Genomic DNA, 142,461 nt, shown 5'->3' with positions numbered 1-142,461 from the left:
TACCCAGAAATGATGTATTTATTCAGCAGTATGCATAAAAAAGCTAATACATATGTTGTCATTATTATACAGGTCAATGTGAATGGGAAAGATCTCTACCTCTTCCAGCACAGAATGCCCCTGGAAAGGGTCTGTGCCTTAGAGATTGGGGGAGATGTGGCCATCGATAGCATCAACATCATTGGGGTAAATATGAGCTGTGTTTACTTACTGATGAACTGATTTGTTAATTGATTGACTGATTGATCTACTGTTTGTATGCTTCATTTTTTTCAGGGCATGCAGGACATGGGGGTAAGTGCTTCATATTTTTTGCTAATTTCACTTTCATGTCAATTCTGTTACACAATAGTTCTTTGACAAAAGAATAAACCTTTTTTTTATTCATAATGTGGAATTTTTACAGTACAAAAGTGTGAAATTGCTAAAACAATTTACTTGCTCTTGTTCCCAAACTCACTCTTAGAAAACAAATACAGTACAAGGTTGACTGGATGGTCACGCAACATGATAAATGAGGGTAAAAACCAACGTAGCATGACCATAGTTGATGTGCCGGTTTGACGGGTCTCAGAACAAACATTTCATGTTTTTGCTTTAGATTTGCATACGCCTAAAAAAATATCTCTAGCAAACTATTCCAATGGTTTTCTTCTGTTTAAAGTAAATTTACTCACAAAGGAATTTCAAGGTGTAAACTTAAGATATTCAGTAAGTAATGTAAATAAAAAAGTGGGAAACTTTTTAAAAAGGTTTTAAATATAGCCGAAAGCTATGTCACACCACCTTTAACATTCTTTAACATTCTTTACCATTCATATGCAGGTTAGACAACTCACGTCCATTTTGCACAAACACAGTGGCTCTTTTGCTAAGAGAATGCACAAAAACCAAAAAATTAGACAGTTATGACATTTTGTATCTATTCATATGTATTCAATAAACAGTATAAATTTCATTATATAATTTGAACAAAAAAGTGTTAATATTTAGCAATAGTAACATCATTATTATTATTATTATTAATTTCCAAAGGGTTTTCTATCAATTACAAAGCTGAGTAAATCTTCACCATGTATGCTTACATCTTATTTTGCTTTGAAATGATTATTAAGTGTGTTTTTTTAGAACTTGATCACACGACATCTGGGGTTATGTACCATGTATAGAGGCTATGTCTGTGCTATGAACTCCTAAACCTAAGCCTAAACCGCAGAATGCATTCCTTTAATGAACATTTTGCTTTATTGTGCCAATTCTGAATTTTGTAAGATGATACCATTTTTTCCAATATATTATATTTGCTGGAACAGTTTTGGGTCTCCTCTTGTTTTAAATGTTTGGAAAAGAACCACATATGACTGGAAAGTCAGGTGTCCCAATACTCTTGTTCATATAGTGTATAATGTCAATTAAGATCGTCAATGGACCGTTGTATGGGCTTAATATTGTTTTTAGATGAAATGGAAGATATCATGACTGTGAATCTGTAACAAGCGACATAAATAGATATCAAATGATCTGCGTCTTTTATCCCACACAGGGAGGATGGCAAGGCGGAATGGGTGGTAATATGGGGGTGAGTGTGTGAACTGGATACCATAAATGGTTATTTGTCTGTGTCATCATGTAAACCAGAGCGTAAAGATAATGTGGTAAATGTGATAAATATGTATTAATCTGCTTAACTATAGCAGGGAGGATTTCCTGGAGGTGGAGCTGGGGTAAATATTTCTCTCATACCTACTTTAAAATGAATTAAATTTACATATGTTTACATATTCATAAATTCATATTCATAAAAATCTGAACTCATTAATGATCTTATTTATTATATGAAGCAGTGGATCTATTAATAATAATTTAAAAAATCCTTTACCTTTATATATTAATCAAATAGTAGTAGATACAGTATATGTGTCTTCTTAGTCTAATCCCTGTTTATTTCAGGTTAATGTGGTTATACAGTAGTTAGTTGTAGGTAGTTTTGTTAAAACTTGACAACTTGAGCTTTTAATTCAGATAGTTTTCAGCTCCAATTGAAAGTAATGTTTGAAGTTTTGTAACTCCTACATATACTGTAGTCTAGTCATAGTCTAATTTAAACCATCGCTGACCAGGTGTAGTATGAATCACTGAATCCATTAATACAACGTTTCCCCCATTAGATCTAGTTCCAAATATATGCCCTTTCCAACAATTTACAGCTGTATTTTAGATTCTTTTAGAAGCTTTATGTATATATTGTAACAGATATCAAGTCCACGAAGTGTGTAGAGTAATATGAAAATTTAAAACTACATTCTTTATATTCTGTAGAAAGTTTGAAAATAGTTGATTTGGTCCAGATATTTTTAAGGAACCCCTTTTGAACATGACTGTTCATGTAATACTGTGACTTTTTCCTAGTCTATATTTTAATCACTGCATATTTTCAACAGGAATGTTATCCTGCTGGTGGAATGGGGGTGAGTGTATCACAAAAAAAATCTATGTTGTATATATTTAAGCATGACAATATTTCACTAAAATATTGAATAAATAATTAAATTAAATATTTTATATGTTGTACTATAGCAGGGAGGCTATCCAGGAGGTGGAATGGGTGGCATGGGGGTGAGTGTGTACATGGAGATAACAATATCACACCATCCCATTACTAAATATTTCCTGTAACAGCTTATTTTGTTTATTTGTTATTACTTACTTAAAATTGACTAAAAAAAGATATATATATTTTTAGAACTACAATTTTTTTTTCTGTTTTCTGTTTTAGGGAGGTTATCCAGGACCTGGGCTTGGGGTATGCTGATATTTCCTGGATGTGGATATTATATGAATATATGGATTATTTATAGTTTCATGAGAGTGTGAGCATTTTTGGTGATTTGGTCTTCTTGTCACAATTTGCGATAATTATTAATGTCTGTTGAAGGGAGGATGCATGGGGTTACCTGGAGGAAATCTGCCAGTAAGTGTACAGGAGATGTTTTTCAACATTCATTTGTTCATATTTACATCTTGAATTGTGTTATGTTTTATATTATTATAAAAGGTCAAACATGTTCCTTAAAGAACTTTGCAATCACCTTGAATATAAACATGATCTTATCATTTTTGCTTGATACCCTACAAGCCGATTCATTACTACATTTATCCCAAACAACTTACATCTGAGTTGAGCACATGAAGGTTATAAGTCAGACTTGATTATAATAATGCAAGAAATGTACAGACTGATTTTAGTCATTAAAGCCACTGCAAGCAGAGTCAATTTTTTTACTCAGTCTAGTCTGTGTATTCCCATATACTTTACAGTACTCAGAAAGCACAATGAAACCATTGCAGTAATACTGCAATATGATTTATTTTAAACCAATGGCAAACATTTTTCTTTTGTTCTTTGGTCATCAGGTAATGGGAATGCAGCCTATCTTCAACCCTGTAAGTAGGAGGAAGGTTTGATTTATTACTTGGACAATTTAAAGCTTGCTGCAGACTTTGATATGGGAATTCATTACACCATTATAAACTATTACTTCTCACGGTAAAAATGTTTTATTAAAAACACAGTAGATTTATAGAAAATAGGAAATTAGACATGGCATTATAATACTGACTGACATGGTGACTTTGATAGAACAGCACAGGTACCCAAATGATACTTAATGCCAAACACCAAATGAGAATGATACGTGAGATCTGTTAATATGGATGTTAAATGGTTAAAATAATGTTTTCATAGATTTTTTTTTTAAATAATAAACTTTCTATTTTTCAAGTTGTATGAGCTAAATGATACTTGTATGTTTAATGTTAGTTGTGCTATTTTTCATATGCTTAGGGCATTCCCTATTTAGATATGATTCCTGGTGGGATGGTATCCAATAGGACCATTATCATCCGAGGCATGGTGCCATATGGAGCTGACAGGTATGAATATTCAATGGTTTTAATTTGGTATATTTGGTATATTTTTGGTATATTTTGGACTATTTATTGTTTGCTGCCTGCAAAGGTGCCTAAAAAATCTCATACAATTGTGGTGGAAAGAAGTTTGCAATAAAACATCACAGAGCACAAGCGTAACCACATGGTCCTGGTGAGAGTGTGTGTGGAGTAAGGATGGTGTACTTTATCCACTAATGGTGTAGAGGTACATTGCATATGGCTAATAGAAAGAACCATATTATCCAAAAAAATAATAACCATAATCTACTTAAATATTTAATAAAATTGTTTCAGCATTGAACCCATTTGGATGTGACTTCTTGGGAAATTGCACACACATATTTTTCTGGCCTAAAAAAAAACAGCGGTCTGAGCAAAAATAATTTACAGTCTACAAGTGACTATTATTATAGGTAATTAAACAATACAAAATAATATTAAAATATTTTTGGTATGATGAGTAAAGAATATTTGCCTATTCTTCTGCAGGTTTCATATTAACTTCATAGCTGGAGCCTCACGAGACATAGCCTTTCACCTCAACCCTCGAATTAGAGAGGGATTGGTAATCCGTAACAGCCAGATCAATGGTTGCTGGGGTGAAGAAGAAATAGATCTCAACTTCAACCCCTTCATGGAGGGACAGTACTTTGAGGTATGGATCTATTGATTTAGATGTGAACTCATTTGCTTTCCTCATTGTTATAGTCCATCCATCAACATCCAGCTTTATTTACTGTCTCTGTCTCATTTGCAGATCTCCATTCGTTGTGGTGAAAAAAAGATAAAGGTGTTTGCAAATGGGCAGCACATGTGTACTTTCCACCACCGTTTCCAGCCTTACAATCAGATTGACACACTGGAGGTGGACGGAGATGTCCAGGTCTCATACATCCACTACTGATTCCGGTGTTCCACTGCATCTGACATTGTTCCTGCTTTAACTTTTAGGAATGCCTGTATAAAAAAAACCCATTATTGATACTTGCTTTATTACGCACAGATCAATAAATAATGTACCTCTCACATGTGCAGTGTTTAACTCAGCTGAAATATCCAATATAAACTATTTCTAGTCTGTGATCTAATGAATCAATATCAGAATGCAGGAAAACAGTATCAAGATAAACTATATTTATATACCACAAAGAAAAAAGAAACCCATCTAACTATAGACATTTAGACTACTGTACATTTTGTACTTTGCCCATTCCTGCCATTTAAAAGTGAATGGAAAACAAAACATACATTGTAAGTTACATTATAAGTAATCACATTTGTTCTGTGAATACTGTTTTTATTTAATTGTTCAGCTGAGCAGTATGTGTTTTTCTCATGATAAATGTGTTTTAAATAAGTCATAAGATAATAAGATAAAGATAATTTAATGGGTGTAGCTATTGCAATGATTGGTTTGGTTGAAAAACTAAAAATGACAATCTTGACTCATGAATGTGCACATACACTTCTGCAGAAATACACCAACATTTTTAACACCAGAAATGTGTGTGCAACCTTCAACCTTTTATCGGATTTCTATGAACCAAATATTGCAGCTACTCAATAAAGTAAAAAAAAACAATTACATATATATATATATATATATATATATATATATATATATATATATATATATATATATATATATATATGAGAGCACGAGGTTCAGGGGAAGAAACAATGTTGTCACCCTTCTCTCGCTCCTTTTATGTGCTCCCTCCACATTAGCAAAAACTCCCTCAGGGGTATCATTTTTACCGCTTTTCTGCCACCCCGCCTAGTCCTCCATTCACAAACTGGCGCTCGGCCACGCCCCCGCTAACTCATATAAATATATATATATATATATATATATATATATATACACACACACCGTAGTTTATTAACACAATTTATTTACAGCTACCCTCTATTTTCACATGTTTCTCTGCTACTACCTAGAGTACACATTAAATGTTAGGTACTTAGACTATTTTCACTTGCATTACCTGTTTACAATAAGAACACACATTTCAGTACCAAAACAGCAGTGCTGTACTCATAACACCTCTTATACAACATCAAGTAATACATAGAAGCTTCCTGTTAACTACCTGTGTGTACAACAGAAATTCATGCAGATATTAAACATTATATATTTTCCTATACACAACTTTAAAGATACCAGATACCAGAAAACCCCTCCTCCTCCAGAGGCAAAGAAGAAAACATTTATAAATATGTGTGTACTTATTATGAACATGTCTAGCGAACAGAAAATCACTGGACTATAGACATGAAACATAAAGAAATGTCAAAAGACAAAAGTATACTTTTTATTCTTTCTGGTGTAATTGAACACCACATTAAATCAACCCTGCTATGTTGCTTCAAGATGAAGAAGCAGTATGGATCAAAACTCTATTAGTGTGCAGTTGCTTGTAAATTGACCTTTACTGAAAGCAAATCCTTTTTTTGCCACACCTGGCTCTCTTCCATTCAAGTGACTTTTTAGTCATGCATATTTTCTTCATATTTGCTGTTAGTACAACTTGATACGAATAAAATGACAAAAAAAACTATGAAGTATTTATTAGTCAATTCTGGTAAGTGGTTTTAGCTATAAGCTAAACATAAGCAAAACAGTAGCCTTTTAGAACCTTCCGAAAGCCAGCCCTTATTAATGATTTTATATGAGCTGTACTGTTTTCCCAAGCATGGAGATAATAGGTAGCTTTTACAGATGTAAATATAAATGTAAATTGGCATCTTGTTACTTTTTAGTCACCTTGAAATGTAAATTAAAGTGCAGGTGTATTGCTTTGATCTTTTCTCCCTCCCTCTACCTTTTGATGACAGCGAGTCTTTTGCATACAAGAGCTAGCATTCTTCTCATCTTCATGCCATTGGATACTGACATTTATTCAGTGGAAATCATTTTCCAAACAAAAATCTAAAAACCAAACTGGCATTTCTATAAACGTGGCATCTTTACATTTGCATCACAAAGATTCAGCTATTATATAATTTCAAAGAAAAGATAATAAAAAAGAAAACAGCCTTTTTTTGTCATCATGTGTCTTGAATATGAATGCATGCACATGTTTTGGATTTTGCACATTTGTTAGTCTTACAGTCTGGAACTGAAAAGGATTTGATTGGGATTGCATGCCATGGACTTGCAGAGAATCCACAATTTAAGAGACTTTCGGTAAGTTTCTGAGGTCCTATCACAAGTATAATTTACAGACATATTATAATCATGTGAGCTACTAATGATCAAGCACATTCTATATATTAGAATCATTTTTATTTCAATTTCTAACTAAAGCTTTACCTGCATGGACTATTAATAGGTTATATCTGCATTTTTAAAGATATGCTACAGGTACATTCCGAGTTTTAATTGTAGACATTGCATTATTATATATTAATGGTAATGTAGCATTAAAAAAAAACAAAAAAGAAATATTATGAATAAACAAATAGGTTACCAGACACAAACCTTTACAATGCAAAAAGTGCAAATAAACAGGAGTTTTAATAGTAAGCTGATTGTTATAGCACAGAGTATTATGCTACATGGTTATGCACCAAATATATAAAACTTCATCTACAAAAAGAGATATAAAGTGCATGGATTAAGTTATAGCAAGAGCAATAACAAATGTAGCATTGATCGTGCAGTATGTTTTTGCCCCTGGCTGCCATAAAGATTCATTTTCTTGTTTAAGCAGTTTTCTGAGAAACTGTATGAAAGAAGCATTTGAATATCAAAGCTTTATATTAATTCATATTAAATAAAAAATTTCACTGGGGTTTTGGATATTACAGTTTCTTAAGGAGGTTTGATAGTAAATTACATAAAACATACCATACATAAATTAAAATGTATTTATTTAGAAAAGGTTAGAAACTCAATTCACACATTATAGTAAAATGAATAAATATGTTGGTCATCCATGAGCAAAGTGATAAAGGGCATCGTCTCATGAAACTCTTACAGTATGTGCAGCAGGCAGCTAATATAAAATATATTTTTGATGAATAAATAACTATTTTTTTAAGGTAACGATGAAAAGGACAGTTGCAAGCAGACATCCTATTAATTACACGTACAATACCTACTCACACAAGGGTGATCTGCATTATCATAACTGAAATTCGACAGTAAACAAAACAATTAAATAATCACTTTTTGTTTAAGTTGTACTTTTAAATAGGCTAACCCTAATTTTTGTGATTTTTCTTGTGACCCTAGATGTGCTTCTATAGTTCTAATGATTCTACACTATAATACTTTTTTTTTTGTGGTTTGGATGGAAAGCTGTGGGATCAGGTTCAATTTAAGTCTACACAGCAGATGAAGTAATTCTTGACAAATTAGCACTGACCTACTCCAAGTTTTTTTTTATCTATGTGAGTGACCAAATTTCTCATGATCCCGAATCTTCTACAAATAAAATTGCTTACATGGCCAAAGATGAGTGCTGCTTAGGTGCCAACACTGATGGTTGTCCAGTATGAGCTTGTATACTTCTAAGAACTGTATTTCCATACATATTGCATAACATGATTTTTTTTTCAAGTTTGTGTGAAATATATACCAATTTCTTAATTCTGTTTTGTCAGTTTAGTGCCAGAGGGCAAAAGTATTTTCTAACGGTTGGAAAATTCCTTGAGGACAAGAGCAGTCCCACCCCATCACTATAAAGCTTCCACTATATAATACAGTGTACATTACAAAACCTTACCTACACATTGGAGCATTTCTGTTTGTGTATACTGCATTTTTGCAATCATGAGTTTTATGAGATCTGTTGTTTCTCCAAGCAGCTGGTTCTGTTCCAACACCTGCTTCCACTCTGGACACCAGCAAATCTCCAATCCAGTAAGTTTATTTAGGTGAATTTGCAATGTTTGAATGAATGTGGATGTCATATTAGTGTTTCAACCTTTTTTTGTGTCCATCTTACAATGATTATAAATGTGCTTTTGCTTCTATTAGACTATTCTAAAGTATATGTACTGTATGTGAAATCGATTGCATTATGTTATCGTAAACAAATAATGTATTTTTGTGCTACAGATAATTCCTTATGTTGGACCAATTATATCTGAGGGATTAAAACCAGGAATGGCTCTTTATGTTCAAGGGGCTGTTCCTGATAATGGCAAACAGTATGATTCTTATTTCTCTTTTACATACCACAAATAATACATGTTTTAATGTTAATTTTAGATGTTATTTTTGTTTGACTTTTTTCTGTTTTTTTTTTTTTTTCTGTTTTTTTTTTCCAACAGGTTTTCAATCAATTTCCAAACAGGCCAGAATAAATTTGATGACATCGCATTTCACTTCAATCCCCTGATCGGTGAATATGTATATTTGAACAGCTTCCAAAATGGAAACTGGGAGGTGAAGGAAAGTGTCCCTGATGAGTCCTTCACCAGAGGAGCAGCCTTCAATATGTTCATTGCCATTAAGGCAGATGGTTATGAGGTGTGTTCAATGACTGAATTCTCTAAAATATTTGTTATACATGTTGCATAAACTCATAGAGTTTTCCTTTCCAGGTTTATGTGAATGACTTAAAACAGTCCACGTTCCAGCATCGCATTCCTTTAGAGAAAGTTACTACACTCGCCATTTGTGGAGATGTTAACATTGAGTTTTTTGGTTTATGCGAAGTAAGTATAAAAAAATTGCTACTTCTTTAGATATTTATCTTTTAATGTGGCTCTGGATGTGGATTTTAGGGTCAAGCTGATGTACTGAGAATGTTTATAATATTTTTATTTTGCTGTTAGAACTGGAGAAGATCTTTCTTCACAGAGCAAGCAATTACAAGCACAGTGAGCTCATTGTCAAACATGTTAACAATCCCTTCAGAGGTGTCCCATCAAGTCATTCAGCCTGTGAGTAAAACAGCACATAATGGACATGAATCTTTATGAATTTGCCCATAGCACATAGGTTACATAACCAAATGAAGTCATAAGATATTTAATATGCAATCTTAGATACATACAGTACATACAAAGATGTTACAGCGCCTGTCAAAATTTTGGAAACACCTAGAATTTTATCATTTTTGTTTCATTTTGCTTATATGTAACAATCTAGGTAATTTAATGGTACGAAGATTTACTTTTACCAAACAAATGTAGAAATGAACAAATGTTTAACAGCTTAATAACACATCCAAGCAGTTTGTTTCTTTAAACATTCAGTTAAAATACATTGCCATGTCTCTTGTAAAACTTACCGAATGTTTTCTTTGCTGGCTGGAATTTTTTTTCTGACCTTGTAATCTGGTTCATCTCAAAACAGTTAAAATATGCAAGATGCAATAAGATTTAGTGACTGGGCAGGCCATTCTGTGATAGATAACATTCCAGCTGACTGTTTGCTCTCTAAATAAGGCTTACAGAGCTTGGACGTATACATGAAGTCATTGTCTTTTTGCCTAGTAAAGTTGGTTTCAAATAGCCGCAGTCCAGACGGAATTGCATGGTTTTGAGATATTGAATGATAGCCATGTTGGTTCAGGATTTCTTTTACCCAGAATAAGTCTCTAACTTCCCTGCTTTAAAACAATCCCAAACCATTGCACATTCACCTCCATCTTTGTCTGTAAGTGTGAGGCAGGTCTGCTAACATCTTCTCCTGTTCTCCATCGTACATAATGTCCATTTTGGACGTTTCTTTCCACAGACCATTCTTCCATTCATTCAATATCCAATTCATGAATGTTTTTGCCTTTTACCAAGTTTCTAAACTTTTATCAAGGCGTTTCCAAACTTTTGACAGGCAGTTTATTCAAGCAAAAACTTCTATTTTCTTAAAAAATAGATTTTTGAAACAGCTGAAATTTCAGGGAAAGTCCATGACTACAACTCTACATACTTCTAGGTTACTTGCTAAAAATTCCCATCTCTCTCTCCCTTTCTACACCTACAGTGACACTTTCTGCACATAACACCTTTCTGGCACCTTGTTACTATTCAATCACTCCTGCTCACTAGGTTTGAGATCTCCAGGATTTTTAAGTCCCACAGTCACTCATTATGTCATTTCGTTAAGGGTGTGGTCTGCACCAATAATGTGTGTTGTGTGCACTAATGGCCTTTAGCTCAGTGACATTTTTGTATTTATTTTAGTTAAATGAAAGAATATCTATTTTAGTAACTATACATGTATTAGCGCTAATAATAATAGTACATACTTTAGTAGAAAGAACCGTATGAGTAACAATATTCAGTACATTTTAGCAAATTCCTTGAAAAATTGATTTGTCATTTTGTAGTCAAAGATTTTGTTATGTAGCTTAAATACAGTGAAATTGAATGACATATAGTAAATTGCATGGATTCATAAATCATGAAACATAAGCATTTGCTTGAAGAAAAGTACTGTTCTAGTCATATTACTATAATTTACTGAACTAAGAAGGGCTCTGGTGAGGTTTAGTAGGGGTGTTAATATACATTTGGACCAAAAAGAGTTTGAAGTGGTCTGAGACTCCAAGTTGTGTGTGTGGCATAAGTTAAAGCAGGATATCACTTAATACACTATGTTGCATTGGTGAAATGGTTCAAAAGAGGTGTGGCATTTTAAATCTGCCAATGCAGTGGGATTTTTTTACTTGTTCCCACTGATGCATATATATAAACTTCTTTTAAAACATGCTGACATTTGAAGCTTATCCACAATAACACATTAAAATCCATGGTACAAAATAAAATATTGGATTGTATGTAAATCTTAAGATATAAATGTTTAGAGCCACAGTTCCACAGTTTGGTATGAAAAAAAGCAGAAACTGTACTTATGTGAAAATGAAGAGAGACTTAAGTCATTTGGTCTATATTGAGAAAAGTCCCTACATATTTTCTCTTTTATGGCATTTAGATTGGCATTAGTCTTTACATTCACTTACATATTTGTTCACTCACATCTTTAATCACGTTTATGTTTTTGGATTTTGGGTAAAACCTAGAATGTTCATGTTGTATGTGCTCTCCGTAGGTACTTCCACATGTGGGTAAAATCAGGGACAAGCTAAAACCAGAGATGGCAATTTTTTTCCAAGGAGTTCTTCCTGCACATCCAAAAGAGTATGTTATTATGTTACTGTTAAAGAAAGCCCAAATACCAGTTACATTTAAGTATAAAAAGTATACACATTTGTATTATTTCTTTTTCACAGGTTTGAGATAAATTTACAGACTGATAGTGATGACATCGCTTTTCACTTCAACCCTCACATTGGGCAATATGTCCACCTGAACAGCTTCAGAAATAGGCTTTGGGAGAAGGAGGAATGTGTCCCAGATGAAATCTTTACCAAAGGAGCAGCTTTCTATATGTTTGTTTTCATTACTTCAGAAGGTTATGAGGTTTGTGGGTTCTTTTTTTTTTTTACATAATTTGCACAATTTTGCTTTGAAATTGTCTAATTATATAAATAAGAATAATAATTGTATTATTACTACCTCTACTACTACTTCTACTACTACTACTGCTAATAATAATAAGTAGAAGAAGAAGACAATATATAAAATCATAACAATAATTGAAATGATTGTACTGTATTCCAGGTGTATGTGAATGGCTTGCAGCAGTGTATGTTTAGACATCGCATTCCTCTAGAGAATGTTTCAACAATTAGCATTTATGGAGATGTTACAATCCCCATCTATGGTTTTATTAATGTAAGTAACAGCATTTCTTGTTAATATTTTAAAAATAATTTCTTGTTAATTAGTTTGTTAAAGATCTATTTTAATATTTTGATTGTTTTATTAGAACTGGAGCAAATCCTTTACCTTTATGGACCTTTTAAAAATCACAGGCATGGACATCTCATTTTCGAGCATGCTACCCATCCTATCAGAGGTTTCACATCCAGTTATCCTTCCTGTGAGTTGTAAAGCACATGGCAGCTTTCTATGGATATTTTTTCTTTTCAACATTATTAAAAACTGATCAGTCATATTGTTCTGCTTCATAGACACTTCCCTATGTGGGTACAATTAAAGGGGGCATAAAACCAGATATGGCTGTATTCTTTCAAGGCACTCTTCCTGCACATGCCAAAAGGTATACTCTCTCTCTCTCTCTCTCTCTCTCTCTCTCTCTCTCTCTCTCTCTCTCTCTCTCCCTCTCTCTCTCTTTCCGCCTTGCACCTGGAGTGCATTTTTTAAACAATTATTATTATTAAACATGAAGAAAAAAGACTTAAAAACCGAGGTACGTACTGAAATTTTGAATTTTGTGCACCATTACACCCCATATATATGTGTATCAACCACAGATAATATAAATACATTCAATCTTTCCCATGTTCCTCTGTCCCTTTGTAGGTTTGCAATAAATTTCCAAACTGGGCAGTCTGATAGCGATGACATCGCTTTCCACTTCAGCCCTCGCATTGGTCAATATGTCCACCTGAATAGCTTTAGAAATGGCAGCTGGGAAAAGAAGGAAACTGTACCTGATAAACCCTTCACCAAAGGAGCAGCTTTCAACATGTTTGTCACCATCAATTCTGAGGACTATGAGGTGTGTTTCTTAAACTAATATGTAGATGAATATTAAAAATACAAATCATATAAATAAATGAAAACAAATTTACCATGCTTTTGCAGGTCCATGTGAATGGTGTGCACCTTTGTACATTTAAGCACCGCGTTCCTTTAGAGAACGTTACTACCCTTGCTATTTTTGGAGATATTTCGATTGCCATTTATGGTTTCATTGACGTAAGTCTTCGTTGATATTATTCTTTTTATTCTGTTGGATTAAATCATTTCCAAGGAAACTGTTTCACTGATGATCATGTATTATATGCTCATTTTAATCAGAACTGGAGTAGATCACCTTTATGTATGGACCAATCAAAAGTCACAGAACGTAGGAGCTTGTTGTCAAAACAGCTGTCCATTCTGTCAGAGGTTTCACATCCAGTCATTCAGCCAGTGAGTAAAATTGCAAGAACCATTTAAATAGTAAGGCCATCTGCACAAAAACACACCATTATATTGCTCTCCTTAGGCACTGCCTTATATGGGTACCATTAAAGAAGATATAAAATCAGATATGGCTGTTCTGTTCCATGGGGCTGTTTCCAAATATGGCAAAAGGTATTGTAAAAAAATATATTTTGCTATTGAATGCCTTATTGATGGTTTGAGTTCGTATAGTGTTTTTTCCCCCAAATATTTCTATGACCATTTCTAATTCTATTCGCAGCTTTGAGATAAATCTTCTGACAGGAGACTCTGGTAATGATGACATTGCTTTTCACATCAGTTCCCAAATTGGTAAATCTTTGGCCCTAAACAGCTTCATAAATGGCAGCTGGGAGACTGAGGAATATGCAACTGACAATCCCTTCACTAAAGGAGCAGCGTTTGATTTGGTTGTTGTTATCACCTCGTTTGGCTATGAGGTATGATACTTAAATTCCAAGCAGAAAATAAAACATTTACAATCTTAACTCATACATCACAAATTTCACCCTGCTCTTACAGCTATATGTCAACAACTTGCAACATTGTACATTCAAACATCGAATTCCTGTGAAGAAAGTTTCTACATTTGGTATTCGTGGAGATGTTACCATTAACTATTTTGGTTTGATTGAAGTGAGTAAAACTTTTTTCTTTCACAAATGGGTTTTATGCAAAATAATTTTAAAATAGCATAAAACGTCTGCCTCATAAAGCACATTTGGTAAAAAAAAATAAATATTCTTTGGTCCATATTTACAATTGTTTGCTATTACAATTATTTCTCATTCATAAGTCTCCTGATCGGTAGATCATTCCACTCAGGTTGCTAGCTTATTTAATTAGAAGTGGTGTCCAAGTTGTGTTAAAGGCTTTTCAATAGTGGATCTTTGAGCACAATCACCTGACTGTTAGAACACTCAGTATACTACATAACACAACTTCTAAGGAGCATCTAATTTATGGCCCTTAGTAAATAAACCGCTAGAACCAAGGAATTGAACAGTTTTATAGTCAGCAATCTCAACCTAGAAAACGTTTTCTTCTTAAGTCTTGATTGTTTGCAAACTAGGTGGGAAATTAGTAGAAAAAGCTTAAAAATCCCAACCAATCATAAAATGACAACCACATATCAAAGCTCATGACATTTTAATTATCATCATTTATTAGGTTTAATGATTTAAAAATCATTCTTTCTATATTTAAGAACTGGAGTGAATCCTCAATGTTTATGAAAATAAATGAAATTCAAGACGTCTCTATTACTTCCAAGAGTGTAATCGAGGTCCCATGTGAGATTTCACAGACAATCAGCAAACCTGTGAGTTACACTGAAAAGTCCTTGCACATGACTGTAACAATCTATTGTAGCTATTGTTCTATTGTAAAACATTAAAATACAATGTCATAATTCTAAAATGTAATGAAAAATAATGCTGTATATTTAAAATATCAGTTTGTACCACTTTAGCTGACAGCAGAAGACCTATTGTGCAAACTTGTGCTTTTCCCAGGAACTTCCAGATGATGGTGTAACCTTAAAAGAAATAAAGACAGACATTGATGTAAATTTTGAAGTGGTTCATCTAGAAGATTCCACTGAGTATGATTTAAAAATTTCTAATAATTTCAACCTGAAATAATCTCATAAATGTTACATGTAACATGATGTTAGTAAAAAAATAAATAAACAAAAAAATATAAAAAATATATTTAATCACAAACATGATATTTTTTTGTTTAACAGTGCAATGGACATCAAACTTACTGAACATGGAACTGAAGTAAGTGAAACTGTTTTTATTTGGTTGTAATACTGAGACATTGATAGATTAATTTCTGCACAACTTTGATCTACTTAACTGTTGATATTAAATATCTTTACTTTTTTATCAGAACTCAACTGAATCCTGCATAGTAACAGAAAGTAAAGAAATCGTAGACATGTCATTTACCATTGAGAGCCTGATAGACATCCCATCAGAAATTTCACATCCAGTCAGCAAACCTGTGAGTTACACTGGAAATGCAGTACAAATTATTGTCACAACGTACTGAAATTAAAAGTGTTTTCTTTTCCAAAAACTATTTGCTATAGGAGATGTAACTTTTTGCCCATAAGATGACCAAATGTGTATGTTTTTTCTTCACAGGAACTTCCATATGTAGGTGTAATTCAAGAAGGATTAAAGACAGATATGGCTGTAGTCTTTCAAGGAGATCTTCCAGCAGATGCCAAAGAGTATGTTTACATGTTTCTATCAATTGCTTAACTTTAAACAAATCAGACAGGAAAATTACATCTGAGAGTAATGTTTGAAAAAAGAAAATCAGTGGTCATGATCACGACTTTTTTGTCCTGCACTGAATTTGAAAACTATTCATCATGGAGCACATATTTTGAGCTAAAAGTATTTTCTCTTTTATATTGTTTTAAATTTTGTTTTTCTTAGATTCACAATAAATTTAAAGAGGGGTGAGAGTGAGGGGGATGACATCGCTTTCCACATCAACCCTCGAATTGGTGATGTAGTCGTGCTAAACAGCTTTAGAAATGGTAGTTGGGAGGAAGAGGAACATGCTTCTATCACAGCCTTTTCTAAAGAAGCAGCCTTAAATATGTTCATCATCATCAGCTCAGAGGGATATGAGGTATGTTTTCTAAATCAGCAAGCAGACATGAACACAAAAAAATCCCTATAACATTGACACCAAAATTTACTTTAATCCTGCAGGTCTTTGTGAACGGTTTGCAACAGTTTACATTCAAGCACCGCTTTCCTGTAGAGGACGTTTCTACACTTGATATTTCTGGAGATGTTACAATCAACTACTTTGGATTTGTTGAAGTAAGTGTGACTACTGTTTTCATAGCAGTGGGAATAATAAGGCATTGAGAAATTAACTTTTGATAAGTTTGTCATAATAAAAATCATTCATTCTATCTTTAAGAATTGGAGTGAATCCTCAATGTTTGTGAAACTGAATGAAATTCAAGACGTGTCTATTACTTCCGAGAGTGTAATCGATGTCCCATGTGAGATTTCACAGACAATCAGCAAACCTGTGAGTTACACTGAAAAGTCCTTGCGCATGACTGTAACAATCTATTGTAGCTATTGTTCTATTGTAAAACATTAAAATACAATGTCATAATTCTAAAATTTAATGAAAAATAATGCTGTATATTTTTAATATCAGTTTGTACCACTTTAGCTGACAGCAGAAGACCTATTGTGCAAACTTTTTCTTTTCCCAGGAACTTCCAGATGATGGTGTAACCTTAAAAGAAATAAAAACAGACATTGATGTAAATTTTGAAGTGGTTCATCTAGAAGATTCCACTGAGTATGATTAAAAAATTTCTATTATCGTCAACCTGAATAAATGTTACATGTAAAATAATGTTAGTATTAAAAAAATTAATAATAATAAAAAAAAAAAAAAAAAACTTTAAAAAGATATTTTATCAAAACCACAATATTTTTTGTTTAACAGTGCAATGGACATCAAACTTACTGAACACGGAACTGAAGTAAGTGAAACTGTTTTTATTTGATTGTAATACTGAGACATGGAGAAATTAATTTCTGCACAACTTTGATCTACTTAACTGTTGACATTTAATATCTTTATTTTTTTGTCAGATCTCAACTGAATCCTGCACAGTAACAGAAAGTAAAGAAATCGTAGACATGTCATTTACCATTGAGAGCCTGATAGACATCCCATCAGAAATTTCACATCCAGTCAGCAAACCTGTAAGTTACACTGGAAATGCAGTAAACATGACTGTCACTAAATACTGAAATGTAAAGGTTTATCTGTTTAATAATGATATGCTATAAGATGATTAACCCGAGATTTAAAAAGTATATAATCATGATCTTAGTTAGTAACTCTTTGCCTATAAAAAGACCAATTATGTAATAATTTTTCATCACAGGAACTTCCATATGTAGGTGTAATCCAAGAAGGATTAAAGACAGATATGGCTGTAGTCTTTCAAGGGGATCTTCCAGCAGATGCCAAAGAGTATGTTTACATGTTTCTATCAATTGCTCAACTTGGAACAAATGAAACAGGAAAATTACATCTGTGAGGAATAAATATCAGTATCAGAAAAAATCAGTGGTCATGAGTTTGACATTTTTGTGCTGCACTAAATTTGAAAACTATTCAACCATTAAGTGCATATCTTTGTTTGTTTGCTTGGCTTTTCCTTTCAGGTTCACAATAAATTTAAAGAGGGGTGAGAGTGAGGGGGATGACATCGCTTTTCACATCAACCCTCGAATTGGTGATGTAGTCATGCTGAACAGCTTTAGAAATGGTAGTTGGGAGGAAGAGGAACATGCTACTATCACAGCCTTTTCTAAAGAAGCAGCTTTAAATATGTTCATCATCATCAGCTCAGAAGGATATGAGGTATGTTTCCTAAATCAGCAAGCAGACATGAACACAAAAAAAAAACTATAACATTGACACCAAAATTTGCTTTAATCCTGCAGGTCTTTGTGAACGGTTTGCGACAGTTTACATTCAAGCACCGCTTTCCTGTAGAGGACGTTTCTACACTTGATATTTCTGGAGATGTTACAATCAACTACTTTGGATTTGTTGAAGTAAGTGTGACTACTGTTTTCTTAGCAATAGGATTAATGAGGCATTGAGAAATTAACTTTTGATAATAAAAATCATTCATTTTATCTTTAAGAACTGGAGTGAATCCTCAATGTTTGTGAAACCGAATGAAATTCAAGACGTGTCTATTACTTCCGAGAGTGTAATCGAGGTCCCATGTGAGATTTCACAGACAATCAGCAAACCTGTGAGTTACATTGAAAAGTCCTTGCGCATGACTGTCACAATCTATTGTAGCTATTGTTCTATCGAAAAACATTGAAATACAATGTCATACTTCTAAAAGTTAATGAAAAACATTGCTGTATATTTTAAATATCAGTTTGTACCACTTTAGCTGACAGCAGAAGACCTATTGTGCAAACTTTTGCTCTTCACAGGAACTTCCAGATGATGGTGTAATCTCAAAAGAATTAAAGACAGACATTGATGTAAATTTTGAAGTGGTTCATCTAGAAGATTCCACTGAGTATGATTTAAAACTTTCTAATAACTTCAACATGAAAAAATCTCATGAATGTTACATGTAACATGATGTTAGTAAAAACAAATAAACAAAAAAACCTTAAAAAAATATTTAATCACAAACATGATATTTTTTTGTTTAACAGTGCAATGGACATCAAACTTACTGAACATGGAACTGAAGTAAGTGAAACTCTGTATATTTAATTGAAATACTGAGACATGGAGAAATTAATTTCTGTACAACTTTGATCTACTTAACTGTTGACATTTAATATCTTTATTTCTTTATCAGAACTCAACTGAATCCTCCATAGTAACAGATAGTAAAGAAATCGTAGACATGTCATTTACCATTGAGAGCCTGATAGACATCCCATCAGAAATTTCACATCCAGTCAGCAAACCTGTGAGTTACACTGGAAATAGGAGATCTACCTTTTTGCCTATAAGAATACCTATTGTGTAATTATCTTTCTTTACAGGAACTTCCATATGTAGGTGTAATCCAAGAAGGATTAAAGACAGATATGGCTGTAGTCTTTCAAGGAGATCTTCCAGCAGATGCCAAAGAGTATGTTTACATGTTTCTATCAATTGCTTGACTTTAAACAAATCAGAAAGGAAAATTACATCTGAGAGGAATGTTTGAAAAAAGAAAATCAGTGGTCATGATCACGACTTTTTTTGTCCTGCACTGAATTTGAAAACCATTCATCATGGAGCACATATTTTGAGCTAAAAGTATTTTCTCTTTTATATTGTTTTAAATTTTGTTTTTCTTAGATTCACAATAAATTTCAAGGGGGGTGAGAGTGAGGGGGATGACATCGCTTTTCACATCAACCCTCGAATTGGTGATGTAGTCGTGCTAAACAGCTTTAGAAATGGTGGTTGGGAGGAAGAGGAACATGCTTCTATCACAGCCTTTTCTAAAGAAGCAGCCTTGAATATGTTCATCATCATCAGCTCAGAGGGATATGAGGTATGTTTCCTAAATCAGCAAGCAGACATGAACACAAAAAAACCCCTATAACATTATAACCAAAATTTCTTTGATCCTGCAGGTCTTTGTGAACGGTTTGCAACAGTTTACATTCAAGCACCGCTTTCCTGTAGAGGACGTTTCTACACTTGATATTTCTGGAGATGTTACAATCAACTACTTTGGATTTGTTGAAGTAAGTGTGACTACTGTTTTCATAGCAGTGGGAATAATGAGGCATTGGGAAATTAACTTTTGATAAGTTTGTCATAATAAAAATCATTCATTCTATCTTTAAGAATTGGAGTGAATCCTCAATGTTTGTTAAACTGAATGAAATTCAAGACGGTCTATTACTTCCGGGAGTGTAATCGATGTCCCATGTGAGATTTCACAGACAATCAGCAAACCTGTGAGTTACACTGAAAAGTCCTTGCGCATGACTGTAACAATCTATTGTAGCTATTGTTCTATTGTAAAACATTAAAATACAATGTCATAATTCTAAAATTTAATGAAAAATAATGCTGTATATTTTTAATATCAGTTTGTACCACTTTAGCTGACAGCAGAAGACCTATTGTGCAAACTTTTTCTTTTCCCAGGAACTTCCAGATGATGGTGTAACCTTAAAAGAAATAAAAACAGACATTGATGTAAATTTTGAAGTGGTTCATCTAGAAGATTCAACTGAGTATGATTAAAAAATGTCTATTATCGTCAACCTGAATAAATGTTACATGTAACATGATGTTAGTATTAAAAAAATTAATAATAATAATAAAAAAAACATTAAAAATATATTTTATCAAAACCACAATATTTTTTGTTTTACAGTGCAATGGACATCAAACTTACTGAACACGGAACTGAAGTAAGTGAAACTGTTTTTATTTGATTGTAATACTAAAACATGGAGAAATTAATTTCTGCACAACTTTGATCTACTTAACTGTTGACATTTAATATGTTTAATTTTTTTGTCAGATCTCAACTGAATCCTGCATAGTAACAGAAAGTAAAGAAATCGTAGACATGTCATTTACCATTGAGAGCCTGATAGACATCCCATCAGAAATTTCACATCCAGTCAGCAAACCTGTAAGTTACACTGGAAATGCAGTAAACATGACTGTCACTAAATACTGAAATGTAAAGGTTTATCTGTTTAATAATGATATGCTATAAGATGATTAACCCGAGATTTAAAAAGTATATAATCATGATCTTAGTTAGTAACTCTTTGCCTATAAAAAGACCAATTATGTAATAATTTTTCTTCACAGGAACTTCCATATGTAGGTGTAATCCAAGAAGGATTAAAGACAGATATGGCTGTAGTCTTTCAAGGGGATCTTCCAGCAGATGCCAAAGAGTATGTTTACATGTTTCTATCAATTGCTCAACTTGGAACAAATGAAACAGGAAAATTACATCTGTGAGGAATAAATAGAGGAAAAAATCAGTGGTCATGAGTTTGACATTTTTGTGCTGCACTAAATTTGAAAACTATTCAACCATAAAGTGCATATCTTTGTTTGTTTGCTTGGCTTTTCCTTTCAGGTTCACAATAAATTTCAAGAGGGGTGAGAGTGAAGGGGATGACATCGCTTTTCACATCAACCCTCGAATTGGTGATGTAGTCGTGCTGAACAGCTTTAGAAATGGTAGTTGGGAGGAAGAGGAACATGCTTCTATCACAGCCTTTTCTAAAGAAGCAGCTTTAAATATGTTCATCATCATCAGCTCAGAAGGATATGAGGTATGTTTCCTAAATCAGCAAGCAGACATGAACACACAAAAAAAACTATAACATTGACACCAAAATTTGCTTTAATCCTGCAGGTCTTTGTGAACGGTTTGCGACAGTTTACATTCAAGCACCGCTTTCCTGTAGAGGACGTTTCTACACTTGATATTTCTGGAGATGTTACAATCAACTACTTTGGATTTGTTGAAGTAAGTGTGACCACTGTTTTCTTAGCAATAGGATTAATGAGGCATTGAGAAATTACGTTCGATAATAAAAATCATTCATTTTATCTTTAAGAACTGGAGTGAATCCTCAATGTTTGTGAAACCGAATGAAATTCAAGACGTGTCTATTACTTCCGAGAGTGTAATCGAGGTCCCATGTGAGATTTCACAGACAATCAGCAAACCTGTGAGTTACATTGAAAAGTCCTTGCGCATGACTGTAACAATCTATTGTAGCTATTGTTCTATTGTAAAACATTAAAATACAATGTCATAATTCTAAAATTTAATGAAAAATAATGCTGTATATTTTTAATATCAGTTTGTACCACTTTAGCTGACAGCAGAAGACCTATTGTGCAAACTTTTTCTTTTCCCAGGAACTTCCAGATGATGGTGTAACCTTAAAAGAAATAAAAACAGACATTGATGTAAATTTTGAAGTGGTTCATCTAGAAGATTCCACTGAGTATGATTTAAAACTTTCTATTAACTTCAACCTGAATAAATGTTACATGTAAAATAATGTTAGTATTAAAAAAATTAATAATAATAAAAAAAAAAAAAAAAACTTTAAAAAGATATTTTATCAAAACCACGATATTTTTTGTTTTACAGTGCAATGGACATCAAACTTACTGAACACGGAACTGAAGTAAGTGAAACTGTTTTTATTTGATTGTAATACTGAGACATGGAGAAATTAATTTCTGCACAACTTTGATCTACTTAACTGTTGACATTTAATATCTTTATTTTTTTGTCAGATCTCAACTGAATCCTGCACAGTAACAGAAAGTAAAGAAATCGTAGACATGTCATTTACCATTGAGAGCCTGATAGACATCCCATCAGAAATTTCACATCCAGTCAGCAAACCTGTAAGTTACACTGGAAATGCAGTAAACATGACTGTCACTAAATACTGAAATGTAAAGGTTTATCTGTTTAATAATGATATGCTATAAGATGATTAACCCGAGATTTAAAAAGTATATAATCATGATCTTAGTTAGTAACTCTTTGCCTATAAAAAGACCAATTATGTAATAATTTTTCATCACAGGAACTTCCATATGTAGGTGTAATCCAAGAAGGATTAAAGACAGATATGGCTGTAGTCTTTCAAGGGGATCTTCCAGCAGATGCCAAAGAGTATGTTTACATGTTTCTATCAATTGCTCAACTTGGAACAAATGAAACAGGAAAATTACATCTGTGAGGAATAAATAGAGGAAAAAATCAGTGGTCATGAGTTTGACATTTTTGTGCTGCACTAAATTTGAAAACTATTCAACCATTAAGTGCATATCTTTGTTTGTTTGCTTGGCTTTTCCTTTCAGGTTCACAATAAATTTAAAGAGGGGTGAGAGTGAAGGGGATGACATCGCTTTCCACATCAACCCTCGAATTGGTGATGTAGTCATGCTGAACAGCTTTAGAAATGGTAGTTGGGAGGAAGAGGAACATGCTTCTATCACAGCCTTTTCTAAAGAAGCAGCTTTAAATATGTTCATCATCATCAGCTCAGAGGGATATGAGGTATGTTTCCTAAATCAGCAAGCAGACATGAACACAAAAAAAAACTATAACATTGACACCAAAATTTGCTTTGATCCTGCAGGTCTTTGTGAACGGTTTGCGACAGTTTACATTCAAGCACCGCTTTCCTGTAGAGGACGTTTCTACACTTGATATTTCTGGAGATGTTACAATCAACTACTTTGGATTTGTTGAAGTAAGTGTGACTACTGTTTTCTTAGCAATAGGATTAATGAGGCATTGAGAAATTAACTTTTGATAATAAAAATCATTCATTTTATCTTTAAGAACTGGAGTGAATCTTCAATGTTTGTGAAACCAAATGAAATTCAATACGTGTCTATTACTTCCGAGAGTGTAATCGATGTCCCATGTGAGATTTCACAGACAATCAGCAAACCTGTGAGTTACATTGAAAAGTGCTTGCGCATGACTGTCACAATCTATTGTAGCTATTGTTCTATTGTAAAACATTAAAATACAATGTCATAATTCTAAAAGTTAATGAAAAATAATGCTATATCAGTTTGTACCACTTTAGCTGACAGCAGAAGACCTATTGTGCAAACTTTTGCTATTCACAGGAACTTCCAGATGATGGTGTAATCTCAAAAGAAATAAAGACAGACATTGATGTAAATTTTGAAGTGGTTCATCTAGAAGATTCCACTGAGTATGATTTAAAACTTTCTATTAACTTCAACCTGAAAAAATCTCATGAATGTTACATGTAACATGATGTTAGTAAAAACAAATAAACAAAAAAACCTTAAAAAAATATTTAATCACAAACATGATATTTTTTTGTTTAACAGTGCAATGGACATCAAACTTACTGAACATGGAACTGAAGTAAGTGAAACTCTGTATATTTAATTGAAATACTAAGACATGGAGAAATTAATTTCTGTACAACTTTGATCTACTTAACTGTTGACATTTAATATCTTTATTTCTTTATCAGAACTCAACTGAATCCTCCATAGTAACAGAAAGTAAAGAAATCGTAGACATGTCATTTACCATTGAGAGCCTGATAGACATCCCATCAGAAATTTCACATCCAGTCAGCAAACCTGTGAGTTACACTGGAAATAGGAGATCTACTTTTTGCCTATAAGAATACCTATTGTGTAATTATCTTTCTTTACAGGAACTTCCATATGTAGGTGTAATCCAAGAAGGGTTAAAGACAGATATGGCTGTAGTCTTTCAAGGGGATCTTCCAATGACTGTCACTAAATACTGAAATTAAAAGTGTTTTCTGTTACATAAACTATTTGCTGTAGGGTGAATAATTCTTTGCCTTTAAACAATTTGCCTAGGGGATGAATAAAATATTTTAATTCCCATTAGAAGAGCTTTTGTGTTTGTCTTTTCCTCTCAGGAACTTCCATATGTAGGTGTAATCCAAGAAGGATTAAAGACAGATATGGCTGTAGTCTTTCAAGGAGATCTTCCAGCAGATGCCAAAGAGTATGTTTACATGTTTCTATCAATTGCTTAACTTTAAACAAATCAGACAGGAAAATTACATCTGAGAGGAATGTTTAAAAATAGAAAATCAGTGGTCATGATCACGACTTTTTTGTGCTGCACTGAATTTGAAGACCATTCATCATTGAGAACATATTTTGAGCTAAAAGTATTTTCTCTTTTATATTGTTTTAAATTTTGTTTATCTTAGATTCACAATAAATTTCAAGGGGGGTGAGAGTGAGGGGGATGACATCGCTTTTCACATCAACCCTCGAATTGGTGATGTAGTCGTGCTAAACAGCTTTAGAAATGGTAGTTGGGAGGAAGAGGAACATGCTTCTATCACAGCCTTTTCTAAAGAAGCAGCCTTGAATATGTTCATCATCATCAGCTCAGAGGGATATGAGGTATGTTTCCTTAAGCAGCAAGCAGACATGAACAAAAAAAAACTATAACATTGACACCAAAATTTACTTTAATCCTGCAGGTCTTTGTGAACGGTTTGCGACAGTTTACATTCAAGCACCGCTTTCCTGTAGAGGACGTTTCTACACTTGATATTTCTGGAGATGTTGCAATCAACTACTTTGGATTTGTTGAAGTAAGTGTGACTACTGTTTTTTTAGCAATAGGATTAATGAGGCATTGAGAAATTAACTTTTGATAATAAAAATCATTCATTCTATCTTTAAGAACTGGAGTGAATCCTCAATGTTTGTGAAACTGAATGAAATTCAAGACGTGTCTATTACTTCCGAGAGTGTAATCGATGTCCCATGTGAGATTTCACAGCCAGTAAGTAGACATGAAAGCATTTAGATTTTAATATTACCTCACTAAATGGTATTTTATATCTGATCTTATTTTAAAGCAGTAAACTTGTTGTGCACATTTTTGCTCTCCACAGGAACTTCCAGATGAAGGTGTCACGTCAGAAGAAATAAAGACAGACTTTGATGTAAACTTTGAAGTGGTTCATCCTGAAGATGCCACTGAGTATGATTTACATTTTCTATTTCCTTCAGGCTAAAAAAACTAATGAATTTAAAATGTAAGTTGATATTACTTTGAACAAACAATCAAAAAAGTAGTTCATCACAAACATTACATTTTTTGTTAAACAGTGCTGTGAACATCGAAATTACCGTCCGTGGATGTGAAGTAAGTGAAACCGTTTCGTAATTTGGTTTTAACACTGAGACATGCAGAATTGAATTTCTGAACACTATTGAGCTACTTTATTTAACTGTTGACATTTAATATCTTTATTTCTTTGTCAGATCTTGAGTGAATCCTCCATAGTAACAGAAAGTAAAGAAATCGTAGACATGTCATTTACCATTGAGAGCCTGATAGATATCCCATCAGAAATTTCGCATCCAGTCAGCAAACCTGTGAGTTACACTGGAATTGCAGTACAAATGACTGTCACAACATACTGAAATTAAAAGTGTTTTCTGTTCCAAAAAACTATTTGCTGTAGGGTGATTAATTCTTTGTCTTTAAACAATTTGCCTAGGGGATGAATAAAGTATTTTAATTCCCATTAGAAGAGCTATTGTGTTTGTCTTTTCCTCACAGGAACTTCCATATGTAGGTGTAATCCAAGAAGGGTTAAAGACAGATATGGCTGTAGTCTTTCAGGGAGATCTTCCAGCAGATGCCAAAGAGTACGTTTACATGTTTCTATCAATTGTTTAACTTTAAACAAATCAGACAGGAAAATTACATCTGAGAGTAATATTTGAAGAAAGAAAATCAGTGGTCATGATTACGACTTTTTTGTGCTGCAGTGAATTTGAAAACTATTCATCATGGAGCACATATTTTGAGCAAAAAGTATTTTCTCTTTTATATTGTTTTAAAATTTGTTTATCTTAGATTCACAATAAATTTCAAGGGGGGTGAGAGTGAGGGGGATGACATCGCTTTCCACATCAACCCTCGAATTGGTGATGTAGTCGTGCTAAACAGCTTTAGAAATGGTAGTTGGGAGGAAGAGGAACATGCTTCTATCACAGCCTTTTCTAAAGAAGCAGCCTTGAATATGTTCATCATCATCAGCTCAGAGGGATATGAGGTATGTTTCCTAAATCAGCAAGCAGACATGAACACAAAAATCTAATTCTTATGTTGGTCAAACACCAAAATTTACTTTAATCCTGCAGGTCTTTGTGAACGGTTTGCGACAGTTTACATTCAAGCACCGCTTTCCTGTAGAGGACGTTTCTACACTGGATATTTCTGGTGATGTTACAATCAACTATTTTGGATTTGTTGAAGTAAGTACAATTCTTTTTTTCTTCTTCTTCTTCTTCTTCTCTTATTATTATTATTATTATTATTATTATTATTATTATTAAACTTATTGGAAGTCCAAAATTCCTGTTCTCATTATTAGAAGGACTTTTTAAATACATTTGTAATTTAATAAATATTTTATATATGTTTAATTATTATATTTCACTGACAGAAATGGAGCATATCTTCCTTGGCACTGAAAAATAAGGAAATCACTGCAAGCCCTTCTATGACACTCGTTCCAATTACATCAGACAAACTTGTAAGCAAAATTTTAGTTCATGACCTGAATTGGTTAATCTTTTTTTTTCAGAAGCATATTTACTTAAGCTGCTTAGGACATGTACTGTATAAAGACAGTGTGACAGCAGTGAAGTGTTCAGTAGGAACGACAAACTTGTTTCTTGGTGGAGGTGGGACTGCATCAAAGATCGTCTCTAAGCCCTTTCCTGTTTGCAGTGTTGATGGACAGGTTGATGGACGAGGTCAGACAGGAGTCTCCATTGACTACAGTGTTTGCGGATAATATTGTGATTTGTGGTGAGAGTAGGGAGCAGGTTGAGAAGAGCCTGGAGAGGTAGAGGTACACGCTGGAGAGAAGGTAAATCAAAGTCAGTAGGAGTAAAACAGAGTACATGTGTGTGAATGAGAGGGAGGGCAGTTGAGTGGTGCGGTTGCAGGGAGAAGAGGTGGTGAAGGTGGATGAGTTTAGGTACCTGGGATCAACAGTGCAAAATAATGTAGAGTGTGTTAGAGGAGTGAGAAAAATTGTGCAGGCAGGGTGGAGTGGGTGGAGATAAGGTCTGGACTGTGGTGAAACCTGCTATGTTGTATGGTTTCAAGACAGTGGGATTGACAAAAAGGCAGGAGGCAGAGTTGAAAATGCTGAGATTTTCTTTGGGAGCGACGAGAATGGACAGGATTAGAAATTAGTTTTTTAGAGGGACAGCGCATGTAGGACATTTTGGAGACAAGGTGAGGGAGGAGCGATTGAGATAGTTTGGACATGTGCAAAGGAGGGACATGGGGTATATAAGTAGACGAATGCTGAGGATGGGGCTGCCAGGAAGGCCAGGGAGGAGGTTTTTGGATGTGGTGAGGGAAGACATGCAGGTAGTTGGTTTGAAAGAAGCAGATGTAGAGGACAAAGTAGTATGAAGACTAATGGTCTGCAGAGGTGACCCCTAACAGTAGCATGAATTCTTCAATTTTACCAAACATGCTGTACATCAACATACATCTTATCAAATGTCTAAATTTTACATCTTTGCATACAGATTTGCATATATTTAGTTTTTAAATTTAATTTTTTCAGGCACTTCCATTTGTGGGCACCATCCCGGGTGGAATAAAAGCAGATATGGCTGTACTCATTTATGGGAAAATTTTTGCAGAATCTAATGAGTAAGGCTTCATCCGAGTAAGGAATAAAAAAATGTGTGGGCATAGAACTGTTTGTAGAAAAAATTTACTTTTTACTGTTCTTTTCTTCCAAGGTTTGAAATTAACTTCCAAACACACCAGTCTTCTGATGATTTTGCTTTTAACATCAATCCACAAATTGTTCGTTTTCTGGTGCTAAGCAGTCTCAGAAATGATAGTTGGAAGAGGGAAGATTTTGCTTCAGACAAGGGAGCAGCCTTCAATTTGTTTGTTGTTATCAAATTAGAAGGTTATGAGGTATGTATCCATTATATGAATGGATGGATGGATGGATGGATGGATGGATGGATGGATGGATGGATGACAAAATAACAAAATAATGTCTATTTTTTAGGTCTATGTAAATGGCCTGCAGTATTGTATGTTCAAGCATCGCATGCCTTTAGAAACCATCTCTTCACTTGGCATTCGTGGGGATGTTTTTGTCAATTTTATTGGTTTTATTGATGTAAGCCATACACATTCTTTTATAAACTGTTAAATTTTTATTTAAGAAATTATTTTATTGAACTGTCATCCAACTGAAGACTTTAACTGGAACTGTTAATGTCCTAATTATTCTATTAGAACTGGAGCAGTTCTTCTATGGTTTTGGAAAATATTAAAATCACAAGCTTGGAAAAACCATACTGGAAACCAATATCAATCCCACCAGAGGTTTCACATCCAGTCAGCAACCCTGTAAGTCAAACAGCATTTGACTGATGATAAGATGTAAAATTTGACAGGATGTCAAAGCCACAAATGTATAAAACTTTCATTTGAATTAAAAGAAAATAATTGGAACTGTAATATTTTTTGCTTACTCTGTGATTATTCTTTTACCTCACCTGAATCTTCACTTTTCTCTGCACTAGACCCTTCCTTATGTAGGAATAATCCCAGGAAAGGCAAGACCGAATATGGCTGTCTTGTTTCAAGGGGCTCTTCCTACAGATGCCAATACGTATGCCCACATTTTACTATAATATAATAGTTAAAAAATTAATCATCTATATCGTACTGTAGCTACGGATAAAAGAAGCACTGATCAAGAATGTATGCTCTTTGATTCCTGAAGTGAAAAAAATGTATTTACTTTTTTCTTTTTTACTTTATATTTTACAGGTTTACAATAAATTTCCAAACTGGTGAATCTGATGGTGATGACATCGCTTTTCACATTAACCCCAAATTTGGCCATTATGTGGCACTTAACAGTTTCAGAGACAGTAGCTGGGAGACTGAGGAATTGGTTTCTGACAAACTTTTCACCAAAGGAGCTTCCTTTAATATGTTTGTTGTCATTAAATCAGAAGGCTATGAGGTATGTACCCTAAATAAATGTATCATAAATTCAATATATAGCAGTCTGGGAAAACTAATCGGATATTGCTGTGGATGAGCCAAAAAATTAATAAAAATTCACATGATTAAGATACTTTAACAATGCAATAATAAACGCATTAAGATCATAAATAGATCACTTAAACAAGACACTGGAATTATTACAACTGAACTAATTATATAGTTATTAAATATTAACTGAGTTACAAATGATCTGAACTACTTAGAACTTTAAAATTACCTTTTAGCCTTTAAGTGATACTATATATTTACTCATTGTTGAGATATGTGCAAAAGAAACAGCAATTTCAAATTCAAGACAAGCTACAATATTTTTAATAAACACAAATAAAACACCAGGTTCTTATATCTATGCAGGTCTATGTGAATGGTTTGGAACTTTGCACATTTAAACATCGAATTCCATTAGAGAACATTTCTACGCTCAGCATTTTTGGAGATGTTTCCATCAATTTCATTGGCTTTATTGAGGCAAGTTATAGTTGTTGTTGTTTTTTTAATAATGTGTTTCATGCAAGTTTGTATAACTATTTTCTGACAAACTGATTTAACTGTTTCATATACAGTATATATACTTATTTATTTGAGTATTTATTTCTAACCAGGCCTGGAGCACATTTTCCTTCATCATAGAAAATAATGAAATCACAGGCATGCGGAGCTCGTCCTGGAGATACTCATCCCATCAGATGATCAAGGCACTTGGAGATTCTTAATTCAAAAATTATAATGAAAACTATGAAAGTTTTCATAACTGTGCTGAATTTTTGTTTTGTAGTAGTCCAATCATTATATGGTCTAGCATTTAATTTTGTGTTTATTTTTCTTAATTTTACCTTAAAATTTTATCAAGAATTTGAATAGTGGTGTTCTGCATATATTCATTTAATTATGTATTAGGAACTATCTGAAGTAATTTTTACCTTAATCATTGCATTAAATAACATTAGAAAACCATTAGATTAAGCACGATTAATGTATAAAATGTATTAAAAAAATTAAGTTTGCATGTGTCTGCATTGCGTAATGTTTCTTTCACTGATGAATAAAACCAAGTCCACATACATTATAAGTTCAAATTACAGTACCAAATGCTAATATAACTTTTCTCCATAAATAAATAATTTTACTACAGCTCAGGTACTGCCAGTTGAAGTAAAAGTTAATACATATAGTTACTCAGTTATAATTACAGCGGGGAAAATAAGTATTTGACACATCAGCATTTTTATCAGTAAGGAGATTTCTAAGTGGGCTATTGACACAAAATTTCCACCAGATGTAGCCATCAAGCCAAATATTGAATTCATACAAAGAAATCAGAACATTTAAGTATACAAGTTGTCATAATAAATAAAGTGAAATGACACAGTGAATAAGTATCGAACACATGAAGATAACAAGGTGCAAAATGGCATAGAAAGCCAGGAGACCACCTGAAATCTGTCAGTATTAAAAGAGAAACCCTGCCCCTATCAGTACTAATTGATATCAGCTGCTTTAATCCTAATTGATGGCCTATAAAGTCTTCTCATTACCCAGGAGGCACACAGGAAAAAACTTCATGAAGGGTAAAAGCAAAGAACTCTCTCAGGATCTTCGTAATCTTAATCGTTGAAAAGCATTTTGATGGAATGGTTATAGGCGCATTTCCAGAATGCTGAATGTTCCTGTGAGCACTGTGGGGGCCATTATCCGGAAATGGAAAGAGTGACAAATTTTTATGCAAAATGTCATATGTTTAGTAAAACTTACAATACCGAATAAGGCATAATATTTAATGCAATGACTGTCAGGAAGATTTCTGCTACTTGGTCCACTCTGAGCAGCCCACTGGAAAATAATATATTTGAATAGTAGAGTAATAAATCTCCCAAAATATTAACATATTACATAATCCACAGTTCTTGCATATCTTCTCATGAGAAAGTGGGATTGGGGATCAGGATAAACTTTAGCAGCAATCTCTGCTTGTGCACCTGCCATGACATGAGTACAGTACAGGAAAGATCTGAATGTAAAGGTGCTTTATACTTATCACATATACATTACAGCACGGTAAAATCTTTTTTTCTGGGGTAAGAGCAAAGGATCAGCTTCACTGGAGCACAGTGGGTTAAGGGCCTTGGTTAAGGGTCTTGTTTAAAGGCCCCAAGAGTGGCAGCCTGGCAACCACTTTCATTCAGGTGTTCTTTAAATGACAAGATGAATTCAGTTAAAATGTTTGTCACTGACATTGTCAGTTATTATTCTACCAAATACACAATATTCCACTTCTCTCTGATGGCAAAGTTTAGCATACAATGTATACTATACAATATATATGAATTTAAATATGCTGTATTCAGCAATGTTACTAAACTAAGCTGTCACTTCAGCTTAATGGGGTGAAGTCAATAACTGGAGAATTTCTATTTAAATAATAAAATAACGATTCATTTGAGGTTCAAATCAAATAAGTAACAAAAGAGAACCTCAGGAAAGAAAAAAAAACTTCCTTGGCATATAAGAATTCCATGTGATTGTTATGATTCTCAATATTATGCTTTAATGAAATTATTGACGATTATAATATAATATTTTGTATTAATATCACTATACTATTATTTTTTATTATTATTTAACTGTATAAGTTACTAAATAAGTGTCTTCAGGCCAGATGTGAGTTTATTTATACAGATCAATATATTAAGTAGAAAGCCAACAGTCTTCCTGCCACCTTTAATAACTGAGCTACAAAATTATTACTCCACTGTAATAAAATTAAGAATTTATTCATTTCTATTTTTGAGTTGTTATACCTTAGCAAAACAACTGCTGTTTAGAAGCTTTCTGGCAGGCAAACACATATTAGGCAAATGTTCCCAAAATCCAAATACTTTAAATGCAAACTTCCGATGCAAATCAGGCTTAGATCCAAATACAGTGTGCGTCTTTTATCTCTCTTCTCGCTTCACGTACATTCTTATACATAAGTGTTTACCCATTTTCTACACTTAGACATTATTCTTATCATCGGTCTTGAAATACAATATTTTGAATATACATTTAATTTCATCAGACTGCAAAATAAGGCAACTTAATGATGATGAATTAATAAAAATAAGCAACTTTAAATATACACATGATGATACTGTAGATTCTGTGATTGAGATATGACTCTCTTGCTGATGCGAAATTAGGTGAATATTTAGGTGCTTTATACTTGTCACATATATTTTACAGCAGAGTGAAATTCTTTCTTTGCATATTCCAGCAATGTTAGGAAACTGGGCCCAAAGTGCAGGGTCAGACAAAGCACAGTGGGACAAGGGCCTTGCTCAAGGGCCCCAAGAGAGGCAGCTTGGTGATAACTGGGCTTAAGCCTTAACCACTAAGCTACAACTTTCCTATAATGAGTTTATTATATAAAATATAATAACCCTGAATGTGGAATATGAAAACAAATACCGTAATTTCCGGACTATTAAGCGCACCCAAATATAAGCCGCACCCACTGAATTTTACAAAGATTTTTATTTTGAACATAAATAAGCCGCACCTGTCTATAAGCCGAACACTGAAACTAATGAACTTTACACAGGCTTTAACGAAAGACAGTGTCTGTAACATGGTGTAACGGGTAAAATATGTTGTGGCTCCTTTAAGAGCAGAGCGGCATTTTGAGAATAGCCTGCCGCCCCATTTTTCCGGTATTACTGCATGTGTGCAAGACCGAGGAATATGTCCTTATTATTAAGTTTCTTTGACTAACCCGTAACGCTGTTGCCAAGAAACATAAAAAAGCACGAGTTTTGGAAACCTGTCTGTGCTTATATGATTTCTGATGCAACTGGAGTTAGCGAGCTCTCCCATGACCCAGACTCAACGCGTTCCAACAGCTTGTATCTAAACAGTAGCCTACCAAGAAAGTCATAGTCACTGTATTCCTCTTCCATGCACAACAATTTCTCTTGAGAGTTTTTCTTTTGGCATCGTCATGCGTTTATAAATCACTATCGGTAAAGCTTTTCTCCCGATGCCGTGCAGCTCAGAACACAGGTAAAGTGCGTTTTTTCGTTTCCGTTCGGAAATTTCATTGATGTAATGTTATGTCGCTCAGTTTTTTGGCTTGAAGTTTGTGAAACCAGGAAAAAACCCAGGAAAAATCCATAAATTAGCCGCTTTGTGTTGTTTAGGCCGCAAAAAAGTAGCGAAAAAAAAAATAGGTCCAGAAAATACGGTAGGTAAGAGAATAATTTGATAAGTTTATATCAGTTTCATTTTGGGAAATGTTCTCATTTATTAAAAACAAATGAAGGATTCTTGAGGGAAAAACTCTTCCCCCTTTGGGCAGTTAGTGTATGTAAACCTCAATAGATAACATGCCCAAAGTGTATGGTGATAGCTTTGTGATATTGCCAACTGACATATAATATGCAAACCTATACGTACTAAGGCGATGTAACTGACAAATGCAAAATGTACACATAAAGAGACATAATATTTAATGCAACAGAGTATTTTAATAGTAGTCTGCTGTCACGTATGTGTTTACACGCACCAGGTGCATGCCTCTGGCTGTCAAGGATATTTATAATTCATTCAACAGGGACCATACATTTGCAAGAAACATGTTTGAAAGAGATAGTCGAAGTGGGTTTAGCATTAGCCTAGCTCTTGCACTGCCTTAGTTCCACTGACTTTTGCTATTGGTTTTAGCACCGACACTTGGTTAGCTGAATAGAATGTTCAAGTCATGATAGGCTTTTCAAAGTGTATGTGTGTATCAGGTTAACCCATTAAGTGAATTCCATTTCAATGTACAATATGGCCTACAAACATGGAACTCACATACATCAACATGTCCTCAATCATTTGTCTTCTGATTGAGCACACCTGTTTTGAACCACACACAGACACTTTAAAAGAGACTTTTAATAATCAGAAATCTGTATACACTCAGTTTTTCTTGTGCACATGATGTTATCAACCAAGTTTTACTGATCTGGTTTGACCTTTTAAATGTTCTGGTTTTTGTGTTTAGTCCTTACCTATTCTGGATTGTTGTCCTATAAAAATCTGCATTTAGACTTTGAACTTGTCTTCATTTGGATTCCAGTGCCCTTTTCTCATTAAAGTCAAGATAACTGCAGTTCCATCCCTCTCAGTTTTCTCTTTCCTGGCAGTGTAAATATTTTTGTTCTCACAAACACACCCATGCTATATTTAAAAAAAAAATCTTTTGAAAAACTGTTTTACATTTCTGTTGCTTAATTTAATATTTAATATTCAAATGCCTTCTAATAACATGAAAAATAAAATGTATTTTTTTGTAAATTTTATACTTATCAATGAATATGAATTTATCTGTAAAAATAGAATTCTAATGCAATATGTATATTTACGATAGATAGATAGATAGATAGATAGATAGATAGATAGATAGATAGATAGATAGATAGATAGATAGATAGATGTAACTGAAATGTCATTGATTTACTTTTTAACTAATAACCTGTGAAATATGAAATGTGTAAAAAGAAAATTAAAAAAACATATTTGTGACATTCGTAAAATTTTATGTCCTGTTTTTATTATTTGAGTTTGTACCTAGAGGGCTAACGGGTTTAAACTTGTCTGTAAGAGTTATAAAAACACCAGGAGGCTTTTCATTAACCTGGGGTTAAAAGAAGATCCACCCAAACAGTGTTACACTATAAAAGTTCATGGACACACTGAGACACTTATTCTGTTCTGACAGAATTTTACCTGGTGTGATCGTCTTATTCTGCATACTGTTGCCAACATGAGCTGCTCTGTAAGTACATCAATGCAAAGTAATACATTGCTTGAATTAATCATCAATGTGACTTAGCAATTGTCTTTTCCTTACTTCTTACTTAGTTTATACTTCACTCAGCAAATATGTATTTGATTTTTGTTTGTAATATATTACATTATTGTCATTCTATAGTTTTTATTTTGTCTTAACATACCGTAAATGTTTTTTTTTTCTCATCAGGTGGAGAGCAAATCCTTTTCCATTATGGAGCAATCAAAAATCACCCCCAGTGGCAGCACATACACAAACACCTTATCCATTCCTTCTGAGGTTTCAAATCCAATCATCCAGCCTGTAAGTCCAAACAAATGTGTACAATCTATTTGATTAAATTTATCTAGGCTGTTGTATACTTGATTGCTTGCTTACTTGATTTATTTATTTATTTATTAATTGATTGATTGATTAATTAATTCATATTGTTTGTACTTTGCCCAGACCCTTCCGTTTATGGGTACAATTCCTGGAGGCTTAAAACCAGATATGGCAGTGCTCTTCCAAGGAGCTGTTCCTTTAAAAGCCAAGCGGTAAGATCTTAATTTACTTTTAAAGCAAAAACAGGAAGAACATGTAGCACGAATTAGCCATCTATTGATCAGAAATATCATTTAGGGATTTTATTATATAATTTATATTACATTTGCGATTGAAAATCTTGATTTTTTTGTTTGTGTTTGACTTTACAGCTTTGAGATAAATTTCCACACAGGCCAGTCTTATGACGATGGAATCGCTTTTCATTTCAACCCTTGCATTACAGCTAAATATGTATGCATGAACAACCTCAGAAATGGGAAATGGGAAAATGATGAATGTGTTTATGACAAGCCCTTCCCCAAAGGAACGTCTTTCTGTTTACTGATTGTCATCAAATCAGAGGGATATGAGGTATGGTTTAATACTAAACTTGATTGAATTACTTGAAGGCAAGAATTGTAGAGAATGATAAATGCAAATTTGTAATTTTTTTTGAAGGTTCATGTAAATGGTCTGCGATTCTACTTATTCAAACATCGCCAATCTCTAGAGCAAGTTACAATACTTGGCATTCGAGGAGATGTTTTCATTTCTGTCTGTGGTTTTATTAATGTGAGTAGAACAGGTTCCTGTTCATTTTGTTTTGTCCATATTTATAAATTATTACTAATTATAATTGAGGATGGTGTTTGGACTGTTTCCTTCTCCCCAAGGATTGGAGCAAGTCATCTTTATGTGCAGAACAATCAAAGATCCAAGGTTTGGGGAGCTCATTTATGAAAATGCTACCAATCCCTTCAGAGCTTTTAAATCCAGTGATCCAGCCTGTAAGTAAAAAAAAAAAAAAAAGATAGATAGATAGATAGATAGATAGATAGATAGATAGATAGATAGATAGATAGATAGATAGATAGATAGATAAAAAAAATCAATAAAAAAAAATAATATTAATAATAATAATATTATATATTAATGTACATTTGTTATGATACATTTTTATTCTGCATTATATGTAAAATATATATTTTGTTGTTTGTGTTACAGAAAATGCCATATATTGGATCAATTTCTGAATGGACTGTACCTGGAATGGCTCTGTTAATCCAAGGGACAGTTAATCCATCTGCAAACCAGTATGTTAATTAATTTATTGATTAAAAGCATCACAAAGTTTAAGATGTATTATTATTTATATGGTATACATTGAGGCATGATTCATTGCGTGTCAGGCTGGAAGAACGAGCAGAAGCCGAAGTTCAACAGAACAAAGATATGTTTAATGATGAAGGGAATGTAGATAAACCATACCAGCAGTAAGCACGGAATCACAGAATGCACAGGCAAAGAGCAGTTCATAAGATATCTCCACAGAGTAGAACCACAATGAAATAAGTCCTTGGTGATAATCCACAACAAGATAGTCCATAGACTGAGCAGTCAGAAGGTCCCGTGATGTTCTCCAGACTAATCAGTAGAACAGACGAGGAGTGTTTGCAAGTGTGTGTGCTTATGTAGTGTGAGCTAATGAGAGTCAGGTGTGCATGATTAGTACGACGGGGAGCTGCTAGGAGGAATGTGTGGTTCAAGTGAGGGTGTGGCTGGTGGATCCCTGACATTGCGATGTAAAAAAAAAAAAAATTTAAATTCATTGTGTATATTAGCATTTGAATAATTGTGTAGCTAAAGCAACAACTGTGGATCTCCGGTTTAAATACCAATTTTTACAATCTGTGTTACCTATAAAATATATAGAAGGCATTCTGACTGATAACTCCAGATCACAGACTGACACTTATTACATTTTATATGGTTACACAACCATGTTATAGACACAAAAAATATTTAATTAGTAGCTTTCAACAACAATGCCAGGCCTGTAGTACGGTGATCTTCTAACTTTATATATCTAACTTTATTTATTTAATCAATTTATTCATTCATTTGCTTATTTAGAAAATATGGTGAATCTGTAGAAGAGAATTGTTTTGCACTGTTTATTGCACAGAAAAAAAGGGTCATTTTAAGTCAGATCAAAATAACCTGATATTTGAAATCATTTAATACATTGAATAAAATGTGAATCATGAATCAATTGTATTGTTACACCCTTAATCACTTGTCATCATGCTCACTTATCCTACTGACATTAATGTTTTGTACTATTATTTATCACAGGTTTTCAATAGATTTCAAATCGGGACCGACTGCTGATCATGAGATCCAATTCACATTCAATCCCCGTTTTGGCCAATATGTGTACATGAATACCACTGCAAATGGTTTCTGGCAAAAGGAGCAATTAGTGGTTGATAAGCCCTTAGCCAGAGGTGCAACTTTCAGTATACTGTTTGTAATGAAATCAGACGCTTATGAGGTATGTCCTTTTATGAATATTTTATTGTTTTGAATGTAAATTTGTCATGTCATCAAAAATGTGCACCTGTTCTCCAGATCTATGTGAATGGAACATTACACTGGACATTCCCATATCGTGCCTATTTAGGGAAAATTAATACGCTTCACATTTGGGGAGAAGCTTGCATCCACTACCTTGGCTTTACTTATGTAAGTAAACTGTTTTAATAGTAATCTGCCTTGCGGAAGGTATTAAAATGTTCTGGTTGACAGTTTCGTTTTATATTATGTTTAATTTAATCAGAACTGGAGCAGATCACCTTTCTTTAAGGACCAATTGAAAATCAAGGACAAAGATACCCCAGTCACAAGTCCACTACCCCCTGTTCCATCAGAGATTACAAATGCAGTCATCCAGCCGGTAAGAATAATTAATGGAAATAGTTTTTTGGTTATTTTTTTATTAAAAAATTCTTTAACCAGTTTATATATATATATATATATATATATATATATATATATATATATATATATATATATATATATATATATATATATATATATATTATGTCTACTCTGCACTACAGAAAATCCCCTATTTAGGACCAATAACTGGACAACTAAAACCAGAAATGGCTCTGTATGTCCGTGGAGCTGTTCTTGCAGATGACAGCCAGTATGTTCTTATTTGTCGATAAGTACTATATTATAAGTACAATTGCTAGATTACAAACAAACATAAAAAATATACTGTACATATAGTCTAAACATGTTATTTTTAATTTCTTCAATATTAAACATCTTGAAATATATGACATTAGAATGATGACCTTTATTTTTTTTTTCAAACAGGTTTGGAATCGGTTTTCATACTGGGCAAAACTATAACGCTGATGTTGCTTTTCTTTTCAACCCACGGTTTGATCAATACTTATTCCTAGACACCTACAGAAATAGTGCTTGGGAGAGAGAGGAGTTGGTCTATGATAGACCCTTTGTCAGAGGGGAAAATTTCATTATGGTGATTGTCATCAAGGCAGATGGTTATGAGGTGTGTTTCTAGATAATCAACTATGTATTCTATGAAATAGTCACATAAAATCATGAAGTAAATGTATAACATTTTTGCAGGTCATTGTAAATGGAAAATCTCACTGCATGTACAGACACCGCATTGCATTAGAGAAAGTATCTGCAGTTGGCATTTGGGGAGGTGTTTCAGTCCTTTTTTATGGCTTCATTCAGGTGCATAAAAAAATATTCAATTTTAGCACAAACAAATCAAAAGTGTTTTACGATCAAGTTCTCTTACAAAATATCATGCTTGATGTCTTTATGTTTTTCCATTAGAACTGGAGCGCATCAACATTAAGCTCACCATCGAGCATGATAGTCATCCCTTCTGAAATTTCAAATCCTGTCATCCAGCCTGTGAGTAAAATAGCACATGAATTGTTTCAAAACTTATATCTTACCTTAAAAAAACAATATTATTGCTAGAATTTAGTATTTCTTCTTTAGCCACTCCTAATGATAACTGATATGGCATATATCACGTCATACAAATTATATGATTAAGGAAATGCTATTTGTGCTACAGAAAATTCCCTACATCGCACCAGTAGGTGTAGAGATAAAACAAGGAGTAGCTTTTTACGTTGAAGGAACTATTCCTGCAGATGGCGACCAGTAAGCTGTCATCTCTCTCTCTCTCTCTCTCTCTCTCTCTCTCTCTCTCTCTCTCTCTCTCTCTCTCTCTCTCTCTCTCTCTCTCTCTCTCTCTCTCTCTTTCAATATATATAAATGTCTAAAGTTTCAGTATTAAAAAAAATCTGAATTCAGTATTTAAAAAATCCACTTAACCCGTGTTATTTAACTAATGCTTTACATTTTTACTTTTTGTCTTTTTTTTTTTTATTAAAGGTTCTTAATCAATTTCCAAACAGGGCCAAACAAAGAAGATGACATTCCTCTTACTTTTAACCCTCGACTTGGTCTTTACTTATACCTGAATAGCTGCAAAAATGGTGACTGGAACAAAGAGCAATTGGTCACTGATAAACCCTTCATGAGGGCGACAGCTTTTAATGTACTGATTTCCATCAGTTCCAAAGGTTTTGAGGTGCATCATTTGAATTCATTGATTGACATTTGAATGGCATGAAATAAAACACAAAATGAAAATATTCAAATGTTTCACAGATGTTTGTGAATGGATGCAGACACTGGATGTTTCCACATCGCATTCCTTATGACAGAATTACCACAATTCGCATTTCGGGAGATATTTCCGTCAACTTCTGTGGTTTCACTGATGTGAGTGAATTTATTCTTAGACGTTGCATTTGTTAGCAAAATGTTTGTTAAAAATCATGCTGTATCTTTTCAGAATTGGAGAAGATCATACACACTTGGGAAGCAACCCAGACTTACTGATGTAGGAAGTTCTTTCACAAGCCTGTTACCAGTTCCATCAGAAATGTCATACCCAGTCATCCAGCCTGTGAGTCAAAGCACATACTGTAATGCAAAACCATATCACATTTTTTTTAACACAGGTGTGCCTATGAGTAATACAATTCATTATATATATATATATATATATATATATATATATATATATATATATATATATATATATATACACAGGAGTGGCAGGCTGTGCTTTTCACACCAACGCCTTGTTGAATTGTGAATATATATATATATATATATATATATATATATATATATATATATATATATATATATATAGGAGTGGCAGGCTGTGCTTTTCACACCAAGGCCTTTAGTGGAGTCCTACCTAAATCAACTCAGCTCTCAATACCAATATGTCTCAATACATCCAGGCAATATTAGAGATAAACAGACAGGAATCTCATGCAGTGAGAATGAATACTTATTTTAAAAAAGAAACCCACAAGCACAATTCAACAAGTCTCCTTTCACTGCAGCCACAGCTGCACTGCCTGCATACATCATCTCTATCAGATACATCATTATTAACTTCAAAAAATAAATCCTGGGGAGTTAAAAAACAAAGTGTGTTTTTGTCCAAATTCTACAGGAAAGAATATGCAAAAGTATAAATGGTTCATAAAAAAGCTTAACAAAGTGGCCTTTTAAGTATGAAGTCAAATTTTTTTCTCTGTCAGCCATTGTGGAATGAAAAACAGCTAATCATTTGAAGTTGAAACCAGCTGTTTTAACTATAATAATCATTTACAACATAAGTAATATATAGACTGCATTTCCAATTAATTAAATATATTGTCAGTATTGTTTGTGTATGTATTTTTTTATTTTTTTTATTTTATAATTTTATGCATTCATCAAAGGTTCTTCCTTACGTAAGCACGATCAAAGGAGGAATAAAACCAGATATGGCTGTGATAGTGCAAGGCACTCTTCCTGCACATGCCCAAAGGTATACGCTCATTTCATAGTTTAGTAGAATACTAGTATCCTCTGTAAAACCCTAACAGAATATTTAAATATACCCATCACCAGCTTTTTTTATATTTTTATTTTTTATTCAAAATATAGATTAATAAAAAAAACTAGAATATAAAATAATGTTTTTGTTTTTAACCCCCAATTTCTTTTCACAGCTTTGAAATTAATTTTAAAACTGGGCCTGGTGATAATGATGATGTCGCTTATCACTTCAACCCTCGCATTGGTAAATATGTCTACATGAACAGCTACGTAAGAAAGGGCTGGGAGGAGGAGGAATGTGTCTCTGACAAACCCTTTATCAAGGGAGCAGCTTTCCAAATTTTGATCATCATCAAAACGGAAGGCTATGAGGTGTGTATTTGTGAACAAATGTTTTAAATAAATCAAGTATAACATAAATAATAAATAATTAATTGCCAATTCATGTCTGCAGGTCTACATTAATGGCATTAAACACTGCATGTTCAACCACCGCATTCCTCTAAACAAAGTGTCAACATTTGCCATTTCTGGAGATGTTTCCATCCCCATCTTTGGTTTTATTGATGTAAGTAAAGCAATGAATTTGAAACTGATGTCTTTTTGGAAATTTGATGTAGGAAATACATTTCACATCTAGTGAAGCTAGTTATATATAATTAATGATTGGTATGCCTGTTTTTAGAACTGGAACACACTGAATTTGAGCCAATCAAATACCAAAGTCATGGGAAGTTTAATTTCAAGGCCGTTATCACTACCAGCAGCAGTGACAAATCCACTCATCCAACCTGTGAGTTATGCGATGTCAAGAAATGTCAAAACATTATCTAAAACATACAGCCATACATCCTGAAGATAATACTCCAAATATCTTATTTATTTGCAAATTACTATCTACCAGGGACTTTCCTATATGAGTAAAATCAAATGTGGACTAAGGACAGGTATGGCTGTGTTCTTCCAAGGCACCATTCCTACTAATTGCAAAGGGTGTGTTTTTACTCTATGTATAAAATAAAGAATTTATTATCAATTATTGTTATTATGTCAGTTGACTATTAATTTGTTAATCATTTATTATTTTTTCGCAGCTTTGAAATAAATTTCAAAACAGGGGAATCTGACAGCGATGACATCGCTTTCCACTTCAACCCACGCATTGGTCAATATGTCTACCTGAACAGCTTCAGAGATGGCAGCTGGGAAAAGGAGGAATGTGTCTCTGACAAATCATTCAACAAAGGAGCAGGCTTCTACATGTTTTTTGTCATCAATTCAGACAATTATGAGGTGTGATTTTGTTGCTCTTCAGAAATTCGTATAAAGTATCACATGCACATTTATAAACTTTTTTTTATAATTCTCCTGCAGGTGTATGTGAATGGCCTGAGACTCTGTACATTCAAGCACCGCATTCCTGTGGAGAAAGTATCAACACTTGGCATTCGTGGTGATGCCTTCAAACCCATCTATGGTTTTATTGATGTAGGTACAATCATTTCCTATGTAAGTAGCTGTAATCTTCTTTGGGGTCAAAATCATATATGTGTCATATCTCTCTAATTTTATTATCAGAACTGGAGCAGTTTGTATCTATGCATGGACCAATCAAGAATCACAGGCATGGGGACCACATTCTCAAGCCTGTTGGCAGACCCTTCAGATCTTTCACATCTAGTCATTCAGCCTGTGAGTTGACAGAAAATACATCAAGACACAAGAAATTAAAACTCCAATGTACCAGTGCGATGCACATAAGATTTTTTTTATTTATTCTCTTCTTCATTCTCTTTACAGACACTTCCCTATTTTGCAAAAATACCGGGAGGATTACGAACAGACATGGCACTCTACTTTCAAGGGGTTGTTTCTGCACATGCCGTAATGTAGGGTCTAATTTTAATTACATTGCATTTCGAAATACTCCAATGGAGGTTTTGACTTATATTTTGCATGATTTTCTTCACAGCTTTGAGATAAACTTCCAAACAGGCTGGACTCCAGAGAGTGACATTGCGTTTCAATTTAAACCTCGCATTAACGAGTCTGTATACTTGAACAGCTACAGAAACGGTGCTTGGGGGTGTAACGAATCTGCCTCAATTAAACCCTTCCAAAGGGAAACATCCTTTACTATGTTTGTTGTCATCACATCTGATGGCTTTGAGGTGTGTTTCTTGGTGTGTTTTTGCTTCAGGTGTATTTTATTGCTTATAGACAGTTAAAATAGTAAATATCTAAATATGAAATGTAATATTTTCTTTTCTCCTTTAGGTCTATGTCAATGGATTGTTCTTCTGTACGTTCAAGGATCGCTTACCTCTAGGAAACGATTGTACACTTAGTATATATGGAGATGTTTCAGTCCCTTTCTACGGATTTATTGATGTAAGTTAACATGTTTTTACTACTTTAATGAGTAGTACAAATAAATAATAAGTAAAATGAATAAATATGTAAAAAAAATGTCGAATTTAAATTTTTTATTAGAACTGGAGCAAATCTGCTTTCATTGCGGACCAAACTAAAATCACAAGAAAGGAGAGTCAAAATCTGTTACCACTACCAACAGAGGTTTCACAGCCATACATCCAGCCTGTAAGTCACACTATGTAATTGATTATCACAATATTTTCATATCGAAATTTGAAATGCTTCATGATCATATATTTAAGTATGGATTCTATCCCTTGTAGTAGATGCATAATAATGAACATTCGCTGTGTTTTGTCCAGGCACTTCCCTATGTGGGTTCAATCACAGGAGGGTTAAAACCAGGCATGTCTCTGTTCTTGCGAGGGACTGTATCCACACATGCTAAAGGGTACAACTAATTTTTAAACTGGTGAAACTGTAGAAGTTATATGAAAAAAAAAAAAGGTCTAAGGAAACAATACATTTCATTGATTAGAAACATTTTCACTTTGGTTCACATTTTCACATTGTAGTTTTACTCTTGATTTTTGTTTCAGCTTTGAAATCAATTTCAAAACAGGACCAACTGATGTTGATGACATTGCATTTCATTTCAATCCTATTATTGGACAATATGTCAACCTAAACAGCTTCAGAAATGGTAGCTGGGATGAAAAGGAACCTACACCGGCCATCCCCTTCACTGAGGGAACAGCCTTGAATATGTTTGTTGTCATCACATCAGTGGGCTATAATGTATGTTTTCATTTTGTTTTATTTGTGATAAAAATTGTGATTAAAATAACTATTCAAGACCATTAATCAAATATATACCATTACTTTTAGGTGTATGTGAATGGTCTAATGTATTGCACATTCAAGCATCGCATTATTCTTGAGAAAGTTTCAACACTGGCAATTCGTGGAGATATTTTCCTTCCCATATGTGGTTTAATTGATGTAAGTGTAAAGTTGATTGTTCTTGTTTGGATTTTTTTCCTGAGCAAAGCTGTTTCTTTGAAGAACATGCTTGATATTTATCTTTGCTCTCCAGGACTGGAAGACATCTTCTTTTTGTTCAACTTCTGCACCTGTCAATAAAGATGTTTCGTATCAGATCAGCAATCCTGTAAGTAATCCATCACAAATAAAGAATATGGCATAATTACAATAACATGCCAAACGAAACATTTTACAATCGACAGCATTGCTTGATGACAGATACCTGATTTTTATTATTATTATTATTTATTTTTTTTACAGATACTTCCCTATCAAACTAAAATCCAAGGAGGATTAAAACCAGACATGGCTATTCTTTTCAATGGGACTCTTCCTGCAGATTCCAGACGGTATGCACTTCAACTGAAATAATAACATTTGCTGTAGACGTACTGCAAAAACCACTGCAAGATTATTACTATGAAGTACTATTAAAACATTTAAATAAACTGAAACTCTGAAATTAATTAGTTGAATATTTAATTATTCTCAGGTACTCATTCAAAGATAAAAAATATGAATATTATGTAAATATTCTATAATATTCTATAAATGTTAATACATTTAAGTTGAGAAATAGGTTTAGGCTTATTTTAATCCTAAAATGATTATTCAAGATAAATTATAAAATATATTCAATATATTTTTACCTGCTAAGTGGTCTTTTCCCGCAATGTAAACGCTATTCAGTCTGTTTCTGCGTTTATTTTTAAGATGTTTGCTCATGTCACTTCTGTGTGTTGTTAGAAGGGCTAAGAAAATAATTAAACTGTATAGTTCAATTACTTAAATAATACTTTGAACAAATATTTGTAATACTTTTGCTTTTATTCACAGCTTTGAAATAAATCTCAAGACGGGATTCTCCGATGATGATGACATCGCTTTTCATTTCAACCCTCGCATTGGCCAATATGTCTACCTGAACAGCTTCCGAAAAGGTAGCTGGGAGAAGGAGCAAACTGCACCTGACAAACCCTTCACCAAAGGAGCAGCCTTTAAACTTCTTCTAGTCATCAAAACTGACAGATATGAGGTGTGTATTCTTTAATATTGATTTGCGATAACTATATTCACTCGGGATAAAGGCATCTGTTAAATATATAAACACATGTTTAAACTACATTAAATAAATACTTTACATGATGTTTAAAATTACACGTTTCTGCAGGTCTACGTCAATGACGTATTGCACTGCGTGTTCAAGCACCGCATTCCTCTAGAGGAAGTTACAACACTTGCAATTTTAGGAGATGTTTCTCTTCTCTTTTGTGGTTTTATTAACGTAAGTATGCAAATTGATGTAAGTTTGTAAATGTAAATGTCTTGCTATAAATGTTATAAGTAAAGGCAGTTTTTTCTGGATAATCTGCTTCTTTTTTCCATCAGAACTGGAAGACCTCTTCCTTTTCTTCACTTATATTGGACTCAAGTCCAGCACCCACTGTTACAGAGCTTTCATTTCCAGTCTCCAACCCTGTGAGTAAACCAGCACGTAGCACAGACATGAATATAACCACAGTCACACAGGACTTTCTGTAGTCACTGCTCTGTGATGGCTTATAGCTGATTGTTCACATGCTTTTCTCCATACAGACAATACCCTTTGTGGGTAAATTCAAGGAAGGGATAAAACAAGATACAGCCTTAATGTTCCAAGCGGTTGTTCCAAAAGACGGCAAAAAGTATGTGGTTAAATGGACAAATATGGAGAAAATAGCTTCGATGTGCTGTGCTTACAGTATAAATGTTTGCTGAATACAACTTTTATTTAATTAGTTAAATATATGTTTTATTTGCTACAGTAGAGAGTTCATTTCCATAAGAGGTGTAAAATAAATTTTCAGATTCATTGTGCATGTTATGGCAAAATAATGTAATAGTTTATAATATTTGCTGTCCCCCAAAAAGAATGTTTGTTTTATTAAAGATACATATTTTATTTATCTTTTCAGCTTTGCAATTAGTCTCAAAACGGGGCCATCTGATGCTGACAACATCGCTTTTCATTTCAACCCTTGCATTGGTCAAGATGTCTACATGAACAGCTTCCGAAATGGAAAATGGGAAACACAGGAAACTGCACCTAAAAACCCGTTTGAAAAGGGAATCACCTTCAAATTGTTTCTAGTCATCACTGTTGAGGCCTATGAGGTATGTTTTGTGATTGTCTGCATGCATATTTAGCATGAAAGAACAACAGTAACGTGTCTCTTTTTTTTTTGCAGATCTACGTGAATGACTTCAAACTTTGCACATTCAAGCATCGCATTCCATTGGAGAAAGTTTCAACACTTAACATTCTTGGAGATGTTGCCTCCCTGGTGTGCGGTCGTATTGAGGTAAGTCGACAGAATATTTCTTCTTTTTCTATAATGTTATTAATTTTTTTATTTTTTTAAAAACCATTTTTTTTCTTTACCAGAATTGGAGTAGCTCTTCAATCTATAAGGAACTAAAGAAAGTCACAACTACAACCACTACAACAACCACAACGTCAACCACAATCACTCTACAGATTTCAAAAGCAATCAAAGACCCTGTAAGTAATTCAGCATTATGGGAAACTGATGAATGTTACATATTTTGCATTAAATCTAACATACTTGCTCTATTATAATTAAGTAAATATCAGTTTCATTATTGTGTCACAAAAAAAATTTGTTCCTATACATTATTTGTTGTATATCTAATCATTTACACTGTATATACTGTATACTCTATTCAGGCAATTCCTTATGTGGATACAATCCCGATAGCCATAAAACAAAACATGGCTGTTCTGTTTCAAGGAATCGTCTCTAAAAATGCAACCAGGTATGCTTTTTCATCACTTTCAAATGCCAATGTAGAAATATATGGATTTATAAATGCTTTAAAAACATTACTTGTTTCTTTGTTTTTTGTATAGATTTGAAATTAATTTCCAAACAGGGAAAGGTGCCAATGATGACATTGCATTTCACTTTAACCCCCGGCTCGGTTATTATACCGCATTGAACACCTTCAGAAAAGGTGGATGGGAGAAGGAGGAATCTGTGCCGGACAAACCGTTCACTAAGGAAGCAGCCTTCCAAATTATCGTTGGCTTTAAATCAGATGAATATGAGGTTTGTTTTATAATGTAGTTTGCACTTAAAATTTATGGTAAAAAAAAAAAAAAAACTAAATACATGAAATGAATGTCTCATGTTTCTACAGGTTTATGTGAATGGCACGCAACATTGCACATACAAACATCGCATTCCTCTGGAGAAAGTTTCAACGATTTCCATCCGTGGCCAAGTTTCCATTCAGATGATTGGTTTTATTGAAGTAAGTAAAGCGTTCTCGTTCCGTTTTCGTTTTGTTTTTAAGAGGTTCAATGAGAGGTACATTAATAACATGGTTAATATTTTGTGTTTCCCCAGAACTGGAAAAGTCCATCCATGAGTAAATAATAATGTACGAAGATTAAAGCATGCACATGGAGAAGACGACACACCACACACTTACAAATATGCTTAAAATTCAATATTCCTTTTCACTAACTTATCATTGTGTTTTACAGTCTACAAACTGATACCACCTGTGCTGTTTTACTCACTATAATGATGGAACAGAAACCAACACAGTCCACACTGCCTAAACATCACTTTTTAGCATGTGGTTATTTCCAGACATGTTCATAAAAAATTTTTAGCATTAATTCACATACATTTGGTTTTTTTTCTCTTCATTGCATCATCTAATGTTTTGCTGTGAGGCTTACTTTAATACTAGAAGAAATTCAAGACTTGTGTCTATGCAAAAAATGCGGAATGAAGTGAAAGACCGTCCAGAAGATTCAAGTGAAAGTCTGGTCTGATTTATTGTTGAAGGGTAGATGAACCACAATCTACACTGAAAAGGCTTTAATATGTTTAAGCTTGCATCAAGATTCTCCATTAGAGAGACTCAAATGGGAGGTTCAAGAAACATACTGTGTCTTTAGTATGATTTTCTTTTCTGTTTAATGGTATTATTATTGGGCAATGCAGATTTCTGCCAGTTCTTGAAAAATTGAGTACTATGATTAAAAAAATAAATAAATACAAATGAATTAAATGTGTTTTATTGGATTTTCTTGCTTTTATGAAATTTGTCAGATTTTTATCTTTGTTTATTGTCTTTAAACAACACATTTTATTCTTTTTCAGTCTTCACTCTCCCCCTCTTCTTCTTCAAGTCCAAAACCATACTACAGACCACCATCCGATGCTGTCTAGTTACACTGCCAACATCTCCAATGTCTTTTAGGTTGCATCTCCTGCATAGAACATAGTCCACCTGTGTGCACCTTCCTCCACTCTTATACGTCACCCTATGCTCCTCCTTCTTCTTAATAAAGAAGGCCTTACTGGTCTTACTCCCTTTTCACTTAGTCTCCTGTACACACAACATATCTACCTTTTTTTGCTTCATTATATCAGCTACCTCTCCCCCTTCACCAGTCATAGTACCAACATTTAAAGTGCCAACCCGAACCTTTACTCTCCAACATTTCTCCTTTTCCTGCCGTCTCTGTAGACGTCTTCCCCCTCTCCTTCTTCTCCTTCAACCAAAAGTAGCCCAATTTCCACCGGTACCCTGTTGGCTAACAATACCTGTGGCCGTCATTGGTAATCCAGGCCTCTAACAATCCACATATTTGATTTGGCATGTTTTAAGACGAATGTCCTTCCTAACTCAACCCTCTCCATTTTTCTGGGTTTGGGTCCTGGAAAGAGTGCACTGGCTTACACAACCCTAATAGCTGGGTTTCAGTACACATAGGGTATGAGCGTTAGTATGTCTCATGAATTGCTGACTTAAATGCAAAAGAGCTTTACATTCGATTAAGTTTTTGGTTACTTGGAGAGGTTGCAAGGACACCTAGTGGCAGCTTTTAGACATTGCAAAATAGAATTTAAATTACAAAATTAAATTAGATACACAAAAGTTGTTGTTCATTTTGAAAACAAGATTTTGAGACAAATAATGTAAAGAATTTATTGATTGAAATTTAGGCAATTTTTTTGCGTATTATTTCCAAAATGAGATCAAATATCTAAGCATGATCTATAAAGCTACATGTCTGCGCTTTTTATTTCAACTAAGTCATAATTGTTGTGCAGAAATTAAACCTGAAATTAAAAAAACACTAAACTCAGGGACAAATAAATGACGAGTTTTAAATCAACAGGATTCTGCTTGGTTTAGGGTCGCCATTTTGACACAACCCTCTCGTGTGGGCGGGGCTTTACCGCGCTTTACACTATTTGGCTAATAAGATTTGACACGGCAGCGCCCTAACCCGGAAGTGAAAACTTTACTTAGAAGTCCCCGTGTTAATTTAATGTAATTATATTTTCTGTTCTTATTTGTTCTTTTTTCATTTTTGTGTGTATTTTAAACAACGCTGTATTAGTACTGCAGTTAATACAATCGCATTTGAAAATAGCATGTTAATTTAAGAGGCGCGTCTTTCATACACTCAACGGTAATGGCAGGAAACGCAGAACTTTGAAGCCCCGCCCACAACTGTTGGAACGGGCGATACCATTTATTTCAGAGATGAGAAATCCGAATCCGTTTACTGATTCAAATCCTACTGAATCACTCAGTGAACCGAGTCTCATGAGTCCCTTGAGTCAGTTGGGATTCTGTCTGCTTTTGCCATGGAATTCCACTAGAGGGCACTCACCGAATATTTTGAATTCACCGAATCCGGGGAGTGAATCCTATGCAGGAAGTTTCCTGAAAAAATGGAAGGGACGTTAAAACTATTTGAAAGTTTATAAAAGTTTGATTATTACTGTTTTTAAATAGATATATTTTTTTGATGTAACAAAGTTTTTTAATCTTTTTTGTTTTTTAAGACAGGAATTGGAATAAAAGATTCTGGTCTTGAATGTACTTGGTGTCAGATAAAAAAGAAAAGACACTAGAGATGAGCGAATCCGGATTCATCCCGGTTAAATAACCCAATACTTTATATGACTCTGGATTCATAAATCTTTCTCTTCTTTTACTCGGATCACTTGAGTCCTTGAGAACTTGAGGTTATCTTTCTACTAAAGCCAACTTATGAAACAAATTGTAAATTACACCATTTAGTTGTTCTATGCTGTTGTTAGCAAGTAACTGTAGCAACAAGTCGTTTTTAATGAAGGAACAAAAGGATGAGGTATTTTTTTTTTCTTAACCATGATTCCGACCTCGATGGAGCTACAGACGTGTTTGTAAATAGATCCCAAAACCAGTCCATATTGATTTTAAATATTACACTTGTTTTTTGTTGTTGTTGTTGTTTTTTTAATACAAAAAATGTTACCCTTTTCCTTAGAAAGAAGAACTGAACTCTGAAAATGAAAACCCAGTGTCAAAAAGGGCCTTTTTAAGAACTTTACTAAACAAAATTAACAACAGCAATAGTTACTGGTCCCCATTGTTATGTTCCACATTCTGGGTGTGGGCAGGGGTTTGGTCATGTGCAGAGGAGAAACGTGAGGATGGAGCCGCCAGGCAGGAAGGATTTGGATTTAGCTCTCCTTACTGAGGTGGCATCACTCCAGGTCTTGTCAGTTCTCCCACTGGAAATCTTGAAGTCTGAGGTGATGTCAACCAACCCTCCTGTCTCGACCAGGTTAATTGAGGGTGACATGATATCATTGACGTGACCATGCAAATGAGCAGTAAAAATACCTGATCGCTTTTCTTTCTTTTTTATTTTGCATGGACACCCCGTGCTGCCCCTGGGGGGATGCCATGTCACCCTTGCCTAAATCCAACACTGATCTGATGATTATTTGTGATTTGGAAAAATTAGAAAACACTGATGATTTGAGATATGGGTGGGGCTTAACAGTGCCTTAATCTCATTAGTTAGTGAATATAATAGATAAAGTTGATGAATGAAAAATATTTTTAAAGGTTTTATATATAAGAAAGGTAATGTTTACCTCACACTGCACAGAAAGGGGCATTTGATGAGTAAAGGTTGGTCCCAGTGAGCTTTACATATTTATTAATGACCTAATAACTTTGATATATAAATTGATTACGTCCTAAATTTACATCCAAATCTGTGCATAGGTTTTATGACACAGTCTATGTTTGGGCACAGTGTGATTGAAGACACAGGGTGGTGGATGGAAGATGGATACAGTGTGTGAGGTATTTGGTATCCTGATAGTTATAGAAATAAAGCATAAAATGGGAGGTTCAGGTGGGACTCGGGCCAAAATAACAAACAAAACACTCAGGATAAGAAATATAAATTACCCACAAAAAGAAAAGGCAAAAAGAGATACAAATTCCTTAAAGTCCCTCAACAAAAACAGAAAAGAAACCCACACCCAACACAAAAAGCAGCCATACCTCTGCTACCTGTAAACACAAATAAATATGTGCAAAGATTTACATATATTACAATAGCAATAAGTATTTACAACTAGTCAAACTTATCACAATGGACAGAGAAAACTCAGAGTCAAAAACGTTTATCCAGTCAACAAAGTGGGGCTCAAAAAATAGTTTTAGTGCATACACACCCATGTCACTGTATACCTGTGGAGAAAGTGTATGTTTTAATTTTATTTTCAATCTGATACCGAATACATTTAAGACCAAAATTTTCAATACCAATACCTGTCTCAATCAAGAATATTAATCTGAAATATGTTACATTAAAAATATCTGCTCAAAACATTAATAAACAAACAAACCTTTAATAGAAATAAACTTTTACATCATGTTTAAACACCCTTCCATTTTATATATATATTTTTTAATAAAGGAACAGAAAATAACTCTCACGTGTTTCACACAGTGGATGATGTCAAAGATTTTACCTATTAAAAATGAACTAATTGCAACTGCTGGCCGGTTGTTCAGTCACACCATGAAATTATGGGAAAGAGTAGTGGAAGCCATGCTGAGAGAAGAGGAGACCATCTGTGAGAAACAGTATGGTTTCATGCCAAGGAAAAGCACCACAAACACATTATTTGCTTTGAGAATGTTGATGAAAAAGTATAAAGGTCAGAAATAATAACGTTGTGTGTTTGTAGATTTAGAGAAAGCGTACAACAGAGTGCCTAGAGAAAAGTTGTGGTATTGTATAAGGAAGTCAGGTGTGTCAGAGAAGTATTTGAGGGTGGTGCAGGACATGTATGAGGACAGTGTGACAGCAGTGAAGTGTGCAGTAGGAATGACAGACTGGTTCAATGTGGAAGTTGGATTGCAACAAGGATCGGCTCTGAGCCCTTTTCTGTTTGCAGTGGTGATGGACAGGATGATGGACGAGGACAGACAGGAGTCTCCCTGGACTATGATGTTTGCGGATGATATTATGATTTGTGGTGAGAGTAGAAAGCAGGTTGAGAAGAGCCTGGAGAGGTGGAGATATGCGCTGGAGAGAAGGGGAATGAAAGTCAGTAGGAGTAAGACAGAGTACATGTGTGTGAATGAGAGGGAGAGCAGTGGAGTGGTGTGGTTGCAGGGAGAAGAGGTGGAGAAGGTGGAGGAGTTCAGGTACCTGGGGTCAACAGTGCAAAGTAATGGAGAGTGCGTTAGAGAAGTGAAGAAAAGTGTGCAGGCAGGGTGGAGTGGGTGAAGAAGAGTGATAGGAGTGATAGAGTGATTTGTGATAGAAGAGTATCTGCAAGACTGAAAGGGAAAGGCCTGTTATAGGTCTGTGGTGATACCTGCGATGTTGTATGGTTTAAAAACAGTGACATTGAGTAAAAGACAGCAGGTGGATCTGGATGTAGCAGAGATGAAGATGTTGATATTTTCATTGGGAGTGACGAGGATGGACAAGATTTGAAATGAGTTTATTAGAGGGACAGCGCATGTAGGACATTTTGGGGACAAAACGAGAGAGGCCCGATTAAGATTGGACATGTGCAGAGGAGGGACATGGGGTATATCAGTAGAAGAATACTCAGGATAGAGCCACCAGGAAGGAGGAGAAGAGAAAGGCCAAGGAGGAGGTTTATGGATGTGGTGAGAGAAGAGATGCAGGTAGCTGGTCTGAAAGAGACAGATGTAGAGGACAGAGTGGTTTGAAGATGAATGATCTGCTATGGTGACCCCTAATGGGAGCAGTGGAAAGAAGTAGAAGAAGAAGGGAAGAAGAAAAAGAAGTAGAAGGCTACGTTTTAGAAGTTCGAGGACACCTAGTGGCAGCTTTTAAACATTGCAAAATAGAATTTAAAGAGATGATGATGATAGATAGATAGATAGATAGATAGATAGATAGATAGATAGATAGATAGATAGATAGATAGATAGATAGATAGATAGATAGATAGATAGATAGAGTCAAATAAACAATCTCTGCTGGATGTGGGCCTCATAGACAAAGGACAATTTGTGGGGCAATAAAAGTGTGTGTTAATGGCCCTGTACCATGAATGCAGGGAGGACAAAGTATCTCTAAAAAGAACAGAGTGTGCCAAATGTATTTTTATATAAGTATATTTATAATTTTCATACAATCCTTGTTTGCAGGCTTAACAAACTTGTATAAATGGAAGTAAGTACGAGGTGGTATTAAAAAGGTTTGAGACTAATGGTGCTAACTGGTGCTATTCTATTCACGTGTGTTACCAGGCTGCGATTTCATCATAAACAGCAAGTTAAAACAAAGAGCAAACGCCAAATTCTCTGTGAACCTGGGCAAATCTGACATGACATATGAACGACATACGGTGATGCTACATTTAAGTTGTTAAGTTAAGGTGTTTTGAGTGGCACACATGCTTCAAGTGTGGAAGAACATCACTGGAAGATGACAAGAGTTCAGGAACACCTTCAAAGAGCTCATCCCTCCAAAATGTCAAAACCATTCAGCAACTTGTGCATGATGATCATCTGAGAACAACCCACATGATCCCACTTCTGCACCCAGCCTAATAGCCAGATTTGGTTCTTATGGACCTTTGTTTTTTCCCCAAAGATTAAACCTTCAGTTTGCCATTTTAACAACACTGCTGAGATCCAGCGTAAATAGCAGAAGGTGTATGACACACTTTAAAAAAAGAAGACTTCCAGGACATATTCCAAAATTGTTAGGAGCATTGCTAAGAGCACGCAGGGAGCATTGCATTTCTGTGCAAGGGGACTATTTTGAAGGTGATAGTGTGTAAACATAGATAAATAAAATACTTTCTTGTAAACAGAGCTATCTCAAAACTTTTTGATACCACCTCGTGACAGCCAGATACTACTATACATACAAATAAAAAATGTCTGCTGTTGCTATGATTACAATTGATATTGGTTTTGATTATTGTAAACTGTAAACTAAACATTTTAAAGTTGTTAAATTTTAATAAAAGAATAAACTAAACATTTGCACATGCATGTTCTCATATTTGACTGTATGAAGCATGTAAGACATATGGGAGAAGAAAGATGTCTGAAGGTCTCATTGGAAAGGTGAACAGCATTCTTTCTAAGCTAAAAAGAAAAAAAAGATACATTTCTATTTTAAGTTAATTCTTTTTAATCTAAGCAAAACGGTTGCCATTTAGAAGTGTGCCGACATCCAGTCATATTTGGACTTGATGTCATTTCTCACAGTTGAAGAGAATATTTTTTTGAGATTCAAATTGACATTGCAAATCAGATATTGCAAAATAAATTAGAATATTCTGCTTTGATCTTCCTGCATTACAACATTGGATGTTTTGCATGTGTCTATAGTCATTTTATTTTCTTTCGACTGATTTAACCTCACCATTGATCTATTTTCTGTTCTTAAGTCTAAAGTTCACATTTAATTTAATGCATTAAATTAAATCTGAAAAATTAAATTACCATTATAAACTAAAAGGTTAATTTCAATGTACCCACTCATTGTAACTCTGTGCTATAATCTACATTGAGTTAATAATACAACAAGGTTTATTTAGTTGCACCTCCACATATATACTGCTATGTCTATCAGCCTAAGTTCAACACACCTTCTCATTATATAACTATATGCCATAAATATAAATGTGGCACAGCTGTGTATCTGTGTGTATATGCACAAATACACAATTGATTGTGGACACCTAACCATAAGATTCAAATATGCATTTTGAAGACTATTCCACATTTAGTGCCCATTTGCTGTTTAATTTTATAGGTAAATGTTCCATTAGATTTTTGCTTTTGCTTGTGGAGATTTGTGCTCATTCAGTCACACAGGTGTTAGAAAACTCAGGTACTAATGTCGTTGAGGTGAGGATGCCTGGGGTGCACTTTAAATTCATCCCAAAAGTGTTCAATTGAGTTGAGATCAGAGCTCTATAGCAGGCAATGCAACAAAACTATTTACCTATGGGATCAGTAAAGTATTCTGATTTTGATTCACATTCTGATTAAATAAATATCCATAATTCCATAATAATAGTTAGAATTCAAATGTTAAAATTTCAACTACTTTCCTCTAGATACAATGCCAGTTGCTTTCTATTCTGTTAAGTCTTATTGTGCAGATTAAGCCTTGATAGAGTGAACTACCCACAGTTCACAGTTCCAAAATATAAAACTGATGTCTAGATGCATAGAATGAACAGATGACAGTATTTTAGAAACAGTATATTTTGTTTAGTACATTTAGTTTAGTTTAACTACACTTTAGTTATATACTTATTTTTTATTAGATTATGATGTCCTATCTAGTTGATTTGGCCTTTTATACTTATGAAATTGTTTCCCAAAATGTCTGTAGAGGTAAAGAATAGGAAAGCAAATGGGTAATCCAATTTAAGGTGTAGTAAAAATAGCTGCTTCAACTGACATTATATAACCTATTAATTAACAGTAAAAGCACGCAATGGTGGCCTGATGTCTATTGTGCCTTTTTTGGTATTTACCCCCCTGGCTTTATGCCCTTGGCTCACACGAAGACCTCTCCGAGAAATAATCATTTGAATAGCAAATTAAAAACTCTACCTCAGCTACTGTACCTCAGGTATGATTCAGATTATACACAGATAAGAGGTTATTTGAAATTAACTATTATATTTTTTTATTTGCTAATTTGCCTTGAACTGCTATTTAGAGCTAAGACTTACGTGACATGATTTTATGATCTTTATTATAACACACTTTGCAGATTCAGAAGTACTAAATGTATATTCCAGTACTACATGCTTATTGAGACTGCAGAAAACACTAGTATGCCTATGAACCATTCATATTAGATACATACATTACATACATACAGTATATTTGATAAACAGTGCATTCAGAAATGATTTAGCCTTCTGTGGTTATTTCTCTTTTCTGGATTACCACATTAGAATGAAGTACAATACAATCAGATGTTTGTCTGCTCAGTTTGACATGACCTAACATAATAATAAAGTATAATAGATAAAGTATGAGAAATACAACTTTTCTTTCAGCATTAGCACTATTATTATTTATATAATGATTTATATAACACGAAATGTAAAACAGAGTTCTAACACAGTGTGTTTTAGAAAAAAAATCCACTTATGTCCAGACTACATATAAATGATTTTAAGAAATCTCAAAGCCCACAGATATGCCACTGCTGAGACAGTGTATTTCATTATGCTTTTGTTTCTGACAATTGTAAAGTTTACTCGTTTGATCTAAAGCCAAAGTATAATTTGGCTCAAACTAAATACATAATAAAAATACTAATTACATACTTATATATATATATATATATATATATATATATATATATATATATATATATATATATATATATATATATATATATATATATATATATAGATGTGTGTTTGTGTAGCCTAGTTTAAGCAAATTGTTCCAGACAGACAGCATTTGGGGAAAACGCTATATGTTTCAACAGGGCAAAGCGTAAATTGTAAGCTTAAAGAAAGCTTTAATTATAGCAACAGTCTCTATTATTAATAGTGTCAATCAGGAAATGTTTGTTGCAAGTTGCAGACATTTTTTATTTGTATGTATAGTAGTATCTAGCTGTCACGTAATGGTATGAAAATGTTTTGAGACTGTTTTTGCATTGTTCTGTTAAAGACTTAAATACAATTAAATAACTATGGCATGGATTAAAACTGTCTTTCTAAAACATTCTCTATCTTTTTGATAGCATTTAAGTCAACATTGAATTGAGAAATGTAAAACACCAAAACCAATTTTACATTTTTTTTTTTATTTTTGCAATAATTGTGAGGACACCTAAATATGAGTTAATTTGAGTTCTTTAAGGTGTCTCTTCTAAATGAGCCCCCAAAATTCTGATATGTTAATTTGGATATTGCAATACATGCTCTCTGACATTACCTGGCCTTACATATTATTGTTTGCCTTTATAAATAATAATAAAAAAAAAAAAGAAAAATGTTTTGCAAGTGTGTTGCAAAAATATCAATTCTCCAGTTTCTCCTTGTCTTGCATGAACTTGCATGAACTTATATACATATGCATTACAATATTTACCTGTATGTAAATCATATACCCACAAATAAATTTACATTCAACATTATGTTATTGAATTACTATGGGTTTATTGAGTAACACGCTACTTCACTGTACATTACATCAAGTTTTTTTTTGTTTCGTGTGAAAGTTTCGGTTCATTGCCAAAGGGCTAACGAGTTTAAACTAGTTGATAACATTTATTAAAACATCTTGGAGACTTTCATTGCCCCTGGGCAAAAAGAAGTTCCACCCCACTAATGGTACACTATAAAGCTCTGTGCACACGTTCAGACATTCATCCTGTTCTCACAGGAGTTTGCCTGTTGTGTGCATCTTCACGTCTTCTGATCCAATTGTTCACCATCATGAGCTGTAGAGGCAGAGGACACGGAAGGGGAAGGGGTCATCATGAGCATCCTGGTGGTCATCATGAACATCATGAACATCATGAACATCATGAGCATCATGGACATCGTGGACATCATGGGCATCATGGACAACGTGGAATTCCTGGTCATCGTGGCCATCTTGGTCATCATGAATTCGGCCCTCACATGGGGCAGATGTTTGTAAGTACTGTTCTTTGCTGTTATAGGCAAAATCCATTGGGGAAAACCCTATCCACCCATTCCAGATTAGTTCGTGTGTGTGTGTGTGTGTGTGTGTGTGTGTGTGTGTGTGTGTGTGTGTGTGTGTGTGTGTGTGTGTGTGTGTGTGTGCATGTTTATACTGCATTGTACTAAACAAACAGACATAAATAAAATATTTGTTTAGTAATGAAGTATATAGCGCAATATAATTAATATACAGTATATGCTATTTAATTAATAATTATAACGTAACCAATTTGCAACATTTGCTATTATTATCATCACAAACCCAGTTTATTTATTTATTTATTTTATATGATTATACAATATCATGATGATTTTTGAGCAAGTTCTGTTTTTCAATTTCAGCTATGAAACCTTGAAAACATTTGAATTAATTCTGATAACGATTTTGTTATCCATCAGCAGGAAAGCGAAACATTTCCATTTATGGAGCATGTGGAAATTACCATCCCAGCTGAAGTTTCAAAACCACTCATTCAGCCTGTGAGTAAAAAAATTCACGGTCTATATAATTAAAATTATTGAAATAATTAAGGAATACAATTGTTTAGATTTTTTTCCAATAATTTTCAGGAAATAGAACCTAATAATAATTGTATAATTTTATATCTGGGAAATTGTATTACAGCTAATACCCTATGTTGGACCAATAACTGGAGGTATAAAACCAGGGATGCGACTGCATGTTGTAGGAACTGTTCCTGCTAATGCCCAACAGTATGTCATTTTTTTTCTCCATAATTTTTTTTTTTAATATTTCATTATAATTATACATTATAAAGTTCAGTTGAAATAACTTTCAAAACCGTTTATTTGTATTTTGCAATTGAAAAAAATAATACACATTTTTTATGCAGGTTTCAAATCAACTTCAAAACTGGGGTAAAAGATTCGGATGATGTCGCTTTCCATTTCAACCCCCGGTTTGGTCAGTACGTATACATGAACATCTTCAGGAAAGGGGCATGGCAGAAGGAAGAATTAGGTCCTGATAAGCCCTTTGTGAAGGGGTCACCCTTTAAATTGTTGTTTATCATCAATAAGGATAACTATGAGGTGGGCAGCTGAATAAATTACTAAAAATAGATGAATAAATTATATGATTAAAGTCTTAATACAGCTCTTCTTTAGGTCCATGTGAACGGATCACACATCTACACATTCAGTCACCGAATTCCTCTTGAAAGCGTCACTACCCTGGCAATATTAGGAGACATTTTAATATTTTGGTTGGGTTTTGAAGTAAGTAAATCAGTTATAATATTTATAATAGTCATAATGATTTTTGTTTTATGCTTTGAGAAATAGTGGCCCACGTTGTCACTTGTGGTCATTTTCCTCCAAGCCTTCATGATAGTTTGCCCCTAACTGACATGTATGCTAAAGCTAGCTATAGGTCAGTGCTAGTTTAACATTGACTCCATTTAAAGTATTTTTAATCAGTATACAATTCAATTTTAAACATTTATAATTGACAATGTGTTATGACTTTAAATGTGAATCGGAATGTATATATTTATTTATTTATTTATTTTCTTTTCAAACATTTATAAGGAGTAAAAATCCAGTCCAGTATATTTATATAATGTTTATTAATTGTATCCTTAATTTAAAATGTATGTTGTGGTCAGGTGTCATTATAAGTGAATCAGTAAAATGGTAAATTTAGATTTTGAGTTTAGAATTTTTAATACAGATGTGAGATTGCTCAATAAAAAAAACTGAAATATATAATCTTTTCAATGCTAAACATACAATAATCATTGCAGTGATAATGTAAAACTTTTTGCTAACTATGTTTTTGTTCAGAATTTGACCCAAACAGTCACGAGCACCTTTACCATCTCATCTGAAGTTTCAAATCCAATTCTCCAGCCTGTGAGTTTGATAGCAAATTTTAAAGAAAACATTGAATTTTGTAAAAAAAAATTTAATATTGCTAATGATCACAATGATAATAAAAGATAATAATCGTTTTATAATTCTATGTCTTCGTAATTATAATGTGTTCTTTGTGCCACAGAAAATTCCCTATGCTGGACCAATATCTGGAGGTATAAAATCAGGAATGCGACTGCATGTTGAAGGAACTGTTCCTGCTAATGCCCAACAGTATACTATCATTTTTTCCACTTATTTTTTATTTCTTTATATATAATTATAATTTTACATTATAACATTATAAAGTTCAGTGGGAATAACTTTTAAAACCATTTCCTTTTATTGTGTAATTAAAATGCAGGTTTCAAATAAACTTCAAAACTGGGTTAAAAGATTCGGATGATGTCGCTTTCCATTTCAACCCCCGGTTTGGTCAGTGCGTATACATGAACATCTTCAGGAAAGGGGCATGGCAGAAGGAAGAATTGGGTCCTGTTACGCCCTTTGTGAAGGGGTCAAACTTCAAATTGCTGTTTATCATCAATAAGGATAACTATGAGGTGGGCAGCAAAATAAATCTTTAAAAATAGATGAACAAAGTTTTTGAGTAATGTCTAAATAAATTTGCAACTCTACTACAGGTCCATGTGAATGGAACACCTCTCTACAGGTTCAATCACCGAATTCCTATAGAAAGTGTTACTACTTTGGCAGTATTGGGAGATGTTTTAATCTACTGGATGGGATTTGAAGTAAGTAAATAGTTTTATTTATTTATTTATTTATTTATTTAAAGATCTATCTTGACATCTTAATATTTTTGACCTAGAAATGGGCAGCTGCTTCTTTGTTCAAAGAAAGCAAAGTTATACTGATGGGGATCGGACTCCAGGCATTCATCCCATTAGAGGTTTATTATCCAATCACCAACCCAGTGAGTGAAGAAGCCTTCAAGTCAGACACAATCAGAAAATGCTTTAAAAGGCAGAAAACAGGAATTTTATCATAGTTGCTCTTATTTTTCAAGATGGAGACCTGATTGTGCTCATTGTTTTTTTGTCATACCAGGCAATTCCCTATGTTGGTCAAATCCCAGGAGAGATAAAAAAGGATTTTGCTGTAGTTTTTCAAGGGACTGTTCCTGCAGATTCAAAAGGGTATGATATAAAAGCACTTAAAAGTATAAAGTAGAAAAATATAATTTAGCTACTACATTTAATGAAACAAAAATTCATGAAATTCTTTCTATTTTTTCAATACATTTGTTATTTTCGCAGCTTTGAGATAAATTTCAAAACGGGGCCAGCAGAAGGTGATGACATCGCTTTTCACTACAACCCTCGCATTGGTAATTATACTGCTATGAACACCCTCCAAAGCGGATGCTGGTTAAAGCAGGAAAATGGACCTGACAAACCCTTCACCAGGGGAGGTGGATTCATTATTCTTTTCATCATTAATGCTGAGGGCTATGAGGTTTGTCCTAATATTTTATCATTTAATTATTCTAGTAATTAAAAGAATATTTTAATCAATAATCAAATGCATCTTTTTCTGTAGGTCTATGTGAATGGCTTTAAGCAGTGCACATTCAAGCACCGCATTCCTCTAGAGAAGATTTCTACATTGAACATTCGTGGAAATGTTTCCATCCACGTCTGTGGTTTTATTGATGTATGTTTGCAAATGTATTATTCTTAATGAAAAACAAAAATTACTTATTTACTCTATTCTTAAGCTGAATTTTAGTAACATATCTTCATTTTCTTCACAGGGCTGGAGCACTACTTCAACCTTTACAGAACTAAAGAAAATCACAGCCACACAGACGTCAACATCGTGTGCAACATCCATGCCTTTCGAGATTTCACATTCAATCAGTAACCCTGTAAGTAAACCAGTACATGATATGGACAGAGAACCAGAACATATTCAAGGGAATGTTTTAAACTCACTTAACTTGCTCTATAATAATGTACAAATCGTGAGTTTTTACATTAGGCCTTATAATATTTGTGCTAACTTGACATGGCATCCTAATTGTGCAATTTACATTGTTTTGTCTCCAGAAACTTCCCTATGTTGGTAAAATCCCAGGAGGGTTTAAACAAGACATGGCTGTATTCTTACAAGGGACTCTTCCTGCTGAGGCGAAGAGGTACGCTCCTAAACCCTCCTGAATACAATAGTAGAAAAACATTGATTAAATAAGAGTTCATCTATTAAAAGACGAACGATTGTAATGCTTTTGATTGTCTTCACAGCTTTGAAATGAATTTTAAAACTGGAACATCTGATGCTGATGACACCGCTTTTCACTACAAACCTTGCATTGGTGATCGTACCGTCCTGAACTCCTGCAGAAGTGGAAGCTGGGAAACAGAGGAATCTGCTACTGATAAACCCTTCACCAAGGGAGGAGTCTACCAGATATTTGTTGCCATTAAATCAGACGGCTATGAGGTATGTTTTTAACAATGTGCAGCAGGATTCGGGAAATCAGAGAATCATGTAATTCAATACATTTTACCAATTATTTTTCAGGTCTACACAAACAGTGTAAAACACTGTACATTTAAGCATCGTATTCCTCTGGAGAAAGTTTCAGCGATTACTTTTAATGGTGATATTTCCTCCCTACTCTGTGGGTTTATTCAAGTAAGTAATAAAGTTGTTGTCATTAATGTTCCTAATGTAGTTTGATTATTTGAATTGCTTTGTTTTCTGGGCACAGCACAGATTTAAACATCATGCTCAATATTTTATATTTATCACCAGAAATGGACGTGTCCTTCTTTGTTCATTAAAGAGAAGAGATCTGTACTGATGGGAAGTGGAAGCTCAACATTTATCCCATTAGAGATTTCTAATCCAGTCAGCAACCCAGTAAGTAAAATATCAGCCAGAAAGCCATGACAGAAATTAGTCAAAAACACAATTTGATTTCACACAAGTTATTTCCTCATCACATGGAACTGTTCTTCTTCTTGACATGGTGGATATTTGATAGTGCACATGGACTGTTCTCTTCACAGGCAGTTCCCTATGTGGGTGAAATTGCAGGAGGAATAAAACAAGATGTAGCTCTAGTTTTCCAAGGAACTGTTCCAGCGGATGCAAAGAGGTACGCTCTAAAAGCACTTAAAAATAAGAAATTAAGAAAAAGACACTTAAAATTTTTGGGAGTCTTTTCTTTTTTGTGCCTTTAATTCTAATCCATAAAATTTCACAATAATGGTGGCAGATATTTTTCAATATTTTGTTTCTCTTCAAAGCTTTGAAATAAATTTCAAAACGGGGCCAGCCGATGGTGATGACATCGCTTTTCACTACAAGCCTGTTTTCGGGGCAAATACCGCCCTGAACAGCTTCAGAAATGGAAACTGGGAGAAGATGGAAACTGCACCTGTTAAAAACTTCACCCAGGGAGGAGCCTTTATCATTCTTTTCGTCATCAACGCTGAGGGCTATGAGGTGTGTTCTAATATTTTATAATAATTTTAATATTTAATAGAGTTATATTTAATATTTAATCAAATAAATAATGTATTCAGTGATCAAATGTGTCTTCTGTCTCCAGGTCTATGTGAATGGCTTCAAGCATTGCACATTCAAGCATCGCATTCCTCTAGATAAAGTTTCTACATTTAACGTTCGTGGAGATGTTTCCCTGCAAGTCTGTGGTTTAATTGATGTATGTTTGCAAGTTTCTCTTTGTTAATATTGTAAATATTTATTTCCTTACAGATTTTCCTGTCAAGCTGAAACTTAGTAACATGCTGAATATTTTAATTTTTACCACAGGGCTGGAGCACTACCCCATCCTTTACAGAACTAAAGAAAATCACAGCCACACAGACCTCAACCTCGTGTGTAACATCCATGCCTTTAGAGATTTCACATCCAATCAGTAACCCAGTAAGTAATCCAGTATGTGACATGGACAGAGAACCAGAAAATATCAGAGGGAATGTTTAACATTTACTCAACTTGCTCTATAATAATGTACAAATCGTGAGTTTTTACATTAGGCCTTATAATATTTGTGCTAACTTGACATGGCACCCTAATTATGCAATTTATATTGTTTTTTCTCCAGAAACTTCCCTATGTTGGTAAAATCCCAGGAGGGTTTAAACAAAACATGGCTGTATTCTTACAAGGGACTCTTCCTGCTGAGGCGAAGAGGTACGCTCCTAAACCCTCCTGAATACAATAGTAGAAAAACAACATATAAATTCTACAGTTGTCAAAACTTCAGCTGCAGATTTTTTTTATTGATTTAATAAAAGTTCATCTATTAAAAGACGAACGATTGTAATGCTTTTGATTGTCTTCACAGCTTTGAAATGAATTTTAAAACTGGAACATCTGATGCTGATGACACCGCTTTTCACTACAAACCTTGCATTGGTGATCGTACCGTCCTGAACTCCTGCAGAAGTGGAAGCTGGGAAACAGAGGAATCTGCTACTGATAAACCCTTCACCAAGGGAGGAGTCTTCCAGATATTTGTTGCTATTAAATCAGACGGCTATGAGGTATGTTTTTTTATAATGTGCAGCAGGATTCGGGAAATCAAAGAATCATGTAATTCAATACCTTTTACCAATTATTTTTCAGGTCTACACAAACGGTTTAAAACACTGTACATTTAAGCATCGTATTCCTCTGGAAAAAGTTTCAGCGATTACTTTTAATGGTGATATTTCCTCCCTCCTCTGTGGGTTTATTCAAGTAAGTAATAAAGTTGTTGTCATTAATGTTCCTAATGTAGTTTGATCATTTGAATTGCTTTGTTTTCTGGGCACAGCACAGATTTAAACATCATGCTCGATATTTTATATTTATCACCAGAAATGGACGTGTCCTTCTTTGTTCATTAAAGAGAAGAGATCTGTACTGATGGGAAGTGGAAGCTCAACATTTATCCCATTAGAGATTTCTAATCCAGTCAGCAACCCAGTAAGTAAAATATCAGCCAGAAAGCCATGACAGAAATTAGTCAAAAACACAATTTAAATTCACACAAGTTATTTCCTCATCACATGGAACTGTTCTTCTTCTTGACATGGTGGATATTTGATTGTGCACGTGGACTGTTCTCTTCACAGGCAGTTCCCTATGTGGGTGAAATTGCAGGAGGAATAAAACAAGATGTAGCTCTAGTTTTCCAAGGAACTGTTCCTGCCGATGCAAAGAGGTACGCTCTAAAAGCACTTAAAAATAAGAAATTAAGAAAAAGACACTTAAAATTTTTGGGAGTCTTTTCTTTTTTGTGCCTTTAATTCTAATCCATAAAATTTCACAATAATGGTGGCAGATATTTTCAATATTTTGTTTCTCTTCAAAGCTTTGAAATAAATTTCAAAACGGGGCCAGCCGATGGTGATGACATCGCTTTTCACTACAAGCCTGTTTTCGGGCAAATACCGCCTGAACAGCTTCAGAAATGGAAACTGGGAGAAGATGGAAACTGCACCTGTTAAAAACTTCACCCAGGGAGGAGCCTTTATCATTCTTTTCGTCATCAACGCTGAGGGCTATGAGGTGTGTTCTAATATTTTATAATAATTTTAATATTTTTGTAATTAAAGGAATAATGGAATTAATAATCAAATGTATCATCTTTCTCCAGGTCTATGTGAATGGCTTTAAGCATTGCACATTCAAGCATCGCATTCCTCTAGATAAAGTTTCTACATTTAACGTTCGTGGAGATGTTTCCCTGCAAGTCTGTGGTTTAATTGATGTATGTTTGCAAGTTTCTCTTTGTCAATACTGTAAATGTTTATTTCCTTACAGATTTTCATCTCAAGCTGAAACTTAGTAACATGCTGAATATTTAAATTTTTACCACAGGGCTGGAGCACTACCCCATCCTTTACAGAACTAAAGAAAATCACATCCACACAGACCTCAACCTCGTGTGTAACATCCATGCCTTTAGAGATTTCACATCCAATCAGTAACCCAGTAAGTAATCCAGTATGTGACATGGACAGAGAACCAGAAAATATCAGAGGGAATGTTTAAAACTCACTTAACTTGCTCTATAATAATGTACAAATCGTGAGTTTTTACATTAGGCCTTATAATATTTGTGCTAACTTGACATGGCATCCTAATTGTGCAATTGACATTGTTCTGTCTCCAGAAACTTCCCTATGTTGGAAAAATCCCAGGAGGGTTTAAACAAGACATGGCTGTATTCTTACAAGGGACTCTTCCTGCTGAGGCGAAGAGGTACGCTCCTAAACCCTCCTGAATACAATAGTAGAAAAACAACATATAAATTCTACAGTTGTCAAAACTTCAGAATCAGATTTTTTTTATTGGTTTAATAAAAGTTCATCTATTAAAAGACAAATATTTGTAGTGCTTTTGATTGTCTTCACAGCTTTGAAATGAATTTTAAAACTGGAACATCTGATGCTGATGACACCGCTTTTCACTACAAACCTCGCATTGGTGATTGTACCGTCCTGAACTCCTGCAGAAGTGGAAGCTGGGAGACAGAGGAATCTGCTACTGATAAACCCTTTACCAAGGGAGGAGTCTTCCAGATATTTGTTGCCATTAAATCAGACGGCTATGAGGTATGTTTTTATAATGTGCAGCAGGATTCGGGAAATTAAAGAATCATGTAATTCAATAAATTTTACTAATTATTTTTCAGGTCTACACAAACGGTTTAAAACACTGTACATTCAAACATCGTATTCCTCTGGAGAAGGTTTCAGCAATTACCTTTAATGGTGATATTTCCTCCCTCCTCTGTGGGTTTATTCAAGTAAGTTATAAAGTTGTTGTCATTAATGTTCATAAAGTAGTTTGATCATTTGAATTGCTTTGTTTTCTGGGCACAGCACAGATTTAATCATCATGCTCGATATTTTTCTTTTATCACCAGAAATGGACGTGTCCTTCTTTGTTCATTAAAGAGAAGAAATCTATACTGATGGGAAGTGGAAGCTCAACATTTATCCCATTAGAGATTTCTAATCCAGTCAGCAACCCAGTAAGTAAAATTTCCTCAGACAAACAGCACAATTTGATTTCATACAAGTTGTTTATAACATTGGCGTATTGAACATTATTTTATCATGTCTGGGAACTGTTCTTCTTATCGACATGGTGGATATTTGATTGTGCACATTGACTGTTCTCTCTCCAGGCAGTTCCTATGTGGGTGAAATTGCAGGAGGAATAAAACAAGATGTAGCTCTAGTTTTCCAAGGAACTGTTCCTGCCGATGCAAAGAGGTACGCTCTAAAAGCACTTAAAAATAAGAAATTAAGAAAAAGACACTTAAAATTTTTGGGAGTCTTTTCTTTTTTGTGCCTTTAATTCTAATCCATAAAATTTCACAATAATGGTGGCAGATATTTTCAATATTTTGTTTCTCTTCAAAGCTTTGAAATAAATTTCAAAACGGGGCCAGCCGATGGTGATGACATCGCTTTTCACTACAAGCCTGTTTTCGGGGCAAATACCGCCCTGAACAGCTTCAGAAATGGAAACTGGGAGAAGATGGAAACTGCACCTGTTAAAAACTTCACCCAGGGAGGAGCCTTTATCATTCTTTTCGTCATCAACGCTGAGGGCTATGAGGTGTGTTCTAATATTTTATAATAATTTTAATATTTTTGTAATTAAAGGAATAATGGAATTAATAATCAAATGTATCATCTTTCTCCAGGTCTATGTGAATGGCTTTAAGCATTGCACATTCAAGCATCGCATTCCTCTAGATAAAGTTTCTACATTTAACGTTCGTGGAGATGTTTCCCTGCAAGTCTGTGGTTTAATTGATGTATGTTTGCAAGTTTCTCTTTGTCAATACTGTAAATGTTTATTTCCTTACAGATTTTCATCTCAAGCTGAAACTTAGTAACATGCTGAATATTTAAATTTTTACCACAGGGCTGGAGCACTACCCCATCCTTTACAGAACTAAAGAAAATCACATCCACACAGACCTCAACCTCGTGTGTAACATCCATGCCTTTAGAGATTTCACATCCAATCAGTAACCCAGTAAGTAATCCAGTATGTGACATGGACAGAGAACCAGAAAATATCAGAGGGAATGTTTAAAACTCACTTAACTTGCTCTATAATAATGTACAAATCGTGAGTTTTTACATTAGGCCTTATAATATTTGTGCTAACTTGACATGGCATCCTAATTGTGCAATTGACATTGTTCTGTCTCCAGAAACTTCCCTATGTTGGAAAAATCCCAGGAGGGTTTAAACAAGACATGGCTGTATTCTTACAAGGGACTCTTCCTGCTGAGGCGAAGAGGTACGCTCCTAAACCCTCCTGAATACAATAGTAGAAAAACAACATATAAATTCTACAGTTGTCAAAACTTCAGAATCAGATTTTTTTTATTGGTTTAATAAAAGTTCATCTATTAAAAGACAAATATTTGTAGTGCTTTTGATTGTCTTCACAGCTTTGAAATGAATTTTAAAACTGGAACATCTGATGCTGATGACACCGCTTTTCACTACAAACCTCGCATTGGTGATTGTACCGTCCTGAACTCCTGCAGAAGTGGAAGCTGGGAGACAGAGGAATCTGCTACTGATAAACCCTTTACCAAGGGAGGAGTCTTCCAGATATTTGTTGCCATTAAATCAGACGGCTATGAGGTATGTTTTTTTATAATGTGCAGCAGGATTCGGGAAATTAAAGAATCATGTAATTCAATAAATTTTACTAATTATTTTCAGGTCTACACAAACGGTTTAAAACACTGTACATTCAAACATCGTATTCCTCTGGAGAAGGTTTCAGCAATTACCTTTAATGGTGATATTTCCTCCCTCCTCTGTGGGTTTATTCAAGTAAGTTATAAAGTTGTTGTCATTAATGTTCATAAAGTAGTTTGATCATTTGAATTGCTTTGTTTTCTGGGCACAGCACAGATTTAATCATCATGCTCGATATTTTTCTTTTATCACCAGAAATGGACGTGTCCTTCTTTGTTCATTAAAGAGAAGAAATCTATACTGATGGGAAGTGGAAGCTCAACATTTATCCCATTAGAGATTTCTAATCCAGTCAGCAACCCAGTAAGTAAAATTTCCTCAGACAAACAGCACAATTTGATTTCATACAAGTTGTTTATAACATTGGCGTATTGAACATTATTTTATCATGTCTGGGAACTGTTCTTCTTATCGACATGGTGGATATTTGATTGTGCACATTGACTGTTCTCTCTCCAGGCAGTTCCCTATGTGGGGGAAATTCCAGGAGGAATAAAACAAGATATGGCTGTGGTTTTCCAAGGAACTGTTCCTGCAGATGCAAAGAGGTACGCTCTAAATGAGAAAACACCAAATACAGCTGCTACAGTTATTAAAGCAGATGCACTAAAATTCATTAAATTTCTTTTTGCAATACTTTTGTTATTTTCATAGTTTTGAGATAAATTTAAAAACGGGGCCAGCTGAAGGTGATGACATCGCTTTTCACTACAACCCTCGCATTGGTAATTATACTGCTCTGAACACCTTCGAAAGCGGAAGCTGGGGGAAGCAGGAAAATGCACCTGACAAACCATTCACCAGAGGAGAAGGATTCATTATTCTTTTCATCGTTAATGATGAGACCTTTGAGGTTTGTCCTGATATTTCATAATTTATTATTGTTGTAATTAAAAGAATATTGTAATTAATAATAAAAGGTATCTTCTTTCTCCAGGTCTATGTGAATGGCTTTAAGCATTGGGCATTCAAGCACCGCATTCCTCTAGAGAAAGTTACTACATTGAACGTTCGTGGAAATGTTTCCCTCCAAGTCTGTGGTTTTATTCATGTATGTTTACCAGGTTTTTGTTATTTGTGGTGTAACTGTTTATTTACTTGCTTTTTTCCTTTTTAAGCTGCATTTCAATAATATGTTTGATATCTTTATTTTTGTCAGAGCTGGAGGACTACTTCATCCTTTACAGAACTAAAGAAAATTGCAACCACACAGACCTCAACCTCGTGTGTAACATCCATGCCTTTAGAGATTTCACATCCAATCAGTAACCCTGTAAGTAAAGCGATGCACGACATGCATAGAAATCACACAACATATCAGAGGGAATAAAATAAACTTAACCAATGTGCTCTATTATAATGTACAAATTTTGCTTTTTACCATTAAGTATCAGAATATTTGTTCTTACTTGTCATGATCGCTGCCTGATTGTACAAATCATATTGTTCTGTTTATAGAAACTTCCCTATGTGGGTAAAATCCCAGGAGGGTTTAAACAAGACATGGCTGTATTCTTACAGGGGACTTTTCCTGCTGAGGCAAAGAGGTACGCTCCTAAACCCTCCTGAATACAATAGTAAATAAATAACATAAATTCTGCATGTGTCAAAGCTTGCACAGTTTAATGAAGAAATTGTTCTAAAATAGACTTCATAACAGTTACTAATTTTCTAGACAAACATTTGTAGTGCTTTTGATTGTCTTCACAGCTTTGAAATGAATTTTAAAACTGGAACATCTGATGCTGATGACACCGCTTTTCACTACAAACCTCGCATTGGTGATCGTACTGTCCTGAACTCCTGCAGAAGTGGAAAATGGGAGACAGAGGAAACTGCTACTGATAAACCCTTCACCAAGGGAGGAGTCTTCCAGATATTTGTTGCTATTAAATCAGACGGCTATGAGGTATGTTTTTTTATAATGTGCAGCAGGATTCAGGAAATCAGAGAATCATGTAATTCAATAAGTTTTACTAATTATTTTTCAGGTCTACACAAACAGTTTAAAACACTGTACATTCAAACATCGTATTCCTCTGGAGAAGGTTTCAGCAATTACCTTTAATGGTGATATTTCCTCCCTACTCTGTGGGTTTATTGAGGTAAGTTATAAAGTTGTTGTCATTAATGTTCCTAATGTAGTTTGATCATTTGAATTGCTTTGTTTTCTGGGCACAGCACAGATTTAAACATCATGCTCGATATTTTTCATTTATCACCAGAAATGGACGTGTCCTTCTTTGTTCAGCAAAGAGAAGAGATCTGTACTGATGGGAAGTGGAAGCTCAACATTTATCCCATTAGAGATTTCTAATCCAGTCAGCAACCCAGTAAGTAAAATATCAGCCAGAAAGCCATGACAGACATTAAACAAAAATACAATTTGATTTCACACAAGTTTTTTCCTCATCACATGGAACTGTTCTTCTTCTTGAAATGGTAGATATTTGATAGTGCACATGGACTGTTCTCTTCACAGGCAGTTCCCTATGTGGGTGAAATTGCAGGAGGAATAAAACAAGATGTAGCTGTAGTTTTCCAAGGAACTGTTCCAGCGGATGCAAAGAGGTACGCTCTAAAATCACTTAACAAAAGAAATTAAGAAAAAGACACTTACAATTTTTGGGAGTCTTTTCTTTTTTGTGCCTTGAATTCTAATCCATAAAACTTCACAATAATGGTGCCAGATATTTTGCAATATTTTGTTTTTCTTCAAAGCTTTGAAATAAATTTCAAAACGGGGCCAGCCGATGGTGATGACATCGCTTTTCACTACAAGCCTGTTTTCGGGGCAAAGACCACCCTGAACAGCTTCAGAAATGGAAACTGGGAGAAGATGGAAACTGCACCTGTTAAAAACTTCACCCAGGGAGGAGCCTTTATCATTCTTTTCGTCATCAACGCTGAGGGCTATGAGGTGTGTTCTAATATTTTATAATAATTTTAATATTTTTGTAATTAAAGGAATAATGGAATTAATAATCAAATGTATCATCTTTCTCCAGGTCTATGTGAATGGCTTTAAGCATTGCACATTCAAGCATCGCATTCCTCTAGATAAAGTTTCTACATTTAACGTTCGTGGAGATGTTTCCCTGCAAGTCTGTGGTTTAATTGATGTATGTTTGCAAGTTTCTCTTTGTCAATACTGTAAATGTTTATTTCCTTACAGATTTTCATCTCAAGCTGAAACTTAGTAACATGCTGAATATTACAATTTTTACCACAGGGCTGGAGCACTACCCCATCCTTTACAGAACTAAAGAAAATCACAGCCACACAGACCTCAACCTCGTGTGTAACATCCATGCCTTTAGAGATTTCACATCCAATCAGTAACCCAGTAAGTAATCCAGTATGTGACATGGACAGAGAACCAGAAAATATCAGAGGAATGTTTAAAACTCACTTAACTTGCTCTATAATAATGTACAAATCGTGAGTTTTTACATTAGGCCTTATAATATTTGTGCTAACTTGACATGGCATCCTAATTGTGCAATTGACATTGTTCTGTCTCCAGAAACTTCCCTATGTTGGAAAAATCCCAGGAGGGTTTAAACAAGACATGGCTGTATTCTTACAAGGGACTCTTCCTGCTGAGGCGAAGAGGTACGCTCCTAAACCCTCCTGAATACAATAGTAGAAAAACAACATATAAATTCTACAGTTGTCAAAACTTCAGAATCAGATTTTTTTTATTGGTTTAATAAAAGTTCATCTATTAAAAGACAAATATTTGTAGTGCTTTTGATTGTCTTCACAGCTTTGAAATGAATTTTAAAACTGGAACATCTGATGCTGATGACACCGCTTTTCACTACAAACCTCGCATTGGTGATTGTACCGTCCTGAACTCCTGCAGAAGTGGAAGCTGGGAGACAGAGGAATCTGCTACTGATAAACCCTTCACCAAGGGAGGAGTCTTCCAGATATTTGTTGCCATTAAATCAGACGGCTATGAGGTATGTTTTTTTATAATGTGCAGCAGGATTCGGGAAATTAAAGAATCATGTAATTCAATAAATTTTACTAATTATTTTTCAGGTCTACACAAACGGTTTAAAACACTGTACATTCAAACATCGTATTCCTCTGGAGAAGGTTTCAGCAATTACCTTTAATGGTGATATTTCCTCCCTCCTCTGTGGGTTTATTCAAGTAAGTAATAAAGTTGTTGTCATTAATGTTCCTAATGTAGTTTGATCATTTGAATTGCTTTGTTTTCTGGGCACAGCACAGATTTAATCATCATGCTCGATATTTTTCTTTTATCACCAGAAATGGACGTGTCCTTCTTTGTTCATTAAAGAGAAGAAATCTATACTGATGGGAAGTGGAAGCTCAACATTTATCCCATTAGAGATTTCTAATCCAGTCAGCAACCCAGTAAGTAAAATTTCCTCAGACAAACAGCTTAATATGTCAGAAGCACAGTTTGATTTCATACAAGTTGTTTATAACATTGGCGTATTGAACATTATTTTATCATGTCTGGGAACTGTTCTTCTTATCGACATGGTGGATATTTGATTGTGCACATTGACTGTTCTCTCTCCAGGCAGTTCCCTATGTGGGGGAAATTCCAGGAGGAATAAAACAAGATATGGCTGTGGTTTTCCAAGGAACTGTTCCTGCAGATGCAAAGAGGTACGCTCTAAATAAGAAAACACCAAATACAGCTGCTACAGTTATTAAAGCAGATGCACTAAAATTCATTAAATTTCTTTTTGCAATACTTTTGTTATTTTCATAGTTTTGAGATAAATTTAAAAACGGGGCCAGCTGAAGGTGATGACATCGCTTTTCACTACAACCCTTGCATTGGTAATTATACTGCTCTGAACACCTTCGAAAGCGGAAGCTGGGGGAAGCAGGAAAATGCACCTGACAAACCATTCACCAGAGGAGAAGGATTCATTATTCTTTTCATCGTTAATGATGAGACCTTTGAGGTTTGTCCTGATATTTCATAATTTATTATTGTTGTAATTAAAAGAATATTGTAATTAATAATAAAAGGTATCTTCTTTCTCCAGGTCTATGTGAATGGCTTTAAGCATTGGGCATTCAAGCACCGCATTCCTCTAGAGAAAGTTACTACATTGAACGTTCGTGGAAATGTTTCCCTCCAAGTCTGTGGTTTTATTCATGTATGTTTACCAGGTTTTTGTTATTTGTGGTGTAACTGTTTATTTACTTGCTTTTTTCCTTTTTAAGCTGCATTTCAATAATATGTTTGATATCTTTATTTTTGTCAGAGCTGGAGGACTACTTCATCCTTTACAGAACTAAAGAAAATTGCAACCACACAGACCTCAACCTCGTGTGTAACATCCATGCCTTTAGAGATTTCACATCCAATCAGTAACCCTGTAAGTAAAGCGATGCACGACATGCACAGAAATCACACAACATATCAGAGGGAATGATCTAAACTTAACCAATGTGCTCTATTATAATGTACAAATCTTGCTTTTTACCATTAAGTATTAGAATATTTGTTCTTACTTGTCATGATCGCTGCCTGATTGTGCAAATCATATTGTTCTGTTTATAGAAACTTCCCTATGTGGGTAAAATCCCAGGAGGGTTTAAACAAGACATGGCTGTATTCTTACAGGGGACTTTTCCTGCTGAGGCAAAGAGGTACGCTCCTAAACCCTCCTGAATACAATAATAAATCAATAACATAAATTCTGCATGTGTCAAAGCTTGCACAGTTTAATGAAGAAATTGTTCTAAAATAGACTTCATAACAGTTACAAATTTTCTAGACAAACATTTGTAGTGCTTTTGATTGTCTTCACAGCTTTGAAATGAATTTTAAAACTGGAACTTCTGATGCTGATGACACCGCTTTTCACTACAAACCTCGCATTGGTGATCGTACTGTCCTGAACTCCTGCAGAAGTGGAAAATGGGAGACAGAGGAAACTGCTACTGATAAACCCTTCACCAAGGGAGGAGTCTTCCAGATATTTGTTGCCATTAAATCAGACGGCTATGAGGTATGTTTTTTTATAATGTGCAGCAGGATTTGGGAAATCAGAGAATCATGTAATTCAATAAATTTTACTAATTATTTTTCAGGTCTACACAAACGGTTTAAAACACTGTACATTCAAACATCGTATTCCTCTGGAGAAAGTTTCAGCAATTACTTTTAATGGTGATATTTCCTCCCTACTCTGTGGGTTTATTCAGGTAAGTAATAAAGTTGTTGTCATTAATGTTTCTAATGTAGTTTAAACATTTGAATTGCTTTGTTTTCTGGTCACAACAAAGATTTAAACATCATGCTCGATATGTTTCTTTTATCACCAGAAATGGACGTGTCCTTCTTTGTTCATTAAAGAGAAGAGATCTGTACTGATGGGAAGTGGAAGCTCAACATTTATCCCATTAGAGATTTCTGATCCAGTCAGCAACCCAGTAAGTAAAATTTCCTCAGACAAACAGCTTAATATGTCAGAAGCACAATTTGATTTCATACAAGTTGTTTATAACATTGGCGTATTGAACATTATTTTATCATGTCTGGGAACTGTTCTTCTTATCGACATGGTGGATACTTGATTGTGCACATTGACTGTTCTCTCTCCAGGCAGTTCCCTATGTGGGGGAAATTCCAGGAGGAATAAAACAAGATATGGCTGTGGTTTTTCAAGGAACTGTTCCTGCAGATGCAAAGAGGTATGCTCTAAATAAGAAAACACAAAATACCGCTGCTGCAGTTATTAAAGCAGACACACCAAAATCATGAAATTAATTTTTGCAATATTTTTGTTATTTTCATAGTTTTTATATAAATTTTAAAACGGGGCCAGCTGAAGGTGATGACATCGCTTTTCACTACAATCCTCGCATTGGTAATTGTACTGCTCTGAACACCCTCAAAAGCAGAAGCTGGGGGAAGCAGGAAAATGCACCTGACAAACCCTTTACCAGAGGAGAAGGATTCATTATTCTTTTTATCATTAATGCTGAGGGCTATGAGGTTTGTCTTGAAATTTCAAAATGTAACTATTGTTGTAATTAAAAGAATATTGTAATTAATAATAAAATGTGTCTTCTGTCTCCAGGTCTATGTGAATGGCTTTAAGCATTGCGCATTCAAGCACCGCATTCCTCTAGATAAAGTTAATACATTGAACGTTCATGGAAATGTTTCCCTCCAAGTCTGTGGTTTTATTCATGTATGTTTACCAGGTTTTTGTTATTTGTGGTGTAACTATTTATTTACTTGTTTTTTCCTTCTCAAGCTGCATTTCAATAATATGTCTGATATCTTCATTTTTGTCAGAGCTGGAGCACTACTTCATCCTTTACAGAACTAAAGAAAATTGCAACCACACAGACCTCAACCTCGTGTGCAACATACAAGCCTTTAGAGATTTCACATCCAATCAGTAACCCTGTAAGTAAAGCGATGCACGACATGCACAGAAATCACACAACATATCAGAGGGAATGTTCTAAACTTAACCAATGTGCTCTATTATAATGTACAAATCTTGCTTTTTACCATTAAGTATTAGAATATTTGTTCTTACTTGTCATGATCGCTGCCTGATTGTACAAATCATATTGTTCTGTCTATAGAAACTTCCCTATGTGGGTAAAATCCCAGGAGGGTTTAAACAAGACATGGCTGTATTCTTACAGGGGACTCTTCCTGCTGAGGCAAAGAGGTACACGCCTAAACCCTCCTGAATACAATAATAAATCAATAACATAAATTCTGCATGTGTCAAAGCTTGCACAGTTTAATGAAGAAATTGTTCTAAAATAGACTTCATAAGAGTTAATAATTTTCTAGACAAACATTTGTAGTGCTTTTGATTGTCTTCACAGCTTTGAAATGAATTTTAAAACTGGAACATCTGATGCTGATGACACCGCTTTTCACTACAACCCTCGCATTGGTGATCGTACCGCCCTGAACTGCTGTAGAAGTGGAAACTGGGAGACAGAGGAAACTGCTACTGATAAACCCTTCACCAAGGGAGGAGTCTTCCAGATTTTTGTTGCCATTAAATCAGATGGCTATGAGGTATGTTTTTTATAATGTGCAGCAGGATTCTGGAAATCAGAGAATCATGTAACTTAATAAATTTTACCATTATTGTTCAGGTCTACACAAACGGTGTAAAACACTGTACATTCAAACATCGTATTCCTCTGGAGAAAGTTTCAGCAATTACCTTTAATGGTGATATTTCCTCCCTCCTCTGTGGGTTTATTCAAGTAAGTAAAAGAGTTGTTGTCATTAATGTTCCTAATGTAGTTTGATCATATGTATTGCTTTGTTGGGTACACCACTGACTTAAACATCATGCCTGATATTTTTCATTTATCACCAGAAATGGACATGTCCTTCTTTGTTCATTAAAGAGAAGAAATCTGTACTGATGGGTAGCGGAAGTGGAAAGGGTATCCCATTAGAGATTTCTGATCCAGTCAGCAACCCAGTAAGTAAAATATCAGACAGAGAGCCATGACAGACATTAATCAAAAACACAATTTGATTAGGTATTTATTTTTGTCATGGAACTGTTCTTCTTCTTGAAATGGTGGATATTTGATTGTGCACAATGACTGTTCTCTTTATAGGCAGTTCCATATGTAAGTGAAATCCCAGGAGGGATAAAACAAGATTTGGCTGTAGTTTTCCAAGGAACTGTTCCTGCAGATGCCAAGAGGTACACTCTAAAAGCACTTTGCATGAAAAAATAGAAATCACCAAATGCAGCTACTATAGTTATAGCAAGTAGACATTCTTAAATTGCCATTATTCATTATTTAGCCAAATTCATTAACTGTCAATAAGACTTAATGATTATGCCTAATGTATGGAAATATAATAGTTCTGGTAAAATTTCTCTTTACAGCTTTGAAATAAATTTTAAAACCGGCCCAGCTGATGGTCATGACATCGCCTTTCACTACAAGCCTGTTATTGGTGAGCATACCGCTCTGAACAGCTTCAGAAATGGAAGCTGGGAGACGGTGGAAACTGCAACTGATGAACCATTCAGGTTTGGAGGCAACTTCATCATTCTTTTCATCATCACTGCTAATGGCTATGAGGTATGACTTTTTGTTCTAATAATCAAAAAAGGACTGTTGTAATTAGTGGAGTTTTCTGATTAATAATCAAATGTATCTTCTTTCTCCAGGTCTATGTGAATGGCTTAAAGCATTGCACATTCAAGCACCGCATTCCTCTAGATAAAGTCTCTACATTTAACGTTCGTGGAAATGTTTCCCTCCAAGTCTGTGGCCTAATTAATGTATGTTTACAAGTTATTTTTATTCATATTGTACCTAATATCAGATTTTCATTTTATTAATTCATAACTTAGTTTACAATCTTAATTTCAATGACCTGCTCGATGTCTTGATTTCCCCCTCAGAACTGGAGTACTACTTCATCATTTTCAGAACTAAAGAAATCCGCAGGCACCTGGAGCTCTGCCTCGAGTTTCAAATCATTGCCTTCAGAGATTTCACAGCCAGTTGTTAACCCTGTAAGAACAAAAGTATTTACGATACCAAAGTATATTCATTAGGCATGAATGGCCACAACATAAATGTAACCAAATGTGCTCCTTAATAGAATTATTGCCTTTTACCTTCTACCTCTCAATATTTGTTCTTCCACTTATGATTATCTGATCATCACTGCACCTATTTTGTCACCAGGCACTTCCCTATGTGGGTAAAATTCCAGGAGGGATAAATAAAGACATGGCTTTATTCTTCCAAGGCAGTGTTCCTACAGATGCAAAAGGGTATGCTGCCAAGCCCCACAGAAACATGGATATCATTATGTATAGTCTTTTGCTTGAGTATTCTCTACCATTGAACAATTTCATATAGAACATTTTAATGGAATTATCATTATTTTTTTACAATTAGATTTACATATAATGTCTAAAGAGTTGATCCTCTGTAAAATTTCACAGTCCATGCTGATCGAAAGCATCACCATAATATGATCATTTAGTGATCATGCTTTAAAGAGGGAGTGTTGTTCTTGCTTTACTGGATTTCTGTCAAACATAATGCTTGGTGCTAAGGCTATACAGTAATTAAACTCATGTTTTTGAGAACTAATTGCTTTGTAACATGTATTTTAGCAAACGTATATGGCTTTACTCTTTTATTTTATTCATTAAAAAAAGCCTGCCTTGTTACATGTCAAGACTTGTAATAGACAGCCTCCTTTTGTCTAAAGTCACCATTTTTTATATATGGATTTAATTTTGGGACAATTTTCAGGTGATTTTTTTTTCTTAAACAAATTTTTATTGTTACTTTTGAAGAAGATTGTCCTGTGCATTTTTAACCCCCTGGCCTTGGATAATACTGTTTAATTTGCATATGTTCCTGACATACAGGAACAGCCATATATTTAATGCATGTTGAGATTACCTGAAAATCTGATAGGTGGACTCCATCTAATTATGACAATTTTGATGATAGCTTATTGCATAACTTTTAAATGAGAGATTTCCCAGTAACTGAGTGAACAGCTTAGATTACAGCTCACAATACAATTATATTTAGATTTTAGAGTTAATTTATCCTTAGCAATTCTATGTCATTTTCAGGTTGAAATATTACAAGGTACAGGGGAGTAATTATCAAGTTGTTTTCTTCACAGATTTGATATTAATTTCAAAACGGGTCCAGGTGACAGTGATGACATCGCTTTTCAGTACAACCCTCGCTTTGGTGATCATACTTCCCTGAACAGCTTCAGAGCTGGAAAGTGGGATCAGGAGGAAAATGCACCTGATAAACCCTTCACCAAAGGAGAAGCCTTCCAAATGATTATAGTCATCAACTCTGATGGTTATGAGGTAGGATTTTAATAATAATTTGAAGAAGGCTTTTGTAATTGACAGAAAACAGTTCAGATAATCAACCATGTTTTCTTTCCACAGGTCTACGTGAACGGTGTAAGACATTGCACATTCAAGCACCGTATTCCTCTAGAGAAAGTTTCAACACTTCGCATTAATGGTCATGTGTCCCCGCTCATATGCGGATTTATTCATGTATGTTTAACGGTTTTGTACAATTAATAGCATAGATTTGTAAAAGTTTTTATTTTCATTTATTCGCTAAATTGCTTGTCTGTTGACGCTAAATAGCATAAAAAATATTTGTATTTTCAGAGCTGGAGTACTTCTTCATTCTTTACAAAAATTCAGGAAGTCATAATGACAACGAGCTCACAGACAAAAGTGGAATCTGGCCCTTTAGAGATTTCACATCCAATCAGCAACCCAGTAAGTTGAACAGTACATAAGATTAAAATAAAAGCTGCAGATTGTCAGGAAAATCTCTTCAGAGTCGACTGATTTACTGTATAATAACATACAAAATTGTTATGTTTTTTTCTATTTAGGCACTTCCCTATGTGGGTGAAATACCAGGAGGTTTGAAACAAGACATGGCTGTATTCTTTCAAGGGTCTGTTCTACCAGATGCTGGAAGGTATGCTTTAAACCTGATAAAAATAATAAAAAAATCAGCAAGGAAATGTACAACAGCCTTTTAGAATTCAAGAGTAAAAGTTAGAGTAGTAAACATGTGTGTTTGGTTTTGCTTAACACACTGTGGTTTGGATCACATAAATACACCATTTGGATATTTGAAGTTTGTTTGTTTTTCTTCACAGTTTTTATATAAATTTCCAAACCGGCAAAGGAGAAGGTGATGACATCGCTTTTCACTTTAACCCTCGCATGGGTTATACTACCGCCCTGAACAGCTTTAGAAGTGGAAGCTGGGGGACACAAGAAGATGCACCCGATAAAACCTTCGCTAAGGGAGAAGCCTTCCAAATGATTATAGTCATCAACTCTGAGGGTTATAAGGTAAAATTATAATGATAATTTGCAGAAGATTATTGTAATTAACAGAAAATTCTTCAGAAAATCAACCATGTTCCCTTTCTGCAGGTCTATGTGAACGGTTTAAGATATTGTACGTTCAAACACCGCATTCCTCTAGAGAAAGTTTCAACACTTCGCATTAATGGACAAGTTTCCCTACTCGTTTGCGGATTTATACATGTACGTATTATTTCATTTACTTTTTTTTCTTTGATATTATTAATGGCATAAATGCACATTAATGATTTTATTAAATTATTTTTGCTGTATTTAAAGAACGTTTACTTTTTTTTCCAGAGTTGGAGTACTTCTTCATTCTTTACACAACTTCAGGAAGTTGTAATGACAGAGAGTTCACAGATAATGGAATCTGGAGCTTTAGAGATTTCACATGCAATCAGCAACCCAGTAGGTTGAACAATACATAAGATAACCATAAAAACTGCAGATTGTCAGGAAAATCTCTTTAGAGTAGACTGACTTACTTTATAATAACATGATTATGGTTGAATCATGATGAATTATTATTTTTTTGTACTCTTCAGGCACTTCCCTATGCGGGTGAAATACCAGGAGGTTTGAAACAAGACATGGCTGTATTCTTCCAAGGGTCTGTTCCTCCAGATGGCGAGAGGTATGCTTTAAACCTGAATAAAAAAAACAAAAAAAAACATAAATTTGAAAAAGTAAGAAAATCAACAAGTAAATGTACTACAACTTTGGAAGCTTCAAGTGCAAAATTTATAGTGAACACAAGCGTTTTGTTTGCTTAACACACTGTAGTTTAGAGCAGCTAAGTACAGTGGACACAGATAATTAAAGTGTGTTTGTTTTTCTTCACAGTTTTTATATCAATTTCAAAACGGGCCGAGGAGAAGGTGATGACATCGCTTTTCACTTTAAACCTCGCATGGGTTGTACTACCGCCCTGAACAGCTTCAGAAATGGAGGCTGGGATAAGCAGGAAGATGCACCCGATAGTCCCTTCACAAAGGGAGGAGCCTTCCAAATGATTATAGTCATCAACTCTGAGGGATACGAGGTGGATTTTTTATGATAATATGCAGACATACGTTTCAATTAGCGAACAACTTTAACCACATTTTTTTCTCATTTTGCAGGTCTACGTGAACGGCTTACGGCATTGTGTGTTTATGCACCGCCTACCTTTAGAGAAAGTTTTAGCACTTGCCATTGATGGACACATTTTGCTTTCCATATGTGGCTTTGTTTATGTACGTAAACAGTATCTTGATGCCACCTTGGCTATAATGTTTTGTGTTCTGCTGCTTCTTAGAAAAAATATATATATTCTTATTCTTTCCCTACCAGAACTGGAGTAGTTCCTCCATGTGTACAGAAATAATGAAATTCCAAAGCACACAGAGTTCAACCACAACAACCGTCACACTACAGGTTTCAGAACCAATCAGCAACCCGGTAAATAAAACACAAGCAAATGGTTAGGGATAACACTTTCGCATTTAAATATGTGGATGACACTTTGTCTTTTACCTTTTCAGGTGATTCCCTTTGAAGGAAAAATACCGGTCAAGGTAAAGCAAGACATGGCTGTGCTTTTTCAAGGGAATGTTCTTGAAAATGGAAATAGGTACTGTATGCTCTCAGTTACTCTGTACATTTTTGAACAATAAATACCCCATATTCCCCAATATTTAAACATTTTGAAACTGTCATATACTTTTTTCCCCTCACAGCTTTATTATAGATTTTACAACCGGGAGTAAGGACATCGCTTTTCACTACAACCCTCGCATTGGTAACTTCACTGCCCTGAACAACCTCAGAAACGGAAACTGGGATACCCAAGAAAATGCACCTGATAAACCCTTCACCAAGGGACAAGCCTTCCAGATTATTGTTGTCTTTAAATCAGAGGGCTATGAGGTCTGTTTTTAAAATTATTTTACAATAATAATAAAAAAAATTTAAGATATGTACGATGCCTTTTAAAATATTTTCTATGCCCTTACAGGTTTATGCGAACAACATGCGCCACTGCACATATAAACATCGCATTCCACTAGAGAACGTTTCAGCGATTGGTGTTAATGGAGATGTTGCGCTTCAGCTCATTGGCTTTATTGAAGTAAGTAACGTATTTTTCTGCTTCTTGAAAATGTTTCATTGATTAGTTTCATCATTTAACACATTTTCTTGGTTTGTTTTTCACTAGAACTGGAAGAGTGAATAAATGAACATGAGTAAGCACGTACATGGGGAAGAAGTTCCAGAGGCTGAAAAAAATACATTTTGCAGCAGTCATTTTTTTTTTGCTATTATTTTTAAGTAGGTAATAATTTAAAAAAATAAACAATCGAACCGACAGAGCAGCTAACATTTAAATCCATAGTCTCATATTTCTTGTGTTAGCTTTGCTCTCTTAAAAGGAAAAATGTTTTTCAGACTTTTATCACATTCCAGAGTTTTGCAATTCATATTTTCATAATAAATTGAAATAACTGTTTGATACTATACCATCTATAGATCAAATATTAATTCGGAAATTCAAGTTTGCTATGAAGCCTGCTTGGAAACTTAACAATATCAGCCAATGGGAACAGAAAAAAAAAAATCTTTATCTATGCAAAACTGCGGAATGAAGAGATAAGGCCGTCCAGAATCTACTTTTTAAAGTCTGGGCTGATTTTTGTGAACGGTAGCTTGTTTGGGCAACAATCTACATTGGTAAAGTTTTGGTTTGTTTAAGCTTGCATTATGATTCTCTATTAGAGAACATAAGGTGTCTTGCTATACTTTTCATGTGTGCTAAAGGGCAAAAATTGGCTAATTTATAGTCCTGTTTTTGGTAACTTGTGGGGTAGTTTGGGGAAAACAACCTCCATATATGTCAGATCTTTTTCTTGCTTCTGGTTCAATGGTAATCTGTTCTGAAATCTTTAATTGTTTAACTGATTTGCTGTTGAATTTCTGTTTATTTTCAATAAACAATAAGAATCTAAAAGCTGAGTCTCTTGAAATTTCTCTCCAAAATTTTGGAAAGTGCATTTGTGCAGTATGAAAAGCTAGAATTTGATATAACAACATACATTGTATTCTATCTGTAAATAACTTCACTCAGGACCAGGAAAGAACGTAAAACTACAAAATATGCTAATTTATTTGAATAATTAAAAAACACGGCTGCAAAGTGAAGCAAAGCATTTTTACAACCGGAACCATTAAGTGCTCACAAATCGCATATCAAAAATCTCCAAAAATCAGTGTTGATGTAAAAGAAATATATATATATATATATATAGATGCAAGTAACCATGCCATAACACACCATAGGTAATGCAATTAAAGTCTCATACCTTAAAGATACAAAAAGTCTCTAAGTCACGTCAAAAAACGTGCATATATGCAGTATGGATATTAACCATCTGCTTCTTGTTATAAACCATTCCAGTATGCTCATATTTTTTTATAACTTTCTAGGAAGGACAAATCTAAAATTAGATTCCAAATTAAAAATGAAAATGTAAACTTCTCAAATTCATGTGCTCCCACATAGACACTCAAAAAAAGGTTGCACATGGTCCTCCATAGACTTCCAAAAAAGGCTGTAGATGGTCTCAGTTGGATACCCTTAAGAATATTGTACTTGGGCCCCTAGATATCCTAAATGCTGATGATTCTGCTATAGATACCCTAAAGATTGTTGTTGAGCGTCCCCCACTGTAACCTTAGCTCAGTTTGGAGGGTCCTATATGGAAGTTAAAAGAGTGATATGGATGTTTCCCCGCAGAGATACCCTAAAGACTGTTGTAGATGGTCCCCAATTTATATCCTAAGAGTGTTATTGATAGTACCTCATGGACAACCTGTGGTATGGTTGACATCAGCTCTGGAATGAGGCAGGTCAGAGATTGATAAGATTAGAGTTCGAACGATTCATCAGTTTTGCTGATTAATTGGCACCAGTAGTTGATTGCTGAACTATCGGCAAAAATCAATACCTAGAGTTTTTCCCGGGTTGCGTCTGCTGAGGTCCACTTTCATTATACAGTACAAAAGTGGCCTCTAGATGCAAATCACTGAAGCCACGTGCTGTTTGTGCTTAACTGGGTACCCTAAAGATTGTTGTAATTGGGCCCCTAGATATCCTAAATGACCATAAATATTGCTGTATGATGCCAAGAGAAGCCAACTTTCTAAACCATGCACATCAGCGCTGCCTTCTCCAGTATAATTTACAACAGTATAATGTTAAATATTAAAATAGAAATAGAAATGGACCATGTTATACTTAAAATAGCTTGCAGTTCTTTAACAGGACTAGTTGAATTCCTGTTTTTTATTATTATACATAAATATCGGTTGATTACAAGGTTATTAGCAAGTACAATCCAACCTAGCTATTATTCAACCTCTAGATGAGATGGTCTCCCATGTATATCCTTCATTGTTGTAGATAGTCCCAGACATATATTCTGGATTGATCACAATAGATTTGGTGTACATCTTCAGAACAATCAAAGCAATATCAGCAAAAGAATATTTGTATTCCAAGGGTTTATCCATAATCAAACAAGTCTCATATTAGGCATCTTCAGGACCATGCAAGAGCAGCAGCGAAGATCACAGGCCACAGCAGTAAGGGCAGCTGCAACAGCAATGCCGCCATGCAGCCTATTGTATTACAATGTTTAGTTTGATAATTTTTGCACTGAAGTCACTTTGGTATACAAGCAAGGTGGACAATGTTTACACAAAACACTATACAGCACTACCAATCACACCCTCACTCTCTTTACACAGCTTATCTGTCCTTCTTTATATACTGTAAATATATTTTTCTTATTCTTCTTCATCTAAAATGTAGATTGTTTTTACTATACTTTTTATTCTCTGTGTTGCTGTAATATATGAATTTCCATCCAGGTTGAATAGTGATTGATCGATACACATAAACGTAATAAAACTACACATCACGTTTAAATTTAAGTCTGGCAGCATGGCCCTCAAAATAATGCTGCTTGCAGCTTTAATTATCACTACCAGTACAACTACCACTAAAGAGCATGTCAAATTCTCACCATAGCATATGTAACTGGTACACAGTATATTATGCAATTTGCATGCCATTTTGTGTAAATACAAGAACATAGAGAAAACGACTTAAACACAAACAAACAAAATTAGATATTGCTCTGTTTATTAAGTCAAAACGTTTAGGCATGACACTACAGAACTTTATGAACACTGGCCAATAAAAACAAGGCGGGCTTGAAGTGCAGTGAACAACCTTCCTGGACGTGTCTCAAGACCTATAGAGGATAAAATTAAGATGTTAACAATTGCAAAAAACTAAACAAACAGCTAAACAGTGAACATAGAACACTTTTTCTAGTCCCCAGGCATTCCTAACATTAAACAGTATAGAGTTAGTTGCTTAACATATATATTAAATAATTTTACTTGTCACATATGCATTACAGCACTGTAAAATTCTTTACATATCCCAGCTTGTAAGAAAACTGGGTTCAGAGCACAGGGTCACCCATGATACAGCACCCCCTAGTGTAGAGAGGGTTAAGGGCCTTGATCAAGGGCCAAACAGTGGCAGCGCTGTGGCTTGAGTGCCAGAACTTCAGTAAGCAGAGCCTTAACCACTGAGCTGCCAATTTTTAAAATGTAGTTAAATGCAAGTAGATTCCTTTAATTATATTAAAAACAAGAAAATACAACACACTTCAATCCTCCTTGAAGGCACCTGTTTAAACTTTATCGATGCCCAGTTCCTCTGGGGTCGAGATGCCCAGCTCCATAAGAGTGGGGCGAAGTTCTTGAATCAGATATGGATAGATCTCTTTATGTGGTCCAGACTTATCCTGAGAAGATGATTAATATCAAGATTTTAGTAACAGAAGGAGAATAAAACATCCAAAGTGTGTACACTATAATACTCAGATCTTAATCTCAATTTGCCCTCAAAGTTATACCAAGGTACTACATTTTCTTTTAATATATCTAATATATAACTATACTTTATTATAAAGAACCAAATAGCTACCTTAGTTATTTATGGCTTGTATCATGCATACAAGATGCACAAACCCACCTTTACTGCCTCTAAAATGCGAACTGCGCTGGCTAAGTCATTCAGCCTTCTGCAGGCTCTCAGTGCAGAGTCGAGGATCTTAGGTTCGGGGACAAGGTCATAGCCGATCAGAGTGTTCACACCTGATGATGAATAGTTTTAAAGAAAGAAGAAAAAAAATAAATCAGCAAATGCTTAAAAAAAAAAATGCACCGTTTTATTTATTACTGTGAATACATTTATAAAGTGAGGGTATGAGTAAAGAACAGTGGATAGTCTTCCTGAATTGTTATTAAGCACATATATGCCTTTACAAAATAATTGTTTTTTTTTTTTACTCCTCTAATAGCAATAATTTTAAAAATCATGCATTTACAAGCAATAAGCTTTAATTAATGTCGATATTAAACCTAAGAATACAGGGAAAGTGTAATCTCTGTTACTTGGCATGACTTGTTAGTACCAAATGGGTTGGATTGAATATTTTATAAACTGTTGATTTTCTGTGATTTTTCTTCTCTCTATAGTTTAAACAAAATGGCATGAATATAGATGTGTGCAAAGCGTTTGGCATGCACCCTACATTTTACCTTTTCTAAGTTCCCAGTCATCAAGGCTGGGCTTGCTAAAGTAAGTGACCCAGCGAGCATCAAACTCCTCATCAGTCTCTGCTTTGGCATGAGAGTAGCAACGGGAAACCAGTGGAGCTGAGAAAGAAAAAAAACACATTCATTCACCTCTTAGGATACAGTGCATCCGGAAAGTATTAACAGCGCTTCACTTTATGCACATTTTGTTTTGTTACAGCTTTATTCCAAAATGAATTCCTTATTTCTTTCAAAATTCTACAAATAATTCCCCATTATGACAACGTGAAAAGTCTTTGCAAATTTATTAATAATAAAAAATAAATAAATAAAATCACATTTACATAAGAATTCACAGCCATCACACTCAAAATTGAGCTCAGGTGCATCCTGTTTCCACTAATCATTGTTGAAACGTTTCTACAACTTGATTAGAGTCCACATGTGGTAAATTCAGTTGACTGGACATGATTTGGGACACACCTGTCTATATGAGATCCCACAGTTAACAGTGCGTGTCAGAATTGTCTGTAGACCTCAGACAGGGGACAAAAGCATTTCTGCAGCATTGAAGGACCCAATGAGCACAGTGGCCTCGATCATCAATAAATGGAAGAAGTTTGGACCCACCAGGACTCTTTCTAGAGCGGAACTGCCTGGCCAATCTGAGCAATCGGGGGGAGAAGGGCTTTAGTCAGGGAGGTGACCATAAAACAAAGATTGAACTCTTTGGCCTGAATGCCAATTGTCATGTCTTGTGGAAATCAGGCACCACTTATTACCTGGCTAATACCATCCCCACAGTGAAGCATGGTGGTGGCAGCATCATGTTGTGGGGATGATTTTCAGCAGCAGGAACTGGGAGACTAAAGTTTGAATCACGTTCAATGCCAATAAAATATCACATTAAACACTAAATGGACAAAAGTATTGGGACACCTGACATTTCCACCCATATGTGCTTCTTTCCAAAGTTAAAGCAACCCAATTGTGTAGGATGTCTGGATGCGACATTCAGTTTTCCCCTTCACTTAACTAGGAGACCCAAACCTGTTCCATCATGAAAATGCCCCTGCCAGCACCATGGAGATATGGTTTTCATGCGGTGGAGTGGAAGATGGTTGGAGTTTGGCCTGCTATATAGCTTTGACCTCAACCATACTGAACACCTTTGGAATAAATGGAAGCGCTGACTGCACCCCAGGCCTCCTCACCCTACAACAGTACTAGACATAGATGTCTATCGAGCTGGACATGCGAATGTATTCAAACCCAGCTCGATAGACAAGACCCGTATAGAAGATACAAAAAAGTGGACGGGTTTTTATATTTTTCAGATATTTAAATAGTTTTTTTTTAATGAATGGGACTTTCATTTTCATCACCATCATTATGATTATCATACACACTGATACAAACCTATAAACTACAATGATACTCAATTATGATCAGATCTATTTCAATCCAATTTTATATGTATAGCTCTTTTAACAATAGAAATTGGACCAAAGCAGCTTCCCAGAAATAACATCATTAAGTCATACAAATTGAATTTGTAATTTTTAGTCTCTAAAAGAATGAGAAGCAAGTATACTTCAAGGCTCTAATCTGTTCCGGCACCGAGGTGGTGGAATGAACTTCCCCTAGATGTCCGAACAGGGGAGTCCCTGGCTATCTTTTAGCGACGGTTGAAGACCAACCTCTTCCTGAAACACTTAAATTAGCACTTTCCAAGTTTGTTTCCTAAAAATCCAGTTTTAGTCCGTTTGTAATCTAGTGTACCAGGTGACTGCTAACTGCCGCAAATGTAAAAGGTATCCCTAGTGAGCAAGCCAGTGGTGTCTGTGATATGGAAAAACTCCCCAAGATGGTATGAAGACCAAATCGTGAGAGGAACCAGGCTCAACAGAGAACCCACCTGGGGGATGCTGAATGTCCATTCATTATAAAACAATGTTGTATCATTGTTAAGGTGTACTATTGGCACTTCAATTCAAAACTGTCCATTCAGTCCTAAGCTATTGTAACACGCTGTTTATATTAATTACAGTCCAAATCCATGGTTCTTGAGATTCTAGATAACTTAATGGATCTTTAGATGTTCATGTGGAATCAATGGTGCACTAAGGTATAACCATTTAGAAGGAAATTGGACCAGTTAGAACCCATTAAATGAATCTAATACTAATGAGGAAGTGAACATGGCTAAAGTAGTTATATTATATAGTGTGTGTATATATATTTATATAATTATGTGCAAATATCAATTAACTGGACCTGACTCGTTTATGTACTGGGTTCGGTCATCACAAGGGCATGAACTCTGTTAGCTAGCATGCTAACCACTGAATGTTGAGTGACATCTACATTATAACTACACACACCAAAGTCAAAGCACCTTGTCAGTTTTATTTTGTTATGTTATATGCACAAATACAATTCATAAAACCATTTCGGGACCATTTTATTTCAAGTCGGAAATGAAGCTTCTGTGGAATCTAAGCAACACTGGAGAGCAGCAATGTTCGTACAAAGATATAAATAAAATATGGCTATTACTATTAACAAAATTCACTTACCTGTACATTGAGGACCTGTTCGTGCTAAATTTCTGATTCCGGCCGCAGAAACACGAATGAGGGCAGAAAACATGATGTTCTCCTACCGACAGCTTGACTACACGGATATATACAGAGTAAAGGAGAGAAAAGGTAGTGCGATGTGCGCATGCGTGTAACAAATGTGGTGCGTGCGTAAAGCCAACTCCGGAATGGGAGGCACGTGGAAGCAGACGGAGAAAACCACATCGATGAAGCTGAGGTTGCCAGGTTTGCCGTTTTAACTTCATACTTTTAATAACTTCGAAAAAAATAAAGCCAATGTCATCTAAAATAGATTACAAACAAATAACCACATACACAGAGCAAATTTGTTTTATATGTTTTTTAATGTATAGTTAGTTTTAATAACAATGGTTATAACCTTTCTCAAAAATTTTCAAGCATTTTCTATTCATCCATTTGTTTACTCAGGGTTAAGGTGGATCCAGAGCTTATGCTGAGAACCACAGGGTGAGATGGACTGACTGTTGTAGAAAGTAGCTTGAATAACATTTCCACATATTTTTGGATAAATATACTGAGTATATATTTTCTTGAAATCATTTTATAGGTTTTGTACTTTCTTTATTTTTTTTTTTATTGATCTTTAATAACTTTTTTGTCCTGGTCACGGAGGGTCCTTGCAGGAACAATTTTGAATAGGACACCAAATTAATCCCAGAGCAGCACACTTGATTGATTGATTAATTGATTTATTTAAACAACCGTTAATCAACACAAACAAAAATTTCAAGACAAATAACTGTTTTATAATTAATGTTTAACTTATTTTTAATGCCTAACGAACAAAGCCAAAATGCGAAGTCAATACATAAGATATTGTCTTACAGCTGAAAAATAAAGCAGTAAACTAGTCCCAGTTAATTATTACTAAACAATTTTATAAAGCCAAAAACTGTATTTCTATCAGTGAAAAAATGAGGTTTACAAATTATACAAGAAATGAAGCAAATCAAGCAGGAGCACATCGAGCGCTGAATGAACAGTATCTTCATTCCCTCATGGAAAGCCACCTGTTCAGAAAATTATACATATGATTATATGAAATACGTTACACCAACAAATAGTGGCATTAATATTTAGGCTAAAATTTAGAACCTGGATTTACTGATATGAATATCTATTACTTTACCTCAGTAGCAGTAGAAATAAAGCTTCTCGTAGCAATTTCTGCTCTCCCAGACATTAGTATTGACTTTGTAAGCTCCACAGCTGTAGAGTTGAGGTGTACATGCCAGTGATTCTGGTATCCCCAGCAGATCCCCACTCATCCAAGTCCAGTTTCCATTAAGGAAATGCAAACCGGTCCACACGCTGTCAGTTGCAATCAGTATGGCCTCATTTTTAGGCATGTGTACTTGTGACATAGAGGCCAAGCCAGTGTAATGTGTTCTACAAAACTCACGTGCCTCCTCCCATGTCTTTTTCTCCTGAATCAAGATATCCAAGCCGTAATTACAAATGAAAGCTCGAGGTTGCTTACACTCTAAATCGTTCCAGCCATTTGGGAGCAAAAGCACACAGTTTTGGCCATTGTTGTAATTATTTGGCTGTGTATCATTCCACTTAAAATAAATTAATGGTTGTCTATTATACCAGAGAAAAGTTTTTTCATTTTCTGGGCTCCTGATTAGTCCAATCCAGGCTGCAGATAAGTTTGTTATACCCATTAAAAGCTGGTTATCGTAGGCAGTAGTGATGGTAGCCAGGCCTCCATAATTTTGTGTGCAGTATGTTTGAGCTTCATACCAGGACGCTGATCCAGTAACATACATAAATCCTTTTCTCAGTGCTCCAGCTATCCCACAAAGGTACAGCAGAAAAAAAACAGATGCTTTCATTTTAGCAGTAATGTCTCTCAGTGATGTAAATCTTTTTACAGGTGTCCCACTTATATACCTTACTTTTTTTTTTTTACATTTACATAACATTTACATTCAGGTGCGTTGAAGAAAAAAAAGATTTTTTTCTTTTTTTCAAACCTATTTACAAACATTATATTACACAATAAACAATAGAGTTTCATTAAGGTTAGGGTATGGTTTGGTTTACTTACAGTATAACCCCTTAATAGTAGATTAATGAAAATGGCTTGTTCATGGTCACCAGTTACATCCAGAGGTGGCACAAGTACACACATCCTTTACTTAAGTAGAAGTACAGATACTCATGTTTTAAAATACTCGGGTAAAAGTTGACTATGACTATGCTTTTTTACTCAAGTTAAAGTAAAGAAGTTTGGGCTCTGACATGTACTTGAGTAAAAAGTAGCCATTACTACTAGCTGTTTTAGTGTGACGCTGGTAACTGGATGTCACATCATATATATATATATATATATATATATATATATATATATATATATATATATATATATAATGATAGGGTGGTCAATTAATTAAAATATTCAATCACAACTTAATTGCACATTTCTATCTGTTCTAAATGTACCATATATTAATACTTTATATTTTTAATACTCTAAGCAACATGGACATGGAGAAATAAGGATGCTTTATGCAAATGTATGTTCATTATTGGTGGAACCAAACTCAACATTGATCATGAAGACAAAATATTCTTGTAAATGTTTTAAAATAATCATGGTGGTTTAAATTACGTAAATCACCAAGACACCAAACAGAACCTTTGCTATGTTTCCACATGGTGCTGCTTTGAGACTTGCGGCATCAATAAAACAAATGTTTGCTGATTAAAAATATTTTTAAGATTAAGTTTATTTATTTATTTTATAACTGAGTAAAAAAAGGACATCATGAATAAATGTATGTTGCGCTAAAGGTTTTGATCTTGACTCTTTTATTTAGGTATTATTTAGTTATTTATTTAGGTATTTATATTTTTAATAAAATTGTCAAACAGAAATGCGCATTGATAGCATAAATAAAAATTTCGTGCAGTTAAAAAGGAATTTGCATTTGAATTTTGACAGCCCTAATATATTTATTAATACAACATGAATTAAAAATTGTGTTATCTATTGAATGTGTTCAGGCTGAACATCTACCATATAGAACACAAGCAAAGAAAAGATGATGATGATCAGGAACGTCTCTATTCTCAGTCATGTTTACATCACTGACTTCCTTAGTCTGATCCACGTTAGCTTTACTTTTTGTTGCCTTCTTCCTGCTCATTGTTCACTTTGTAAACTAGTCTACGTCTGTGGCATCCGAGAGCCAGGAATTGATACACAGTGGTAGATTGAAAAAGCTACGCAATGGCAGGAAACAGATGATGGGCTGAAATCAGCATGCATTGAAAATAAAAAAATATTGACATTTCACCAAATTCATAGATTAAAACTAAAGCAACGAGTCTGTTTTGAAAATGTATAAAGTAGAAAGTATAGACCTTTGTGTAAAACTGTAATAAGTAAAAGTAAAAAGTTGTCCCAACAAATAAATAGTGAAGTAAAGTACTGATACCAGAAAAATCTACTTAAGTACAGTAAAGAAGTATTTGTACTTCGTTAAGTAGAGGGAAGCAACAATCACTGTTTTGGACCATGTACTATTTCCAGTCTCAAGAATGATCATTTAATAGTCTAATGTAATAACTGCATGTTCTTTTCTCCTCTGACTCTTATTATGTTATCTGTCTTTTTAACAGCATCAGGATTAACTGTTAATCTGGACCAGAAAGATTTAAGACTGAAACATTTCAGAAGAATGGCAATTTAGTGTGCCCTTACCAAACAAAATCCAGAGAAATAATGCAAAATAATGCAAATCTTTCTCTTAAGGCTTCTTGAAGTATATTGGTGTATGCACTTGAATTGGTTCAGGGTACTTTGCAAGTTGAATCAGATATATAAAACCTGTTATTTAAATTGTGATATTCGAAGACATACTGCAAAACATGTCTGTAAGTTTTACTAGGTACTGTTAACATCCCAATATTTTGTGCAATAGCTACTACAGAACCACCGGTTTTCTACCAATACGTTTTATACAGTCTATTATGATAGTGCTATACATGCAAATTTGAAAAATAGAAGCTTTTAATAAATGTCAAGTCAAGTCAAGTCAAGTTTATTTGTATAGCGCTTTTCACAACAGACATTGTCTCAAAGCAGCTTTACACAAATCAACAGTGATGGTGAATGGTGTGCATTTGTCCCTGATGAGCAAGCCGTGGCGACTGTGGCAAGGAAAAACTCCCTTAGATGTTATGAGGAAGAAACCTTGAGAGGAACCAGACTCAAAAGGGGAACCCATCCTCATCTGGGTGACATCAAGAGTTTGATCATAAATCTTTCAACAATACAGAACACTGGAGAGTGAGAACTAACATGAGCACTGGAGTATAAGATTATAAGTAATGTTCTTTCTGCAGTCTTATACAGTCTATATGGTTAGTAGCTCCGAGTTTTATAAGCTCAGCATTTGTGATCACCACAGATCCAGCATCAGCTTCTCCATGCCAGAGCCTTTAAACACTCCAGGAGGTCCAATGTCAAAACTCCACACATGTAGCGGGATCCAAATGGCACTGGTATGTTTTTAATGTGTATGAACAAATCCAGCTACCCCTGTGACAGATTTAAGTTTCACTTTCCATGATCCCTGAACTACAGAGGAGCATCCCAGCAGCAGTGATTTATATTTAACAATGTCTGGTAGATTCTGTGAAGATTTAATCTGTTCTCATTTATTATTTCTGGTAATAAATGTTTTTTATTTTGTTTTAGTGCATCGATGTTACATTGTGTTAAACTGCAAATCCTGTCTGGCTTGGTTATTTATTTTTTTACATTTCTTGCTCCAAAGTGTTTGGGTGCAGTACATTTTCTGTTCTGTACATCATAGATTTAAAATGTTATGAGGAATTGTTTTACGGAAACCTGTTTTCCCCATTTTTATACACACGCATATATATATATATATATATATATATATATATATATATATATATATATATATATATAAAACTGTGGTACTGATGTAGGTTTAGGCGAGGGGAACTGGGGGACTGGGGTGCAGTCAGCATTTCAATTCATCCCAAATGTGTTCAGTAGGGTTGAGATCAGAGCTCTTGAAGATCTTCCACTTCATCTTATGTAAGCCATATCTTCATGGAGCTTTCTTTGTGCAATGGGCATTGTCATGCTGGAACAGGTTTGGTTTTCTTGGCTATTTAACGTGAAAATGTAATGCTAATGTATTGAATGTGATTTTTAAGCAATAAAACACAAATGGGATTGGATTAGCATAAATTCTTGCATTTTCATTGTAGAATAGTTTACAATAAAAAAAAAAGAACATAAAACAAACAAAGCAAACAACAATAAAAGACAAATGTTATTTTAAATATTTGATAATTGGGTCCAATAGTCTTAGGGAACATAAAAAATCGGTATATATATATATATATATATATATATATATATATATATATATATATATATATATTTTTATTTTATTTATTTTTTTTTTATTGGAAATCAATAAAAAAAAACAATTTAAGTGTATACAATTGTATAATTAATCATATCTGCTATGTGAAAGTGCTGATTTTACATGCACAGAATTGTCTCTCACTCAGTTTTTATTTTATTTTTTTATTTTATTGTAAACTCTAGACACAAAAAATTCCAGGAGGTCAGCAGTTTTTGAAATACTGAAACCATACTATCTGGCACAAACAACCATGCCATGGTAAAAGAGTTGGTACTTTTCCCCTTTTCTTATACTTTTTGTGAACATTAACAGAGTGTACATGTGTCCCAATTAAAGTGGACATTAGTGCATATTATCAACACACAGTAACCCCATTTCTGTTTCGGTGATTTCTTTGTTAATGTAAAAAAAAAAACATTCTATTACAAAAACATTCTCTTACCCTACAAACTGAACTCACAACCTACATTTACATGGTATTTGCATTGATTGACTTGGAAAATGGCTTTTATTCAAAGTTGTTTTCCAATGTCACACCTAACCTAAATGTACTAGTACGAACTAGTTTTAGTGCTCTGCTCATTGAAATAAATAATTCTAGATTTGTTAAACTAGATCAAGCCCCACAAGCATGACACAAACTATCTCAAAACTCTGGGCTTCTAGTAATTCCTAGAATAGCAAAGTCCACTAAAGGTGGTAGAGCATTTTCACATTTAGCTCCTAAACTCTGGAATAGTCTTCCTGACAGTGTTCGGGGCTCAGACACACTCACCCAGTTTAAGTGTAGATTAAAAACCTATCTTTTTAGCAAAGCCTACACATAACACACATCACATCATAACCTTGTGCTCCAGAACATCTGCTAACATGCACATTATCAACTGGTGCTGTTAATATCATGAACAGCAGCTACGCTAATTCCTCTCCACTGCTTCTCTTTCTCTCCCCATCCCAAGACACCCTGAGGTTTGGCCAGCTCCAGTCACCTCCCACCTCGTGATGATTACGGACCTTTAAAGAAGTAGATGCCGAACTCGCAAACATCCCGAACCATCTAGAGACGTACCAGTGCCATTTGGGTCCCGCTACATGTGTGGAGTTTTGACATTGGACCTCATGAGTGTTTAAAGGCTCTGGCATGGAGAAGGTGATGCTGGATCTGTGATGATCACAAATGCTGAGCTTATAAAACTAGGAGCTACTAACCATATAAACTGTATACTGCAGAAAGAACATCACTTATAATCTTATACTCCAGTACTCATGTTCGTTCTCACTCTCCAGTGTTCTGTATTGTTGAAAGATTTATGATCAAACTCTTTTTGTCACCCAAATGAGGATGGGTTCCCCTTTTGAGTCTGGTTCCTCTCAAGGTTTCTTCCTCATAACATCTAAGGGAGTTTTTCCTTGCCACAGTCGCCACGGCTTGCTCATCAGGGACAAATTCACACCATTCACCTTAACTGTTAATTTGTGTAAAGCTGCTTTGAGACAATGTCTGTTGTGAAAAGCGCCTATACAAATAAACTTGACTTGACTTGACTTGACTATCTAAACTATAGACATCTTAGATAGACTTAATCAATCAAACATGAGTCAACATGAAGGGGCAGTGAAAATTGCAGATAAAGACATGTTAATCATCACCTTTGTTAGATTTTGGTAAAGAATTAGCAGGCTGTCATATCAGACATTTTGGGCAGGACAAGAAATTGTGGTTTTCACAAAGGAAAATGGGTTAAAATCAAATCCCTGTTACTTAATGTTAGTATTAGGATGGGCCTCACACTAGTTCTTTAAAAAATATTCCTCTGTCGTGTGTTCAGTGTCTATAGGATCTTTACGATGTGAGTATGTAAGTTATACAGAAAGTCTTTGTCTGGGCTCACACATCTCTGGTTACTACATTCTCTTACCCAATCAGGAACAGTTTTAGCTCAGGTTTTTTCCAGTGTATGTGTATATATATGTGTGTATAAATGCAGATAATAGACAAGTATATATATATATATATATATATATATATACACACACATTATATATATATATATATATATATATATATATATATATATATATATATATATATATATACACATATATATACACATATATATATATATATATATATATATATATATATATATATATATATATATATATATATATATATATAATGTGTGTGTATATATATATACTTGTCTATTATCTGCATTTAACTAAATAACATATCCGCCATTCTGCCCTGTGTGATCTTATGGAAATCTTCTCCAGGAATTGTTTTTGTTTGGGCATGACAAAAATCTAACACTTAACAAAGATTGGATTTTACTAAAGAGATTACTTGTTTTGTTTTGTTTTTTACTTAATCTGATTTTTATCTAATAATTGTATTTTGTACATGTATATTGAAGTATTATCATAATTTCTGTACTCTTGTAACCCACTCTTATTACATTATAATTAGCTTTATATCTATCTGTGTGCATCTAAATTTGGAAACAACCATACATTTATGCAGAACAAAAAGTTGAAAGCCCTTGCCCATATCTCTGTTCAAATTAGCAAAGACATAAATGGAAAGGGAAATGTCTTCTTTGCCTTCCTGGAAGGCATGAACTCCTAATTTGAGAAACTCTATTGCCTTTGTTTCCCACTTCTAAGAGAAAATTTACATTGAGATTTTCTTGGTTTTTACATACAGGCCTGTGACTTCTTTATTGTGGCCTGACTAATGCAAAAAGGTATTTTTGGCCAGTGTTTGAGAAGTTATATAGTTTAAAACCTAAGCCAGGAGCATGGAAGTACAAGAAATACTAGTGGTAGGAAGTCCGGTAGATCTCTCATGGCAACGAGTAGATCCGACCGTGAGTGAGGTGGAATCGGGACCTTCCAGTAAAGGGGAAAGGTAATGGAGAACAGGTGTAGGTGATTAGAGCAGGGAGAGGCTGAGTGAAAGTTAGAGCCTTGGAGGGAGGCATGGCTGGTGGTTTCCTGACAAAATCACACTTGCTGGTGTGAATTTAAAAATGACAATAGATGACTAGATATAGAAGAATATCATTAATTATTAATTATAACATATAATTGAAGAAAATTTAGCAAATTTGTTATTTCAGAAGTGTGTATCAAATTGGTAGCCCTTCACATTAATCGTTACCCAAGAAGTAGCTCTCAGTTTCTAAAAGGTTGGTGACCCCTGCAATGGACAATACTATAGAAATGAAACTTGGATATATTTTAGAGGAGTCAATGTGCAGCTTGTATAGCAGTACAGATTTACTGTCTTTTAAAAATAACTGCCAAAAAAATGAGTACACCCGTTAAAGTAATAACAGCTGTACATCGTGTAATCCTGCAAAATCCACATATCCTATTCATCAAATTTGTGTATCTTGTATTAGAGCAGTGATAATTTGGTGCTTTAAGTTGATTTTCTCATACAGACCAAGGATGTTCAACTGGACCACTGGATGTTCATGTCAAAGAACTCTCTGAGGATTTGAGAATTAGAATTGTTGCTCTCCACAAAGATGGCCGAGGCTACAGTGAGGAAAATAAGTATTTGAACACCCTGCTATTTGGTTTGCACACACTGCAGGAGGGATTTTGGCCCACTCCTCCACACAGATCTTCTCTAGATCAGTCAGGTTTCTGGCCTGTTGCTGAGAAACACGGAGTTTGAGCTCCCTCCAAAGATTCTCTATTGGGTTTAGGTCTGGAGACTGGCTAGGCCACGCCAGAACCTTGATATGCTTCTTACAGACCCACTCCTTGGTTATCCTGGCTGTGTGCTTCGGTTCATTGTCATGTTGGAAGACCCAGCCTCCACCCATCTTCAATTCTCTAACTGAGGGAAGGAGCTTGTTCCCCAAAATCTCGCAATACATGGCCCCGGTCATCCTCTCCTTAATACAGTGCAGTCGCCCTGTCCCATGTGCAGAAAAACACCCCCAAAGCATGATGCTACCACCCCCATGCTTCACAGTAGGGATGGTGTTCTTGGGATGGTACTCATCATTCTTTTTCCTCCAAACACGTTTAGTAGAATTATGAACCAAAAGTTCTATTTTGGTCTCATCTGACCACATGACTTTCTCCCATGACTCCTCTGGATCATCCAAATGGTCATTGACAAACTTAAGATGTGCCTGGACATTTGCTGGTTTAAGCAGGGGAACCTTCCGTGCCATGCATGATTTCAAACCATGACGTCTTAGTGTATTACCAACAGTAACCTTGCAAACGGTGGTCCTAGCTCTTTTCAGGTCATTGACCAGCTCCTCCCGTGTAGTTCTGGGCTGATTTCTCACCTTCCTTAGGATCATTGAGACCCCACGAGGTGAGATCTTGCATGGAGCCCCAGTCCGAGTGAGATTGACAGTCATGTTTAGCTTCTTCCATTTTCTAATGATTGCTCCAACAATGGACCCTTTTTCACCAAGCTGCTTGGCAATTTCCCCGTAGCCCTTTCCAGCCTTGTGGAGGTGTACAATTTTGTCTCTAGTGTCTTTGGACAGCTCTTTGGTCTTGGCCATGTTAGTAGTTGGATTCTTACTGATTGTATGGCATGGACAGGTGTCTTTATGCAGCTAACGACCTCAAACAGGTGCATCTAATTTAGGATAATAAAGGTAGTGTAGGTGGACATTTTAAAGGCAGACTAACAGGTCTTTGAGGGTCAGAATTCTAGCTGATAGACAGGAGTTCAAATACTTATTTGCAGCTGTATCATACAAAATAAATAGTTTAAAAATCATATATTGTGATTTCTGGATTTTTTTTTTAGATTATGTCTCTCACAGTGGACATGCACCTACGACGACAATTTCAGACCCCTCCATGATTTCTAAGTGGGAGAACTTCCAAAATAGCAGTTTGTTCAAATACTTATTTTCCTCACTGTATAAGATCAGTAACACCCTAAAACTGAGTTACAATACAGTGGCCAGGGTCATACAGTGGTTTTCCAAGACGGGTTCCACTCAGAACAGGCCTCGTAAAGGATCGATTACAGAAGTTGAGTCCTCTTGCTGTGCATCAGGTGCAGAAGCTGCTTCAAAAAACAGATGAATGAGTTCCTGCAGAAGCAAAAGGTCCGCAACATACGCCACCACTGCAACAAGTCAGTCTGCATGGCTGTCATCCCAGAAAGAAGCCTCCCCTGAAGCTGGCTCACAAAAATGCCTGCAAACAGTTTGCTGAAGGATAATCTGTCAAAGAGTATGAATTACTGGAGCCATGTCCTGTGGTTTAATGAGACTAAAATAAACTTGTTTGGCTTAGTTGTTGTCCAGCATGTGTGGTGACGCCCTGATGAGGAGAACAAAGAAAATTTTGTCTTGCCTGTAGTCAAGCGTGGTGGTGGTAACATCATGGTCTGGGGCAGCATGAGTGCTGCTGGTACTGGGGAGCTGAGGTTCAATGAGGGAAACATTGATTCTGTGACATGTTCAGAACATGATGCCCGCCCTTCAGAAACTGGGACAAAAGTCAGGTTTCAACATAATAACAATCCCAAACACACCCCCAAGATGACATCTGGCTTGCTTAAGGTAGTAGCCAAGTATGTTTTCAGACCTGAATCCTGTTTAGCACCTCATTGGGGATCCTCAATCAAAAGGTGGAGAAGCACCATGTGTTTAACATCCAGCAGCTACTTGATGTCATAACAGAAGACAATCCCAGCAACAACCTGTGCAGCTCTGGTGAATTCCATGCCCAGGAGGATTACAGCAGTGGTACATAACAATGATGCCCACACAAAATCTTAACACTTTGGACACAGTTTTGACATGTTAACTTAGGGTTTACTCACTTTTACTTATATAGTTGGTTCTTTTCCTAATGCTCCCTCTGGTGCAAAAAGTAGTATACTGTCAAAGGCACAACCATTCTTAATTTTTTTCCATCAGGTTAACTAGGGGTTGACACTCTCCTTGAAACAAACAAAAAATTCCAACATTTATTTAATTTATTTTTGTTAATATTAAAAATACATTTTCGTACAGGACACCCAACTGGTCAGAAATGTTTTGTAATATTTGGTGAAACAGTCACATATCGAAAATTAGACCCTTCCAAAAATGATTAGACTAAATTTTAATAATTGTGTTAATAATTATTAAGTATGTTCACCATTCATTTTCCCATAAAGGTTTCTAGTCAAAACCAATTTACGAGGTGAATCACATTACAATTTTTGACTTAAAGCAAATAAGTATATCAAAATTAAACAAAAAGACAAAGGTCTTTTTGTAGTTAACAAGCTTGCCGAGGGAAAGAAATGTAAATCCCGCACCATTGAGATTGACACAATTGAATTAAAAATGATTATGCATATGAATACGAATGAATCACTAATACAGTCGCCTTGATTACGTCATTGCGATGTTTTACAGCAGTGGCGGAGCTGAAGATTTCTTTTGGTTGTCCAATATTACTCGCTGATTGTTGGAATTTTCTGCACAGCATCATTGGTAATGTGCAAGTGACTCAAACTGGGCTCACAACAGGCCTGTCTTCAAAGGTTCAGTTATTGTTAAAAATCAATTTCACTAAGAAGAAAATCAGCTTTTTACATAAATATTTATGTCAGTCAGGGCTGTGACTGTAAATCGGACTACTTTGTAGCATTTCATGAGTTGAATATGCTCATAGGGCAAACTTTCATGGATTTTTCTTGCACTTCACCCTTCAAATGTCCCAACTGTGAAATGGCACTACTATGACTTGCAAATTACCACTTACAATGATTTTGGCACACAAATGCAGTGGGTTTGACTGAAAGAAGGTTTAAACCATTTGAAATGATCAAAAAGTTAAAATTCCATGAACAATGATGATGCATTTATGATGTGTAAAGTTTACAATAACCTGATGACCTTTTATGGCCTTTGTCTAGTTCCATTAAAAAAAGACTGTTTAGATATTTTTAGAACATCCCCATTTTCCAGTTTTTCATTGAAATTTAAGCAGTTCAAGTCAAGTGAATAGCTTTAAATAAAACAAAAGTTAGCGATAAACTGTCAGAGGTCAAATATTTTAGGTTACCAAAAAGTGAAAAATAAAGTACATTTCAGAGTTATACAATTTTTTTTTTGCCTGTTCTGTAGTAATGGGAGTAAATCAAGCAGTAAAAGTTGATTCTAAAAATTGCTACAGGTGTCTCAAATGTTGCTGATTGCTTACCCAAAATTACAAACCCTATAAAAGCTGTGTTGGAGGTCCCTGGTGGTCTAGTGGTTAGGTTGGAACAGATTGTGTTACTACACTCTCTTATACAACATTTTGACAGTATTGTACTCCAGAAAGTAGTATATTGCTTGAAAAAGTTGAAAAAGGCAATTACAAGACATAATATTATAAACCTTAAAAGTGTAGATCTTTGTCACATTCCATACTGGCTTCTCTTTTGCCTTTTTCTCCCCTTCTGTCTTGGCTTTCTCCAAGTTTAGGTGCTGCTACCATTCATTGGTGGGTTGCAGAGGATTGCTGCAACAATCAGGGATGCCGACATCTCAAGGGAGGATTTTAGGATTAAAGCACCTCCCATAAAGGGGTGGAGGCATTAAGACAAAGTGGTAAAGTGGTTGATGATTATAAATGCTGTTTGTTTCAGAGTCCACCGACCTCCGCTATTACCCACTGTTCTGTTTGCATTCCATTAATCCTTGCTGTTTGTTCTTACATTTCTTATCTCGTTGTGTATATAGTCCTGTTTATAATTATTGTAATTTGCATTATAAACAGGTGAAAGAACTCATAAACAAAGCTTATTTTCTTATTTATGTCCTTGTCTTCTAAATACCATCACAAATACAGCACACCCCTAGGAGTTAATAGGGGATTGTGACACTATAATTTTACATTTACATTTGTGGTATTTAGCAGATGCCCTTGTTCAGAGCCCTTGTTTTTACGAAAGTGCTAATTTAATGGTTCAGGAAGAGATAGGTTCAACTGGACAGAAGACACATTTATAAGAACTTCTGCAAGTTCCGGAAAAACTTTTTAAACAATATTTGATTTCTTTTGTTAAAAGAATGCTACAAGTTTTAGATCTACAAATAGGCAGCTTTGAGTCAAAAGTACGTATCAAAAATACGATTTTGCTAAATAAAATAATTTAATTACTTATTATTTTTGTCCAATTATTCCAATTCATTTCAGATTACATTGAGTACACTGCATACATTTCAATAAAAACTGAAAAAAGGAGGGGTTTTAAATTTGTTTTACTGTAATGTATATAATTTCAAACCATACATATTTAGATATTTGATTGCTTCAGTAAAACCCTTTTTTTCATTGTAGATACACTTTGCTGAATAAAATCTCTGAAACTGCTTTGGGACATATGAAAAAGAACAGATGTGTGCTTTCTCATTTATTTATTCATTATTCCTACATTGAGTGTTCTAAATAGTAGTAAGTGAAACGTATACTCATACCTATGAATACTCAAGTTTATTGTTTTTACCACTAGATGGCAGCAGTGAAAGGCATTCTATGATGTAGTTACACTGACCCTAATTTATTACAATATGCCTAAATATGGTCCATACTAGCTTATTAGTTCATTATGTAGAGATTGCACTGCTATTTTTCAAATTACTCTCTTAATTTTAAAGTTTAATTCTACATGCCAGAATGTCTGTAAGGCTTTCGGCTAGAAAGTGGCCAAAAAATCGCCAGACATAAAGTCAAGCACAGTGGGACCATAGTAGGATCATTAAATAAGGGATTTCATCTGAACATTTTCTATCAAGGCCATGTCTATTATAATCTAATGATATGAGTCTGCATTTATAATATGTTATAACTGTCACTATGTATAGTTTTATATTGGATTTATCTACTTGATTCAGCTTCCCTGAAGAAGATAACCTTCTGATCAGCAATGTATGGGTTGTTACTATAATGCATTATAAATAGTGTACATAGCACTTTGTCATCGCAAAGGAAACAATTTTAGAATTATGTTTACTTAAAAGCAGACTCACCTATTTCTTATTGTGTACATTTAAGCTCACCAGCATTAGTTTTAACCATGATTTATCAACATTTTTATACATCTTTAACAAGCAGACATGTAATTTTGACATAGAGGCCAAACCGATGTAATGTGTCCTATAAAACGTGCCTCCTCCCATGTCTTTTTCTCCTGATCCAATATAGCAGAGACATTATTACAAATAAAAGCTCAAGAGATAACACACTCTAAATCATTCCAGGCACATTTGGTCATAGCCACACAGTTGTATTTATTTGGCTGATTGACACACCACTTAAAATAAATACTTAGTTGTCAATTATCCCAAGTCTTCTAATTAGCCCAATCCAGGCATTAGTTAGGTTTTCTATACCCAGTAAAATTCTGGTTTTGCTTATCTGTATTGATGGTAGCCAAGCCTCCATAATTTTCTAGAATAATCTAGAAATCTTGTCTCACCTGTATTGGTGTTAGGGATCCACCAGCCACACCTCCACCTATCACTCCAAGCAGCTCTCCCACTTACTAATCAGCTACACCTGGCCCTCATCAGTTCTCACACTACATAAACCCCGTTCCTCCACCAGCTTATTGTCCGTTTCACAGCTTAGGCTAAAGAACACGGTCGGACTACCCAAGCATCTTTGTTTGGTTTATCGTTGCTTACGAGACTCTGTGTGTTTGGTTACTACAGTCTAGTCACAGCTTTCACCAGGATTAGTTTACCTGGCGTTTCTGGGCTGTTCGCTGTTTTCTGCTCTGCCCTGTTGTGTTTTTTCATTAAAAAAACCTTTGTGGATTTCACTTCGGTTTCCGGCACGTTCTTTTCGCCTGATAATTGGATATATGTTAATACCAGTGTAGAATTTATAATTGGATAAATTATAGCTTTTTCATTTCTTTTTTTTCCGTGCTTCATTTTAATTCCCTTGAGTTGATTAATGAAAACAACATGCTTAAGGGCATCAATTAGTTCACAGGGGGCAATATGTGCATCAATTCATAATTAGCATTTTTAGAAAACATTTTTAGAACAGTTTTCCCAGTTTTAAAAATGATCATTAAATACTACAATATGGTAAGTACATTTATTGTGGCCTTACCAAAAAAGCCAGACACATAATGCAAAGCTTTGTCTCAGAACTTATTTAAATATGTTTGACTATGTACTTGAACTCTTAAAGTTTAATTATTTACATAAACCCTGTAGTTTAGAATGTGATGTTTAAAGGCACATTGCTGAAATTTTACTGAAGGCATATTGACATATTACTGAAGTTTGACTAGGTACTTTTAACATGTGAGATTTTGTGTAATCCCTGCTATAATATATATATTAGGGGTCTTACAATACACGTATTTTTTACCAAAATTTCAGATTCAATACTTAGTCTTTTGTTTCTAATTGGAGTCATTGTCTTGTTACTGAATTAGTTTGTTCTTGTCTCAATTAGCCGCGACATACGCAAATAGCGTTGTCTGCAGGATAGGCAAGGAGCCAGGGCATGCCATGGGCCCCGGTGGATTCACTGTCACAGATGGACATCTTGGATTCTCTTAAGCAGCGGCCACTGAAAGGTAAGCATATTTGCTTTAGTATAATTAGTGCTTGTGGGAATGACTTGGGGTTTGTCTGTGGTAGTCTAAACACCTGTAATGCTTTTTTTAACCAAAGAACACAATTAATTATTAAGAACATAACTAGTTAACAGACTTTTGATCTCAAAGCTATAGTTAGTCCCCAACGCAATTGCCCCACTAATCCATGGCAACAACCTCTTGGGGGTGGAAGGAGTTGGCAACCATCCTATATAGATCAGTCTCAGGTCCCTGTTCAACCTCAGGGACAAGTTAGTGATTGTGGTGCACCCAATCAAGGTTATTAAGGGTGCCCAGAGAATCCTAAAGGAGAGGCTCAACTGCCACTTTTAACAACTAGGCCAAATTATGCAAAACACCTCCCCATCCACAGCTCGAGTGTGTCTCAAAACTAAAAATAGAACAGCTGTACTGCCCATTCTGGTATATTAACAAACTCCTGTTGATTTAATAGGGAGAGATGCTCTTTGTAAATTACAGTTACAGATATGGTGTTTTCTCCTGATGGGTTACATAATAAACGGGTAAAGACACAGATGGTGATGACTTCGGTTGGTACAGTGAGGGGTTGATGTACAGAAGAATGTGAATAAATGGGCTTAATATATTGAAGCACAACTACCTGAAGCTAGACTACCTGAATATCTGAATATTATTGTACTATGATCGATGATTTTACTTGCGATCCAGAATTAGAAGAGGCATAGCAATAACAAATGGAGTAAATAAAGGTACCATGTCAGTATTTAATCATTGGGAAACAAGTGGCAGCCATGCAAGTATGCAATTGTAAATTTTTTGAGAAATTGTTTTAAATGCCTTATTCAGTTCTGCATGTCTCTTTGTATATAGGTAAAGGATGGTATGCAAAAGATCCTGGTCCATGATGAAATCTGTACATAATATTTCATGGGAAGTCTACACAACATTCTTTAATTTCTCAATCAAGAGATAAGATGTATATTAAAATTTTACTCCAATGATGGGTACTCCTAGTGAAGTAATGCTTGTAGATGGTAAGCAGATGCAAACAACAAGTGTATCCAGATATGATGAGTTATTCTCTGAAATGGAGAATAAAGTGCCAGCTGAACTATGGTCTCAGCATGACACAGATGAAGGGTTAGTACAGTCAGCCAGTTGTGCCGGTCAGCTGAAGTTGGGCCAGGTACTTTTTTGCCTCAAAGGCAACAGCATCCATTACACCCTGAAGCAGAACAGGGTATTCATAAGACTATAGAAGGTTTCCTAAAGGCCGGAGTTTTTATTGAGATGCCCAGCTTCTGTAATACACCAATATTGCTAGTTGCTAAAGCTGGCAAGGAGATGTTGGAACTGAACAGTTGTAGGTATAATATTATTTGTTCTGGGTTTGCTGTATTATTGCATTATTCCTGTTATCAGATCTCTTTTTATAAAGGCAACCATGAAACAGATGGCAGTGATGTGGGGACCTCCAGGCACAGATGAGCAGCTTGTGGACTCTCCAGAGTCAGCTGGAAATGTAAAAGATGCTTTCAAATGGCTCCCAGAGGTCTGGAGTGAGTGATGAGTTTCTGGACAGGAATGGAATCCATAAACAGCCAGCAACTCTAGTTGAAGATGAGCTAGAAGGCGTAGCAGCCACGGCACCTCTGCTAAATAAATTACAGCAGAGCACATTGAGTGTCAGTCAAGAAGGACAAAATATTGTCACAGGAAGTGTAAGATTTACAGAGCCTCTAGAGGTTATACTTTTGTTGAGAGAGGACTTCACTGATTTTTCCTTAGGTATTATATTGCAAGATAAGAACATGGACTGGGATACATTGGATTCAGAAAACACAGAGGCCTCGAAAAGACTCAAGAAATCAAACAACCATAAATAAGACACTCACCAAAGAGACAACAAACAAACCCACACAGATCTAGATTCAAATACAAATATAAAGATAGACAAATACCAAGACAAATATAATGAATACACAAAACAAAAAAGGAGCAGGTGGGAGACATGAAACAGTTAGGGGTTAGGGAGTAGGAGATAGGGAGTAGGGGATAAGGGCCCAGTGGCGGCATCTAGTGGCCAAAGCAAAACCAAACAACCCAAAATGTCCAAACGCTGACACATATACATTCATAAATTACTCACACATACTCACATACACATATATGCTATACATGTTCTCACACATCTACACTTATATCCTGCAACATACACAAGTATTGTTTGTATGTATTATTATTTTATGAAGTTTGATTGTACTCACTTTACTGATAATTTATATGCACTTATTTACTTATTTACTCCATTAATATGACTTTATGATAGGTTTACTCAAGATACACTGGATGATTTTATGCTGGATTAATGACACAGGTATTAACTATTTTGCCTAAAGTATATTATATAAGTTTATAGTTATTTGTCTACTGTACTGAAAAACTGCTGGATAATAATGTAAGTGTATACAATAGCAAGAATTTGTTCACATGACATATGCACTAATTGGCTGGATGAGGGATCTTTTACTCCTTCCTAGTCAAGTGTGAGGGGAGATGTTTGGACCTGAGTCATGGAAGAGAACAGAGTAGAGGACTGGTTATTGTGAGTAAAGATTGGGGAGGTCACGTAGGTTTGTGTAAAGAACTGGACCTCTGGTTTGAGAGAACTGGACCTCTTCATTGTTCTTCTCTGTTGATACATTTTTAGGTTTGAGTGTTAAACTTTTCAAACCTCAGAGTAGGGAATATATGGTGTTTTTGTAGCACATATCATATTATTAGTTATTGTATCACATCTCACATTCACAGTGTTATTTCGTTCTGTTTGTTAATCACTTTTTGTTTATTAACTACTTTTTAAGATGTTTGTAGACCACTCAGAATAACCAAGGTACTCAGTACTCAGTATATCCACAGTAAGCCCTAATGTGTGCGAGTGGGTGAAAGCATGAGTTTCATTTATGATCAGTAGTTTTGTTGCCAACCTCATAGAGAGTTCCATTTCCTGCATAGTGAGTTTTGGTTCAGGCCAGTACATGCCTGATTATAAAAAAAAAAAAAAAGATGAAAGTGTTCTGCCACTATTAGATCATTAAAAGGAGAAAGCATTGTACATATTAAATATGTGTGTGTGTGTGTGTGTGTTATAAATAATAATAATAATAATAATAACAATAATAAGGTGTATCCCAGCTTGTAGATGTAGATGTGGTGAAAGTGCAATTTTAATTCTGCGCCCTGCTAGAAATGTAACGTTTGATGAGCAGTGTATAGATTGTAAATACAATGTGTCATAAGTATTTGACATAGCACTTTGTCACTGTTAAAGACACACAAGTTCAGAATTATGTTTACTTAAAAGCAGATTAGACTTTTTTATTGTGTACATTTCAGCTCACCAGCTTATTACCTTTATAATGCATCGTCTATTGTTTCCAACCATGATTGAGCATGCATACATGATTATTATACATATTCTAACATGCATAATAATATACTGGCATAGAAGAAGCAAAATAAGAGACATTTTGGAAGAAACAATGATAATTAAACATACAGCAATATAAAATTACATTGTCTTAAGCCAAAAATTACACTATAGACATTAACATAAAACTATTGGCTATACCATAGTCATTACTAGACAATGAGCAATATTTAAATGCATAATAAATATTTTTATAATTTAAAATGCATATTCATAAATAATTATTACAACGTGTTTAATTATATGAATCTATTAAATTGTTATACGTTTGTATACTGTAGTTCATCATGTATATTCCCTTCACAAAGCAGTTCAACAAATTGTGTGCACAATACTGTGGAAAGTCTCAGGCCTCCTCTAGATTTATTGTTAAGTGGCTTTGCTGATGCAAAAGTATAATTTTATGTCTGTCAAATTCTGTGATCTTCGGCATTTTGAATTGAATAATGTGATGTAATGTTGGTATTATTAGCAAGCTATTAATGAATTTAACTCATACAATATATGCATGTAATGTAATGCACAAGCGTGTCTTGCACAAGTCTGGTGTAATAGACTTTTTCACAGCAGCCATTTTTACATGGACAAATACAGGTGTTAGCAATGACATTAATTAGGCCTCTTTTTTATTTAGGTTTACAAGAGCCAGGTTCCTGCTATTGCTCAAGTATAAGGGGAGGTCACACTAAATAGGCATTTTTTTCAGATATTTTTCTTTTTGTTTCAATTGTCAGTACAATTTTTCTATATTGTCTGGTTGCATTTTACTAAATAAATAAATGGGAAACTAAAAAATTATTTATGGTCAGAAGATCAATGCTGAAACAACAAATCTAATGATGGCCTAAGACTTTTGCACAGTAATATTCCTCTATACAAACTGCTTTCTTATACAGTTGACTGACTGACTGACTAATTTAATAATTTTTTATCATTCTTCACTATACTGTCCTTCAGCAAAAAAGTTCTAACATATTTGTTGTTTGATTATTAATATATATGTTATAAAGCAAATCCAGCAATGAGACATATGTACATATTCTTCTTTAAGGAACCTGTTCTCACTCATGAAAAGAGATCTGTTCAGAAAGATGACAGATATGATTAAATAAAATACATGTTACACCAACAAATTGTCTCATTCATATTTTGACATCTATTTAGAGATCTATATACTACTTTACCTCAGTAGCAATAGAAATTAAGCTTCTCATAGCAATTTCTGCTCTCCCAGACATTATTACTGACATTGTAAGCTCCACAGCTGTAGAGTTGAGGTGTACATGTCAGTGATTCTGGTATCCCCAGCAGCTCCCCACTCATCCAGGTCCAATTTCCATTAAGGAAACGCAGACCCGTCCAAACGCTGTCATCTGGGATCTGTTTGGGATCATTGCCCGGCAGGTGTAATTTTGACATAGAGGCTAAGCCAGTGTAATGTGTCCTACAAAACTCACGTGCCTCCTCCCATGTCTTTTCTTCTTTAACCAATATAGCAGAGACATTATTACAAAAAAAAGATTGAGGGTTCCGACACTCTAAATCATTCCAGCCACATGGGGTCAAAACCACACAGTTCTGGGCATTGTTGTAATTATTTGGCTGATTAGGACACCACTTAAAATAAACACTTGGTTGTCTATTATACCAGAGCCAAATGTTTGTATTAACTGGGCTTCTAATTAGCCCAATCCAGGCATCAGTGAAGTTTTCAATACCCAGAGGAATCCAGTTTTGCTCATCAGCAGTGATGGTAGCCAGGCCTCCATAATTTTGTGTGCAGTACCTTTGAGCTTCAGTCCAAGTCACTCTTTTAGGAACATAAACATAATCTCTCCTCAGAGTTTCAGCTATCCCACCAAGGAACAGCAAAAGAAATACAGAAACGTTCATTTCAGCAGTGAGGATTCTAAGAAATGTAAATTTTTTCAGGTGTCCTATTTATATAGCTCAGATTTTTCACATTTGCATTGCATTTACATTCACGTCCTTCAGAAAAAAAAGGATTCTCTGCAACCTTATTAACAGACAAGATAATTGTACTAGTTAGACGCTGTACTAATTATAAAAAATGGCATGTTTATGGCCATCAATCATATCACGTGTTGGTAGAATGTGCATGGATGCAGTATTATCATTTTTTTAACATGTACAGTAGTATTTCCCGTTTTAAGAATGATCATTAAATAGTACAATATGGTAACTACATATCCTTTTCTCCAGTAGCTTTTCTCCAACTATTGATCTGGCCCAGAAAAGATTGGAGGTTAATATCAGACAAATAGGCCAAAAAAGAATCACAAGAAATAATGCAAAGCTTTGTCTTAGAGCTTCTTTAAATATGTTTGACTATGTTCTTGAACTGAAGTTGAATTATTTGCATAAATCCTGTGGTTCAGACTGTGATGTTTGACGACATATTGCCAAACATGTATAAAGGTGTTGACTAGGTACTTTTAATAGAAATAATTTAGTTCAATCACTTGTACTTTATACACACACACACACGCACACACACACACACACACAGTCAGTATAGCCACATTATATTGCCAAAGGATTGCAGACACCTGGTCATAAGTATAGAATAGTGTATAAGTAAGTATAGTATACTGCTTTTTGAGCATTGCATTTCACATTTTTGTTGTTTGCTTACTTTGCATTTTGTAAATCTATCTATCTATCTATCTATCTGTCTGTCTGTCTGTCTGTCTGTCTGTCTGTCTGTCTGTCTGTCTGTCTGTCTGTCTGTCTATCTATCTATCTATCTATCTATCTATCTATCTATCTATCTATCTATCTATCTATCTATCTCTATCTCTCTATCTATCTATCTGCATTTATAATAAATGAATCCCAACTGTCCATTCTCTTCATTTCAAGGCTTTTCTCCTGAGTGCGGTGCTCCCAAGAGTGAAAGTGAAAGGTTTTTTTTGACGTTTCTATTCAATCAGATCTTAGCCGTCACATCAAGTATTGCCATAAGAGCAGCAGTGTGAGGATTGTGGGCTTTTTTTAATTATAAACTCCATGTTGCTTGAAGCTGTTGCTTTAACCAATCAGACTGCGATTTGACCATTTTAAAGCCCCCTCACAGACATACGAACACGTCTGCATTTTCACATCCTTTGATTGGATAGTCAAAGCGCGCCAATCAGAGCAACCTGCATCTGCTGCAAACTGCACAAGCTCAAACATACTGCATTTGTGTGGATTTAATTTAATCATTTAATAGCAAAAGAAATAGATTTGGTAGCAGATACACTTACAAGGACATTTACACGACCGACTTTTCAAAAAAGTTTGACATTGTGTGGAAAGGTAAGCCAAAAGAGTTCAAAACAGTTGTACTTTTTCATGAACCATTTATACTTGTGTTTTCTGTAGAATTTGCACAGAGACACACAATTTGCCTTCATTTTAAATCACCAGACAAACGTGTAATGCACGGAAAATCACACTTAGGTACACATTGAATGTTCTGCTAGAGATGATGTATGCGGGTGGTGCAGCTGTGGCTGAAAGAAGACTTGTGTTGCATTGGGTTCCTTGCTTTAGTAATGGCTTTTATTCTCACTGCATCAGATACCTGTTACCTGTCTGTGTTAGTATTGGTGGTTTCTCAAACCGTGGAATCAAAATGATGGGATGAGAACACTATATACAGTATATATATATATATATATATATATATAATTTCACTCTTAGGCTTTCACACTTAGGCTTTCAGTTGTGTCCAACCTGAAACAATCCACATCTTAATACATTAGCTGTTATAACCACTAGATTTTGGAGTGTGGTTGTGGTGATTTGATCTCATTCGCCAACATGGGTTCATTGTTCAATATATTATTAATCATGTCTCCTATCTGCTATGTAAAAGTTCATTTAATATCAACCATACTCTCTTAACTTTTTTGTTTTTCACACAATTTTGTGTCTGTGAAAATCTTAACAGATCAGCAGTTTCTGAAATACTCAAACAAACCTATTTGGCACAAACACCTATGCCATGGTTAAAGTCAGAGATCATTTCTATTTCAGTTTTGGTGCTTTCTTTGTAAGGTCAAAAAACCTACACATCAAAATCTTATCCTATAACTTATGCATTGCATACATTTAATTTACATGCTATTTGCATACAGTGACGTGGAAGAAAGGGGCATAAATTAAAACTTATTGACCAAAGTCACAGCTAATATTAAAGGTTGAAATAGAAGCACACACGAGTTAAAAAGCAGGTGATCCAACATAATAAAGAATTTATATTTTTTTGTAGATAAACACATATTGAGGTAAAATTATATGTTTGTTCTCACTTGATTTAAATAGATTGATCTAGAAATAAACATTAGATAGACTTAGATACTGAATTAAAAATAACTCAACATAAAAGAATAGCAAAGAAAATATTAAAAGGTGTTTTATATTAGCTTTGTTAGATTTTGGTAAAGAATTAGTAGTCTGTCATATGAAAAACTTTTGGACAGGACGGGAAATTGTGTTTTTCACAAATTAAAGAGCTTTAAAAACATATCCTTGTTACTTAAAAAAGATTAAACTATTTCAATGGTTAGAAGGTTAGGTTTATATAAAGAAACACATATGGGGAGGAGCTTTTTTTTGTTGGTTTTTTTTGTTTTTTCTTATCCAGTTTTCTGACAATAATTGCATTTTGGTTCATCTATACTTTACTGAACACATTTTGAAATCTTCATAGTGACCCTCTCTTACAACAGTGTAATTAGCTGTATATCTCGGTGTCTACATCTGAATATGGAAACCACCATACAATAATACTGAACTTTAATTTAATTAAAGACATGTTTAAAACGAGACATCCTTCTTGCCTCACTTCTTTATTTGAAAAAACGTATTGGAGTAAGTGCAAGAAATCGACTTTGTTTTCTTCTTCTGAGAGAAAATTTACATTGCGATTTCCTTGGTTTTACATACAGGTCTGTGACTTGTTTATTGTGGCCTGACTAATGCAAATTTTGTTTTTTTTGTCCATGTTTTCGTGAAACATGTCCATTCTTTAGTGAAACCTTTCCACTAAGATGTAACGAACTTTTCCACTAAGATGTAAGGAATTTCTACTAGGATTTAAGGAACTTTTCCCTGGTGGTCTAGTGGTTAGGATGCGGCGCTCTCACCGCTGCGGCCCGGGTTCGATCCCCGGTCAGGGAACCAACCATTAGGGTTGCATAAACCTTAGTGCCCGTCCCAAGCCCGGATAAATGGGGAGGGTTGCGTTAGGAAGGGCATCCAGCGTAAAACGTGCCAAATCAAACACCTGTGGAGACCCCCTGATGGGAGAAGCCGAAAGTAAGTTTTATTTAAGGAACTTTTCCACTAGGAAGTAAGAGAATATTAGTATATGTATATTTTGTCTAAGAAATGTGTATATGCAATATGTAATGTACCTCAGTAAAAGGCAAAACTTTATGAAAATGTATAGTAACCTAGATAAATCTTTTATATACCAAATAGATTTATTTTTTCATACAATTTTTGGGGCACAATAACAAACAATCCCTTGGGACATTTGGATCAGCTATTTATACTTGTGCATATTTGCAACCATTATAACAGGTGTGTATTTGTGCCACAAAACAATCAACAGAAACCTTCACCTGAGTAATAATTGTCATGTAAAGCATGCGTAGGTAAGAGCCCGCAATCCTAGGAACGGGCAAATACTAGGCGATAAACACACCCAAGAAACAAACTGGCTCGTAATCAATGGAAAGCGTTGCCTGGGCTCAGAAAAGTTAAAGCTTTTAAGTTGTTTTGTTTTTTTTTCAATTGTCCCCAAGTGTGAAACAGCACTACTATTACTTGCAAATTACAACTCTTAAGTCAACATGAATGCGGCAAAAATACAGTGGGTCTGATTGAAGGAAGATTGTAAGCATCAGGATGCACCAAAAAGACAGTTAAAATTCAATGAACATTAATGATGCTCATGTGTAATGGTTTTGTATTGGTCAGATGGGCCTTTGTCATCTTTTATAAGAAATAAGAGCGTTTAGATTAAAAAAAAAAATAGTTTTATTTACTTTTTTTTTTTGTATAATTTTGTTAATATATATTATTTTATGTGAATACATATTAAGATATTAGAATGAGTTTTTTTATTAATTATTATTATTATTATTTTTATTATTATTATTATTTTTATTATTATTATTATTATTATTATTATTGTTGTTGTTGTCTTATTGTAAATTTACTTTGCTAAAGAAAATCTCAGAAATGTTATAAAAACTGCTTTGGGACACTTACCATTGTTAAAAATGATATTCAAATAAATAATAGAAAAGAAACAAATGTGTGTTGTTTTATTTATTTTTCAACATTTAGTATTCTATATAGGTAGTAAGTAAAATGTATACTCATACCAATGATCTTCACACTGAAGTTCAGCGTCTTCACCACTAGATGGCGGCAGTGAAAAGGCATTTTATAAAGCGATGCATTTTTTCCCCCACTGTTCATACAGCCTTTTCAAAATAATGGCACTGGCCGTAATTTATTGTAATATGCCTAAATATGTTCCATGCTAGTTTATTAGTCTATCATTATTCATGATTATTATCACTCCCATAACTGTAAAGTGCAATTCCAAATAATTTCAGTAAGGCTCTCAGCTTGGATGTGGACAGAAATAAAGTCAAGCACAAGAAAATCTCCATCACATTTTATTTATATATATATTTTTATATATATATTCAGTGTCATCTTTAATTAAGAAATTTGATCTGAACACTTTCTCTAAAGACCATGTCTATAATGATGTGGATGCATTCTCTGGATGCATTCATAACATGTCAAACAGTACTGTATAGTGTTATATTTAAATGTTTTATCTTTTGCATATGTTTTAATGCAGTAATTAGAATAATATATGTTATGTATCCCTGCATGTTAGAATGATGAGGTCAGAGTGCAGCTTCAGTCTTGATTCAGCTTCCCTGGAGCAGATTGTGTTGGCATTGGTGCTGGGAATGTAACTTTTTACCTTATGATAAAAAATGTATGAATTGTTTAAATAATCCATTATAAGTAGTGCATCCATGTTTATCCATGTTAAAGAAACATACATTTTAGAAGTAAGTTTAGATTTCAGCTCACGAGCAAAATACTAGTTTTAATGCAGCCATTTGTTTGCAACCAAAATATCCGAATTGATATGCCTGTCTGTAACAAGCCTACATATTCTAACATTCTGTAATATCTTACAAGCTACATGTAAAATTAGAGAGATTTTTTAAAGATTATTATTAAACATAAAGCAATACACATTATTACAGGTCTTACAATTGTCTCAACCTCAACATGAACTATAATCTACAGACTATAACACAGTCACTACCAGACGCTGAATAATATTCAAATCTATAGTAAACATTGCTATAAAGTGTAGTGTGTATTCATCAATAATTATAACAAAGTGTATAATGAAGTATGATTGCATTATAAATGCATTAGCCTGAGCATGTCACAGAACGCGTCAACAAATTGGTAGTATGGCGTATCTAAACATTCATTTACAACTATTCATACTGAATGTTTGTTTTCTCCAGTGTAGTGAATAGTCAATTAGTCTTATTCTGTAAAAGGAGAAAGTCTTATTCTCATAGAGAGAGAAAGGAAGAAATGGGGATAGGAAAATAAAAAAGCGAGAGAGAAAATGAGAGTGAAAAATGGCCCCCTTGGCCTGTCCTAGTGAGAGAGTGAGAAAACAGCGCCTTGAGCAGTCAAACACTGGCTGTAAACATCAGCCCAGTAAATATTCAATTTAAAGGATTTTCAGATAAGACAGTCTGAAAAATTGAGGCAGTGGCCATTCTTCTAGATAAGAAAAGACTGCACCATCTGGAAGGAGGAAGATAGCAAACTACCACACCATCCCAGAGCCCTTAGTGCTATCCTCTAAAGAAAGAGAGGGAGAGATGGAGAGCACAGAGAGAGAGAGAACAAAAAAGTGTGCTTACTGTTATCAGAGGGTCACCTGAATTTATTTTCAAGCATGGAAAGGCCATAGAAAGAGTGCCTCCAAACATTAAATACAAAAGTCGTTTATAGGTATGACTCCTTCTTTTTCTTCATCGTTCACACTTCCATCAAAGCTTCATTAGAAAGATTTATCATTTCTCAGTCCTTTTAGAGTAGCCTCAATGCCAGCTCACAGATATCCATCGCATCACATGAGTAATTAATTCAGTATTTTATCTACCTCTGTCAATACATGAACTATTTAATGATGTTTCCTCTCTCTATCTCTCTCTCTCTCTCTCTCTCTCTCTCTCTCTCAAAAGTGCGTCATGGTTGTATAGTAAAATATTTTTTAAAGTACAAAATGAAGAGACACTGCTTTTAACCAACAAAACATTTTGATTATATTTATCAAAAATGGTCAGGGTAGGATTATAAAAATGTTCTAAATGTATTCGGTTTTGCAAATGGACAATGGATTTACCAGAGCATTCTGGGAGGTTCTGATTGTTTAATGGATTTTGGGTAATTGATTAGATTGTTGACTTTGAATGTGTGCTGAAGACACCCACATTTAAGATTTTTTTGTACTCACATGCAAGATTAGTGCAAATTTATTACAACTAGTATTACTGAAAATGGTTATGCACATTTAAGCACACTTACATGCATTATCCTTCTGGATTTATTCGAATGGATTATTCTAGAGTCTAGTATGTGTCATTTCTAATTACTTTTCTCCCAAGCTCATTTCCTTAGCTGTTCAACGCTGCTGTCCAATTTGTATCTTAAAGCTGATGTAAGGAATGCATCCGATAAAAACTGAGGACTTTATAGATGGCGCTGTGCGCAGAGTGAAAGCTGTTAAGTCAGCGATAAACACTCGCAGATAACCTTTAGCCTGTCCTCAGTACCCTAAAGTTTGTTCTATTTGAGTTCTTAAGCAACTTCAGTCACTTCACACTCCTGACCCTTGATTCAAAAAAGCACTTTCTTTCATTTCCCGGACTGAACACAAAGGTTAATTATGTGTCTACTGAAGACAATAAGATCTCAGGAAACCATTAAAGACCACTCAAATACCACTCGATGTTCCCAGGAATTCCTATTGTATTTCATCCAGGGGTCAAGGCAAGCCAATAATGAGCCCGCAAGTACACTGGCAAAATTGGATCTCATTGCGATGTATTGTACAAATCCATTACATGGGGGAAAGCGATAAATTAAGTGCATTAAGTGATCGTCAAGCCTCAGAGATTTTCATTACGATCGTAGGGAATATCCTCAGGTTACATTTAAAACATTTAATATAAAGTCACTCATGGTTCAAAAACTTCAATCGAATGAGATGCTCCATAGACACGCTGTCATCTTTGTCCTACAATGATGAATGTCCTTAACACTCGGTATCGATAACCACTGGAGCAAAGTCGGTTTTAAGATCACATGGGCTTTAAGACTTCAATACTGATTAGGAAATATAATTGTATTTATTTTGGCATTGAGGTTTGGAAGGATAGGATTGACACTAAAATGCAAGCATGGATATACATCACATTATTTTGTGATTCAGTTGGTCATAAAAAAACACTATGAATAATAAAACTTGTTCTTGTGCAAATCATTTATTTGCATATGTTCATAATGTATTGTTTTAATGCAAACCACAAATTGTAATCATACAGTATATTCATATAACATAATATCATTTTCTCTCTGTTTACATGTCATTGTATTTACAGTGTTACAATATTGGTTTCTTTTATTTTCCTGATAACAAAACTCATTCACAATGTGTTGACTCTTGCAAAAGGGTATGCATCAATAAAATAAGGGTATACAGATGTTAAGTATGGGAAAAACTACTTAACTACTTAACACTAATCAAATCCATAGAAACATTAAGGAAATACCCGGGGCAGTGAGTAGAAAGAAATAGCGGCACCAATGAGGTGATTTGCAAGTGCACATACACTGTATTAGAAATGATCAGATGAACTATTCAACTCGAGCTCAAGGCTTGATACAATTACAATTAGCTAAAAGCACAATCTGTGTTTTTATAATAAAATGTAAAAAAAAAAATTCCTTTGAAATTCCTTTTTTAAGTTTTAATCTGCATTAGTTTTTCAGTAAATAGTTCTGCCCTTTAGTAAAAATTCTTAATTTACAGAGATTCCACCTTGAGGACAGAATCGTTTTGTCTGTATTTCACTCTGCATGACAGTGTAGTCAAACTGCCTTTTTCCTGCTTCACTACACACTGCATTACTATCTTGTCTCTCCTCCCAGAGAGAGCTCTGCATCTCAGGAGGCTGATATCCTGGCTCAAGGGGATTCAAAGGGTCCTTGGAGAGAAGGATACTGATAGATGGCACAGTCCTGTGAACGGTCATTTTGGCTCCGCCTTCTTCCTGACTCTCCCATACCTCCCGGACACCTTTATAGCGCAGTTTAGTCAGCTGGTAGAGCCCACCAACTTTCCTCTTCATTATCTCGACACAGGTAATGGTTTTGGTGACTGCTCGGCCCGAACCTGTAAACACCACCTGCCTCAGGCCGACCTGTTTGCTGTTTATTTCTTCACACTGCATCCGTGCCATTGCAAAACCCATCAGGTTGCGAATCTTGCTGCCTTCTTTCACTCGCATCTCCAAGACGCCTGGGAGAAGCCCTGGAAAAGGGCATGGGCTCTCCTCTTCTGTCCGACAAACCCTTTTAAAGCCAGCTGCAAGACCCTGCTTCAGGAGTGGACTTTGGGAGGGCAGGGTAGGAGGTGCTGAGGTGTGTTGAGCAGTGGCTGTTTCTCCCAGGAAGGGCAGATGCTCATCATGCACGATGCTTAGATCCATAAGCACACTTTTTTTCTGTATCCTTGGCAGCTTTAACTAGTCAAGATGAGTCTCTGAAACAATTGCAGCCATAAAAACGCTTGGAGCATGTGCTTTTTATTTTATTCACACAAGATCTAACTACCTCATTAATACTTGTAAAACAATTTCTCTCTAAAAATAACTACCATTCTTTAGTTCAGCACGAGCAGTAGTGTTTACATTGAAATATTCTAATGGCTGTATACACTGCCAATGAGTTAGTTGCAAAAAAAGGAAACTACTCGTCAAACAGTTATAAGAAACATGGACAAATAAAACAATTTATGCAAATTGGAGGAAAGACATTACCTTTTCTTTAGAGTCCCAAAGATTTGCTATTCAAAAAACAAATCTCATTATGTGGTCTTCTGATGAACTTCAGATCCATTCTTCTTGCATGCTTCCTCCTCTTTCTTCAAAACTGAAGGCTGATTATGAAATATTAGCTACTGTTTAGGAAGATAACTTTCATCTTATCCTTACAAAAATTTTGGTCAAGACACAACTTTACTCTTTTGTAGTGCCTTTAACTCCCCTTGCTTGCTCTTCTGTCGTCTCTCTGCTCAAAACCATGAGGCAGAATCTCTGATGGAAAAATTGCCTCCTTTTTTTGCAGGTTCAGGCTTGGTTGGGACATGCACTGCATTCTCTTAAGGTTTTTCATGTGACAAATTCAGCACTCCAATCCCTTTTAGTGATGCAGAGAGAAGCAGCACTGGTTCATAAATGCAACCAGGGGGAGAGTCTGTACCAGTTAGTGGGGGATAGGCAGGGGGTGGCTCAAGACTGAGATATTTCATCCTTCTTAAAGGTACAGAAGCCTCCTTTGAAAGACAAAATATCTCCCCTCAGTAGCTAATTCACATTGGTGAAAAGTAGGAGCCTTTTTTCTTTAAGACCAAAGGCACAGGTTTAAGCAACTTGTGTCAGTCTGTTTAGAGGACGTTCCAGTGCATGTGCTCAATGTACATGACTCATTAACCTGCAGCTCTGAAATAGGAAGTTAGTCAAGCTTGTAAAAGTGCAATTTCAGCGGGTGTAACAATGAATGAAATTATCTCACTTCTAATTGAAATCATCCTTCACGGACCTGCTGAAAGTCAGGCGCATTAAATTGCACTGTACTTTGCATTGCACCCTTTTTTTCTCCTCCTTGTAACTATTTGCATAATGCAAAGTTCATGTTTTTTGCAAAGGGACGACCTTTATTAGAACGTTACCATCGAAGAACACAGATACTGACATAAAGAAGGCATTCGGAGATAAGCAACAATGTGCCTTATCAATTATTTTTTGGGTATTCATACTTGGTATATAACAATATATACCATGAGGATATAATAAGACTATAACTAAGCATGTACTGTAATAATAATAATAATAAGAAATTATATTATATTATATTATATTATATTATATTATATTATATTATATTATACATTTTCTAAGAAAAAGCAGCTCTTTTGATGTGCATTTTATTTACATTGCTAGAAAACCATGTGAGCATGGTCCTTAATGCTCAATCCTTCTTTATTTTACTCAGGTAATCTGATATTGCCAAACAGCATGCCATCCTGCTGTGTGAAATGTTATTTTGTCTTTTTTTTTTGTTGCAAATTTTATTCTGACTTTATTCTTATTTTGTTGTTTTAATCTGGTTTAATCTGGCACATTCCTGAACAAAACACATTTGCATGAATCCACAATTCGCTGTAAATGGTGCTCAAAGGACTGTTACGGTGAAAGAAAAAAGCAGAAAGTAAGAATCAGAAGTTAGAAAGCAATATAATAGCAGCTGAAAAGGTCGAAATCTAAATATAAGTTACAGATAAGGTGAATTAGATGAGAATTAAGTGAGGTGAAAAGAAAATGGCGTGACAGGAAAATAAAGAAAAGAAAAAGGCGTACACTGTACTTCACCAAATAATGTCATGAAACTGAATGTAGTGAAATATTTGCACCATGCACAGGGGATCCTTGACACAAACACATCACACAGGGAAACTGCTATTTTAAAATTGTAAAACGTTAAAAAGCCGTGAAAGAAGAAAAGCCATGGCAAATGGAATCCATTTCTAAGACAGCTTTTATCATTTAAATAAAATCATATTGGTCTTTCCTTCAGAAATGAGATGTTTGCTAAATCTTCTGTTAGGCATCTGTTTTCAGCTTAGACAGGTCTGTTTATAAAATGCAATTTCTTTTTCATAATTGACTGATTGGTTTTATTTTTTCTTAATTTATATGTGTTGGCTTGCTTTTGTTATTTCTGTATTACATTAACAGCAATAATATAAAATGTCTGGTTTACACTAAATGTTCTTGGTTCCACTCTGATCTAATAAACTTGCACGAGGTCGTGTTTTTGACAGAAGCTTTAAATCACACAATCACATCCTATTTCTAATGAAAGTTACAGCATTTAGAGACAGCCCCCATTCAGAATAAGGGCACTGACTAAATGCTGCAACATCAATAAAAATCAAAAACTACAACTTAGCAACGTATTATAGCTAGTAATAGTGGTATATTAGTATAAGTAGTAATTCCTAGTAATAAGTAGGTTCACATTAGTCTTCTTATGTAAAAAAATAAAAACACACACTCATAAGGACGGATGGGATACAACCCGATTTCCCCACAAGATTTTCCTGCACTTAATACTTGTTCCTATAAACCTTCCAAAAATACTAACTTGATCATTAGTCATCAGTAATTGCTTTATCTTGGTCAGGGATTTGGTGGATTCCAAACCAATCATTGGAAGAATGGGAGCGAAGCAGGTCTCCACACTGGATGGAATGTCACTCTAGAGAGAACAGGCATAAATACAGACTGTGGTGCTGTGAAGCCATAATGCTTATCTCATATGTTTGAAATATTTTTATTAGCTGATATTTACATCTCTCTCTCTTTTTCTCTCTCACTGTTTTACTATCTTTATCACTCTCTTCCTATCTCTCTTTGGTGTCTAGTTTAGTTACCTTGTCAAAAGCTGATTGGTGCAATTCCACAGTTCTGTCTTGAGTTTTGTCAGGTTGTATTGGCATTTTTTACAGTTTAAATAGACTGATTATTCAGTCATGCATGATAACACTATATTTAGTATGTACATTTGTTTTCTCTGTTTTGGTACTGTCACTTAGTGGCTGTACCTGCATAGGCGGATATAGTCTCAGGCCACTCTCCAGGGAACAGCTGGCTTAGTCAGCCCAGGTGATGGACAGGTGGGTAAATGGGTAAAGGCAGGCCAATCAGTCTGGAACAATGAGCTGTCTCAGATAGTGTGTGTGTGTGTGTGTGTGTGTGTGTGTGTGTGTGTGTGTGTGTGAGAGAGAGAGAGGGAGAAAGTGAGAAGAGAGAAAGACTTGTATTTACTACATTTGCTATTTTCGCATGTTCTATTTATAGTTCATTGGGTAATTGAATGAAGATACACAGCCAGAAAGTAGGAATTCACTTTCCTAGTTAAATAATGTCTATGTGTTATTATTGTAGTTACAGTGTTGTAGTCATGTTTTTCATGAGTTTTTATTGTTATAATGTATAAAGGATTAAAAGATAAGGCCTAACAATAAAGTATCTGTGCAAATGATATATATCTTTTTGTTATTTACACAGTAATAGGAGGAAGACTGGGGAAATTAAAATGGGGTTGAATTATAGCTTATATGTGTTTAAAATAAATACATGAGTAAGTAGGTACGTAAAAAAAAAACCCCGTAGACCCTCTATGTAAAGATAAATGAATGACATGTCTCATTCTTGAAAAATCTACATGTAAAAAAAGGAGTAAAACAACTGTGGAGTGTAAAAAAAACACGTTTTTATTCCCATGAGCAGGCTTTGTAAGGGCTGAGGGACAGGATATACAGTACAGACCAAAAGTTTGGACACACCTTCTCATTCAAAGAGTTTTCTTTATTTTCATGACTATGAAAATTGTAGATTTACGCTGAAGGCATCAAAACTATGAATTAACACATGTGGAAATATAAATTGTAATATGTACATAACAAAAAAGTGTGAAACAACTGAAAAATGTCATATTCTAGGTTCTTCAAAGTAGCCACCTTTTGCTTTGATTACTGCTTTGCACACTCTTGGCATTCTCTTGATGAGCTTCAAGAGGTAGTCACCTGAAATGGTCTTCCAACAGTCTTGAAGGAGTTCCCCAAGAGATGCTTGGCACTTGTTGGCCCTTTTGCCTTCACTCTGCGGTCCAGCTCACCCCTAAACCATCTCGATTGGGTTCAGGTCCGGTGACTGTGGAGGCCAGGTCATCTGGCGCAGCACCCCATCACTCTCCTTCTTGGTCAAATAGCCCTTGATGCCTTCAGTGTGACTCTACAATTTTCATAGTCATGAAAATAAAGAAAACTCTTTGAATGAGAAGGTGTGTCCAAACTTTTGGTCTGTACTGTATATATATATATATATATATATATATATATATATATATATATATATATATATATATATATATATATATATTTGCGTGTGTGTGTGTGTGTGTGTGTGTGTATGTGTGTGTGTGTGTGTGTGTGTGTGTGTGTGTGTGTGTGTGGAGGCTTGTCTCTATAATGGCAGTAGGTTTACAGTGGTTTACAGTTCAATTCATTTTATTGCCTCTCATAAACATTTCACTATTTGTTAAAGATAAAGTATATTTTTGTATTTAGTTTAAATTTATAGTTGTATTTATAGGTTAAACTGGGATTATATGGATGAGTGATAAATCTAAATATTAATAAAAAAGCAACCTAAAAATAACACCTTGCCACAGATCTCTCCTGAGTTGGTATTTTGATAGCTCTGTCTCATCTGTCACTCCAAAATCTCCCATAGGTGCTCAATATGTTTGAGATCTGTTGATTGTGAAGGTTAGAGGAATTGATTGCCATCGCTGTCAACCCCAACAAACTGAACCCCAGAACACTGTGGATGGAGGCACAGACATCCTGGAAGAGACTAATCTGATCTGAATATATAAGAAATCTTTCACCTTAGGTTAAAGGTGATCAGTCAGAATTTTTTTAGATTTGCAATAACAAGTAGAACTAAACTGTTTTAGCAAAATAAACACATTCCATAACAGAGCCACCAGATTTTCTATGTGACTATTCATACACAGTGACTTTTTAAACCTTTTTTCTTGAAGTCAGAAATTTGCCCTTGCTTTTGAGTTAAGATGAGGTCCCAGTAGACGTACTTTTAACATCAGTTTGGATGAAATGATTTTGAAAATCCCACTGCGCCAACAGATTTCTAGTGGCAGACCCCCTGTTGCGCTAGCTATTTTTGTATTAGAGGCACCACTAAATTAGTGGGGTGCCAACATTTATATTGCTTGTGCCTGCATTTAAATAGCTTGAATCACCTCAATTATTTCCGTTGCTTCAATTGTGTGTGTTTGTGTGTGTGCAGTATCAGATTTTTATATCTGATTCTTTTTTACTTGCACACACTTTGTCTGGAGAGGTATACATGTCAACAAGCTTTCTCATTAATTCCCAAACAGAGCAGGATGGTGGGGGGGCGATGTGTAGTAGAGTGATCATTCGGCTGTTTGGGAGAAATTACCCTCATCATTCATAAAGAGATGCACAGCTGCCTGAGGGGAACCAGCTCTCTCGCTTTCTTCTTTTTGACAAGTAAATGGATAATGCCACATAACTTTTACAGCAAGTTCCTACACCATGACAGAATTAATTTGTACAAAAAAAAGCATTAGAATGATGAGTGGTGGTGGTGGTGGTGGTGGTGGTGGTGTGGGGGGGGGTTCAGTACATATGCACTAAGACTGGTTTAAATGTGTGAATCACATCAACTGCTACCATCTGTGATCCAAAAGAATTAACAAATAATACCTATACAAAGCAATGGGGAAAACGTGAGGCAAAAGAAAAAACACGTTGAAAGCCTGTGCTATGTTTAGGTTGATGTTTTATTAATGTTGTTTGAATTATAAAAGCTTGTTTGCAAAGAAAAAGCACCTAAAAATGCACCTCAATCTGTTCCTTAGTTCAGTATTCAGGGCTCTGATCATTGCATCAACCATTTTAAGTGCTGTCTCAATCACAAAGGCTTTTCACTGCAACTGAACTTTGAAGTGACCTAAAAATTTGCACAATTCACCACCAAACCAGGAATCATTGTTGGAAATGACAGCAAATTTTCTGAAAAAAAAAAAAAAAAGCTTTGCAATGACAAGAAATTAGTTGATGGGCTGAAAACGGCACACATTGAGAAGAAAAAATATTAACCATGTCACCAAACTAAAGTAACAAGCCTGGTTTGAGAATGTAAGAAGTAGAAAGTACACATATTTGAGTAAAAAATTAATGAGTAAAAGTAAAAAGTTAAGTTGTGAAGTTAAGCACTGATACCAGAAAAATCTACTTAAGTACAGTAATTAAGTATTTGTACTGCGCTACTTGCACCTCTGGAATGCAAACATGTACAAGTACTGAAAATTGAGAACCCAATATATGTGAGTCAGGGTCCTTACTAGTGCCCCAACTACTGTATATAATATAATGTTGTATTATATAGGGAACTGATTGGGTTGCACCCAAAATTAGTCACTAAGGGTAAAAATTGAAAGATATACATTTCTGAATATTCTGATATTGATAGTTTTGTTACCAATCTTTGTTGGTCCATGTTACAAACAAAGCTACATTACATTAGCCACATGCAACATGTGCTTATTTACTTTATTGTTTAGAGAGCTACCACTGGCTAGCTAGCAGCAACTAGGATTAGCTAGTTACGTGTTAAAACTGTGCTTCAGTAACGTTATTTTAAACCAGTTCAGTAAACTCCCAGAAGGTTTTTGTAAAAGAGTATCACTCTATCACACACAGACAGAAACATGGACTCAGGAAACACAGCCAGAGTCTTTTTTTTTGCTGGAAATTTAATGAAAAGTTTTTCCACTGACGAGTAATACCTTCAGCCACAACCAGACAATGTGCATTTATCATCCACATGACAGCTTCACAAACTCTAAAACAAAAACATAGACTGTGTGTGTGTGTGTGTGTGTGTGTGTGTGTGTGTGTGTGTTCAAATGTCACCCGTTGCTTTGTCTTCAATTCAGAAAACATACCAGGCAGCAAATATCAATAATCCCTCTTCCATCTAGTGCTGTCACCATTTAGCCCTTTATGAACCACTTTGATGCATCTACTGAAGTAAAGAAAGGAGTGAGGCAGTAAGAAGAGTGGAGGAATGATAAAACAGAAAATGGGAAAAGAAAAAGGGCTTGCCTGGAGCAGAAGGGGTGTAATTATCATGCCATAACTCCAGAAACACCTCTGTCTCATTAACTTTCCCTCAGTGACTCTCTTTTTTTTCAATTTTCTCCAGTTTAACACTGCAATGCAGATGTGAGCATTGTACCCTGGCTCAAGAAAAAGATGTTTATTATGCAGTAATGTTGTCAGATACCTCCAAATTTGACAAGACTCTGACAGCAAAGATTATTCCAAAATATATTAGGAATTCATGATATTTTGCAGTCATTATTTATTTATTTTTTTTGCACCCCAGACTTTAATCTGAATGAATTTGATCAAATTTGATAAAGTGAGTCATCTCTAGCAACATCCGCACCGAAAGCGTTCTAAAAAAACATGGCTTGGTAAACAAATGAATACATTTAAACAAAGCGTGATTTGCATTCTCATTTTCTAAATGAGTTTGCACACTGTTGTTACCTCTAAATTCACTTAAACACTTCTCTATAATTGTTGTCGTTATCTGTTAATGGCAGCTGCACCGAGAGCCTCTCTTCCATATGAGCTCTGCTATCTGTAATGGGGTTTATTGATAATTTCTGATAAAAACCAGACTGTTAACACAGAAGGCAAAAAAGGCTTACATGCAGATGTGAAGAGGGGCTGTAGACTGACTAATCAGTGTTTTCTATTTATTTATTTATTTGTGTAAAATTGATTGAATATGGCTAAAATACTAATTCTAATAAAAAAAAAGAAACTCTTTCTTTCTTTCTTTCTTTCTTTCTTTCTTTCTTTCTTTCTTTCTTTCTTTCTTTCTTTCTTTCTTTCTTTCTTTCTTTCTTTCTTTCTTTCTTTCTTTCTTTCTTTCTTTCTTTCTTTCTTTCTTTCTTTCTTTCTTTCTTTCTTTCATGCTGACTAGCTGGAGTAGTTTGTTTGGGATTCTAGCTTTAGACTGAGTTAGGTTTTTCTCCCAGCTCCTACCATGCCCTTTTGCACCAGCTGTGCACAAGACATTAATGTCGTCATTTCAGTGAAGCCAAACATACTAATGGCAACTCATTTCTCCTCTGATGTTACTAAGACAACCGAACGATGTTGTTTACAGAGAACAGGCGCAGGCCATTGGACCACTTAGCAATCTGTTCACTTGAAATGAACACGTTATTATGCAAGAGTGGTTCTCAATGTGATTGTTTATCGGCCCCAAGACCCCCATGTAAAGACTTTCTATTCAGCATGTTACCAGATGGATAAAGGACCTTCAGAGAGCCGGAGAAAGACTGTGCGTGTGTGTGTGTGTGTGTGGCTTTCTCCTGCAGTGCCTGTTCTTACTGGGTCACTGCTTCCTTCGTCATACTGCATAGAGGAGCTGGGTCATCTAACTCGGTCGGAAGCGTAGGAAATGTCAAGTGTAAGTGTGTGTATGTATGTGTATGTGTAAGTGTATGTGTGTGTGGAATTTGGACCAAATATCCCCTCAAGGATAAGATAGTGTTTCAGTAATTCTTCTATGAATAAATCATACTAAATGATACCACTGATGTTCAAAAAGTGGTTTTATAGGTACAATTCAAGATGTGCACTTTTTGAACATGCACAGCAAGATAAAAGTATTTTTACCAACTATGTTCACAAAAAGCTTTTGTACAGGACAGATATGTGAAAAACATGACACATTTTTACAGGACTGAACCAGATTTGTCCCATTTTTAATTGCATTGGAGCGCCAACCGTGCATAAATCCCTCTTAAATCCCTGCTTTACAATAGAACTATAATTGCAGGAGTGTAATTGCATGCCAATGCTCTGCAACTCTGTGTGTGTGTGTGTGTGTGTGTGTGTGTGTGTGTGTGTGTGTGTGTGTGAGCATGTGTGTATAAGTTCATCACTGCTCGCTGTGTCTACTTAGAGTGAAGACCTCACTAATTACAGCCACAGAAAATATGAGGTGGCAATTATCATAATACAAAAATGGGGCAGAAAGAGGGTCAACTGATATTCCATTTATCACACCCTTTGCTGGTTGCAACGTTGTGTTTTCTTAAATCTCTGGGTCCCTACTAATCAAAACTAAGGTTACAATTCGCAATCAGCTTCATGCACTATTGGATAACATTAATGCTTTAATTTATTAATATATTCTTGTTTAGTAACACCTCAAATGGCACCTTTTTTCAGAGACGTTAAACACAACTGACTTAATTAATACAATAAAGCTTTCATGTTTTTTTTTTATAAAATGGTTAAAACGTAAGAATAAAGACTCATGCTGTTATATATTCTCAGTATTATTGAACACATGAATGGGATGAGAGTGTGTGGGAATGCATCATAGAAGGTAGAGTGAGGAAATGCATCAGGCTAGCTAAAAAATTTATTTTAATAACATATTATTACATTTTAATTACATATTTATATTGATGATGAGAATTGTTTCGTCTATTAACACTGTAATGTATTAATACTGTTCAGAATTAAGGATAATAATTAATCATTTGTATATCTGTACTGTACTGATCATGAGAATCACTCAACTGTACTGTACCTCATTGTGGATGTGAATCACTTATTCTATTAGTACGGTACTTTATTGAAGATGGGAATCTCATTTCTTTAGTTCTGTAATTTATTGAAGATGTGAATCATTCATTATATTAATACTGTACTTTATTGCGGATGGAATCACTCATTTTATGAGTTTGGTACTTAACTGAGAATGGAAATCAATCATTCTATTAGTACAGTACTTTATTAGGGAAAGTAATCACTCATTTAATTAGGTATGGTACTTTATTGAATATGGGAATCACTGGTTCTATTAGTACAGTACTTTATTGAGGATGGGAATCACTCATTCTATTAGTACGGTACTTTAGTGAAGATGGGAATCACTCATTTTATTGGTACAATATTTCATTGAAGAGGTGGTTCACTGATTCTTTTAGTCCGGTACTTTATTTTGGATGGGACTTATTTAGTATATTACCTATTTATTAGTACTGTAAATAACTGTAGATAAGAATGACCTAAGTGCTGATATTTACCATAGTTGAGAACAAGAATAAACTAAAGATTTAATCTGTAGAATCTAATCAAGCTCGATGGTGGACACCAGTTTCTCCGGCTAAGACATATATAAACTGCATTAAATGCCATTTCATTGAAAAGAGTACTTTTTACCTACAGTTGTGTTCAAAATTATTCAACCCCCAATGCTGTAAATGGTTTTAGGGAATTTAGTGTACATTTGTAATTGTATTCAGAATGAAATCCTACAAGGACTTCTTAAAGAACCATATGCAACTAAAATGACATCAATTAGTTTTGTAATACAGTAGTAAATGTTTCTTTTGTGAATTCTTCATTGACATAATTATTCAACCCCTTAAAGACTACCACTCTGAAGAACAGAGGTTCAATGAAGTGTTTTCAATCAGGTATTGAAAACACATGTGGATATCAGGGAGCAGCAATAAAGCCTAATAAGCACCAATTAGGCAGCTTTAAAATGACTGTGATACTCAGCTCCTTCTAGACATTTACTGGTGTGGTTACAAACATGGTAAGGTCAAGAGAATGGTCCAGGAAGACAAGAGAACAGATGATTACTCTTCACAGGAAGGGCAATGGTTATAAGAAGATTGCAAAGATGTTAAACATACCAAGAGACACCATAGGAAGCATCATTCGCAAATTCAAGGCAAAGGGCACTGTTGAAACGCTACCTGGTCGTGGCAGAAAGAAGATGCTGACTTCGACTGCTGTGCGCTACCTGAAGCGTAGAGTGGAGAAAAGTCCCCGTGTGACTGCTGAGGAACTGAGAAAAGATTTGTCAGATGTGGGTACTGAAGTTTCTGCTCAGACAATATGGCGCACCCTGCGTAATGAAGGCCTCCATGCCAGAACTCCCAGGCGCACCCCCTTGCTGTCCCCAAAGAATAAGAAGAGTCGACTGCAGTATGCCAAAAGTCATGTGGACAAACCACAGAAGTTTTGGGATAGTGTTCTGTGGACTGATGAAACAAAATTAGAACTGTTTGGGCCCATGGATCAACGCTATGTTTGGAGGAGGAAGAACAAGGCCTATGAAGAAAAGAACACCTTGCCTACTGTGAAGCATGGCGGGGGGTCAATCATGCTTTGGGGCTGTTTTGCTTCTGCAGGTACTGGGAAGCTTCAGCGTGTGCAAGGTACCATGAATTCTCTTCAGTACCAGGAGATATTGGATGACAATGTGATACACAAACCTGAGGCTTGGAAGACGTTGGACCTTTCAACAGGACAATGATCCCAAGCATACCTCCAAGTCCACTAGAGCATGGTTGCAGATTAAAGGCTGGAACATTTTGAAGTGGCCATCGCAGTCACCAGACTTAAATCCGATTGAGAACCTCTGGTGGGACTTAAAGAAAGCAGTTGCAGTGCGCAAGCCTAAGAATGTGACTGAACTGGAGGCTTTTGCCCATGATGAATGGGCGAAGATACCCGTAGATCGCTGCAAGACACTTGTGTCAAGCTATGCTTCACGTTTAAAAGCTGTTATAACTGTAAAAGGATGTTGTACTAAGTACTAAGATTGAATGTCACTTGGGGGTTGAATAAAACTGATAATGATGTGAGCTCAGAAAAGACATTTGTGGTTATTTCATTATAAATGTTATGTTATATTTGTCTGACCTACACGTGCCTCTTTGATTTAATTGTAAGCAGGATGACTGAATGATCATAATCAATGTCAAACTGACCAAAACAATCAATTTCAGTGGGGGTTGAATAATTTTGAACACAACTGTACACCATTATTCCTTATAATTCCTTATCCCTATTTTGTCTTGGGAGTGCGGCCTGTTTAGGCCAATTCACAGAGCACACAATCAGATAATCAATCCATCAGCAAGTTATTCTTTCACTTTGGCATGCTGTGCATGATCTGAGCATGCCTTTTATAGTCTAGTCACGTTAGTTTGAGGTCGTGAGTTGTTGACTTTGTTTGAAACTTTCTCACCATTTTTCCCTTTTACTTTCTTCCTTTTGACTTTTTTGTACTTTGTACTGTTTTAGTTAGCTGTACATCCAAAAATTCATTCAATGTTCAATTATTACAAGCCTTATATATATATATATATATATATATATATATATATATATATATATATATATATATATATATATATATATATACAAATATATACAGATAAGCCTAAAATGAATTATAAATAAATATATATATATATATATATATATATATATATATATATATATATATATATATATATATATATATATATATATATAATTCAGGGTTAATATAAATGATACATTAAACAGTCACATACTGAATATAGAAAAAAAATCGATGCAGTTATTTTCTTAAATTTTGGACCTGCCAAACACAATACTGCTTTTAAATGACATAAACCTGAAATGAACTAAATGTTGTGCAATAACAGTATATGCTAAGCTAACAGATGACCTGCTTGACCTGAAAATGTTTCATCTTACATTTACATTCTTCTGCCTTGAATAAAGTGTGAAATCCCTCTCCCCTCTTTCTTGTGCACTAGATTGTTGAATGGTATTCGCTTCGCGTGAAGGAACTTTCTCCTGATGGACTCAAAGCGCCTTTCACTGATCCAAAGAAGTGCGCTCGGCTGTGATTGGTATTGGAAAAGCATTTGTCATACCAAAGCCACACAAAAGGGCTTTAAATATAAGGCAATCGTCTTGCCTAGACTTGAATGCTACGTGTATGTGTTTGGACTCATAAGTGGTGCGGCTGCTGGATTATAATGGCAATCAGAGATGAGGCCAAAACAAAGTCAGCCCTGAAAGTGTGGCTTTCTCGCACAGATATTGACAAGGCTTTCTCACACTGGATAAAAGCTATAATTTAAAACTCATCTGAGGTTCAGCCCTCATTATTTGATCCATATGCTCATTTCCCAGCTTGTCAGTGAGGCGCCGGGTACAGAATGAAATCATCTGTATGTGTGTTCACAAAGAAAGCTGTCCGCTAAGAACTGAATATCTGGACTCTTCTTATTATCGGTCATCTTCATGCTGTGCTCTGGCAAAAAAAAAAAAAAGGATGCCTTTAGTTTTCCATCATAGGCTGTGATAAAGCTGTTGATTTTCTTTGCCTTAGCACAGCACTATTTAGGCTTCCCAGCTTCTGCAGCAAATTTTCAAAATACTGTAGGACACAGAAGGTATGAGTGGGCGTGTTCTTCCATTTTGAACCTCCACTATAATAAGACCTTGTCATGGCGAAAGCTTCTGCTGCCAGAGTGCCTCCTCAAATAAGCACCTATTGTGAAGTTGCGGCAAAAAAGAGTGCTGAGACAGCCATCATTGGTGGCAGAGAAAAAAATAGGGGTAGTGGGAGTGAAAGAGAGAGAGAGAGAAAGAGAGAGAGAGAGAGAGAGAGAGAGAGAGAGAAGGAGGATAACAGAAGTGCAAGGAAAATTGCAGAGTGATTTGCTGTGTTAGACACTCAAGCATCGCCTCCACAGCACACTGTTCTTTCTATTGTCCTCCACCACAGTAAGGAACCTTTCTTTCTTTTTCAAACTGTCTCCTGTACTCACATTCCCTCCTCTCTCTGTCTCTTTCTCTGCCTGCCAGTTCATCAAAGCAGCAGGCCCTGTGATTCAGAACATGCTAAGCTTGAGCGAATAATTGATCAAAGTGAAAATGAAAACAATTGGCTTTGCGATGCAGCAAAAGTCTATTGAGCCTCAGGGCAGTCAATCTGAGCATGTGGAGTTATGTACCATGACCAACTCATTCCAGTATTGGTGAAAATAGTATACTTGAAGCTGCATTAAAAGCCCAAATTTACCAAAAAATAAATAGATTTTGTCAGAGAAATGAACTGAGAATGAAAGTGAATCAGACAAATATAATGAATACAAATAAAAACCTTTCTACAGAACTTGAATCCTGCTTTTGCATCAGTATTGTTTTAACGTGCTTCATTACACCAGATATGACTTTTATATAATTACATCTGAACTGATGTTCATACTTGCATTTTTAACTACCCAGACAATACTTCAATTCTTCTTCACATCATGAAACAACACTGCATTTATACTACATTTACCATCAACCTTTGAAGCACCATACTCTCCCGAATACTACCTGCTAGTGAACAAACAAACAAGCTTTCTTTCAGCTTCTCGCATTAGGGGTCGCCACAGCGGATTATCCGCATGTTTGATTTGGCACGTTTTTACGCTGAATGCCCTTCCTAACGCAACCCTCCCCATTTATCCGGGCTTGGGACCGGCACTAAGAGTGGCTGGGGTTGGTTCCCTGACTGGGGATCGAACCCGGGCCACAGCGGTGGAAGCGCCGCATCCTAACCACTAGACCACCAGGGGACCTCTAACGGCTAATGAACGAATAATGATTATATGAAAGAAATCACAAATACTGTGTTGCAAAATGTACACTTTACATGACAGTAATAAGTTAGAGAGAGATTTTTGCCTAAAATTTGCCAAATATTTTGGCCCTGTATCGTGTCTCCACCCCTGTTTACTGACATACATACACACACACACACACACACACACACACACACACACACACACACACACACATACAAACACACACATATATATATATATATATATATATATATATCTATATACAGTATATATAAAATATCCTTTATCAAGCACTTCATTTACAACATTATACACATGTAAGAATACAAATGGAATATTGCATGTCTGATATTCCAAAAAAAAATCCCTTTTAGTTTTTTTACATGACTGCACTCATGTTTAAACAATGAGTATACAGCCTGCCTCTGTTCTTATTCATGTTTAATAGACATGTATTGACAAGTCTGATAACAGAAACTGATCCAACACCATGCTCCTCATGTTCCCCATGTGCTTATCCTCGATACTATGCCAAGTACGCTAAGTGTACATTGTTGCACTATTGAACAGATGTCACAGCAATCTGGATGTGTTTCATGATTAATGATCAAAGCGAAGCAGACTGCAAAAATGTGTTATGTTGAATTACAAGGAGAACGAACGACAGCGTCTTCAAGTACAATTTAAAGTAACCCGATGAACAATTTTTCGTATGGTTACTTTAATAAAGAACCCAAGGACAGCTGGCCTGAGAGTACAACCAAAAAAATTAAATTGCTGTGTATGAGAGCAATTCAGTTGTGAGAGCACTGAGACGTGTACACTTCTTTTCTCCTCAAAATAACCTTGCATTCCTTTTAAATGGCCACACTCACTGACAATTCTCTGTTTAATAATGCCGGCTGCCTAAGTTCTTGTTATTAAAAATACTGTGATAAAACTAACTTTAAAACTCAGTGCAAAGAGTTTTAATGCTAACAGCATTGTGGTGAAAACAGAGCTAACATGCCTCAAGACACTCATTTTGGGGGGATATTTGCATCTGTATTTTTGAACACCAAAAAGCAAATGTACTCCGACTCATACATGGACTCAAACTTGGTCTGAAAAAATATATCCTTGCATCCATAGAGTTTGTATTCGTTTGTTGGCTCTTGTTTTCATCTTCACGCACTGATGCCACTTTTCCATGCTATGTGCGGCAACATTAGTGCTTAATAACCTCATTCATTAACATGCAAGGCTGGTTTCAAACCAAGCACAGGAACAAACACACAGACAGGCCTGAATGCCACACCCTTTATTCTTCATCTTGTCGGTCTGTTGGCTACGGATGGGTGATTCTATCTCTTTCTCTGTTTCTCTCTCTCTGTTTCTCTCTCTCTCTCTCTCTCTCTCTCTCTCTCTCTCTCTCTCTCTCTCTCTCTCCCTCTCTATCTGTCTTTCTACTGGCCATGCTTTAATTACTTCATATTCTCTCGCACTAATGGAAACCATGATGAAACTGATTAGACTGCAGCCAGGCCTGAATAGAGTCTCAAATAAAGAGGGGGTTGAAAAAAAAAAGATGAGGAGAGATAAAGAGAACAAGGGTGGTGAAAATCCATGAGCTCTTCTGAAATCTGTTTAAGCTTTAGTAGGTCCTCCTTCTGTTCAAGTTTCATACCTCTAGTATGAAATGTAGACGTGCCTCTGCAAATTTACTGTTATATAAAAGCTGTGACAAAACAGGCCGAGAAGGTGAAATAAAAGATGAAATGGAGAAGGGCAGCGAGAAGGATGGCTGAGGTTCTTTAATTCTCTCAGCACGTTGCTGCCGTTGGGGCAAAGGGAGACGATTAACTGTGATGCAGCCAGCAGTGTGACGGGAGGGCGAGGGGCCGACAGGGCGAGGGGCAGCAAAAGAGAGATGAGAGAAGAGAGAAACATTATCTTCTGTGTTGCTTGGAGGGACATCCATGGTGACGCCAGACACATATAAAAACACGCCGAGATAACGCTATACATTATCTGCGGCTGACACTTTAAATACACATACTGAACAGCACACAATTAATTTGTCAAATCATTCTGTCCCTTTTAGCTTATTTTTTGGATAGATATGGGTTTACTATTTAAACAAACACCACCACCATTATCATCATCGTCAGGGCCTTCATTATTCTGCCACACTCTGAATACGGAAATGTCAAAAAACCTTAATGAAAATTAGTTATATATAAACATACATTAGACACCACATGTATTAATCTGGCCTATGCATTTAGATTAAGTTATAAAGAATGCATAAGATACATAATAAACAATATAGTATATATTTACAAATTATTGGCATTTGGCAGGATCTCTTATCCAAATTGAATGAATTCAAACAATTAAGCAGCTATGGAGTTAGACGTATAACTTGAATCAATCAATCAATCAATCAATCTATCAATCTATCCATCTATCCATCTATCTATCTATCTATCTATCTATCTATCTATCTATCTATCTATCTATCTCTATCTATCTATCTATCTATCTATAAATGATTTGCAGATTTGAGATGCTGTGCAGTGTCTCCTGAGCTCCAATTACAAGTATAAGCTCCTAAAGAGAAATAAAAGTTTTAGTTTAGTTTAGTAAAATGTTCATTGACGATCCATATGAGACTCTGAAGACAAGAAATGATGTGCATTATATCTGACTTTTAAATATAATAAATTTCACGGTTTATATAATTGCATGGAGGTCATGAAAATTATATGCTGAAAAGTACCCGAGAAACATCAATAAAGGTAAACCAATAAGTAAAAAGCATGTTTTTTTTAATTTTTTTTATCAAAAATGTGAAGTGATGAAGCAGCTTTATAAATACTGCCAAAAACATGTGCATGGAAAGCAAGTCACCCAGCAATGGCAAATTAATCTATTTGAGATCTAATTAAAACTACCTTTATATACTATGACAGGTGACCTGTAACTTCATAAAACTACAATTCCTGTTAGACATTTAAAAATGTTAATATAAATTATCAGAGCTTATGTAGTTATCATGTATTTTTACCTACAATGTTTTAGAAAGGGGGAAAAAACAAGAAATAGTTTTCAATAAGCTATAACGTATAAATTTTATACTCAAATATGTGATCCGTGTACCTCATTCACAATTGGTTATTTTTTTTTCACAGTTGAAAGTCTACTATAATCTGCTATAATCAAAAACTTACAATAACGAATATGATCAATGCACTAAAGTGCACAATAATTCTACCCTAGCATTCAAACTAGCATTCAATCCCAACTTGGAGGTAGGAGGAAATTTCAATGGCGTTTTTTATCTCAGAAAGAAATGTCCACACTGGGGCCCATTGTGCAAATGTTAATTAATATTATACAAACTAAAGCAACAAATACAGAGCTCGCAGACAATCTGGTAGGACATGAGGTGGTGTGGGGTGCGATGGGTAGGTACAGGGCAGGATGAGGGGGCTGTGTGTTCTGCAATGAGTGCTCAAAGATTTTGTCAACAGCATAACACTAAAAAAGAAGACATGAATAGGACTACCATTTCCTGTTATTTCCTGCATATCGTAATCTATATGAACTTCTCTGAATGAAACAGACTGTTGGATGAAGCCACAGATGGGATCCGGGATGCTCCGGAGTACCACAAACCCAAATAACTCAAAGTCAAAAGACTTCTTTTCTTTTCTTTTCTTTTCTTTTCTTTTCTTTTCTTTTCTTTTCTTTTCTTTTCTTTTCAACAGCTTGCGCTTCAGAGTGTGTGCGCACAACCATTTCCTTTACGACAGAAAGAGACAAAGCCACAATGAAGCAAATGTCATAAACCCATAATGGCTGTTCTAGCACATTGGCTCCATGTTGCACCCTCACTGAGCATGTGGAAGAGATTAATTGATGGTAGTGCAAAGTGTTCTAATAACCATAATAAATAACAGTTAAGGGACACGTCAGCACATGCAAGCACTTTCACCGCTCGGTCTGACATCTCAATTAGTGTCCAAATGGCAAACTGGATCACTCAAATCCATCAACTGCCATATTGCGAAGACTCTTAGGCACACAGTGATGCTTCCAGCACATGTTCAATCACCTTTTAATGAATAACAATCACTATTATATACATTTCCCACAGCGCACATACTTGTGGCCATCTCCATCTCTGCACTGTTTTAAATCATTTGGATAATTGCACAATATTAGTAACTACCTTATCCTAATGATTAAGTATTAATCTTATCAATACTCACACACGTCCTGCCGATCAGGCATAACATTATGACCACCTGCTTAATATTGTGTTGGGTTGGGCCCCCTTTTGTTGCCAAAACAGTCCTGATCCAGTAGTCCCACCACTGTTTGTCCCTTAAACCACTTTTGATAGATACTGACCACTGCAGACCAGGAACACCCCTCAAGAGTTGCTGTTTTGGAGATGCTTTCCCAGTCATCTAGCCATCACAGTTTGTCAAACTCGCACAAATCCTTACGTTTGCCCATTTTTCTTGCTTCCAACACATCAACTTTAAGGACAAAGTGTTTACTTGCTGCCTAATATATTTCACCCATTAACATGTGCCATGATGAAAAGATGATGTGTTATTTACCGGTCATAATGTTATTATGTCATAATGTTATGTCTGATCGGTGTATGTAGAAACACATAGTTCGTGCTGTATTGACATTGTATAACTAAAGAAAGCTTTTTGGCCGCATTGTGAACGCCTCAGAGCTCAAAACTGCATGGCTAGCTTTAGACATTTATAGCATTACACAGCATCCAGTATTTCACTAATCTTTCTGGTATGACATGTTTGGTGCATTCATGGCAGCTATGTTAATTTTTTTTCCCCTCCATAGCATGTGCCTTGCCAGACCATATCCAAATAAGCAGGTAATCAATGCAAATTAGCCTGTGTGTAGAAAAAGCTGAAACATGCCTGTCCAATCCTTCAAGTCTGTTTAACCGAATAACTGACTCGCATATACAGGGATATGTAAATTTTCAGAAATACACAAAACGCTCAATGAACCCACAGTAAATTGGAACAGGTGCACGGGTGGTTATTTCCAAAATATTCCTCTCAACCATGTTTTGGCAAAGGTATCAGTCTCACACTTGTCATTTCTTTGGACTGTAAAAACATGTATATGCTATATGTAAGCATTGGAATGCAAATTAATATAATTCATTTAGTTATTTAAAATGAACAGTTAATATGTTTTAAACAAATACAAATATAGAGGCAGAGTATTATTTTTTGCTTGCCCGAACACTTAAAAGCTTGTTGTTTGAGATCAGAAATGTGCATTCTGACGAGGACACTGTGGAAGGCAATAACATGGACTTGAGAATATGATTTCTTTTTACTTCCTTATGGGTGCGAGCGAGGGATCAAATATGAAGCTCAAGTGAGAAACAAAGGCAAAGCTTATTACAAAGGATGTGCAGTGCTGCATGAAGCATTGACACCACTGATGCATCTATTCATTCCTTCATTCCTTCATTCATTTATCTTTAATTCAAATTATATGTTTGTTTATTCATTTATATCTAGGAAACAATTTTTGAAAGATTGATTTGCATAGAGATGACAGGTACAAAAATAATACTGTAGCTGAATAAGCAAACAACAACAAACACCCAGGCCACCACACATCCCCAGTTTAGTTTAATTATGAGTTTGTGTGATGAGACAGAGTGATGTAATGAGGACAGGTCAATGCAAGGGCAAGATATTTAGCATAAACGTATAATGCAAACTAACCAGAAACATGAACAAAATAAACTGAGCATGGGCGAAAACAACGGTAAGTAGACTCATATCCAACGGAGTTCTGTGAAAAGTGAGTCTTTATACAAATACTAAATGAATGTGAATCCGGTTTGAAAATC

General features: G+C 35.0%; 11 protein-coding genes, 3 long non-coding RNA genes and 1 other non-coding gene across 17 annotated transcripts in view; 11 read left to right on the top strand and 4 right to left on the bottom strand.

Annotated features, from left to right (window-relative positions):
- LOC124395345 (galectin-4-like) overlaps positions 1–4,977 on the top strand; it is a 6,029-nt gene extending 1,052 nt beyond the window's left edge. Inside the window, exons 5-16 of the mRNA XM_046863768.1 lie at positions 73–186; positions 277–294; positions 1,544–1,579; positions 1,695–1,724; positions 2,442–2,468; positions 2,578–2,616; positions 2,777–2,803; positions 2,936–2,971; positions 3,415–3,444; positions 3,845–3,933; positions 4,441–4,606; positions 4,709–4,977. Coding sequence (XP_046719724.1) covers positions 73–186; positions 277–294; positions 1,544–1,579; positions 1,695–1,724; positions 2,442–2,468; positions 2,578–2,616; positions 2,777–2,803; positions 2,936–2,971; positions 3,415–3,444; positions 3,845–3,933; positions 4,441–4,606; positions 4,709–4,855 — 759 coding nt within the window. The 3' untranslated portion in view covers positions 4,856–4,977. The remainder of the gene's footprint in view (positions 1–72; positions 187–276; positions 295–1,543; positions 1,580–1,694; positions 1,725–2,441; positions 2,469–2,577; positions 2,617–2,776; positions 2,804–2,935; positions 2,972–3,414; positions 3,445–3,844; positions 3,934–4,440; positions 4,607–4,708) is intronic.
- A 2,121-nt stretch (positions 4,978–7,098) lies between these two features.
- LOC124395482 lies at positions 7,099–18,340 on the top strand. Its single transcript, XM_046863981.1, has 30 exons — positions 7,099–7,141; positions 8,767–8,821; positions 9,020–9,111; positions 9,235–9,433; positions 9,508–9,621; positions 9,742–9,849; positions 11,963–12,051; positions 12,144–12,333; positions 12,535–12,648; positions 12,743–12,856; positions 12,948–13,036; positions 13,300–13,498; positions 13,585–13,698; positions 13,801–13,914; positions 13,991–14,079; positions 14,189–14,387; positions 14,470–14,583; positions 15,462–15,550; positions 15,695–15,731; positions 15,844–15,957; positions 16,101–16,189; positions 16,401–16,599; positions 16,683–16,796; positions 16,900–17,013; positions 17,207–17,295; positions 17,446–17,482; positions 17,595–17,708; positions 17,894–17,982; positions 18,177–18,303; positions 18,335–18,340. The coding sequence occupies exons 1-30, from the start codon at positions 7,104–7,106 to the stop codon at positions 18,338–18,340; spliced, it is 3,249 nt and encodes a 1,082-aa protein (XP_046719937.1). The 5' UTR covers positions 7,099–7,103.
- On the top strand, positions 18,303–30,898 carry LOC124395857. Its single transcript, XM_046864735.1, has 39 exons — positions 18,303–18,375; positions 18,459–18,572; positions 18,665–18,778; positions 18,972–19,060; positions 19,203–19,239; positions 19,352–19,465; positions 19,542–19,630; positions 19,843–20,041; positions 20,124–20,237; positions 22,092–22,205; positions 22,399–22,487; positions 22,637–22,673; positions 22,786–22,899; positions 23,085–23,173; positions 23,362–23,560; positions 23,643–23,756; positions 23,849–23,962; positions 24,145–24,233; positions 24,376–24,412; positions 24,525–24,638; positions 24,948–25,036; positions 25,248–25,446; positions 25,527–25,640; positions 25,733–25,834; positions 25,947–26,035; positions 26,164–26,200; positions 26,320–26,433; positions 26,621–26,709; positions 26,921–27,119; positions 27,208–27,321; positions 27,513–27,602; positions 28,656–28,744; positions 28,837–29,020; positions 29,118–29,231; positions 29,351–29,464; positions 29,641–29,729; positions 29,891–30,089; positions 30,488–30,601; positions 30,736–30,898. Exons 1-39 carry the CDS (start codon positions 18,343–18,345, stop codon positions 30,844–30,846), a joined length of 4,263 nt encoding a protein of 1,420 aa, XP_046720691.1. The 5' UTR covers positions 18,303–18,342; the 3' UTR covers positions 30,847–30,898.
- Positions 30,899–35,898: 5,000 nt separating this feature from the next.
- Positions 35,899–36,869, top strand: LOC124395481 (galectin-4-like). Its single transcript, XM_046863980.1, has 4 exons — positions 35,899–35,930; positions 36,135–36,248; positions 36,393–36,481; positions 36,641–36,869. The coding sequence occupies exons 1-4, from the start codon at positions 35,919–35,921 to the stop codon at positions 36,867–36,869; spliced, it is 444 nt and encodes a 147-aa protein (XP_046719936.1). The 5' UTR covers positions 35,899–35,918.
- An 81-nt stretch (positions 36,870–36,950) lies between these two features.
- Positions 36,951–37,881, bottom strand: LOC124396164. The gene is made up of 3 exons (XR_006927736.1): positions 37,740–37,881; positions 37,516–37,554; positions 36,951–37,256 (listed from the first exon to the last, which is right to left on the bottom strand). It is a non-coding gene; the product is annotated as an uncharacterized LOC124396164 (long non-coding RNA).
- A 1,763-nt stretch (positions 37,882–39,644) lies between these two features.
- LOC124395479 (galectin-8-like) lies at positions 39,645–40,479 on the top strand. Its single transcript, XM_046863979.1, has 4 exons — positions 39,645–39,837; positions 39,918–40,031; positions 40,137–40,217; positions 40,387–40,479. The coding sequence occupies exons 1-4, from the start codon at positions 39,805–39,807 to the stop codon at positions 40,477–40,479; spliced, it is 321 nt and encodes a 106-aa protein (XP_046719935.1). The 5' UTR covers positions 39,645–39,804.
- A 702-nt stretch (positions 40,480–41,181) lies between these two features.
- Positions 41,182–44,193, top strand: LOC124396186 (galectin-6-like). Its single transcript, XM_046865239.1, has 10 exons — positions 41,182–41,289; positions 42,125–42,213; positions 42,398–42,596; positions 42,679–42,792; positions 42,910–43,017; positions 43,129–43,217; positions 43,319–43,517; positions 43,599–43,712; positions 43,803–43,916; positions 44,025–44,193. The coding sequence occupies exons 1-10, from the start codon at positions 41,266–41,268 to the stop codon at positions 44,115–44,117; spliced, it is 1,143 nt and encodes a 380-aa protein (XP_046721195.1). The 5' UTR covers positions 41,182–41,265; the 3' UTR covers positions 44,118–44,193.
- On the top strand, positions 44,156–49,588 carry LOC124395478. The gene is made up of 19 exons (XM_046863978.1): positions 44,156–44,395; positions 44,502–44,615; positions 44,718–44,825; positions 44,963–45,051; positions 45,200–45,398; positions 45,489–45,602; positions 45,697–45,771; positions 45,906–45,994; positions 46,482–46,680; positions 46,816–46,929; positions 47,034–47,123; positions 47,241–47,329; positions 47,600–47,798; positions 47,873–47,986; positions 48,070–48,186; positions 48,373–48,461; positions 48,556–48,754; positions 48,846–48,959; positions 49,055–49,588. The coding sequence occupies exons 1-19, from the start codon at positions 44,156–44,158 to the stop codon at positions 49,082–49,084; spliced, it is 2,382 nt and encodes a 793-aa protein (XP_046719934.1). The 3' UTR covers positions 49,085–49,588.
- A 9,861-nt stretch (positions 49,589–59,449) lies between these two features.
- On the top strand, positions 59,450–67,005 carry LOC124395477 (the record flags this gene model as incomplete). Its single annotated transcript, XM_046863977.1, has 28 exons — positions 59,450–59,653; positions 60,101–60,181; positions 60,327–60,415; positions 60,556–60,754; positions 60,830–60,940; positions 61,508–61,576; positions 61,722–61,810; positions 61,941–62,139; positions 62,221–62,331; positions 62,409–62,513; positions 62,648–62,736; positions 62,857–63,055; positions 63,140–63,253; positions 63,354–63,467; positions 63,649–63,737; positions 63,844–64,042; positions 64,124–64,237; positions 64,358–64,465; positions 64,615–64,703; positions 64,855–65,053; positions 65,160–65,273; positions 65,384–65,497; positions 65,679–65,767; positions 65,922–66,120; positions 66,203–66,316; positions 66,437–66,544; positions 66,694–66,782; positions 66,933–67,005. Coding segments are annotated over exons 1-28 (3,471 nt in total), but the record flags the coding sequence as incomplete, so codon positions are not given.
- Positions 67,006–67,020: 15 nt separating this feature from the next.
- On the top strand, positions 67,021–85,263 carry lgals4 (galectin 4). The gene is made up of 67 exons (XM_046863976.1): positions 67,021–67,129; positions 67,218–67,331; positions 67,442–67,555; positions 67,737–67,825; positions 67,980–68,178; positions 68,259–68,372; positions 68,493–68,604; positions 68,757–68,844; positions 68,995–69,193; positions 69,282–69,395; positions 69,506–69,619; positions 69,801–69,889; positions 70,044–70,242; positions 70,324–70,437; positions 70,558–70,665; positions 70,822–70,910; positions 71,017–71,215; positions 71,300–71,413; positions 71,522–71,635; positions 71,821–71,909; positions 72,073–72,271; positions 72,354–72,467; positions 72,588–72,695; positions 72,845–72,933; positions 73,084–73,282; positions 73,371–73,484; positions 73,595–73,708; positions 73,889–73,977; positions 74,132–74,330; positions 74,413–74,526; positions 74,647–74,754; positions 74,927–75,015; positions 75,122–75,320; positions 75,405–75,518; positions 75,627–75,740; positions 75,926–76,014; positions 76,178–76,376; positions 76,459–76,572; positions 76,693–76,800; positions 76,973–77,061; positions 77,167–77,365; positions 77,451–77,564; positions 77,672–77,785; positions 77,971–78,059; positions 78,223–78,421; positions 78,502–78,615; positions 78,732–78,839; positions 78,982–79,070; positions 79,260–79,458; positions 79,548–79,661; positions 79,785–79,898; positions 80,074–80,162; positions 81,038–81,236; positions 81,321–81,434; positions 81,555–81,668; positions 81,788–81,876; positions 82,061–82,259; positions 82,344–82,457; positions 82,575–82,685; positions 82,823–82,911; positions 83,121–83,319; positions 83,399–83,512; positions 83,610–83,717; positions 83,801–83,889; positions 83,996–84,185; positions 84,274–84,387; positions 84,475–85,263. Exons 1-67 carry the CDS (start codon positions 67,049–67,051, stop codon positions 84,490–84,492), a joined length of 8,418 nt encoding a protein of 2,805 aa, XP_046719932.1. The 5' UTR covers positions 67,021–67,048; the 3' UTR covers positions 84,493–85,263.
- Positions 85,264–87,442: 2,179 nt separating this feature from the next.
- Positions 87,443–91,674, bottom strand: LOC124395325 (cytochrome c oxidase subunit 5A, mitochondrial). Of its 2 annotated transcripts, none has more exons than XM_046863746.1 (5): positions 91,511–91,674; positions 88,935–89,051; positions 88,366–88,487; positions 87,997–88,135; positions 87,443–87,571 (listed from the first exon to the last, which is right to left on the bottom strand). In XM_046863746.1, the coding sequence occupies exons 1-4, from the start codon at positions 91,581–91,583 to the stop codon at positions 88,022–88,024; spliced, it is 426 nt and encodes a 141-aa protein (XP_046719702.1). In that variant the 5' UTR covers positions 91,584–91,674; the 3' UTR covers positions 87,443–87,571; positions 87,997–88,021. The 2 variants fall into 2 exon arrangements, with proteins under 2 accessions (XP_046719702.1, XP_046719701.1); XM_046863745.1 differs by having other exon boundaries at positions 88,018–88,135; positions 91,511–91,672.
- A 44-nt stretch (positions 91,675–91,718) lies between these two features.
- Positions 91,719–97,728, top strand: LOC124395327. Its single transcript, XR_006927607.1, has 3 exons — positions 91,719–91,759; positions 91,964–92,002; positions 97,158–97,728. It is a non-coding gene; the product is annotated as an uncharacterized LOC124395327 (long non-coding RNA).
- Positions 97,729–106,593: 8,865 nt separating this feature from the next.
- Positions 106,594–112,177, top strand: LOC124395816. 2 transcript variants are annotated; one of them, XR_006927683.1, is made up of 3 exons: positions 106,594–107,051; positions 107,428–107,551; positions 108,977–112,177. It is a non-coding gene; the product is annotated as an uncharacterized LOC124395816 (long non-coding RNA). The 2 variants fall into 2 exon arrangements; XR_006927682.1 differs by having other exon boundaries at positions 108,425–112,177.
- Positions 112,178–120,638: 8,461 nt separating this feature from the next.
- On the bottom strand, positions 120,639–122,654 carry LOC124395795 (ribonuclease P protein subunit p25-like protein). Its single transcript, XM_046864633.1, has 2 exons — positions 122,229–122,654; positions 120,639–121,952 (listed from the first exon to the last, which is right to left on the bottom strand). Exon 2 carries the CDS (start codon positions 121,895–121,897, stop codon positions 121,208–121,210), a length of 690 nt encoding a protein of 229 aa, XP_046720589.1. The 5' UTR covers positions 121,898–121,952; positions 122,229–122,654; the 3' UTR covers positions 120,639–121,207.
- A 13,824-nt stretch (positions 122,655–136,478) lies between these two features.
- On the bottom strand, positions 136,479–136,551 carry trnag-ucc. The gene has a single exon. It is a non-coding gene; the product is annotated as a tRNA-Gly (tRNA).
- Between the last annotated feature and the right edge of the window lie 5,910 nt (positions 136,552–142,461).

Source organism: Silurus meridionalis, chromosome 13 (genome assembly GCF_014805685.1).
Source record: "Silurus meridionalis isolate SWU-2019-XX chromosome 13, ASM1480568v1, whole genome shotgun sequence".
Taxonomy (NCBI): Eukaryota; Metazoa; Chordata; class Actinopteri; order Siluriformes; family Siluridae; genus Silurus; species Silurus meridionalis.
This window is presented reverse-complemented; position numbering and strand designations above follow the sequence as displayed.

Excerpts from the sequence above, each read along its gene's own strand:
- LOC124395482 (XM_046863981.1), top strand. The coding sequence starts at position 7,104 with ATGGACTTGCAGAGAATCCACAATTTAAGAGACTTTCG. Across the intron at positions 13,499-13,584 it reads TCAATTCTGAGGACTATGAG|GTCCATGTGAATGGTGTGCA; the intron begins GTGTGTTTCTTA and ends ATGCTTTTGCAG. Across the intron at positions 15,551-15,694 it reads CATCTAGAAGATTCCACTGA|TGCAATGGACATCAAACTTA; the intron begins GTATGATTTAAA and ends TTTGTTTAACAG.
- LOC124395857 (XM_046864735.1), top strand. The coding sequence starts at position 18,343 with ATGTTCATCATCATCAGCTCAGAAGGATATGAG. Across the intron at positions 19,631-19,842 it reads CTTCCAGCAGATGCCAAAGA|ATTCACAATAAATTTCAAGG; the intron begins GTATGTTTACAT and ends TGTTTTTCTTAG. Across the intron at positions 27,603-28,655 it reads CAATTACATCAGACAAACTT|GCACTTCCATTTGTGGGCAC; the intron begins GTAAGCAAAATT and ends TAATTTTTTCAG.
- LOC124395481 (XM_046863980.1), top strand. Across the intron at positions 36,249-36,392 it reads CAAATCCAATCATCCAGCCT|ACCCTTCCGTTTATGGGTAC; the intron begins GTAAGTCCAAAC and ends TACTTTGCCCAG. Across the intron at positions 36,482-36,640 it reads GTTCCTTTAAAAGCCAAGCG|CTTTGAGATAAATTTCCACA; the intron begins GTAAGATCTTAA and ends TTGACTTTACAG.
- LOC124395479 (XM_046863979.1), top strand. The coding sequence starts at position 39,805 with ATGGTGATTGTCATCAAGGCAGATGGTTATGAG. Across the intron at positions 39,838-39,917 it reads TCAAGGCAGATGGTTATGAG|GTCATTGTAAATGGAAAATC; the intron begins GTGTGTTTCTAG and ends ACATTTTTGCAG. Across the intron at positions 40,218-40,386 it reads CAAATCCTGTCATCCAGCCT|AAAATTCCCTACATCGCACC; the intron begins GTGAGTAAAATA and ends TTTGTGCTACAG.
- LOC124396186 (XM_046865239.1), top strand. The coding sequence starts at position 41,266 with ATGTCATACCCAGTCATCCAGCCT. Across the intron at positions 43,218-43,318 it reads ATTCCTACTAATTGCAAAGG|CTTTGAAATAAATTTCAAAA; the intron begins GTGTGTTTTTAC and ends ATTTTTTCGCAG. Across the intron at positions 43,518-43,598 it reads TCAATTCAGACAATTATGAG|GTGTATGTGAATGGCCTGAG; the intron begins GTGTGATTTTGT and ends ATTCTCCTGCAG.
- LOC124395478 (XM_046863978.1), top strand. The coding sequence starts at position 44,156 with ATGGAGGTTTTGACTTATATTTTGCATGATTTTCTTCACAGCTTTGAG. Across the intron at positions 47,799-47,872 it reads TCACTGTTGAGGCCTATGAG|ATCTACGTGAATGACTTCAA; the intron begins GTATGTTTTGTG and ends TTTTTTTTGCAG. Across the intron at positions 48,462-48,555 it reads GTCTCTAAAAATGCAACCAG|ATTTGAAATTAATTTCCAAA; the intron begins GTATGCTTTTTC and ends TTTTTTGTATAG.
- lgals4 (XM_046863976.1), top strand. The coding sequence starts at position 67,049 with ATGGAAACTGCACCTGTTAAAAACTTCACCCAGGGAGGAGCCTTTATC. Across the intron at positions 75,741-75,925 it reads CACATCCAATCAGTAACCCT|AAACTTCCCTATGTGGGTAA; the intron begins GTAAGTAAAGCG and ends TTCTGTTTATAG. Across the intron at positions 82,912-83,120 it reads GTTCCTCCAGATGGCGAGAG|TTTTTATATCAATTTCAAAA; the intron begins GTATGCTTTAAA and ends TTTTCTTCACAG.
- LOC124395325 (XM_046863746.1), bottom strand. The coding sequence starts at position 91,583 with ATGTTTTCTGCCCTCATTCGTGTTTCTGCGGCCGGAATCAGAAATTTA. Across the intron at positions 89,052-91,510 it reads AACAGGTCCTCAATGTACAG|CTCCACTGGTTTCCCGTTGC; the intron begins GTAAGTGAATTT and ends TTTCTTTCTCAG. Across the intron at positions 88,488-88,934 it reads TGACTGGGAACTTAGAAAAG|GTGTGAACACTCTGATCGGC; the intron begins GTAAAATGTAGG and ends ATTCATCATCAG.
- LOC124395795 (XM_046864633.1), bottom strand. The coding sequence starts at position 121,897 with ATGGATCTAAGCATCGTGCATGATGAGCATCTGCCCTTCCTGGGAGAA.